The following is a 144,179-nucleotide window of genomic DNA, read 5'->3' as shown; positions in this document are numbered from 1 at the left end:
CTTTGACTTGGAGAGCAACGTAAGAAGATGTGCAAATTCAGCGAAAGAAACTACCATCAGAGTGAACAGACAACCTATAGAATGGGAGAACATTTTTGCAATCTACCCATCCAAGAAAGGGCTAATATCCAGAATCTACAAAGAACTTAAACAAATTTATAAGAAAAAAACAAACAGCCCATCAAAAAGTGGGCAAAGGATATGAACAGACACTTCTCAAAATAAGACATTTATGCAGCCAACAGACACATGAAAAAATGCTCATCATCACTGGTTATTAGAGAAATGCAAATCAAAACCACAATGAGATACCATCTCATGCCAGTTAGAATGGTGATCATTAAGAAGTCAGGAAACAACAGACGCCGGAGAGGATGTGGAGAAATAGGAACACTTTTACATTGTTGGTGGGAGTATAAATTAGTTCAACCATTGTGGAAGACAGTACGGCAATTCCTCAAGTATCTAGAACTAGAAATACCATTTGACCCAGCGATCCCATTAATGGGTATATACCCAAAGGATTATAAATCATGCTACTATAAAGACACATGCACACGTATGTTTATTGTGACACTATTCACAATAGCAAAGACTTGGAACCAACCCAAATGTTTATTGTGACACTATTCACAATAGCAAAGACTTGGAACCAACCCAAATGTCCATCAATGATAGACTGAATTAAGAAAATGTGGCACATATACACTATGGAATACTATGCAGCCATAAAAAAGGATGAGTTCACGTCCTTTGCAGGGACATGGATGAAACTGGAAAGCATCATTCTCAGCAAACTATCACAAGGACAGAAAACCAAACACTGCATGTTCTCACTCAGGTGGGAATTGAACAATGAGAACACTCGGACACAGGGCGGGGAACATCACACACTGGGGCCTGTTGGGGGCTGGGGGTCTGGGGGAGGGATAGCATTACGAGATATAACTAATGTGAATGACGAGTTGATGGGTGCAGCAAACCAACATGGCACATGTATACCTATGTAACAAACCTGCATGTTGTGCACATGTACCCTAGAACTTAAAGTATAATAATAATAATAAAAAAATAAAGAAATTGTGCAAATTATAAAGAGCCTGAAATGAACCTATAAAGACTTGCACTTGATCTCAGAGGCAGTGGAGAGCTCTGGGAGCCTATTGCACAGGGGACAGATACAAAGGATGGAAAATACCTTATGTTCTGTAAACAGAGAAGCTTAACAGGAGAGACTAGACTACAATAAGCTGTGTCAGGTGGTGGTAATGATAGCGAGTTTGCCTGATGTAGCCAAAAGAGCACTAAACTTTAGCTTGACTTCTGGGACCAGCTCTGCGCTAACTGGCTTCATGATCCCGGACAAGTCACTTAATCTCTTTGGACCTTCATTTTCTCTTCCAAGGATCCCTCAAGGTTAGGGAAAGCATCTTTGGAGACAATAGCAAGGCAGCATGAATGGACCAAACAGGTAAGAGTCTGTGCCACCCAAGTCTTGCTTCAACCAAATCAAATTTTCTTTTATCTATTTTATTTTTATCGTTACTATCAATTTGGGGACTTCTGTGTAACACTTGGAGAAAAGTTTCTGATACTTAAAAAGTTTTGAGAAAAACTGGATGGTAGGAGTCTCCTTCAAAGGCATAAAATTCTGAGATTCTCTAAAGGAGAGCAGTTTTGCAAGAGAAGATGCAATAGCACTTGATAACTGATTGGATAAAGAAGGGAAAAGTGAAGGATGCCAACGAAGATTGGATGACTGGAAGACATCAAGCAAAAATGAGCATAAGGAATAGGAGACAGTTCCTGGGAGAAAAAATTGAGCTTTCCCTAAAACGTGTATGAAGTCAGGAATTAGAATGGAAGTATTTTCTCTTCATTGTTTTTCTAATACTCTTAAAGTCTTTCACTCTAAGCTACAACATCCAAAAAAAGGATAATTTTATTACAAACATAATCTAAAATATCATCTATTATGTCTTTCATTATTATTTAGAAATGGAATAAACACAGTCTCCCGGAATCCAATTTTATTATTATTATTATTATTTTTTTTTTTTTTTTTTTTTTTTTTTTTTGAGACAGAGTCTTGCTCTGTCACCCAGGCTGGAGCCCAATGGCGTGATCTCAGCTCACTTCAACCTCCACCTTCCAGGCTCAAGCAATTCTCCTGCCTCAGGCTCCTGAGTAGCTGGGATTACAGGCACCCACCACCACGTCCAGCTACTTTTTGTATTTTTAGTAGAGACAGGGTTTCACCATGCTGGCCAGGCTGGTCTCAAACTCCTGACCTCAGGTGATCCACCGGCCTCGGCCTCCCAAAGTGCTGGGATTACAGGCATGAGCCACCGCGTCTGGCCAAGAATACAATTTTTAAAGAAGTTTTTAATGTGTTCTTAGGCAAAATGCTTTTACTTTGGTGATACAGGTATTTGTAGTCAATCTTTAGGGTTTAAATTATTGGCTTTAATTTTCTATTTCCCATATGTAAACCAAGTCAAAATGCCACATGTAAACTTGGCATTTTTCTCCTAAGGTGCTTATTTTAACATAAAGAAATATTAATTTGATATGTTCTGTTTTGAGGTGTTACCTTTGTCCTGGATTATTCATACTAGATTTTGGATAGTATATGCAAAAATGCTTTGAACAAATGAAACTATAACCCTTCCATGTGTAAACTCAGCATGTATTTTAAATTTTCTTTCAAAAGTACAGTATCACACGCAACTGGGAACAAAAGCTACAGGGAACAGAGTGTAATGGATCGTGATGACTATTTTAGAACAGCTTGAACCTCCTTGTAGCCTACAAGAAGGCTATGTGAGCTGAATTCAAAAGTGCTGAAAATGGATTCTACTGCAAGCTGCAGTTACAGGGGCAAATATGCTTTTTTATAACTTACAACAATAGAAGAAATCTCAAATAAAAGGACTCATCTCAATGGGAAAATATGTTATCCCCTATGTCCTTCCATTCTGTGCATTTCTTTTTAATAGGAAGCATGCACATAAATACAGAATGGTTTCTAAATTACTAATATATTTTGTTCCAGTTGCTTGCCACTAATGCAACAAATTGCATTTGTCTATCATTTTATTGATGTTATGGCTTTTGTCTCTTGTGAATGGAATTATTACTACTATAGCAAATCAATTAGATTTAAACGTTTGAGGCAAAAGAGAGGTCAAATAATGAGTTTTTGATTCACTGTCTCCATGTTCGAAAATGCACCATATTTATGTTTAAAATAATTGTATTAAGCACAGAAAAAAGGGAGAAAAGGAAATAACTGCACCATACTTTCATTCTAGTCTAGCTTTTAATATCCTCAAAGTATATTGCCCTCGTTCTATCTCCTTGGTAGTAACAGGACCACTTTTCTTCAAATTAAAGTTTTCAAGCTATGCTCAGCACCGGTGGGTTCTTAATGAACAGAAACCTCCTATATTTTGGAAAATCATGACCCTTCAGTATGACTGGAATGATAGCCTTCAATTCCTTGCTGACAGATTATAAGCTAATACATTTGGGGAAGATGATGACCAAGGACATCCGACATTTGATAATGTTGTTCTGACACTAAGGTGATCCCACAGACCCCTCACCCCTTGCCTGGGAAATTGGCATGCTCGAATGAAATCCTTTACCAGTAGAGAATGCCATTGTTGAGCGGTTCCTTGTTTGCTTGAGAACAATGAAAGACAGAGTGATTTAGTTGTCCATCAAGCACATTAGTTCACATACACAAAAAAAGAACACTTTATTAATCCTATTTCTCCTAGTCTGAATCTTCCCAAGCACAATGCTCATACTCCCTTTTTTTTTTCTGTGCTGTGACTCCTCAAACCATTTCTGATAGAAAGACACAGCAAGAATTTAATGGTGCAGAACAAGCAAGTGAGCCCTCTCTGCAGTGCACCCCATAGCAATGAGAATGTGCTTCCCATGACTCAGAATGAATCAGATGGAGAAGAAAAAATAACAGCACAAAACTGCAGCTTCAAAAATAAATGACAATGTGCGATCTGGAGAAATGAGACTGCATTGCTGAGCATGGTCGCCCAGTGCAGCCATCCTGCCTGCTGCATTCTCCAAGGGACAGGTAGAACGGAGAGCAGGCTTTTCTTCCAAAGTAAATCAAAACACTCTGTTGTTTAAACACATTCTCGCAAAATAAATCATTTACCTCTGTTCTTCCAAGTGACATGTATCAAAATCAATGGCATATGTCAAAGCTGCCCTTTATATGAAAGTTTCACACACATATATGAAGGTTCATACAGAATGAGAGCTCAAAATACAAATTTATATATTTTTTCAGAATATTTATAGAACATATATATACAATTCCTGAAATCTACATTCACATATATATATGTATGTATACGTATATGGGATCTATATTTACATATACATGAAATATTAAAAAGGGGAAGTTATTTAAGTTACACCTACTTTTTCCTTTTTCATAATTTCTGATTGAAATCGAAGATGTCTCTCACTAGGAACAGCCAGCAAATTTCCTTATGTGAAATGCTAATAAAGGGCAACATTTATTTTCTTTTTCTTTTTTTTTTTTTTTTTTTTTGAGACGGAGTCTCGCTCTGCCGCCCAGGCTGGAGTGCAATGGCCGGATCTCGGCTCACTGCAAGCCCCGCCTCCCGGGTTCACGCCATTCTCCTGCCTCAGCCTCCCGAGTAGCTGGGACTACAGGCGCCCGCCACCTCGCCCGGCTAATTTTTTTTGTATTTTAGTAGAGACGGGGTTTCACCGTGTTAGCCAGGATGGTCTCGATCTCCTGAACTCGTGATCCGCCCGTCTCGGCCTCCCAAAGTGCTGGGATTACAGGCTTGAGCCACCGCGCCCGGCCAAAATTTATTTTATTTTTCTAATGTTATCAACAGAAGAGCAGCCAGCCTATGCTGTCCTAGACCTATGCCCGCTTTCTACTTGCTACTGGAATTGTCCTTTCTTCTATCCTCCCCTCTCCTCCTACAGTTGCCCAGATCCTCCCCGACCTTCTCATCCCCACCATTCCACATTCCATGCTCCACCTTTGACTTCACCCCACAGCTAGTGAGTTGTGAAATTTATGGTAGGGGACAAGCTGTCAAGGAAAGAGAAGAGGAATCAGGGCAAGGAAAATTTCTCTGAATGTTCCTTGCTTTCTGCCATACCCCAATGCAATCTGTGAGAGAAACAGACAAGAAAGAATATCCCAACCCCTGCTGCTCCTCCCTACCCAGCCTCTCCCACCTTTGCTGATTGATTTAAGAATAACTGGGAGGACAGAAATAGAGCAATAGGTAAAAGGAGGAGGAGGTTGCACAGGATCAGATCCCCACTCTCCCCGCGTGCCTTGGCACGATGTAAGTTCCCTGGAAAAAAGAGAGAGAAAACCCTTAATTAACTGAGATGAAGGTCTTGCCATCTGGCAGAATAAAGGCTCAAAATACAAATTTACTTTAGTCACTTTCCTTGCCCACCTGAGTTTGCAGCCTGAGAGTCATAGATGGTACATTCTCAACATGGTAACAAATACCTACTTTAAACCAACAGCCAACACAGTAACTTAGAGTAAAATGATAGAGGCAATTCCATTGAAATTAAGGATCAAAACAAGAGAATACATCACTCTCATTCTTCTTTTGAATTCAATTCAAAAATTAAGGAATAGAAACAAAAAATAAACACTTTATTAGAAATAAGGACACAAGATCATCTTATACAGCCCATATGAGAATTGAAAATGTCTCAAATTAATTTTTTAGACTTCAGCAAAGTAATCTGATACAAGATAAATATGCATTTTCAGTCTTGCCTAATAGCATCAATGATCAAAAAGACAAAACAAGAGAAAACCCAGTTTATATAAAACAACAGTATAAAGCATAAAATATTTGTGAATAAACCTAACCAAAAAGTTTGTGATTAATATGAAAAAAATTGAATTTTGTATATAAAAGAAGAGAGATGCTTGCATAAAAGGATGTAAAGATCAAATACTTCTAATACTAATAAAAGGCAAATTTTATTTTATTTTTATTTTATCAACAGAAGTGTGAGCCAATAGTCAGCATTCACTGAAGGCAATGAATATTGGGAGTTATTACCCAGCTATACCAAGGATTGTTCAAGGGATTTTATATATTTTATATTTTATTGTATCTTTCCAACAAATCTATCAAATATTACTATTGACATTTTAGAGATAATGCATGTCAGAGTACAAAATCTGATCTTTTATTAAGTTTGACACATTAACTTTGTGAAAATGTCTGGATTTTCACCTCCAAAGCATATAGTTTTAAAAAAACAACTGAATAAATTCCATGGGATTTTTTTAACATGGTAAAATTAATGTTCTAAAAGGTGTGAAAGGCAGAAGAAAAACCTTAAGGAGCAATTTTACAGAAGAATTAACAAACAAGTAAAAAGAGAAACAGACACTAGTATACACAAACTTTAAGGGAGTTTGATCAAGGGAGCATCAGAAATGAGTGGAAGAAAATATTGATATTTTAAATGATGTTGAGAAAATCAGCTACAGGGCCGGGGCGGCGGGGGGGAAGCAAGTGATCCTTTGCTTCACATCACACATCAAATGTAGTTCCAGAAGTTTTAAAGAATTAATTTTAAAAACATATCATCGTCATCATCATAAACTGGAAGAAAACATATAAGGATAGACTGAGAATAATAGCAAAAAAAAATTTAGAAAGAAAAAGTTCAACAAACTAAAGAAGTTCCATGAATCAATTTTTTAAAAAACAAACATCCCGTTTGAATACAGACTGAGAATGTGAATAGGTGAGTTACAAAATGATGGCTCATATATTCTATTTCTACTCATGTCAGAAATAGGTGTCAGTTTGGTAAATCGTTCTTTACTAGTAATTAAGTTGTGCCATTTTTAAAATTCATTGGAATAAATTTTTATAGTATCCTCATACATAATTTAATACCAATAGGATCTAAAGTGATGTTCCATTCTTAATTCCTGATGGTGGCAATTATAGCTTTTCTTTTTTGTCTTTATCAAACTTTCCTGCACAGAGATAACTTTTGTTTGGGTTGAACTTTTCTATTATATTATGTGTTTGCTCTATATCTCATTATTTTCTGCTTTCATTTTTATTATACCTTTTCTCCCCTTTGTTTGGTTTTAATTCGCTGTTCTTTTTCTAACTTCTTGAGATGAATGGTAAGATCATTGATTTTCACCCCTTCTTGTTTCCTAACACATGTATTAGTTATTATAAGCTTCCTTCTAAGCAAGGCTGCATTCCTAAACCTTAAAACAATTATCATGATTTGCCTATTAAGTGAAAGTTAGTTAATTAGGTAGATTAATTTTTTAACAGCAATGATAATGGAAAAATGGTGACAAAGGATATAGAACTTTTGTTTCAAAATAAAATGGTAAGAGTAGATACTGATCATAAATGAGCAGTGATTTCAGGAAAGTAAAAAAATTTTTCCTAAATGTGAATCAGATTTTGTGTTTATCTTCCCCTTAGGGGAAGCAGTCTCACAACATATGTTCCATCCTCTTTTAATGGAACCAATGTTCATTTTTCCCAAAGCACTGATATTACCACACACGATCCCTAGTGGTAGCAGGAATTGAAAAAAAAATAACAGTTTGTAAAATCATTGAGCTGAGTTCAATAGATGAGGGGAAGTGAGGGGCATTCCTTCTGATATCCTGTTAATTTTTACCAGAATTGATGAAATACAGAGGAAAAGAGAAGGAAGTCTGCCCAGAGCCCCAGAATCAAAGCTGGTTCCCAGTCCAGTCCCATCTTACAGCTGCCAGCCTCCTCTTTCCTTTCAATGTGACAGATGCCACTGTGACCTTCTCCAAGGACTTTCTGGCAGGTGGGGTGGCTGCGGCCATATCCAAGACCACAGCAGTGCCCATCAAGTGGGTCAAGTTGCTGCTGCAGCAAGTACAGCATGCCAGCAAGCAGACTACTGCAGATAAGCAATGCAAGGGCTTGACAGACTCTGTGGTTCATACCAAGGAGCAGGGAGTCCTTTCCTTCTGCCACAGTAACCTGGCCAGTGTCATCAGATACTTACCCACCTAGGCTGTCAACTTTGCCCAAGGTAAATAGAGGCAGATCTTCCCAGGTGGGGTGGACAAGAGGCCTCAGTTGTGGCGCTACATTGCAGGCTATCTGGCCCCCACTGATGCCACTGGGCCACATCCTTGTGTGTGGTGTACCCTTTTGATTTTTGCAGCTGCTTGACCTTGTACCCGTCTAGCAGCTACTGTGGGTAAAGCTAGAGCTGAAGGGAATCCAGAAGCCTCAGTAACTGCCTGGTTAAGATCTACACATCCGATGGAATTAAGAGACTGCACCAAGGCTTTAATGTGTCAGTGTGGGGTATTATCATCTACCAAGCTTCCTACTTTGGTATCAGTGACATTGCAAAAGGAATTCTTCCAGATCCCAAGAACACTAACATCTTCATCAGCTGGATGATCACACAATCTGTCACTAGCATTGCTGGGATAGAAAGTCATTCCTATCCATTTGACACTGTTTGCCACCACAAGATGATGTGGTCAGGGTGCAAAGGAACTGATATTCTGTACACAGGCATCCTTGACTGCTGGAGGAAAATTGCTCATGAAGGAGACAAAGCTTTTCTCAAAGGTGCATGGTCCAACATTCTCAGAGGTATGGGTGGTGCTTTTGTGCTTTTCTTTTGTGATAAAATCAAGAAGTACACATAAGTTATTTCCTGGGTTTTTCCCCTGTGAACAGGCATGTTATATTATATAAAATATCTTGAGCCTTGTTGATAGACTCTGGGTTGTGCATTCATTAATGGCAACTATTTACTGTTGAAAATCAGAAGCAATAATATTCATATGACCAGTTCTCACTTAAAGCCATTTCCATGATGATGACGGTGGTAATGATGATTATGATTATGATTATGGGACTGAATTACATTTTTTATTTCAGTCATTCCTGATAAGTAACAAATATGAACAAATAAAAATATCTAAGATACAAAGAGAAAGAAATCCACAGTAACTGAAAGAGGTTCAAATCTACCAGTAAATCTGGTAGAGTGGAACAATAGAATTGGAACAGAGCTCTGTCAACACACACACACACTCACCCTAAAAAGCTTCCACAAAAAAGGAAAATCGTAAACGTGGAACTATTACCTCCCAAGAGTTCACTCTGTTCTCTCCTGTTGTCTTGTAGTGGAATAACCCAAGGCCAGTCCTTGCTCCCCTTTTCTTCTTGATCTACATTCCTGTCCTGGATGAGCCTATCTAGTCTTACGGTTTTAAATATAATTTCCCAAATGCATATTTCATTCAGATTCCCTTCCCAAACTCCAGGCTTGTACATAAGCATTTGTACTGGAAATCTGAAACTTAGAACGTCAAAATTGAACCCCTCATCTCCTCCTGTAAAACTTACTCTATGTGCAGTCTTTTTAATCCTGGTTAATGGAAACCCTAGCTTTTTCCTTTTTATTTTGAATTAATTTTAGGCTCATGGATAAGTTGCAAAAATAGTACAGAGTTCCTGTGAATCCTTCACCCTGATTCCCCCCAAAATAACATCTTACATAACTACAGTACAAGTATAAAAAATCAGGAAATTGGCATTGGTACAATACTATTGACTAAACTATGGACCTTTTTTGATTTCACCAGTTTTTATATGCACTTTTTTTCTTCATGTATGAAATGTTCTAAGAGATGCTGTTACATGTTGAGATATTTGTAACCAGCAGTAGATACAATCAGTATGTAGAATTATTCCTTTACCCCAAACAAGCTCCCTCATGCCCTCTCCCCTCCAACCCTAACCCCTGGCAACCACTGATCCATTCCACATCTCTATAATTGTGTCATATTGAGAATGTTATATAAGTTGAATCACATGGTAGGTAGCTTTTTGAGACTGATTTTTTTTTTCTCTCAGCCTGATACCCTTGACATCCATTCAAGTTGTTACATGCATTCTTTTTATTTTTTGTCTGAGCAGTATTTGCTTATATAGACACACCACAGTTTGTTTATTCATTCACTTGTTGAAGGACATTTGTGTTGTTTCTACTTTTTGCCTATTAGAAATAAAGCTGCTGTGAATAATTTGTGTACTGGGTTTTGTTTAACATAAGTTTTCATTTCTCTGGGATAAACATCCAGGACTGGGGTTGCCAGATCATATGGGAAGTATATGTTTAACTTTATAAGAAATTCCAAACTGTATTCCTGACTAGCCATACCACTTTACATTTCTACCAACAATATCTGAGACCCAGTTGTTCCTCATCCTTGTCAGCACTTGATATTGTATTTTTTACTTTAGGCATTCTGATAGGTATGCTGGAATATCTCATGGTGACTTTAATTGCATTTCCCCAAGGGTTAATAATGTTAAACATCTTTTCATGTGCTTCTCTGCCATCCTTTGGATATGTATTTGTTCAGATCTTTTCCCCATTTTCAAATGGGATTGTTTATTTTCTTGTTGAGTTTAAAGAGTGCGTGTGTGTGTGTATATATATATACGCAGATAGATAGATGAATGGATGGATAGATAAGTAGATAGATAGACAGACAGACAGATAGATACTGGATACAAAGCCTTTGTGGGATATGTGATTTGCAAATAATTTTTCCAAGGCAATGACTTTATTTTTATTTTCTTAACAGAATATTTAAACAGAGCAAAAAATTTTAATTTTGATGAGTCCAATACATTGTTTGTTTTCTTTTATGCATCATGCTTTTGGTGTCAAGTTTAAGAATTATTTGTTTATCTATAGGTCATGAAGATCTTCTTCAGTATTTTCTTTCTAAAGTTTTATAATTTTACACTTTGATTTATGGAAAATTTTGAATTATTTTTGTATAAGAGATTCACCATCTTCTCAGTTACTCAGGTCAATAGCTTTGAAGTTACCTTCGAATTCTCTCTTACTCTTATACCCCACATCAAAACCATTAGGAATTTCTACTGAGTCTACCTTCTCAACAGTTTCACATCTACCACTCTGGGCTGGCCCATTATTATCACTCAACCATTTTCTATCCTTGTTCTCTATCCTCAACACGGCTTCCTCTCCTCTCCTCCCCTCTCCTCTCCTTCTTTTCAGAGACAAAGTCTCACTCTGTCACCAAGGCTGGAGTGCAGTGGTGCAACCATTGCTCACTGCAGCCTCAAATTCCTGGGCTCAAGTGATCTTCCTGCCTCAGCCTTCCAAAATGCTGGGATTATAGGCATGTGCCACCATGCCGGGCCAAAATTGACCATTTTTAAGGCATAAGAGAAATTGGGTCACTCTTCTGCCCTCCAGTGTCTCCCATTTCTCTACATGATGTGCTCCATCCCTTAGTTCTCTGACCACATTTTCTAGTACTTTACATTTAATCTCTCCACTCCCTCCCCACTGGTGTCCTAGTGTTTTTTAACCATACCAGGCATACTCTCCTACTTTGTAGCTTTTGTACTGGCTGTTCCTTTAACTGAAATGCTCCTCCACCAGAAAGCCACATGACTAACTCCTTCACCTTTTTTAAGACTTTGCTCAAAATTGTCACCTTTGCAATGAGGCCTACCCTGACCACTCTAAACTTTCAACCTGCTGCCTGTCACCCACCAGCACTCCCAGTCACTCTTACCTTGCTCTGCTTTTTATTTTGCCCATAGCACTTAACATCTCCTAAGGCATTTCCTAATTTGCCTACATATTATATTTCCTATCTTATTGTCTATTGCCACCCTGCTAGAAAATAGCCCCCATGAAGGCAGAGTTCCTTGTTTTGTTCACTGACATATTCCATGCTCTCAAAAGTGCCTGGCAATCATAGGGACTCGGTAAGTCTTTTTTTCATTGATAGAATAATAGCACATTTTAAATTAGTGATTTGCAAAGTATGGTCCACCCACTTCTGTTGGTTCCCCAAATTCTTTCAAGGAATCTGCCAGATCAAAACTATTTTCATAATAATATTGAAATGGATATGCCTTGCTGTCTGTATTAGGCAGTTCTTGCATTGCTATAAAGAAATACCTAAGACTGGGTAATTAATAAGAGGTTTAATTGGTTAATTGGTTCTATAAGCTGTACAGGAAGCATGGCACCCGTGTCTGCTTCTGGGGAGGCCTCAGGAAACTTTCACTCATGGCAGAAGTTGAAGCAGGAGCAGGCACATCATGTGGCCAAAGCAGGAGCAAGAGAATGGGGGGACGGTGCCATACTTCACAACAACCAGATCTGACAAGAAGTCACTCATTACTGCAAGGACAGCACCAAACCATGAGGGATCCACCCTGATGACCCAAACACCTCCCCCCAGGTCCCACCTCCAGCACTGGGGATTACATTTCCACATGAGATTTGGGTGAGGACAAATATCCAAACTATATCACTCTCTGGGTTGACATTTGCATTGAAGGTGCAAAAGCACTGGTGGATACAACTGCTAGAATCCTCACACCCATCAAGGCAGTGGCACCAAACTATTGTAATAATCATATTCTTTTTTTTTTTTTTTTTTTTTTTTTTTTGAGATGGAGTCTTACTCTGCTGCCTAGGCTGGAATGCAGTGGTGCAATCTCGGCTCACTGTAACCTCCACCTCCCAGGTTCAAGCGATTCTCCTGCTTTAGCCTCCTGAGTAGCTGGGACTACAGGCACATGCCACCACGCTGGGCTAAATTTTGTATTTATAGTAGAGACGGGGTTTCACCACGTTGGCCAGGCTGGTCTCGAATTCCTGACCTCAGGTGATCTGCCCACCTTGGCTTCCCAAAGTGCTGAGATTACAGGCATGAGCCACCATACCTGGCCAAATAGTCATATTCTTCACTGCCATGGCACTCATGATTTAAAAGGAAAAGAAAATGACTTCTAATATGAGGTTATAGAAAAAAAATTTAAAGAAAAATAGTTTCGCTTAGGAATGTCCTTGATAAAGCACTAAAAATTGTTAGTTGTCAACCTTTGAGTGTACTGCTTTTTAATATTCTGTTATAAAATGGAAAGTCCTCATAAGGCACCTTTATTGCATGTTAAAGTACTGATTGACTTGAGGAAAACAATTTGTGTGAGTATTGGAGTTGCACACTGAACTAGACACTTTTTTCATGCAACACCATATTTTCTTGAAAAAACACTGACTGGCAAAGTATGGTTATTCAGATGTGGGTATTGGTGGACATTTTACCTTGTATTGCAGTCATTTTAAGGAAAATAACAGACAGTGTTTCTTGGCCAGTTGTGTCATAATTTTTGTGTGTGTGTGTTTTGTTTTTTGTTTTTTTTTTTGAGATAGAGTTTCTGTATTGTTGCCCAGGCTGGAGTATAATGGCGTGATCTCGGTTCACTGCAACCTCCACCTCCGAGGTTCAAGCGATTCTTCTGCCTCAGCCTTGTGAGTAGCTGGGATTACAGGGGTGCACCACCATGCCCAGCTAATTTTTGTATTTTTAGAAGAGACAGGGTTTTGCCATGTTGGCCAGGCTGATCTTGAACTCCTGGCCTCAAGGGATCCACCCATTTCGGCCTCCCAAAGTGCTGAGATTACAGACATGAGCCACCATGTCCGGCCATCGTGTCATAATTTTATACATACTCTAGTTTCATAAAAAATCTCATTAGTTGATATTGAATGCATTTTATTGTGTTTAAGATTTTTCATTATTAAGCTAGGTATCTCAAAACTTTTTTCTGATACACTTTCTCTTTCATCTTCAGTTTCTTGCCAGCTCTGTTTTAGTCAAAAGCCTGTCTACTGCAGGTGCTAGAACCCTAGTTTAAATGAGCTTAAGCAAAAAAAAAAAAAAAAAAAAAAGAAGAAGAAGTAGAAGAAGAAGAAGAATTAGCTCACAGATAAATTGGTTCAGAGGCCCTGAGGTCAAGCTCAGTCAAGCCAGATCCAGGGTCTAAACCTCCAGACTTTTCATCTCTATTATTTGTCTCCACTTGGCTACACTCGGCATGCTATCTATGCCTCTCCACCTAGAGGAGTCACGAAAGTGGCCACAGTCATCCCTAGCTTTATGTTATCCCGGATGAGCAAACAAGGAAGAAGGAGAGCTTCAGTCCCCCAGTATCCATAGTATCCATAGTTCCTCTCTCTTTCTCTCTCTTACACACACTGTATACTCTGGCCATGACTGCATCATGTTTCCACCTCTGTGTGTCCAGTCAATGCTACAGTAAGATGGGTCCAGTCCCAGTCACATGCCAACCCTGGAAGTGGGATATTTATGAGACCCATTATGCACACACACACAGCCAAATGAATTTGAGGAAAAACGGATCCACAAGAAAAAGATGCTGGCAGAATAAAACAGCGTCCCACTACAACATGAGACAGAATCCCTGTATATTTGTACACCCTGCTCCCACAGCTAAGAACCTTATAAGGACAACAGAAAGTTTTTAGAAATAAGCAATGTTTGACTTATAGTTTTCAAAATCATTACTCTATAATTTCAAGAAATGTCTGGGTTGAGGGAGTGGAGTAAACTGACGCTAGGAAATCAATCACCTCTTACGAACTCCTATCTGACCATTCAAGAGAGAAGAAAGAAATTCAAATTGTCAGCAGTCAAATTATTATAAAAGTAAAATAAGGTTGAGTAAGGCAATTCATGGGATAATGCATTCAGGATATAAACCAGAAAATGCTGCACAGATAGGTAGAATGTGGTCCTACTTAGTAGCGATTATATTTTTCTTCCAATAACACTGGAAACCAGCATTTCTAGATACTACTCTAAAGGAAAGTCATAGCTGTCTCTTAATTCATTCTTGAAATGCAAGTCTCCAAATCAATGGACTGAGAATAGGGGCCATTCTCATGTCACCAATTCCAGCTGCACTGTAGGTGCCCTGCTCATATCTCCTCACCATTACCACGTCAGCTCATGGTGCCTATCTTCCACTTTCTTCGGCCACCTAAGCACACTTTGTCCACCCATGCAGGCAGGCTGAAAGTGTGAAAGTATTAACAGCCCATCAATGTTCAACTATTGACTTACAGGAGTTGGTCCTGGTGACTCTGCGGGGTGAGTGGAACATCGTTTTCCAGAGTAGGCTTCAGCTCCAGCTGCCCAGGGTGGAGGCTGGCTTGTAACACACTCTTTACCAGTTACCTTCATCTTCTCTCACATCCCACTCACCTGTTGGTGTTTCCTTCACCTGCCAAACAAAATGCTTTTATTTGGATCTTTATCTCAGGGTCTGCTTTTAAGACAAGAGAGAGAAAAGAATTGAAAAGGCTTGTATTGAGCAAGTCGTTCATGCTTTTCCTGCACTTTGAAGTACACAGACCTTATTCCAGTAAGGTGCCACATAACCAGAAATCATTCTTTTGCTAACTTTAAGAAACTAGAGGACCAAGATGCACAAAAATGAGAGAAAAAGTTCTGTGAGCATATCACTTGAGTCTCACATGGATGTATTTATTCAGCCTTGGGACCTCCTCCAAAACCAAAATGTAAAACAACATAAAACGAAGTTAGTGATGGAATAACCAAGGTCGACTGACCTCTTGGATCCACCCTCCATCTTTCTGAGTTTAAATGAGTGTATGATTGGAAGCAAATGGGTGTGGGAGGGAGGGGAATGGAAGGAGAGAGGAGGCAGACCCATTTAATACATGGCCTCAAACTACTACGCTGCTTTGTTTCCCGATTTCCTCCTTTGTGTCTATGCACTTTAATCAACCTCAAGGTGTGCACCCTTGGTGAACTGAAACACATAATCATCACCTGTAGAATTTGTAGATTATATTCTATATGGTCTGCTTGAGATGGCAGGAAACCCAACAATGCTTTAAAAAAAAAAAAAAAGTTTCTTAACTGGTTAAAAGAAAAAAAGCTTTTGAAAGTGTAAGTTCTAGGTGTTCAGAAAACTTATTCTAACAGATCCTTCCCCCAAAGTCATATAACCTATTGACACATAACATATTGTGCTTTAAGATACTTTCCTTTCCATTTCCTTCTTTCTTTTTTTTTTTTTTTTTTTTTTTTTCAGAATCTTACTCTGTTGCCCAGGCTGGAGAGCAGTTGCACAATCTTGACTCCGGGTTTAAACGATTCTCCTGCCTCAGCCTCCAGAGTAGCTGGAATTACAGGTGTGTGCCATCATACCCATCTAATTTTTGTGTTTTTAGTAGACACACAATTTCACCATGTTGGCCAGGCTGGTTTCAAACTCGCAACCTAAGGTGATCTGCCTGCCTCGGCCTCCCAAAGTGCTGAGATTATAGGCGTGAGCCATCGTGCCCAGCCCTCCCTTCCATTTCTTAATTAAATATTCTAAAGCAAGTTACAAAGCACTTGTGTTTCACATATAATAAGTATTCATTTAAATGATGTTTGGCAAGTATTCTACTTAGTGAGCAATTTAAAGACAGAAGGTATTTTACTCACAATTGCTCATAGATATTTGGTATAAATATAAATATACAAATAAAAGCTTACAAATATTGTACTGCTGTCACACATAATCACAGACTTTAAAATATCAATTTACCTTAACAGTCCAAGAAGCTCATGAAAATTCATTGTCAGGGAAGAAACAAAATGAGTCAAGAGAACAATGTGTTATTTTTCTTTTACTTCAATTATCTTTACATAATTTCTAATTTTGTGATGAGTCATTTTGGAATATTGCTTTCTTAAAAATCTACTGATTGCCTCAATACCTGCCAGAGGTTCTGTGGGGTATTTAAGGAGTACGTAGGAAAGAGTAGTTCCAGTAAATTTGTTGTAAAACTTAACCTACAAATTGAATTATTTATTATGAAATAAGTAATTTTTATTTTTTGGGAAATTGACAGTCTTCAAAGCTGTGATATTCCAGAGACACTTCACGCTTAAGGAAGAGGATATTTCATCCAAGTGTCAATAGCTATAACTCCAAGGATCCAGGACACCTGTGCTTCTCTCTGGACACACCTTTAGCTGTGGTGGTTTAGTAGAGACATTGCTGCAACACAGCTGAAAATGATCTGCCACATAACAACATTTAAAATTATGCCATTAGTTCCCCTAAAACAGTATCCCCGTGTGGATTATCTGACTGTCTGTGTTTCCATCAGAAGGTGATAAACTTAAGGACTGGTTGTCCAAGAATATACCTAAAGAGACCCCGAAAAAATAGAGATTGGAAAGAGTACAGGACAAAGCTACTTAGTTATAAGGATGGGCTGTGGTGCCTTCTGAAATTCTGCATGATCCCTCATTGCCATGACCCTATTATGCATTTTTATGCCTTTTGTTTTGTGGCAGATGAATGCATCTGGTTTATAGGCATTCTGGTTCAGTTTACCATTATTTATAGGATCAAGACACTGTTGCTACAATGACTCCAACACAAGGAAGAGCCAAAGGGTTAGTTTTGCCCCCATCTCCGAACAAAGGACTAAATGTTTCCCTCAGACTAATTGTCGTGGTGACTTCTCAGTTCTATGAATATAGACCCGAAAATCCTAAACAGAATGTTAGTGAGTCAAATCCAAAAATATGTAAAAACGGATAATACATAGCAGCAATTACAGTCTTAGGTATCTACCTAAGAGAATGAAAACATATGCCCATAAAAAGACTTGCATATGAACATTAATATTATAACAGCCCCAAGTGGAAACAGCCCAAATGTCTATCCACAGGCGAATGGATACCGAAATTGTATTATTTATACAATGGAATACCACTCAGCAATAAAAAGGAACAAAGTACAGATACACAAAATAAACATGGATAAATTTCACAGACATTTTTCCAGGCAAAAGTGACCTGGCATTTAAAAAGTGCATACTGTATGATTTCATTTAAGTGAAATTCTAGAATAGTTAAAATACATCTATGGTGATTTTTTTTCTAAACCAGTGTTGGCCAGGCACAGTGGCTCATGCCTATAATCCCAGCACTTTGGGAGGCCGAGGCAGGCAGATCACCCTAGTTCAGGAGTTTGAGACCAGCCTGGCCAACAAGGCAAAACCCTGTCTCTATTAAAAATACAAAAATTAACCAGGTGTGGTGGCATACGCCTGTTGTCCCAGCTACTTGGGAGGCTGAGGAAGAAAGATCACATGAACCTGGGAGGCAGAGGTTGCAGTGAGTGGAGATCATGCCACTGCACTCCAGCCTGGGAGACAGAGCAAGACTCCATCTCAAAAAAAAAAAAAAAAAGACCCGCGTTTCAGTGAGGTGTGGGGTGAGGGAGACTGCAAAGTGGCAAAAGTGAATTTTGGAGAGAGGGCACTCTTTTATATCTTAATTTTGATGGCAATGACATAAGTGTACAGTTTTGTTAAAAATCATCAACGTATATACTTAAAATATGTGACTTTTACTATAAATTATGCCTTAAGGAGCTTATTTGAAGAAAATATTATTGAAAAGTGATGAATAAGCAATATCTTTTTACAGAAAGGTTTTTTATCTCAATTTCCATGATTCCACTCTCTGACCACCACCTTCTTTCTTTCGTACTCAGTCCTTACATTACCAATGCAACAACTCTTTGTCCCCAGTGAGCTCTCCAGCTTTTCACTCTCCCTGACCTACCTCCTTTTATCCCTTATCCCACTTAAATTTCATGATCTATAAATCACTCCCTTGCATCCCTCACCATCCTTGCTCTGCACTTCAATTGGCTAGACCATTTCCCAGATTAAATCACTCTACCTACTCCACCTGCACCTAATCAGCTGAATATGGTTGAAGAAAACCACACAACCAGGCTGACAGGACTCATTCTAAATGCATGATCACCAACCCCGGGAGGTCCTCACTGCTGCCGACGTTGCTCCATTTAATGCTCTGCCCTGCTTTTCTCAACAACAATGTCATCTCTTTTTGGATATTCAAAACTCAAATATCTCTCTACTTCCTCACTTTCAACGAAATTTTGCTACTTTTTGCTTAAGAAAGTAGAAGAGATCAGAGGAGTACTTCTAAGCACACTCCCAACATGAAATCTACCTGCATCTCTGCCTTCACACACTTGCTGCACACAGCTGGTTGTCTATGTACCTACTTAATGCCCACCCCTTTGCTTGTGGACCTGCCAAAGACATCACTCCAGCAATTGTCCTCTATCCTTCAACATCAGGCTTTTCACCTCTTCTGAATATCTCCAATTGCATATAAACACACTTCAATATCTTCCATCATTAAGAAAAACACCTTCCCTTGACTTCAGATCCCATTGCATTTCCCCGTACCCCTTCATAGAAACACTCCTGGGCCCAGCACTGTGGCTCACGCCCATAATCCCAACGCTCTGGGAGGCCAAGGTGGGCGGATCATGAGGTCAAGAGATCTAGACCATCCTGGCCAACATGGTGAAACCCTGTCTCTACTAAAAATACAAAAATTAGCTGGGCATGGTGGCACGTGCCTGAGGCAGGAGAATCACTTGAACCTGGGAGGCGGAAGTTGCAGTGATCTGAGATCGCGCCACTGCACTCCAACCTGGGTGACAGAGCAAGGCTCCATCTCAAAAAAAAAACAAGAAACAAAAAACAAAAAAACAAAAACAAAAACAAAAAAGAAAAAAGAAACACTCCTATAGAATAATTTTCTATAATTGCCATCTCTGTTTTCTCACCTCCTTTTCTCTCTTGACCCACACCAGTGAGGGCTCTTTTTCATCAGTACACTAAAATTGCTCTTGTTAAGGTCAAAGTGCCCTCCACGTAGCCAACTCTTATGGATTTTTCTCAACTTCAAAGTCACAACTGATCACTTTCTTTCTTTGGCTGCCTGAATCTGTCTCTCAGTTCTTCTCCTACTTCTATAGCCACTCTTTTCCAGTTTCCTTTTCTACTCTTAAAAATTTCTCAACCTCTAAACTTGGGAGTGTTCCTGGGCTCAACAATGGGACCTATTGTTTTCTCTTTATTAATTCACTAGAAGATCTCCTCCCACCCCATGGCTTTCTATTCCATGTGGACACTGTTTACTTTCACGTTTCTCTCCATTCCCTGAACAGCAGGCTGTAGAGTCAACTGCCTAATGGACATCCACACATGCTAACACGTCTACAATCAGAACTTTAAGTTCCCACCCAAACTCACTTCTCTCCCAGTTTTTCCCATATTAGGAATCGATGATTCCATTATATCAGCTTCTCAAGCCAAAAACCTTGATGTTATCTCAGGTAGGAATTGATTTCAGTTGAGATTACAAAACCCAAATCACTTCAACAATCATATTGCTTTTATCAAGCAGTCTGTAAGTAGACAGTTCCTGGAATCTTTTTTAGTGGCTCAAGAACTAAAGACTGTATAATTATTTTGGCTTGCTCCTCATGGTTACAACATGACTTCCATATTCAACTGGGAGATGTAATTTTTAACTTGCCACCCCCAACAAATTCAGGATTCCACCAGTAAGGGGAAAAAAGAAGATGCATCTAGAAGTATCTGCCGTATTATCTTTAGCTCCCCTTTTTACCAGGTACCTTGCATCCTATCGGTTAATAATCTGGACTCTACCTTCAAAATACATCCATCATGCAATCATCTTCACCACCACATCCTGGTCTGAGCTATCATAAACTCTCACCTGGATTACTACTGCATTTTCACCTCCTAACTGGTCTCCCTACTTCATTGTTTTTCACCTACTATTTATTCTTAACAAAGCAATCAAAGTAATATCTAATTCTATTATGTCACTCCTTGGCCCAAAATGCTCCCATGGCTTCCCATCCCAGTCAGAGTAAAAGCCAAAGTCCTTACTTTTTGTCTTGTTTGGTTTTGTTTTGTTTTGTTTTCTGAGATGGAGTCTTGCTCTGTCGCCCAGGCTGCAGAGCAGTGGCACAATCTCGGTTCAGTGCAACCTCTGCCTCCTGGGTTCAAGCGATTCTCCTGCCTCAGCCTCCCCAGTAGCTGGGATCACAGGCACACATTGCCGTACCCAGCTGATTTTTGTATTTTTAGTAGAGACAGGGTTTCACCATGTTGACCAGGCTAGTCTTGAACCCCTCAGGTGATCCACCTGCCTCGGCCTCCCAAAGTGCTGGGTTTACAGGCATGAGCCACCGCACCTGGCCCCTTACATTGTTTTAAAAGGCTCTGAAAGATCTAGCGCTCCTGTTACCTTTGTGAATTCATCTTCTGCTAATCCCCTCTTGCCCAATCTACTTAAGCCACATTCACTTTCTTGCTGCTTTTCAAACATACCAAGACTCTTCAACCTTAGAGCCTTTGCATCTGCAGAGTCTTCTGCCTGGAATGCTCTTCCCCTCACGGGGCCCACGTGATGTGCTCTCTCACTTCATTCAGGTTTATGCTCAGGTACCACCTTATCACCCCATAGAAAATAGCAGTCTGCCTCCATCACCATCCCCTTTCTCTGCTTTATCCTTTGTATCACTTTCCACTAGCCACAAACAAAATATTTATGTGATGGTTAACGTATTGTCTGTCTCCACTAACTAAAATGTAAACTGCATAAGAGCAGGGACTTAGTTTTTATTCACAACTGAAATTCCTGGCACCAAGACAGTATTTGGCTCATAACAGCTACTCAATAAATATTTGTTGAATTTGAGTGAAATTTTTCCAATTCTCAATCAGAACTCACATATCTTTGGAGAAACTTTTTGCACCATTCTCGCAGGGAAAAGCTTTTTTTCCCCTTCCACAATGGCAAGGGAAATCTTCCCATGAGGTCTAGATCAAACCAATCCTCTATCCTCCTCTGGATTAATGACTCTACTCACCATAGCCACTGAGAGAACCGAGGTCTGTGAACTACACCCTGCCCTTCAGGGAATATGACCCTTTTCCAAACCTCTGAACTTACTATGTTTTCAGTGACTCAGGGAGTGCTTGAATAGATCAGAGCATCTGCATCTCTGCTGCTCAACCCCTACTAATAACAAGCCCTGAAATTATGGTCTATCATTGTAGCAAACCAGAGCTACCCTACAGCATCCAATTTAGTACTCACAAGATCTAATGTGAGGAGGTTATCCTCAGTCTATACCTTCTATACCTGCAAGAATCTCATATATAGATATACACACACATACATATACATATAGTCATGCACTGTATTACACCATTTTGGTCAATGACGGACAGCATAAATGATGGTGGTCCTATAAGATTATAATACCATATTTTTACTGTACCTTTTCTATGTTCAGATATGTTTTACCATTATGTTACACTTGTCTGCAGTACTCAGCAGAGTCATATGCTGTACAGGTTTGTGGTCTAGGAGCAATGGTTTACCATATACCCTAGGTGTGTAGACTACAGTAGTATAGTCTAGTACTATCTAATATACTCTATGATGTTCACACAACAACAAAATCACCTAATGACACATTTCACAGGATGCATCCCAATCATTAAGTGACACATGACTGTATAAACATACACATACACACACATACTATGCATGCACACACGCATACATTTATATTCCTTAAATTTATTTTTGATAGCTTCTCTGGTACTTACTGACACCAATGAATGGGGCATCTAGCCTTACCTTCGATAGGTCCTAAGTAGGAAATGCAATCAAATCCTCCTTAGTGCAGCCTCTACGTCTTCTGAGCTAGTACTGGAACATTACATGGAAGGCTTATTGTCTTCTCATAAGGCAACACAGAAGCCCCACTAGTAGGCCCACTAGCACATGAGCTGTCTTTCCACACGCTCCTCTCTCTCCCCAAACCCCATTCCATCATCATTCTACCACAGGAGGCCATCGTGTCTGTTTGATGCCCTGTAGTCAGGTCAGTGGGAGGCTCAACAACAAGTCCGCTCTACTCTCTGAAGCCCTAAAATGTGTTTAATGAGTGAGAGTTGTTAGGACAAGACTGATGGGTGATGAGAGACAGATTTAATAAGTCTGCTGGAAAACTTGTCTACCCCACACTCACTATCCTGGTGCTTGTCAAGTGACAGTTTTTACCATGGTTCTCCAGAATGGTTTAGCAATTTAATTTTGCAGGAGAAAAAAGTTAATGATGCAAGAAAATGTTCACAATGTATTATTAAATGAAAAGAGCAGATTACAAAAGTACAGTATGCTCCCAGTGGCTTATATACATAGATATGTGGGATGACATAAATGAAAGTGCTTTTTCTCTGGGCGGTGGGCTTACGGGTTGACTTGTTTAGCTTTTCTCTGCGTGCTTATGCCCATGCACTTTTTAATGTCTTTCAATTTCTCTATAAAAAGCATTTATTACTTTTATAATCAGAAAAAAAAACTGCTAGAAGCATTTTTTTTCTCTTTAGTTTTGTTCCCACTATGCATAATGGTAAGAAAAGAGCAAATAAAAAAAAATAGAGAATAAGTCCAGGTGCAGTGACTCACACCTGTGATCTCAGCACTATGGGAGGTCAAGGTGGGAGAATGGCTTGAGGCCAGGAGTTCAAAACCATCCTGGTCAACATAGTGAGAGCCCATCTCTATAAAAAAAGAAAAGAAAAGATAAAAAAGAAATTAAAAAGAAATAGAGAATAACAGATTTCGTCATATAACCAGGACTCTTGATTGCCAAGCGTCAGAAACCCAATCAAATAAGCTTAATTGAAATTGCCCAGGCACAGCTGGACTAGAGGCTCAAAAAATGTTATTAAGGGTCTTAGGCCCTCCATCTTTCCTCTATGCCCATTCTCTTTGTTTGTTGCCTCTTTCCTCCTACAATAAGCAACTTCTTCCAAATGGCTAGGGAGAATAGTTACATTGTCCTTAGAGCTTGCAATCCCAGTGGACTAGAGAATCTCCCAGATTCTACATATCAAATCCCAGGAAAGACTCTGATGTGCCCTGCTTGGATCTTGTGCCCATATGTGAACGCAGGACAGGAAGGGAGTATTCTGATTGGCCAGGGCTGGGTCACCTGCCTTCCTTGGGGCAATGGGGAAACAGAGTGGAATAGCCTGTTGCTAGTCCCATGCTAAGGGTTCCCCATAATAAAGAAGGATTCCATAAATAGAAGGGAAATAGTGTACTAGCTAGACAAAAACAATAGTCTTCTACTCTGCTTGTTTTTAAAGTGTTACTTTGCTAAATTATTCTTTGATATCAAATTTAGGTGTTTCTTAGTATTGCTCTAGTTTTAAACGTTAAAATTACTTCTCCCTTTTTTAAAGAAAGCATCTACTTATAAACATTGAAATGACTTTACCTTTACTCAGTTGAGATTGCTTTATCTCATTTACTGGATCTTTAATCAATTCCAGATTACAGCCATTATATTGTATTCATTCTTTCTTCCTTTCTTGAAGCCAGGAATTTCATATGAAAATTTCCCTAGGTTTATAACACAACAAAATCTTACAAGTTATCCCAAAAGCTTTGTCTAGAAAAAAAGAGTATATCCTCTTCTTCCTGTTTCAGTCAGGGTTTTAAGTGGCTTAAATGAAAAAGGAATTAAAGGCTGGTAGGTAGCTCACAGATGCTCTGAGAGGGCTTGAGAACAAGGCTTGGATGCTGGGCAGTCAGGAACAATGTCCAATTACTCTGCAGTAGCCACTACAACCAAAACACCGCTGCTGCATGGTCAGCGTCTGTACCATGACTTGCACAAATGCTGCTCAGTTCACGTGGGGATTCTCAGGATCAGATGCCAGAAACCCTGGCACCGATGATCCTAAAGAGCCCCAACATCTTTGTTGCCAACCTTGCCGAAGGATAAATTCTACATGCCTCCTTTCTCCCATTGCTTGCTCACTTCTTAATGAAAGCCACACACTAGTGCATCTGATTGGTAGAATCCAGGACACACACCTATGACCCCAAGGGAAGCAGGGAAAGAGAGTTTCCTGCTGCAACCTGGAGAAGTGGAACTCCTATGACAGGAAATTTTCCAAGCATTAAAGGAGCATTCAAGGGGTGCTGGGCAATCAGGAATGACCACAATAACAAGTGTCCACAATAAGCCCTAAAGGAGAGATTTCTCCCTGTTAGTGCTTCCTCTATGTTATAGTTGCAAAAAATACTCAGAAGATCAACTGAAAGGTGGAAGTGCTGATACCTATCAAGTACTGCAGAGTGTGCTACTTCATGGAAGAATATGTTACTGATACCAGAATAACGCAATTGTTTCTTATTTCTCCATATCCCAAATTCAGTAGGGCTTAACCTGGAATCCCAACTTTTAAGACAATAAAGGTACTCATATACATGAAAAGCATTTTGCACAAATCATTTACCTGTACCAAAATTCAACCATAATGCCAAAATCAGTTATATCTTAAAAACAGATTAATCTCTTGATCTTTTAATAAGTGAAATACTCTGACCACTTGAGTTTCAAGGAATAATGGTGCCTTTTACAGCTATTCTCATATTTACAAAATAGTATAATAATATTAACTTTCAATATGATCACTTCCATTCCTTTATATAAACGCCAAGATTTACTCTTGTCTGCCAGGATGCATACTTATTTCTCTCTGTACCTGTTGACAGTGCAAATAATAAAACTTATTTTCTTCACTTTTCTGTGTCAACAGCAGTTGTATAAATCATGTGGGTCTTTGAATCTCTCACTAAAATATAGAAAATTGACTTTATCCCTTTTGTGTTAAACTGCTTTTAAATGTCTTTTTTGGTAGAATGTCTGCATTGTTTTGCTCATACTCCAGCTTTGGTGGCCATGCAGACACGGCTCACACTGCCACCTGGTGTGGCTGGGACAAACTTTCTTCAACTCTCTGGAAGCTACCAGAGCAGGGTCGACACACTGACCCAGCATTACTGAGTCATGCCACAGGCTGACTTTTGTTCTTGAATTTGCGGATCTACATAAAATGAGGAGGGAGGTTTGGACCAACAGAAAACACAAATTATTTTATACGGGAAGGGAAAATCAGGAGTCTTTAGCATTTTAATTCAGCAAATGTTTACTTAGGGCTCACTGAACTTAAAGTCTGTGCTTTGTGCCATCGGTGACACAAGAATGAGGAAGTGACAATCCCTGCCCTAGAGTATCTAGTAATTAAGGCAGAATATAACAGGAGGTAAGCATGCAATATGCTTTAGAGGGGAAGAGATCACGAGAAATAACATAAAAGCAAACAAACAAAACCCAAAAATAGACCTCTTAGGGAGAGTGGCATTTGGGATAACCTTAAAGGAAGTTTGGAACTTTGCAAGGGAATTGAGGAGGATGGGGAAAAATATATACCAATAATAATAAATTAAAGCCTCTAGTTTAAAAATGAGTCTTATTTTATTTTTCTCTTATTATTTTATCAGCAAAGTATACATGAGAAAATTTATAATTTTCACAGCCATTTTGTGATTAGGATTTGATTATCAGAACGGTGGAAGATACTCAATTTGTAATACTAACAATTAAATTTTTCTTTCCTTAAAAAGTGAATCATGAATGATAAAGTTTGGTAGCAATTCTGCTACTAAGTTTTCTTCAAATCATTTTTGCCTCAAAAAAACAAAAGACAAAAAAACTCACCCAAATAAATTTTCCAAAATTTTATTAAGATAGGATGATGTATAATGTTAAATAAGTTATATTAAATATTCATATTATCATTATCACATAATACATATTACATTAATATACGTTACATATTCACAGGACATAAAAGAATAGTTGTTCGCTTTTCAAGCTTTTTTCAAAAGATGTTCAGATAATCTATGTGACTGCTGATTCTTAGAAATTCAGCAAATCAACATCATCCTCTTTTTTATTCTTATGGTAAAATCAGTGCTTTGATATTGTACTTTTTTATCAACCTCTTCAATGGTGATTTCAATTATTTGAATTTTAGTCTAGACAGGGCTATCATGCACTCTTGAATTTAAATTTTGATTTTATCAAATATGTTCCTGGCATATTTTTCTTCGAATTCAGGGTATTTACATAAATTTTATAAATGTTCAATGTAATAAGAAAGCAATAACTGTTGAATTTTTATTAGAATAGTCTTTGAATATATACTGCTGTGGTCTGAATGTTTGTCTCCCCAAAATACATATTTTGAAATCTTAACGCCCAAGGTGATGGTATTAGCAGGTGGGGTCTTTGGAAGGTGATAAAGTCATAGGATGGAGCCCTCAGGAATGGGATTAGTGCCCTATCAAAAAGACCTGAGGGAGTTTGGCTGTTCTTTCCACCATGTGAGGACACAGCTGAAAGGCACAATCTGTGAACCAGAAAGCCCTAACAAGACACTGAATCAAGCAGTGCCTTGGACCTCCCAGCCTCCAGAACTAGGAGTAAAAAATTTCCATTGTTTATAAGCCATTCAGTTTATATTTATAGCAGCCTGAATGGACTAAAACACATATACATTCATCTTGCAAAAATAATGATTTATGTAAGTTGAATAATTACCTATGCAAAATGCTTTTTAAATATAAAACTCCATCAACCCATAACTTATTTATTTATTTATTTTTGAGACAGGGTCTCACTGTGTCACCCAGACTGGAGTGCAGTGACACCATCACGGCTCACTACAGCCTCAACCTCACAGGCTCGAGGGATCCTCCTGCCTCAGCTACCCGAGTAACAGGGACTACAGGCACGCATCACAATGCCCGGCCAATTTTGTTGTTTTTTTGGTTTTGTTTTGTTTTTGTAGAGACAGGATTTCACCATGTTACCCAGGCTGGTCTCAAACTCCTTGGCTCAAGCTATCTGTCCACCCTGGCCTCCCAAAGTGCTGGGATTACAGGTGGAGCCACTGCACCCAGCTCAACCCATAACTTTAAAAAACGTTTTTTTTTTTTTGTATTAACAAAATCTATTTAATTGTTAAAAGGATATGATCAAGCTTGTTTTACATAGTGTTAAGATTCTTTATCTTCATATCCTGAAGAACAAAAATGACATGAGGAGGAATGCGAAATCTCATTTTTAAATGTCATTTCTCCTTTGGTGCATTTCTAGAATATGAATAACCTTTATTTGATCTGGTTTTATGTATTTGCTTTTTTTCTTATTAGTAAAAATTCTAAAGGGCAAACAACATTGTATAAAATAATACTTATAATTTAGAGATACACGCATAATATAATATTGTAATATAAAATAACAGTTAATATTGCATCACAGTTCTCCAAGTATTTTCAAACCAAATTTTTATTATGAGTATAATCTTCTGGTCCTATGGTTTAATTATGCAGAACTTTGTAACAACTATTATAGTAGCAAAATATATGTGAAATGGGCTAGCACACTGCTTGATGGATAGCAAGTACCCAAGTACTTTTTGGACTGAGTACCCAAAAAAATGTAAGAAAGTCCTCTGCCCTATCTCTGGAAATTACATCTGCTGTTCCTATAGTATTTTACTATTTTCTAGGAAGAAACTCAAACTTAAATTGCACACTCAAGATTCACATGTGGCATGACTGGAGGGTCTGGGAGGTACATCATCAACAGTAACAGAGTTAAAACTTGTAAGGCAGGCTGGGTGTGGTGGCTCTCGCCTATAATCCCAGCACTTTGGGAGGCCAAGGTGGGCAGATCACTTGAGGTCAGGAGATTGAGACCAGCCTGGCCAATGTGGCGAAACTCCATCTCTACTAAAAATACAAAAAAATTATCTGGGCGTGGTGGCACGCGCCTGTAATTCCAACTACTCAGGAGGCCGAGGCAGGAGAATCGCTTGCAGAGGTTGCAGTGAGCCGAGATTGTGCCATTGCACTCCAGCCTGGGTGACAGAGGGAGACTCACGCCTGTAATCCCAGCACTTTGGGAGGCCAAGGCAGGCAGATCACCTGAGGTCAGGAGTTTGTAACCAGCCTGGCCAATATGGAGAAATCCCATCTCTACTAAAAATAAAAAAATTAGCTAGGTGCGGTGATGGGCACCTGTAATCCCAGCTACCTGGGAGGTTGAGGCAGAACTGCTTGAACCTGGGAGGTGGAGGTTGCAGTAAGCCAAGATCCCGTCACCGCACTCCAGCCTGAGCAACAGAGTGAAACTCCGTCTCAAAGAAAAAAAAAAAAGTTGTGAAGCAGTTATGTGAACTCTAGCAGGTATGTGACCTCTACATATTTTGACTCAAGAGTCTTTTTCTAGAAAGATACTTAAAGGAGTGTTAAGGCAGTCCAGGCACTTGCCAAGGGCAAAGGGCCAACGTGAAAAGAGAAAGGAAATTTTGAGTATTGCTCTTAGTGCACTCTGTGTGTGGCTTGTGCCAAGATTCTGGTAAATGAATCCTAAATGAGAACAAATGTAAGCAGCTGAGAATCGGTTAAGGTAACATTAGTTAGCTGCTGTAACAGACTTCAAATGTTCAGCAACTTGTCACAGTAGAAATGTAATTTTTTAAAATTGTGGTAAAATACACATAACACAATGATACAATTTATCATTTTAATTATTTTCAAGTATACAGAAAATGTTTTTTATTTTATTTTTTTTTTTTTTTTGGAGACAGAGTCTCACTGTGTCGCCCAGGCTGGAGTGCAGTGGCGTGATCTCGGCTCACTGCAACCTCTGCCTCCCGGGTTCAAGCAATTCTCCTGCCTCAGCACCTGAGTAGCTGGGATTACAGGCACACGCTGCCACACCTGACTAATTTTTTGTATTTTAGTAGAGATGGGGTTTCCCTGTGTTGCCAAGGCTGGTCACAAACTCCTGAGCTCAGGCAATTCGCCCACCTCAGCCTCCCAAAGTCCTGGGATTACAGGCGTGATCCACCATGCCCAACCCAGAAAATGCATTTCTTGCTCCCAGAACAGTGCAAGGTGGATGTCCTGGCTCTTTCTGTGCCCTATTCTGACATTCCTTGAGGTATGAGAGCTGGCAGAAGAGGAAAAAGAGATTGTAAAGGAGACACACCCCACTTCTTAAACTCCTTGACCCCGAAATGAGACACATCAGCTCTGTTCACATGGGTGTGAGCTAGTCCTATGACTCCACTAAATGCAAAGGTGGGGTACAGAGGTTCCGAATTTTTTTAATGTGTGTGTGGCTACTTCTTGGCACTCATTCTACATAACGGAATTTTAGCAGCTAGTCGTCTCTGCAAAAAGCTTCTTCACTAAATTCTCCCTGCTCACTGGCAACACCAGGAAGCATGACTTTGGAGCCCAGGAGAAATATAAGACAAAAGACACAAAAAGCTCCTTTCCACTTCAGTAGAGAACTTACTGGTGCTTTGAAGTCTTTATCACATCAATGCCACCACCAGTGCCTGCATCAGCAGAGTGGAACACTAGCAACCTTTTCAACCAGAGATGCCAATACATGCAGCAAAGACATCAGATCTTCCACTTTCATACAAGACTTCCAGCAGCGCTACTTTCAGCAGATGAGAGAGTGCAGAGGCACTTTTTCTGGGAGTGGGAGGTTACAGCACCTTTGACAGGCACCAGCAGAGTCTCTATAGGTATCTGAGGTCAGCAGCAGGTCATCTGAGAAGGGGGAGATCCTGAAGGAGAGGAAAAATATGGCAAGCTTCTCATTGTACCTGAGAAGATGCTCTGTGTGACTGTTCATTTGTATGGACCCCTATGATTAACAGGAATTAGTTACAAGTAAGGCTGTGATCATTAATTTTTTGTGTCAACTTGACTGGGACATGGAGTGCCCAGATATTTGGTTAAACATTATTCTGGGTGAATCTGTGAGGGTTTCTGGAAGAGTTAACATTTGAATCAGCTGATTTAGTCTCAGATTGCCCTTCCCAATGTGGGTGGGCCTCATCTGATCATCTGGAGGCCTGAATAGAACAAAAGGGAGAATTCATTCTCTCTGCCTGACTGTTTTCAAGCCGGAACATCAGTCTTCTCCTGCACTTGGACTGGACACCACAGGATCTCCTGGGTCTCCAGCTTGCAGATGGCAGATTGTAGAGTTTCTCAGCCTCCATAATTGCATGAACCAATGAGCCAGTTCCTTATAATGAACACACACACACACACACACACACACACACACACACACACACACATTCTGTTTCTCTAGAGAACAAAAGCTTTATTGTCAGACTGTTGGGAATCAAATAAAAGAAATATTCCTGGGACCTTGGCTTTACTCCAAAGCTGCTATCAGCCTGAAACTGCATTTCTGCAAAACCATTTCCCTGGGAGAAAGATCAATGTCTGAGTAATGGAATAGCACGTGGGACGTATCTTAACTTACAGATCCAGGAGCCGCAGTAAGCCCTGGAACCCAGTCCCCACCTCCAATTACAGCAGCTTTGAGGCAGGCGATGAACATCTGCTCAAAGCTATGCTCCGGTTTGAATGTGTCCCTGAAGTTCAAGTGCTGAAAACTTAATCCCCACCCCCATGCAGCAGTGTTGCAGGTGGGGCCTAATAAGAAGTGCTTAGGTCGTGAGGGATCTGCCCTCAGGAATGGATTGATGTCGTTATTGCAGGTGTGCGTTAGTTATCAAGAGAGTAGCCTTGTTACAAAGGCGAGTTTGGCCCCCTCTTACTCTCCTTCACTCTCTTGCCCTTTCCCTTTCCACCATGGGCTAATGCAGCAAGGCTTTCACTTAATGCCAGCCTGTCAATCTTGGACTTCCCAGCCTCCAGAACTGTAATAAATAAAATCATTTTCTTTATAAAATATCCAGGCTGTGGTATTCTGTTGCAGCAACACAAAATGGACTAAAATAAGCTATGGAAGGAAAAGATGAAAAGATAAGCTATGGAAGGAAAAACGGCTCTCAGGATCACACACCCATCATGAATGAATTAGGATGAGGTGCTACTTAGAAGAGGAGGTGAAAAGCTAAGCTTCAGCAGGGTGGATTTGCTGGCCACTGAAAAGAACAGAGGGAACTGGAATGAAGAGAGGTTGAGACTTGAAAAGCCCAGAACCCTGGAGACTTCCAACGTGCACAGCTGTCAGAACTGGACTCTACAATCGGAAGCCTGGAAGAGTGTCTTCGGGGTTTAGGTAGGAAATTGACTTCAATCTCCAGGGAACCAGCTATGAAGCTTGGAGTGTCTAGAGCAAAGTTATAGAGAGGCCTGATTGTGATAGGGTGAACAATGCTGAAGCTTAGAGCCAGAGAGAATACTGCTCTTGCTAGAAGCTAGGACCCTAATTGACCTAGGGCAAAGTGGCTCTGTGGCCAGAAGCATCGTTATCACATGGGAACATATTTGAAATGCACATTCTTGGGCCCAACTTCAGACCCCCTTAATCAGAAACTCCCACAATGAAGCCCAGCAACCCATGTCCTAGTAAACTGTCAAGGTGAGGAAAGAAAAAGAGGTTGATCTGAGGAATGTGAGCCTTTCCAAATTATTAGGCCCAGAGAGGCACTGAAATGAGACAGCAATCACACCCTACTCCCTTCTTTGAGCTATGTATTCATCTCTTGAAACTGCTTGCTACTGCCACAAGTTGATATAAATTAACCTAATGCCACACTGGGCACTATAACCAACACCCTATAGTTTAACAATGTCTAGCCAATCACTAATCAATGTTATTTCTGTAAACCAATGAGAATTCCTGACAGATGACTTTGTATCAGCCCATTCCCTGCCCCCCCTTTCTGCCTTTAAAAACCTACTTGTAACTGCTACTAATTGGAGTGTATATTCAGGACAACTTGAATCTATGCTCCCAAGTTGCAATCCTCAAACTTGGCCCAAATTGACTCTCTCTACTTATATTAATTTTGCTGCAGCTGCTTCCTTTTAGGTCAACACAGGTTATTTCGATGCACACTAGGGAACACATGAGACCCAAACAATGTTGGGTCAGGGGAAGTTTACATAGGGGAGGAAAATGGAGGGAAACACATGGGGGTAAGAATAACCCATCCCCAGAAGGTAGAAGCTGAAAGAATGTTCTCAAAGGGACCATCTCTCAGACCTATCCATAAAACTAACTTATATCAACTCCAGGTTATAGTAATACTAGTTTAGTTTGGCACCTACGCCAGACAAATAAGCTGATTCGCAAACCAAAACCTGGACTCAGTATCTACGACCTCAGAACTCAGGAAATTGAAAATGGTGAATAATTACTATGAGGGTTTTTAACACTTCAGGAACTTTTGTAACTTGCACAAACTGGTTTTTAAACTCCAATCTAATTATCATAATTTATTTATGTTTTTTTAAAAATCTTTCAATGAAGAGACAGTCTATTCTTCATTAGGAGTAAAGGAAGAAACAAGGACTCTGGGGGAAAGAAAATCCTAATATATGAAGTGTCTCGGAAAAAGAAGAATTCTAAATAATAGTGATGGGCAGATATTTTTAGAAGAAAGCAAGTTAATTTTATGAAGACTCAAGACAGGAAAGGGACTTCCTTCTAAAAGATCGTTCAACAGAAGGCTGTGCTTCTGCAACATAAAATAACACATTTCCTCATCAAAGTTAAACATAAACATTTACATAAAATAGCACATTTCTTCGTCAGAGTTCAACATAAAGATTTACAAATAAAAATGGACAAATGGATCACATCAAGTTAAAAAGCTTCTGCACAGCAAAGGAAATAATCAACAAAGTGAAGAGATAACCCACAGAATGGGAGAAAATATTTGCAAATTACCCCTCTGACAAGGTATTAATAACCAGAATATATAAGGAGCCCAAACAACTCTATAGGAAAAAAATCTAATAATCTAATCAAAAATGGGCAAAATATTTTAATAGACATCTCTCAAAAGAAGACATACAGATAGCAAACAGGTATATGAAGAGGTGCTCAACATCACTCATCATCAGAGAAATGCAAATCAAAACCACAACAAGATATCATCTCACTCCAGTTAAAATGGCTTATATCCAGAAGATAGAGAATAACAAATGCTGGCGAAGATGTGGAGAAAAGGGAAGCCTTGTACACAGTTAGTGGGAATGTAAATTAGTACAACCACTATGGAGAAGAGTTTGGAAGTTCCTCAAAAAAACTAAAACTAGAGCTACCACAGGATCCAGCAATCCCACTGCTGGGTATATACCCCAAATAAAGGAAATCAGTATATCAAAGATATGTCTGCACTCCCATGTTTGTTGCAGTAGTGCTCCCCATAGCTGAGATTTGGAAGCAACCTAAGTATCCATCAACAGATGAATGGATAAGGGAAATGTGGTACATATACACAATGAAGTACTATTCAGCCAGAAAAAGGAATGAGATCCTATCATTTGCAACAACATGGATAGAATTGGAGATCATTATGCTAACTGAAATAAGCCAGGCACAGAAAGACAAACATTGCATGTTCTCACTTACCTGTGGGATCTAAAAATCAAAACAATTGAACTCATGGGCATAGAGAGTAGAAGGATGGTTACCAGAGGCTGGGAAGGGTATTGAGGGGCTGGCGAGGGAGATGGGGACAGTTAATGGGTACAAAAAAATAGAAAGAATGAATAAGACCTACTATTTGATAGCACAACAGGGTGACTGTGGTCCACAATAACTTAATTGTACATTTAAAAATAACTAAAGCAGTATAACTGGATTGTTTGTAACACAAAAAATAAATGCTTGAGGGGATGGATACCCCATTCTCCATGATGTGATTATTTCACATTGCATGCCTGTATCAAAACACCTCAAGCACCCCATAACTATATATACACCTACTATGTACCCACAAAAATTAAAAATTTTAAAAAACTAAAGAAAAGTCAATAAGCCATCCTCCCACAGAGTTAACAAGAATTCTAGACAGAAATATAGTTATAATTATATTAATCAAGCTGCATTTCGGCCCACTTCCTTGTAACTGAAAGTCACTAGATACTGACCATTTGTATCCCCATTGTTCCTATTGATAGAATTGCTGACATCAGATCATAAAGCTTCTGTTTAAGGATTGCTTAAGAGATTTTTCAGATCCTGAGTTCCACGGAAACAGTTCAAAGACCCTCACAGAGGAATAAGCATGAGAATACAGTTTCTTCATCTCCCTGTCCCAGGACTTCACCTTGCACTCTTCAAGCAATCAACAATCTCCACATTTTGGCCCACTCCAAGACCTTTAAAAACCCTAGCCCCAAACTCCTGGGCAGATGGGATTTGAGATTTCCTCCCATCTCCTCATTTGTCTGCCCTGTAATTGAATCTCTTTCTCTTCTGCAACCCAGTGTCTCAGCATATTGACTTGCCAAATGCAATAGGCAATGATGGTTATTTACTTTAGCCATACTAATTCATCCTTTAACCAGTTTCATATATTGAGTGCTAATGGATGGATTCAGGGCCATTTAAATTGAGTTTTCCATTTCTTATCACCACACTTATTCCACTAAGACAAGTCACCTGAAGACCCTGCTAATGAAGATTAGTGTCTCCATTAATCAGACTTAAAATAGACCCCAACTGGTGAGCTACAGGATGGAGACTGTGACCTAGGATCCCCAATCTCCTTTTATCTATCCTCCCACAGACTGTGAAATAGAGACATATTAAGACACACACAGGCTGTGTATAGGGAAACTAATATTTCAGCTCACACAGTAACTTCTGTGAGATTGGGAGATACAGATGCTCCAAAGGGGCCAGGAGCATGGCAGCCACAGGATACGTCTCAGAGCAGAAAACATGTATCTGTTTCCCACTAAGCTCGTCATGTCTACTCCTTTCGTGCTACCTCCCCATCAATTCCCTAAATTCAATACATTTTTTGTAGCCTCCTCTAAGTAAACAAGTGTATCACCACTCCTACCATATCGCCATTTTTCTTTTTCATAGGCATTCAAGATAAAAATACAGGAAGATTTTTCTCATTTAGCATTATTCCTCCTGTTGGTTAAATCTACTAGCCTTGCAACAGTATGGTTTTCTACCATACTACAAACAATGCTTGCAAACAATGTTTCAGCCCTATTATGGACTCATAATTGAGCTGACCTTGGAATTACAACATTTTCATTTTTCTGTAGGAAGATGCATTTCAAGTTACAAACAATAGATCTACAACTAAGCTTTGGGATATGTTTATAGATGTGAGGTAGATTGATTGGCATAACCCCTCGCACACAAAAGGCAACTACAAAAAAACAATTAGAATGGTGCTTTCAAAGACAGGAAACGAATTCTTTCACATTTCAAATCTGCTTTAAAATACCAGATCTAGCCTCTCTTCCCTTCCTTCCATTAAAAAAAAGGGGGGAAGAAAGGATAAAGGAAGGAAGGGTCATAATTTAGAATTGCATAGATTCTTTTTATTGAGCTGAATGACCCTGATCTGCAAACTCTCCCTCAGAAGCCCTAAAGATCCAAGAATACAGCATCTGTATGGTACTCAAACTCAGTAATATTGTTCTCTGAAAAGCTAATTAATCCTGCCTCTCACAGCTAGTGCTAGAGTGTTTTATCAGGAGAAAGAAATGCTAAGGGTAAGGAAGTTTTTATATGGCTAGAAGAGACTACTAGAGAGGTTTAAGAATGAGTGTTTATAATTAGGAAGAAAAGAAGGTTGATGATGAGGGCCAAGAAATGAACTCCCTTCTGCAATAACAGAGCCAGGCCTGTAGAATCCAGAGAATCAAAATACTCTGAATAAGCCCTTAGTCCACAGCAAAGCGGTGAACTGCCTCATATGTAGACCACTGTGTCCATAAAAACCATCATTTACTCTACATTTTTGCCTTATTGATAGGGTCTTTCTCCTTCTGCTCTGCCTCAGTTAAATGGCTCTCGGAGTGTGAAGAGGTTGTAAATAGACTGTGTATTCTAACTACAGAAGTTCTCTTTGGGACCTGTATTGTGAGTCACTTGGTCAAAATTAATTTACCACGATCTTTGCACATCGTCCTACTTGAACTCAGATTTCACCATCAAGTCACTTTTCTGACTTAGAAAAACCAGGGCATTGTTTTCAGGAGGCCAGTGCTAAAAAGTTCACAGGGAACGGAAAGCTCTGGAGGCTTTTGCTTCTCTCACCTGTGGAGATTAAGTTATTTTGTCAGCCACTTGCACCCTGGAGAAACAAAGTCCAGCCTGAGAGGCTATAACAAAGGCAGGTATATTTGAATTGATGAGTGGGTAAGATGAAAAAGAAGGGAAGATAATCTGTGAGTCTAGAAGTTTGGTAGAAAAGCAGATATGGGGCTAGCTTGTAAAGAATTGAGTCCTTAAAACAGAACTACCATTCAACTCAGCAATCCCATAGCTGGGTAAATATCCAAAAGAAAATAAATTGTTCTTCCAAAAAGACACCTGCACTCATATGTTCATCAGAGCACTATTCAAAATAGCAAAGATATGGAATCAATCTAGGTGCCCATCAATGTTGGGTTGAATAAAGAAAATGCAGTACATCTACACCATGGAATACTACACAGCCATAAAAAAATAAAATCATGTCAGCGTGGTGGGCTCATGTCTGTAATCCCAGGACTTTGGGAGGCCAAGATGGGAGGATCACTTGAGGCCAGGAGTTCAAGACCAGGCTGGTCGACATAACAAGACTCCATGTCTTTAAAAAAAAAAAAAAAAGAAAACATGTCCTTTGCAGCAACATGGATGGAGTTGGAAGCCACTATCCTAAGCAAATTAACAGGGGAACAGAAAACCTAATACTTTGTGTTCTTACTTATAAGTGGGAGCTAAACATTGGGTGTTCATGGGTGTAAAGATGCAACAATAGACACTGGTGGACTACTGGCAGGGTGGGGAGAAAGGGCTGAAAGACTATTGGGTACTATGCTCACTACCTGCATTATGGGATCATTCATATCCCAAACCCCAGCATAATGCAATATACTCATGTAACAAACCTGCACATGTACCTCCTGAATCTAAAATTAAAGTTGAAATTATATTTTTTTTAAAAAATCAAATTCTTAGGGAACATCACGGCAGCCTCTACCTAGATGTAGGCCCTAGTAAGGGCCCTGTCCCTAAAATCTGCACCCATCTCCACTCCCACTCCGGATCTCTCTCTCTCTCTCTCTCAATCTCTCTCTCTTTCTCCAGATTTGCAACTCAGATAAAGCAAATATAGATCCCTCTTGGTCTAAATTCCTCCTTCATAAAATGAAAGTAACAGACTAGACTGTGGTTGCTACCCTGGACAAGAGTCACCAGTTTTAAAGATCTCTAGAGTGAGGAATGTTCTCTTAAAGTCCCAGCTAAACAAATAATAGGGTGAAGAGATAATACGGTGAAGGATTTTTAAGTGAATCATGGATGACCTTAAAAAGAAACAGGTTTCAAATCAGTGCCCTAACACACGTCCAGCAAAAGTAACGTAGGTATCAACTCTTTCCACTAATATTATTATTACTATTATAATAATAATTTCCACTAATATGATTATTATTATTCCACTAATATCATATTAGTGGAAATTATTAGATGCTTTCCAACAGGTGCCTAAAGTCATCTTAACTTTATGCCTATATCTTAGGAAAGGCTGGATCCCAGATCTTAAGAATCCAAATTCTATGTTCTTTCTACCTCACCTGGCTGCCTTACTTTAAAATTTTGCACAGTGCTTTCACATACATGACTTCTCAACAACTTTATATACCCATCTGCAGAGGTGTAGATGTGGTGTTAGTTAAAAGCCATAACAAATTGACCCTCAAATATAAGGACATTTTAAAAAATGATGCTTTCTCATACTACAGAAATAGCAGGGGAGTTATATTCCACATGGTCATGCAGCCCAACATAGTGGGAAAAGAGAAGACTTGGAGAAAGCAGACCTAATGTCTTAAATCCCAGTTCAGGAAGTGGTACACTGCATTTCCACTCACACTCTATGGCTTCTGGTCTCACTTAATTGATAGGTAGGTGGAAAATGTAGTCTTGCTATGCAGCCATATGCTCAGCTTCAATTATTTTACTAGAGCAGGAGGGAACTGATATTGAGAGACAGAGAAAGAGAGGGAGACACAATAGATTTAGGTTCAGGTCCTGGTTTAGATATAGAGTTAGATTTTATATGTTCTAATACTTTCTCAATTTTAAAGAGATGAAATTCAAGCATATAAAGAATGTACACCTGTCCCAAAGTTTCCTTCCTGATAAGTGGTACATCTGGGGACTCCAGCATAGTCCTTTTGGTGTTTGGTGGGGCTTGGTTTAGGAGAGCTTTGGATGCCATGCAATACCATGGAAGGCTTTTGGATAGGTGATGCAATCCAGTGCTATTTTAAGAAGATAGTTATCAGTGGCCGGCGCGGTGGCTCACGCCTGTAATCCCAGCAGTCTGGGAGGCCGAAGCGGGCAGATCGCAAGGTCAGGAGATCGAGACCATCCTGGCTAACATGGTGAAACCCCATCTCTACTAAAAAATACAAAAAATTAGCCGGGCGAGGTGGCGGGCGCCTGTAGTCCCAGCTACTCGGGAGGCTGAGGCAGGAGAATGGCGTGAACCCGGGGGTGGAGCTTGCAGTGAGCTAAGATCAAGCCACTGCACTCCAGCCTGGGTGACGAGCAAGACTCCGTCTCAAAAAAAAAAAAAAAAAAAAAAAAAGAAGATAGTTATCAGCAGTGTGAAGAGTGAGTTGTAGAAAGAAGAAATGAACGTATACAATCAAGAAACAGTCCAAGCCAAATTCAGCAGTGGCTTAACCAAAAACATTAGAGATGGAAAGAAGACAGGCACTAGAGGACGTTCAGAACTTGGGGCCCATGGAAGGGCCAAGACATGGGGGACCTCCATATTGTCAAACACAATAGTCACTTCACCAGCATTTTACTGAAGCCTCTGCTGGTTTTCCTCCCACTTCTCCAGCACCTCCTTCTCAGTCTCCTTTGCTGGCTCCTCCATTGCTACCCAACCTCTAAACATTAGAGGACATCAGGGTTCAGTTCCAAATCCTCTTCTCTACTCATTTTGCTCTCCCCCACTAGATTGTCTCATCTAGTTCTTTGACTTTAAATTGCATCTGTATCAGTTGTCTGTTGTCATAATAAGTTTATGTAACAAACCACCCTAAACACAATGATTTAAACAATCAATATTAATTGAGTTCATGTCTCTGCAGGTTGTCTGGGTGGTTCTTAGATTCACACACCTGTTGGGGAGTCAAATGGCTATAGGCTGACGTAGGATGGCCTTGGCTAGGATGACTGGGGCAACTTGGCTCTACTACATATGTCTTTCATCTTCCAGTAGGCTAGCCCAGGCATATTTTCCACGGTTGTAACAGAGAGCAAGAGCAAGCTAAGCCAAGCACATAAGTATTTTGAAACTTCTGCTTGCATCATATTTGTTAACATTCTATTGGTCATTAGCAGAGAAGAACTCCAAGTAAGGTTACATGGCACAGGACATCAATACTTAGAGACATGTAGAATTGGAGCCATTTTTGCAATCTTCCGCAAAATCTATATGCAAAAGCCACCCAGTTTATATATCTGGCAGCGACCTCTTTTCTGAGCTCTAGACATTAAGTTCAATGGTCTAATGGATACTCCACTTGGGTATCTCCAGGCATTTCATGTTTAAAGAATGTTTAAAATTGAATTTTGATCTTCCCCTTTCAAAACCTGCTCCTCTTCCAGTGTTTTTCTCAATATCTGATGCTGCCATCCACTCAAGCGAGAAATCTGAAACCTGGAGTCCTTAACACTTTTCTCTTCTTCATCTCAGATACAGTCCAAGTCCTATCACCAAGTCCCATCAATTATACCTCCAAAACATACAGTTGGCCCCCATATCCTCAGGTTCCACATCAGCAGATTTAAGCAACCATAGATCAAAAATACTCAAAAAAGTAAAAATTTTAAAGTAAAAAATAATACAAATAAAACACCAATAAAATATAACAACCATTTATATACATATATTTACATTAAGTTAGGTATTATAAGTAATCTAGAGATTATTTAAAGTATATGGGAGGATGTGTGTAGGTTATATGCAAATACTATACCATTTTATATAAGAGAATTGAGCATCCTCAATTTTGGTATTTACATTGGCGGGGTGGGGTGGGGAGGGGAAGACATTGGGAGTGGTCCTGGAACCAATCCCTAGGAATAGCAAGTGATGACTGTATCTCATTTCTGTCTTCTCTCCATCTCCTTTGCCACTCCTCTAGTTCAAGTTGTCCTCATCTCTCTCCTGAACATCTAAAACACATCCTATTGAACTTAAAATATCAAATCCTTAACAAGTCCTGCATAGTTGGGCCCCCACCTCCATCTGCAGCCTCATCCTGTGCCACTTTCTCCTCACTAAGTCCAGTCTTACTGGTATTTGTTATTATCCAGATACCAGCCCTTTCTTACCTCAAGACCACGGCATGCTGTCCCCAACAGAACATCTTGAGTGATAAGAACATGGACTCCGATGCTGTTCTTACCAGTTGCGTGAACCTGGGCAAGCTGCATAACCTCTCCGTGCTTCAGTTTCTCTATCTGAAACATGAGGATAGGAATAACACCTACATTAATTTAATTCTCAGTGAACGAATTCCTGTCCTCATTTTTCAGATACAGAAACTGAAGTACAGAGACGTTATGCAGCTTGCCCAGGTTCACACAGCTGTTATGTATTCATATGTGTGGTGGATTTGTTGGTTTGATACTGGTTTTTCCCATTAGACTCTTAGTTCCATGAGGGCAGACTGTGTTTTGCTCACCACTCTATCCCCAGCACCAACAAAAATTTGCTTTGCCTATGGCAGATGTTAAATATTTGTTGAACGAATAAATAATTATGAAGGGTTCAAACTGGCAACCAAGTCATTAGGGGTTTGTGGGGGCTTTAAATTCTCTCTCTCTCTCTCTTTCCCTCCCTCTCTAGGAACATTGAGAAAAGATATCAGTTCTAAATTCATAACATCCAGACAAGATTCTGTCTCTTTCTCTCTATAGTTTTACAGGAGAATGGGGATTGCTGACTAAATGGTTTTCAATAAAAATCTCTCCTTCCCCAAAAGGAAGACAGAAATGAGAAACTTGGAACCTACCGGCAGAAGGGCACCAGAAGCGTGATTCAGTATCAATTATAGTGTATGGGGTCGCCAAAAGGCAATTCAATTTAAAAACAAATACTAGAACCAAGTATGAATTTGCAGCTATTAATAGGGATTTGTCCTATATAATAAGTATGGGGAAAAAAGGCGGGAGAACAAACATAACTTATGCCAAAGAAACTTCTGGTGCTCTTTCTTATTTCATTGTTTGTAGGAGTCTGGTTCTGCCAACATGAAAGTGAGACCCAGGTTATGCCATTTTTATCTACAGAAAAAAGAAACCTTATCCTGGAGATAACAGAAAGGAGACTGAAAACTCACCCAGATCTCAGTATTTGTTCTTCAGATTGGAGAACCCCAGTCTGGGCTACTTAAGCACCTTTGCCATCGGGGTCCTTATACCTCTAGCCTATCTGTTGCCAATATAAGTTGAAAGACTATATGTTTGTGTTAGGTGTTTTAGATGTATTAATTCTTTTAATCTCCTACCACCTTACTATGTGAGTAGTATTATCCAAGGTGACAGTGAGTAGATGGTAAAGCTATATTATAATTATGATCTTATTCTAAGGTCAAAACTTCACTAGAAGGCTCTATCTTGAAGTCTGACACATTTGAGATTAGTTAAAACTAGACTGCCAATTTTGTTTTTTTGTTTGTTTGTTTTTTGAGACAGAGTCTCACTCTGTCATCCAGGCAGGAGTGCAGTAGCGGAACCTTGGTTCACTGCAACCTCCACCTCCTGGGTTCAAGGGATTCTCCTGCCTCAGCCTTCGGAGTAGCTGGGACTACAGGCATAAGCCACCACACCCGGCTAAATTTTGTATTTTTAGTAGAGATGGGGTTTCACCATGTTGGCCAGCCTGGTCTCGAACTCCTGACCTCAGGTGATCCACCGGCCTTGTCCTCCCAAAGTGTTGGGATTACAGGCGTGAGCCAACGCGTCCAGCCCAGACTAGCAATTTCTCAAAGCATGGTCTGCAGACTCCTGCATCAGAATCACTGGCAGTGTGTATTAAAAATTCGGACTTCCTGACGGTGTCCACGACCGAAGGAATCAACACCTCCAGCCGGGCGTGGTGGCTCACGCCTGTAATCCCAGCACTTTGGGAGGCCGAGGCGGGCGGATCACCTGAGGTCAAGAGTTCGAGACCAGCCTGGCCAATATGATGAAACTCCATCTCTACTAAAAATACAAAAATTAGCCAGGCATGGTGGCAGGCACCTGTAATCCCAGCTACTCGGGAGGCTGAGGGAGGAGGATCGCTTGAATCCGGGAGGCGGACGTTGCAGTGAGCCGAGATAGTGCCACTGCACACCAGCCTGGACGACAGAGCGAGACTCCACCTCAAAAAAAAAAAAAAAAAAAAAAAGCACCTCCAAGTGATTCTGTTGCAGGGGATCTGTGGATGACGCAGATTTTTTTGTTTTTAATTTTTTATAGAGAAAGGGTCTCCCTATGTTCCCCAGATTGGTCTCGAATTCCCGGGCTCAAGCAATCCTCCCACTTCGGCCTCCCAAAGTGCTGGGATTACTGGCATGAGCCAGCACACCTGGCTCAGAATTTCTTATTGTTCTTATGCAGACGAAAGCATGAGGACTCATACCTAGGCTACCGGAATTGTTGAAAGCCAACAGCACAGGGCATTAGCCAACTTTATCCCTGCTCCACAGCCTCTAACCAAACCAGCTCCCGCAGCCGCTTAGCAGCCTGCAGCCACTGAACAGAACTGAGCACGCGCAGTATTTAATCCCCACTGTCGCTGGGTGGGGCTCCCTAGGACCCCGCCCCCTACTGACCTGCGGAGCCAGGGGGCGGGGCTCTCCAAAGTAATTCCGGCTTCTCGCGGCACCGGCCCAAAGCCCCGCCCCCAGATCTCGGACCAATCAAACGGCAGATTGCTGGAAAAAAGGACCAATGCACAGAGCTGTCCTTAATTCCTCCCTGCAGTTTGAAACTGTCACGTTGCTCCCTGGGTAGCGGCTGTGCTTGCTGAGTCTGCACTTGCTGAGACTGCAGCTGCGACGCGGATAGGAGGCGCAGAGCGAGGAGTCGGGATTTGGTCGCGAGCGGCGACGGTGGGTAGCAGCGCTGCGGGCACACCCTGCGTCCCTGCATCCCTGGCGAAAGTAGTGGAGTGCGATTTAAAGTTCCTTGGCGCGGGCTTCTTCCCCCGGGGCTCTTCCCTGGACACGGGTGATTCAGCTGTTGTGCCGGAAGGTCTCAAAGTTCCCCTCCGAGGCGTGCAGGAAGAGGAAGAGAGCAGGTGTGAGGGATGCTAAGCGGTTACTGTCATCAGAGGCTCCTGTCACTTAAAACGTTGAGAAAAAATAACCATGTATAAAGCTCTGTTGTGCTTAAGTAAGATTTTTCTTTAAACAGGCTGGGTCGGAAGGTGATGGAAGAAAACTTCTGGCCTTTTGCTTACTGCAGTGACTTTTCTCCTCTGCTTCTAGTCCCTGCCTTGGGGAGGGGCTGGCGCACCCCCTCTCCTTGCGTGCAGCTAGGCCTGATGAAGGGCACAGGGCACATCACCCTGCTGCTAGTCTGCATGTTAATTCGCTCTTCCTTTGACTCTTGGTGGTTCCATTTGAATTCCCAGACCCCTGTTTTCCTGTCAGCCAGGTAATTACCAAGATGTTATTTTATGTTTCTGGCAACAGAGAAGCTCACAAAAGTTTTGGTCTTGTTTTCTGATACCTTGGATTAGAAACTACTGAAAATGTAGTGAACTAATGTACATCTGCCACCCATTAAAGCAGTTTTCATTTTCCTCCTTCGTTTCTGAACCTAGAAACAGGAAAATGCTACTGTTCTAGAGTTTCAAATAACTCATACTTTGTTGGCATAAAGCAGGGCAGATGGGAGATAGCATATTTTCCAAAAGTGCAGTGGGTTTTTTTGTGTCTGCAGTGTCCGTATTAAGAAACAGTTTTTGAGATCTGATCGTACTTTCTAGCTCATTTTTAAAATAATCAGCACCACCCCACTCCCCACCCGTGTTACCTGCCTGGTCTCAAATCCTGAAGGAAGAAGTGAATAAAAATATAAATGGACCAAGTTATCACAGTGGTAGACTTGAAGTCAGTGAAGCAGCCATTCTTTGCTGCAGATACATGCTCTTATTTTATCCTCCCTAATTGGCTTAACTAAAGACAGTCATGCTGAGATTTAGTTTACTTAGCATGTGTATGCACAGTGATACTCACTGGAAAAAGTTGAACTTTCCTTTCCACAATCTAGTTCCAGCCTGTGTTTCCATTCTATTTTTGCACTTTTCCCTGTATCTTACTTTTCTACTTCAATTGCTTCATCTCTCATTTATTTTTCAGCCCACTATAACTGAGACCTAAAATTGTTTTACTTTCCACTGAAACTGTTCAAGCAAATGTCACAGCAACCTCCTAATCGCCAAATTCTATCCAATCTTCATGGTTCTTTGGCATCTAACTCTATTCTCAAAGTTTCTCAAAGTTGTGATGCTGCTCCCATAGTTCTAATGTTCTGACTGCTGACTCCTCTTCTTTGCTGACTGTTCTCTTGCCCTTTAGATGTTAGTGGTTCTGGCTTTAACCCTCTTCTCATTCACAGTCGTAGTCCTTAACTTTATTAGGGCTATGGTCCCCTCTGAACACATATTTAAAGCTAAAGATCTTCTTTCTAGAAAAATACACATTCGCATTTATGATAAAAATATTACATACAAGTTGGGTGTAGGGACCTGATATGGTTAGGTTTTGTGTCCCCACTCAAACCTCATCTTCAATTGTAATCTCCTCCCACTCAAACTTCATCTTCAATTGTAATCTCCACATGTAGTGGAAGGGAAGTGATTGGATTATAAGGGTGATTTCTCCCATGCTGTTCTCATGATAGTGAATTCTCACGAGATCTGATTGTTTTATAAATGGTAGTTTTTCCTGCACTCTCTGACTTACTCTCGCCTGCCACTATCTAAGATGTGCCTGCTTCCCCTTCTACCATGATTTTAAGTTTCCTGAGGCCTCCCCAGACATGCGAAACTATGAGTCAATTAAAATTCTTTTTTTAATAAATTACCCACTTTGGGGCAGTTTTTTGGGAGTTTTTATGTTTGTTTGTTTTTTTTTTTTTTTTTTTTTTTTTTTTTAAGACAGAGCCTCACACTATCACCCAGGCTGGAGAGCAGTGGCGCCATCTCAGCTCACTGCAAGCTCCGCCTCCTGTGTTCACGCCATTCTCCTGCCTCAGCCTCCCAAGTAGCTGGGATTACAGGCACCTGCCACCACACTTGGCTAATTGTTTTGTATTTTTAGTAGAGAGAGAGTTTCGCCATGTTGGCCAGGCTGATCTCAAACTCCTGACCTCAGGTGATCCACCCACCTCGGCCTCCCAAAGTGCTAGGATTACAAGCGTGAGCCACCGCACCTGGCCTGATCTCTCTTTCCTAATATCCACATTTATCCTCAACGCTGCTGGAATGATCTTTCTGATCATGTAACTTTTAAAAAATATTTCAATAACTTGTCTAAAATAAACACCCAGATTTTTAATATGACAAATCTTGACCTTCCATGATCTTGGCTGCTCCTTACTTTTTGTTTCATCCTTAGCCAATCCTTGCTTTGCACCCATTGCTTTGGCCTTACCAACCTGCTTGCTGTTCCTGGCATACATGTCCATGACTCTGTGTCTTTGCTTACATTGCTATACTGCCTAGAATATCTTCAACTGTGTTTATACCTTTTATCCATCTTTCAGGATGAGACCTTCTCATCTCTCAGCACCTGGGTCATCTTCTCTAAAAACTTTCTCTGCCTCCTTTCCTGCTTATTTAGAGTCATGCAATCTTACTCCATGAAAAATAGCTACTCCTACCTCTCTACTTTGTATCTGTTATTTTAGGGCCTATCAGCAGTTTATTCAGCAGTCGGTCACTTATATAATATACATGCCTGGACCTCTCTACAGATTGTAAACTCCTTAAGAATAAGGACTTCATTTTACATCCCTCACCAATGTCTTACATATTACTGATATTCAGATAGTTCGAATAGTCACTATTTGTTCTTTAAATAGTTTGGCTACTTGTTACTAAAAGTACTTTTAATAATTTTTTGATTCGGACTTTTAACAAATTATGCATGTATTTGATTCTGTTGTTCTGTATAAGCTCACTTTTCTTAAAATAATGTTTCCAAAGGTAAGTTTCCCAAGAAGGGAATTTGCACAAATTGTTTGTTCTCTCTTGGTTCTGTATCTTAGAGGAAAGTACACAGCACCCAGGTTGTCACACGTTGCTCAAGAACAGTGATACAATCTCTTATGCTCAACAGACCCCACTGGGGATTTTTCTGAAGATCCTCTATTTTTCTTTAACCTTTCATGTTTTCTCATCTCCCTGACTACATTATAAACTCACTAATATTGGGACTGGATCTTCAATTATTTTTTGCCCAGTGATTTTTGCCTATAGGTACTCAATATGTTGAATGAATGATTTTAACATATCACATGAAGATTGCAGATTTGGATACTGTTGCACTTATATATATATCTGGAAAGGATTTTATCCTAAATATCAAGGAAAAAAGCTAAAGTTAGCTTCTACTGTTTTAGAGCATTTGTGCAGAATGTCATCAGATGAAGAGAAATACTCACTTCCAGTTGTGCAAAATGACTCCAGTCCAGGCAGTTCTGTCTCTTCGAATCTTCAGGTAGGAAAAAATTTCTAAATTTATCATGATTTTTTTTTAATTTTAAACAAATGAATGTAAGGGAAAACTAGGATTTTAAAAAAAAATTTTCATTCAATTTGCAAGGGAGTTTTTCAATTTATAATAATATCAAACTTTAGGAATACTGTACATATTTTAGGAGTTACTTTACATTGTTTTAACTTTTCAGAAAATATTGATGAACTCTTCAAACACTCTGTACAAAGGCTTCAACCAACACAGAGGCGAAGCTGAAACGTTCAAGAAACATTTTTTCTTTTAATTTTTTTTCATTTTAGCTACCTCTCATGAATGCTGCTTTCACTTTTAATGCAAATTAATACAATATCAAACCATCCAAAGTTCTAGAGCTCAAGATTCCCTTGTGTTCTAGTTGCTGAGGTTTGGTCTCTGTTGTCACAACATTCAATACAATCTGCTGCCCAGGCCCTGTACGTTGATAGATAAAATGAAATGGGTCAGTTGACTACAGAAGATGTGGTATTTGCATGAAATGTTTTAAATTTCTCTTATTTCTAAATATTTCATCATCAAAAATATGGATTTAGATTTCTAGAGTAGATTTTAAATGAGAGAATAATGACATGGTATATCTTAAATTTTACAGTTATATTACTCAAGGGGAAAGGCTCTTTATGCCTAAGCATACGAAATTGTTATTGATTCTGTACAATATGAGAAAAGCTTTAGGAAAATATTTTATGAAACAAATTTTCTCCTTTAATTGAAATTATGGATTTCAAAATGGGGAAGGTATTGGGAAAATATCTGAATATTTACTAGGATAAAAGTAGTCTGGAGTTGTGGCAGAGCTTTTGTACTCTAGCCTTCCCTTTTGATGGTACCTCTCCCATGCAGTCCTCTCTTCAGGTGACAGTACTTCCTCCACTCTTCATGGCTCTCTGATTGAAACTTGAAGATAGAACTGATTAACTCATTTATACTAAAATGTAAACACCTCCTGAGCGTTCACGTTGTCATTTTGTCAAGAGACAAAGCTTTAAATCAAAAGAATAAATCTCTAGAGTGGAATTTTAGAGAGATGGAAGAAGAACCTGCCAGAAATTATTTTGTGTTATTGGTTACCCACCTATAATGTAAGCCCAATTGACAGTCTCTTACTTTCAACTAATATTCCTCCTGGTTCTTGGACTGAAGTTGAAAGCCTCTCCATATTCCCTGTACGTACATTGTTATTACTTTGGGTTTCACTACTGGAAACACTTCAAAATATAAATACAAAAAATAATCTTAAAAATAACATAAAATACTTATTTTTACATATGTAGTAAATATATAAATCCAAACATTTAATACAAAAGCCCTTCATAAATCAATATTCCTCTTAAGGGACTTTTTTGTTACTCTCTTTGTTATGCGAATGCTTCATAAGCCAGAGGGTGGCAAATGCTGAGGGATGGGCGGCATCCATAGTGCTTATACACTGAAAATTTCCTCTAACCACAGCTCCTATCAGCCAAGTTGCTCTGACTCTAATGGTTGAGGCATGGGTGGAGCTATATTTCAGGGTCATATCAATTTAGCTCTTGGGGATTGGGGAGGAGGGCAAAATTACAAGTTTTGAATGTTAACACAGGTTATGTTTGGCAATTAAGAAAGGCAAATTATTTATTTTGATTCTTAATTTTGGATTCTTATTTTTAAATAACTCATTTGGCCTGTATCTACATATATGAAACTCTAAAATAGTCATTTAAATAACTGCTTTTTTAAAATGTTTTTCTTGAAATAAGTTGGAATATATGATCATGGAATACTATTGACATATAATTATTTATTTCCCCTGTAAGCCATAGCAATTGTGGTAAAATATGTGAAATATATGAATATGTATGAAATATATGATTTGAAATATATGTTTGGATCTTTTTTTTTCCTTCTCTTATCCAGAACAGAAGTCAGACTAGGGAAGCCACAAGTGAAAGCCACTGACTTCCACTTCTCCCTCCGTTCCTACAGGCTGAAGGTGGTAATAGGCTAACTCTGAGCAGAGCTGACTTGGCTAAATCTAGTTGTGACTGACACCACAGCAGGGACATTATTAAAAGCTTATGAACCTCACAATGTAAGATCACCATCATATTAATCTGCTCAGGCTACCATAACAAAATACTGTAAATTCATAGGCTTAAACAGCAGACATTTTTCTTCTCACAGTTCTGGATCACAGCCCAATAGAGTCAGTTTCTGGTGAGGGCTCTCTTTGTGGATTGCAGACAGGTGCCTTCTTGCTGTGTCTTCACATGACCTTTCCTCAGTACAGTATGTGCAGGTGGGAGGAGAGAGAACACAAGCTTCCTGGTGTCTCTTCTGATGAGTACATTAATGCTATCAGGGCCCCAGCCGATGGCCTTATTTAACCTTAATTACTTTCTTGGAGGCCTCATCTCCAAATACAACCACACTGGCTGTTAGGGCTTCAGGATATTAATTTTGAGGGTACACAAACATTCAGAGTCCATAACTCCATAACAGCCACACTTTTATATATTCTTAGCCAAAATCAAAAGTTTATTTTGGCTGTTTGGGAAGTATAATAGTGCTTTAACAGAAACCAAGTAAGGGTGGCTTAAGTGGGTTCCTTACAGTTTGATTCTCTCTCTCGTAAATTCTGAGCTGATACATAGTCCTGAGATCATCTGAGGACCGAATCCCTTCTCTCTTGTTGCTGTGCCATGAGCTGTTGACCGTGTTTGCATTGTCAGGTACTGGTGCACTGACAGTGCACCACCTCTAGCCTGTGGGAAGAGGGGACTAGAAGGAAGCAGCTTCCTTTTTAAGGACTTCACCTAAAGTTGTATGCATCATTTCCATTCGAAACCCATAGACCAGGTCTCTTGGCCACACCTAGCTGCAGAGGAGGCTGGGAAATGTAGCTGGATGGCCATTTGCCCGAATCAAACCCTGGGGCTTTATTAAGTTAAAGAAATTAAAAAGCAATGGATGCTGCTGGATTAGTTACAGCCTCTATGCACTTGAAATTTTATGTATTAGTTTATTAGAACCAACTCACACATTCAGATTTACAGGAACTAGTAAATATCTTGTGTATGGCCCCAATTTATCAAACTCTCTGGGAATTTCCTTTTGATAATTGGAAAAGCAATACGCTTTGGGAAGTGTATTTTTTTTTTAAGTTAAGGATATTTAAATCTAAATAACTATAGTTACTTTTGTCAATGTAAAAATTAAATGTTGCTGCTCGCTTCAGCAGCACATAAACTAAAATTGGAGTCACACAGAGATTAGCATGGTCCCTGTGCAAGGAGGACACACAAATTCGTGAACTGTTCTAAAATTTTTAAATATTTTTTTAAGTTTTATAATACAAATCAATGTTGTATTGTGATATCCTAAATGATTTGTTTCCTATTAAGAGCCTTCCGTCTTGGTGATAACCATTATGTAAAATGCTAATTTTTATTTGCTACTAGGAAATGTAAGTTTAAAACTCAGACAGATGTTTATTCTCATGAAGGTGACATTGCTAACAAAAATGGTTGATTATGGCAATATGAAGGAGATTCTGGTTGAATTTTCTAAAGATTTTCTCTTTGGAATATCTCTCTCTTCCTCTTCTGTTGTTAGCCTTAAAGTATATAAAAATCAGTATTTGCTATACCTAACGTTTACTGCATGTAAGTATCTATGTTAAATACGTGAATCAGGCCGGGTGCGGTGGCTCACACCTGTAATCTTAGCACTTTGGGAGTCCAAGGCTGCAGATCAAGAGGTCAGGAGTTCGAGACCAGACTGTCCAACATAGTGAAACCCCATCTCTACTAAAAGTACAAAAATTAGGCAGGCATGGTGGTACAAACCTGTAATCCCAGCTACTCAGGAGGCTGAGGTAGGAGAATTGCTTGAACCTGGGAGGCGGAGGTTGCAGTGAGCCAAGACCATGCCACTGCACTCCAGCCTGTGTGACAGAGCAAGACTCCATCTCAAAAAAACAACAAAGAAAAAAAGAAAAAATGTAAATTAAGGTAGAAGCGCAAACCAGGTCACTCTGGTACATGTAATTGCCATAAAAGCTATCAGTTTTCAGTATATAAAAGCATAAACCTTTTTTAAAACAATTTTACTTAAAATTCCAATATAAAAAAACAGATGAAAACAAAACTACAGTAGTGTAGACTTATTTTGTAAATTCAAATACGTGACATTTATTTCTCACAAAGTCAGTTAATAAAAACAGTTAAACTGCCTTGATAAATGTACATTTGAAATTGGGGGTAATAGAAGGCCATTGCGGTTTTATAAGCTTAAGTATCCAATTTGCTTCTATATTTTGTTTGCGTTACATAATTTTTTTTTAATTCTGAAAATGGTATCTTTTTAATAGCATGTCCCATCTTCAATTAAAGTGATCTGACATTTAAAATTAAGTGATAGAACACTTTTGATTCAGTGTTGAGTCACTCACAGAATCTTATCACCTCTTCAGACTTTGTTGTTGTTTCCCCAGAGACAGGATCTTGCTCTGTCACCCAGGCTGGGGTGCAGTGGTGCCCTCTTGTCTCACTGCAGCCTCCAGTTCCTAGGCTTAAGTGGTCCTCCTGCCTCAGCCTCCTGAGTAGCTAGAACTACAGGCACACACCACCACGCCTGGCAAATTTTTGTAAAAAATTTTTTGTAGAGATGGGATCTCACTTTGTTGCTCAGGCTTCAAGCCATCCTCCTGCCTCAGCCTCTCAAAGTGCTGAGTTTACAGGCATGAGTCACAGCACCCTGCCCTCTTCAAACTGTTAATCATAAATGTGAAAATCACACAAGAAGCACTCAAAGAACTCAAGCTGGGAATAAGTACTAAAACTTTGTAATATAATAAGCATGTGACTCTATTATGGTAATTAAATTCCTTAAAAAGAAATTCAGTTGAATATAACATTGTAATTGTTACACTACATTATTGATTATTGGCCTCTCTTAGGAAGAATATGAAGAGCTGCTTCGTTATGCTATAGTGACTCCAAATATTGAACCCGGTGCTTCACAGTCATCTCATCCTAAGGGAGAATTGGTGCCAGATGTCAGAATTTCTACAATTCATGATATTCTTCATAGTCAAGGTTATATATATTTTTTAAGATATCTCTTAATTTAACATATTACTGAGTTTATTAATGATCCTGACAGGATTGTGAAAATGCCTGTCCAGATCAGGGATTCTTCTCGACCATTTGTGTGTATTAGTATCATCTAGGGGAGCTTTTTACAGTTTAATATATTATTCCTGACTCTCTTATGACAGCTTGATTTTTCTTTGAACTTCATTTGACTCTTACTTTTATGAAGAATAATAAAGTTGAAGCAGCACTATGGCAACTACATGGCTTTTAGGTATGTTGTATCTCAGTACTTGTTCCAACAGTTTTATGCCAGGATTAACTTGAAAACTAAATGCCCAAGCCTAAAATTAAAGATGGTAGCCCTGAGAGTCTCTTAAATTACTTTACGAACCTCATGCTAGTGCTTTATCAGCGGTATTTATATGGGCATGGAGAACTGTTTGAATAATTATCACAAAGGTGAACCTATCTGTGGACCATGTCAGCAACAGAACTGAAAGCTACTACAAACCAGGATGTGTGTTGATAGATGAGTGAAAGGTGGAGAGAAGAGGTAAAGTTCCGTTAACCTCCATTCCTTATTCAGGTGAAGACAACATCCCAAACTCTAAATAAATGTTCTTTCAAAGGGCACAGAAAACCTTCCTAAAACAGTCCTGATAAGGAACAGTTATCACACTATAGGCATAACTCCAAGGATCCCTGTCCTTGAAGGCACATGATACAGCCTACTCAGAGGCCAAAGGCTCCTGGGCTTCTGCTAAGTCATAGCTCTAGTGTCTGTTGTCTCTCACTGTCTGTAGACATGGAATTTTCACTGCTTCTCAGTCTTTGGCCTATTGCAGTGGAACAACAAATGGGACCACAGGATGAGAGCCTTAAAATATAGGCCAGGCAGTGGCTCATGCTTGTAATGCTAGTACTTTGAGAGGCTGAGGCAGGAGGATCACTTGAGCCCAGGAGTTTGAGACAAGCCTAGGCAACATAGCAAGACCCTATCTCTACTAAAAAATTAGCTGGGCAGTGCAGTCTATAGTCCCAGCACCTCGGGAGGCTGGGGTAGGAGGATTGCCTGAGCTCAGGAGTTCAAGGCTGCAGTGTGCCATGATTATGCCACTGCACTTCAGCTGGGGCAACAGAGCAAGACTCTGTTTAAAAAAAAAAAAAAGAAAGAAAAAACTTTCGAGATGCTGTAGTCAACAGTTCAAGGTAATCACCTGGGATTTAAGACTATTGTTCTTTTCTCTTATGTAAAATAGCATTTATTTATTCTCTACCATTTCCAAAAAGGATTTGAGATTGAAACACACAATATGTAGTAAGTTTAGATATTCTTTAGTCATCTTGAGATTCACAAGTAGACTTTGTTAAAGTCTTCTATGTAAATTCATCATCCCACATTCTCTTTATTCTTGATATCTCAGCTGCTTGATATAAGGCATGATATGTGGAAATTGACAACATATGAATAAGCCTCTAACAGTCATTCTTGAGAGGTTTTTCCCAGTTTCCTTTTTGCCATCTGTTGACTACAGGTTCCTGAAGTGGAAGCCAGAAAGTCCTTGTTTGGGGGAGCCAGTGCCACCTTAGTTTGATTGTGGCTAGTGAAAAGCAGTGGGCCTCTGGAAATACCCAGTGTCATAAGAGAGCAGATCCTTTTCCAAGTTCTAATGTCATTTACCCACTTACTCTCTTAGTGTGAATTGAATGCTATAGTAGACTACATTATCTCTCATCTATATTTGGTGTGTAAGTTGGAGCTTATCAATGATATAGTAAGTCTTTTTCTAGTCTCAGATTTTTATCTCTTCTTGTTCTTTGTTTTAGTGTTCCTATATCCTCGGCATGTTGTATTTTGTTTGTTCTAAAATCTTTTTTATGTACTGCTACCTTATTAAATTATGCGTGATTAGGCATTTTATTTAAGAGCGGTTCCGTTTAATTTTAAAAAGCTTTCCTTTTGGCAGGAAATAACTCTGAAGTAAGAGAAACTGCGATAGAAGTTGGAAAAGGATGTGATTTCAATATTTCAAGTCATTCAAAGACAGATGGTATTAATTTTCTTTAGCTTATTTGTATTAATATACAATATTTTGTGATTTGATGAATAATATCTATGTAGTAAGAGGAATAATTTCAGCATATTACTTTTTGGCAGGATTTTAAAATGCTATTGTTACCAATTTAAGTGATAATATTTAAAATAATTTTATAAGATTCCAAAATAGTACAACTAAGACAGGTCAATGCATTATAGTATGTAGTATCCTTTCTTAAAATTTCTAAGTTAGAGGGCAAGTCTTTTAAAAGATTTAATGGCATATTATATAGTTTGACCAATTCAAGTTTTTATGTAAACCAATGCACTGTTTCCCAACTTTCAGGCATTTGCGTACCAATGTAAGAATTTTCATCCTATCTTTATGCCACCTGTTCTATCATTTAGTGTTTTTCTTTAAAAGTCTGCTTTGTCTTTGTTAAAAGGAAAGATTAGCAAATCTTAAAGAGGCTTTTTGGGGGGGTTGTTTTTTGTTTTTGTTATTTTGTTTTGTTTTTGAGACAGGATCTCACTCTTGTCACCCAGGCTAGAGTGCAGGGCTCCCTGCAGCCTCAACCTGCTTGGCTCAAGTGATCCTCCTGCCTCAGCGCCCCCTCCCTCAGTAGCTGGGACTACAGGCACATGCCACCACACCCAGCTAATTTTTAAATTTTCTGTAGGGCTGGGATCTCACTATGTTGCCCAGGCTGGTCTCAAATTCCTAAGATCAAGTGATCCACTTGCCTTGGCCTCCCAAAGTGCTGGAATTATAGGCATGAGCCACCATGCCTGGCTTTAAAGAGCTTTTAAAAGCTCTTTTTAGAACTGGAGCTTTGGCCGGGCGCGGTGGCTCAAGCCTGTAATCCCAGCACTTTGGGAGGCCGAGGCGGGTGGATCACGAGGTCAGGAGATCGAGACTATCCTGGCTAACATGGTGAAACCCCGTCTCTACTAAAAATACAAAAAACTAGCCAGGCGTGGTGGCGGGCGCCTGTAGTCTCAGCTACTTGGGAGGCTGAGGCGGGAGAATGGCGTGAACCCGGGAGGCGGAGCTTGCAGTGAGCCGAGATCACGCCACTGCACTCCAGCCTGGGAGACACAGCGAGACTCCGTCTCAAAAAAAAAAAAAAAAAAAAAAAAAAAAAGAACTGGAGCTTTTTTTAGAACTGGACTGAACTTTTTTCTTGACAGAATAATTAAAATAATTAAAATGTAATATTGTGGAATATTTTTCTATTTAATGTTATTTAATGTGGTAACCGTTTTTGCCACCACATAAGTAATGCCTGTATCCCTTAGTTTCCTCACTTGTAAGTAGTAGTCTTAGGCACCATAATCTCTGACAGCCCTTCCAAGTTCTGAAGTTACATGATTTGATTTCTTAAAAGGTGAGTGTTGAGATATTTTTTAAATTGAAAAGCAGAGTCTATTGCTTTCTTTGTGAGTACAGATCTAATTGGCAAAATCAAGTAAAAGAGAATATTCATGTACATTGTCATTCCACCTGTTCTTTGGGTTTCTTAACCATCCTCAGAACATGCAGGTAGTGTTTCATAGTGTGACTAGCCCAGACCTAGTGTTGTTTTTTATACCAAACACACATCTTAAGGAATTATTTTCCCTTTTGCAAAGAAGTCTTTACATAAGCAGAATATATTTGCAAAAAAATTAAAATCTTACAAATTTTAAAAAAGAATTCTTGAAATGCTTACTTTTAAGTAACAAGTTTTCTATCATAGATTCATCTTTCATTCAATAAGAAGAAAGCTCTTCCATCTCTGTTATTAGGATGCTCGTAGCAAATGTGAGGTATGTGACAAGTGATGACAGATCGTCTCTAATTCCGGCATAAATATGTGAGAAAATATGAACTTTTCTGCCTCAGTACCTTTTTTTTTTTTTGAGGCAGAGTCTCGCTCTGTCACCCAGGCTAGAGTGCAGTGGCGTGGTCTCAGCTCACTGCAACCTCAGCCTCCCAGGTTCAAGCAATTCTCCTGCCTCAACCTCCCAAGTAGCTGGGACTATAGGCATGTGCCACCACACCCAGCTAATTTTTTGTATTTTTAGTAGAGATGGGGGTTCACCTGTTGGCTAGGCTGGTCTTGAACTCCTGACCTCGTGATTCGCCCACCTCGGCCTCCCAAAGTGCTGGGATTACAGGCATGAGCCACCGCGCTCAGCCTTTCAGTGCTTTTTTAGAAATAGATACCAGTTCTCTTTAGGGCCCTGACTCTACCCCACCTCCCTGTATATGGATAGGGGATGAGTGTTTTATATATATGCACATACATATAGAGATGTGTATATTTCTCACCTATATATTGAAGCCTAACAGGGTACTTTCAACAGAGTATGTGCAAAACTAAATTATGAGTCTCTTTCTACTTATATTGTTTAATTTTAATGGATTTTTTTTGGGGGGTGGGGTTTGGGTTTTTTTGGAGACAGAGTCTCACTCTGTCACCAGGCTGGAGTGCAGTGGCATGATCTCAGCTCACTGCAACCTCCGCCTCCTGGGTTCACGCCATTCTCCTACCTCAGCTTCCCGAGTAGCTGGGACTACAGGCACGTGCCACCACACCCAGCTAATATTTGTATTTTTAGTAGAGATGGGGTTTCACCATGTTGGCCAGGATAGTCTCAATCTCTGGACCTCGTGATCCGCCCACGTTGGCCTCCCAAAGTGCTGAGATTACAGGCATGAGCCACCACGCCCGGCCAAACTTAAATAGTATTAAAACCAATCCCAGTGTTAAATTTATGGAGTAATATTGACCTATATACAACCACACTGACCTTGGTCAATTACTTAACTCTTTCTGAACCTCAGTTCCTCATCAGTAAAATGGAGATAATAATACCTATTTTTTAGGGTAGCATGTGTTATGAGAACTAATCTTTATAATGTTTTTGTTACAGAAACAGAAAACACTTCATTAATGATGATATAATACAGATGATGATAGTTTCAGCTGAGCCTGGACCTGAATATATGAAGGATCCTTATTTGGGATAGAGGTCATTTGCTGGGGGAGAAGGGATTGGGAGTATAGGAGGTTATCTCATGCCAGTGCTAAATCAGTGACAGTACTGAAATTAAAAATAGATTAAGGTACACCTGAAAGGTAGTTTCTCTGCATTTCTCTCAGCCTCCATAGGTAGCAGACATCTTTTAGCCTTCCAACATGGTTCCTTACCAACTTGAGTTATTTTCAATTTGGCTTGACAGCTACAACTTTTCTTTTATTCTAGAGTCATCACCAGTGTTATCGCCGAGGAAGGCTTCTCATCCGGTCATGGATTTTTTCAGTTCACATCTTTTAGCTGACTCTTCCTCACCAGCAACAAATTCTAGTCATACAGATGCCCATGAAATACTTGTGGGCGATTTTCTTGTTTCTGATGAAAACCTTCAGAAGATGGAAAATGTACTTGATCTTTGGAGTTCAGGTCTTAAGGTACAGCAGTTGTTCAACTACGATGGTTTAATATGTAATGTAATAGTTTTACTCTCGTTTATACTGTTTTGTTTTGGTTTTTTGAGTTAAACTTTTTAAAAATCTTTTGTTTCCTGAGATCAGTTCAGTGTCTTAAGTCTTGCTTCTCAATCTTTAATGTATTTATGAATCATACGGGGAGCCTGTTAAGCTGCAGCTTCATATGCAGTAGACTCTTTTTTTTTTTTTTTTTTTTGACTCTTGTTTGTTTGTTTGTTTGATTTTACTTTAAGTTCTGGGATACATGTGCTGAACATGGAGGTTTGTTACATAGGTATACATGTGCCATGGTGGTTTGCTGCACCTATCAACCAGCCATCTAGGTTTTAAGCCCCGCATGCATTAGGTATTTGTCCTAATGCTCTCCCTCCCCTTGCCCCCCATCCCCTGACAGGCCCCGGTGTGTGATGTTCCCCTCCCTGTGTCCATGTGTTCTCATTTCTGTGAAGCTCCCAGGTGAGGCTACTGCTTCAGAAACTGTACTTTGAGTTGCCAGGTTTTAAGTGGTTGCTGGAACGGTTCTACATGCTCCACAGAATTTCGCAGATACTTTGAATGGTCAGCCTGTGTGTAACTGAGACATACTGAGCCTTTACCATCTCATAGTTATGACTAATGGAAATGTCTCCTTTTATGTGATACAAAAGATCCAATTTTAGCAATGGATATTCATTTTATAGCCATTCCTATAGCAACCATGATGTAGAAGTGATAAATCTATAAAAGTTGATTTTTATTTTGATACTACTGGCCTTTAAGTAAAAGAAAGTATTGCAGAAATGGCAAGTGGGATTTTTGTTTGCTTTTTGGGTTTTTTTTTTTTTTTTTTTTTTTTTTTGCTATTATTAAAAAACTGGAGAAAATGACAGTTTTTCTGAAACATATAATTTGAGGAAACTAAGTTGCATATTCACATATATAGAGAAGTTATGGCCATATGAGTTCTGTGGCATTTATATTTTTCCCTCATTTGGAACCTTAAATTCTAGAAATAATTCTTCAGTGTAATTTTACCACTTTCCTCCTGGAACGGGTTTCATACTTTATAATAGTATAAGTCAATTGGAGTATTGTACCACCAACCATTTAAATTGTGTTTAGTTAATATGTTGTCCAGTTTTTTTTTATAACAAATTATTATTTGGTCTTTTTATTTATGCCAGTCAGTAGGGTGGCAGAACTTAGCAGTCCATTATACAGATAATAATCTGTAATAAATGGCTTGGGAAAAAAAGTATCCATGGTTTCCTCCATCACCCATTTCTAAATAACTTCTGACTCTTATATGAGCTTAGCCTATGCCATTCTTCTGTGTTTCCCTTTATTCCTGATCCGTCTTCATATGGACATTTAATCCTTGAATAAACAAAGGAACATAGTGAATGAAGCCTGAAATTTTTTTGAAATGACAACAAGATTTCATACAAAATTACTTAAAATAGGAAAAAATTAGCTTCCCTAGTATGATGACTGTGAACTGCACAGACCTGTAACTGTTGAACTTACATGTTTTTCATTAGTGTGTTCCAATTGTTTTAATGGCTTTTGTGTTGATTGTTCTGATTTTTTTAATGTTTCTTAATTTCAGTGTAGTTTTAAGAAGTGACGTTAATGAACAAACTACTTAATTGTCACTATATTAATTTTTCAGACAAACATCATATCTGAGCTAAGTAAATGGAGACTTAATTTTATTGACTGGCACCGAATGGAAATGAGAAAAGAGAAAGAAAAACATGCAGCACATTTAAAACAACTGTGTAATCAGATCAATGACTTGAAGGAGCTGCAAAAAACCTTTGAAATCTCCATTGGGAGAAAAGATGAGGTCTTCTTTTTTATATTTTTTTTAATTGAGATTCAGTAAATGTCTTGCTAAATAATAAATTCTAAGAAATGATTACCTCATACAAGATAGTTTCTATCAGAAACTGACAGAAAAATTCGTGGCCATCTGATTTATTCTTCCTGTTAAACATATCAGCGTAATGTCATTTTACCCTCACCATTGACTTCAGTGTTCTTGATGTTCTTGATGTTTTAGAAAACAAAGAGTGTTTGCTTTGTAAACCATATTAAAACATCACCTTGTAGCCCATAAATATATAAAACTATTATGATTTGTCAATTTAAATTTTTTTTTAAAAGAGTATGTGCTAAATGTAAGTACACTAGTTGTTTTCTTTCTAATCCTAACTACCCTTAAGAGAACATGAAGGAATCAGCATTATCTACATTTTAAACCATCCTTTTAGGGGTCATTTTAAGCATCTCAAATTCTTTTTTTCTCTCTCTCTTTTTGAAATGGGGTCTTGCTATGTTGCCCAGACTGGAGAACAGTGGCTATTCATAGGCATGATAGTAGCTCACTGCAACCTCAAACTCCTGGGCTCAAGTGATCCTCCTGCCTCAGCCCCTGCCAGGGACTGCAGGTGCATACCACCAAGCCTGGGTTTAAGCATCTCAAATTCTATCAGTGATGGGTGTGTTTTCATTAATGAAGTCTTTCTTCATTTTATGGATAAACACAGAAAACATCTTTTATTTCACTTTCCTTTAGCTTCTTAAGAATTTGAGGGTAATTCAAGTCTGTGCTAATTTTTTGCCTCCTGACACAGTACCTGGAACAAAGCAGATGGGCAACAAATCTGTGCCCTGCTATAAGTGAATGTCCAGATAGGCATCCACTTATGGATAGGAGAGTGGTGGTGTTCAGAAGAGGAGGACTTGGGCAGACACCTCAGCTGCTTGTCTGCAGAAGCAGCACTTAAGTGTTTTCATGTATTAAAGATTATAATTTTTTTAAGCATATCTTGATTTCGTATAAAATTGAATGTTTTATAGAGTTTGCTTTTTTTGAAACAATGGATTTTAATGTCATTTTCTTTGTTATACTCAAAATTCTGTTCTGTGGTTTTGAAATATTTTAAGTTTAATTTTTTAATTTTGAAGTATCACAAAGAATATAGATATCATATGTTCAGTTTATGAGAATGAGTAAAGTGGATAGACAGGTTCTACCATTCATCTTAACGCATAGAATATTTCCAGTATCTTAGAATGTATGCCCTTTTCCTCTTTGGAAATTATTTAAAGAACAGGTATAAATATCTCTTGGTAAATGTGCCCAATTTACAAAATCTCTTTCTAATGTGACTATTTTTAGAAATTTATTTCAGTTATTCAGTTATTTTATAAGAGAGAATATTATCTTAGGATTTTAAAGCCTTCTGAATTTTTTTTTAAGAACAAGAGTAATATCCATGAAGAAGTACATCTACATATAACATATTAATAACATATATAACATGTTATATATAACATGTTATTAATAGTTACATGTATAACATGTTATTAATTTATATATATAACATATAACTAATAAGCAAATAATATAACTATTATTTGCTTTTATAGGTTTGTTTAATCCAGAAAATCACTGGACAGTTTTTGAGGAACTTCTATATCCAAGGTAGTAGTAGGGACCAGAAAGATACTTAGATATCTAAATATTCTGGCCCCTGCCCTCAAATCTAGCGAATGAAGACATGGTGTATATAGAAGAACTTTCAAATGTATAATTGTTTACCTGAATTGAATGTCAGTAGCTAATTTGCATATACATAAACTCTTTATTGGTGATTACCCTATACACATAATGAAGATTTTTTTTGTTCCCTTTCATTAGTTGATATCTAGTATATTCATGTGAGAAAGTTTTATTGTCTTTTTAAAGATAATAATAAGGTTAACTGAATGAATATAGTAGTGATCCATACCTATCCTCTCTAGCATTTTTTGATGTATGAGAAAATCACTTTACCAACTGCTGTTATTGTAGTATCACAATAATTGGGTTAATTGCTGTTTTCACAGGTGATTTCTAGCTTGTCTCATGCCATAGGCAAGCAAAAGGAAAAGATAGAGTTGATGAGAACATTCTTCCACTGGCGAATCGGCCATGTCAGAGCCAGACAGGACGTAAGTGTCAAAGCAGAAGACAGCTGATGGATGTTAGACTTCTGAATTCAGAAGCGCTCAGGATCACTTATTATAGTTGTTTTCTAATAAGTCAAAATGAATTTGTGATTTAATGTTCCTCTTATTTCAAAGGAATTTGATTTTGATATAGCTTGGAAAAAATACATTTTAGGTCTTATAGACATATAATATATATTACAATAGATACATCATTTCCTGCTTCATAGTGGGTTAATAAGGATTGTTCCTAAATTGTAAATGCCCTAGTAATAGAACACCTCAGATGAGGTTTTTGGAGAAAGAAATTACCTTTAACATATCAAATGCTTCCTATATTGTTTCTACTTTTAAAATGCCTGAATACAACTTATTCATAAAGAGGCTTTACTATGTACATTAAATCACAATATAAATGTTTGTTATATAGCCTTGCATTAGAGTGAGAGTCAGAGAAAGCCATACCTATATAGCTTTTTTAAAGTTATCCTTAGCTTGTAGTATATCGTTTAAACTTGAACACCCTTTAAGAAAGAACTGAGTTGGTATATCAGTAAATAGTGAACTGAAAGAGAATAATAAATTGTTGTATCAGAAGTGGAAAAGTATGAGAGTATATCCCACAAGAAGACAGAGTTTAGAGACACATGAGTATAGGAGATAAATATATATATTATATATATATATATAAAATATATATATGTTTTCCATGTATATTCATGTGAGCTATGGAGTAATCTCTGTGTATTTAGTTTCCAAGAGATTAGTGTTTTAGGAAAAAGCTAGTATAAGTTGAGTATCCTTTATCCAAAATGTTTGGCACCAGGAGAATTGTAGATTTTAGATTATGTTTCGTATCACACCTTATACACAAAATTCATTTATGTTTCATATTTTTTCACCTTCTACATATAGCTTAAGGTAATTGTATACAATATTTTTAATAATTTTGTGCATGAAACAAAGTTTGTGTTAAGTACTTCCATGTGGAATTTTTCACTTGTTGTGTCATGCTGGCACTCAGAAAGTTTCAGATTTTTGGATTAGGGATGCTCAACCTACTTTATCCTGGAATAAGATTTCTCCTTTAAGTATACTTTCTGGTTTTTTTCTTTTTTTTTTTTAAATTAATCCCAATAGATTAAATCCACATTAAGCTGGTTAAAATGAATATTTATACTCTATTTTGAAACTTGTCAAGTAAAATAATGAGAATGCATATTTATTTTTAAATGTTAGCCAGAATAGTTGAGGCTACTGTCACTTTTTGGATAGTTTTTCAAACTTAAGAAATTGAGAATTGGAACTACTTCTTCAAGAATTTAAATTCATTGATGAAAGAAAAATAGCATGTGTTCTTATTTGGATTAGCACCATATATGATGGCAAGGTTTATACATTAATCTTGCTTGTGGTGGCCATCAAACTGAAGAGAAAGCAGTGTCATCTGAAGCCAGAGCCACCACCTTTTCCTTCCTTCTAGCCACTGTTATTCTCCTAGTCCTGCTAAATTCATAAGTAAGATGGCAAGTGGTAATTTGCTCATTTTCTTTCATTTGATTGTGTTCTTTTTCTCTAACTTGATTAGTTGCGCAAAGCAATGATGTAATGGATAGAACTCAGTCTCTGGAGTCAGGCAAGTCTGGCTTTACTCATCCTCTTTGTGTGACCTCCATAGGTTGCTTAACCTCTCTAAACCTGTTCTCCTATGTGCAAGATGAGAATAGTATGATTACACAGGATTAAATAATGTATGTACACTTACCACCATGTTATGTTTATTAATACTACCAATATACTTATCAGCCCACTGTTTTTGAAGTTATATTTTACTTTTATTTAGGTTTATGAAGGTAAACTAGCTGACCAGTACTACCAGAGAACTTTACTGAAGAAAGTCTGGAAAGGCTGGCGTTCCGTAGTCCAAAAGCAATGGAAAGATGTGGTGGAAAGAGCTTGTCAAGCAAGAGCTGAAGAAGTTTGTGTCCAGATCTCCAATGATTATGAAGCCAAAGTTGCTATGGTAAGCATCTTTTTTCCTGCTTTTCACTTTCTTCTAATACAGTGAAAAGGTAGGTAGACTCACTATTAATTAAGAGACTTCTTCTTTTGATCTTTAATCAAGAATGAAGACAAAAAAATGAAAATGTTTATTCTTGTGTTAATTTAATGTTTATTGTATATTCTTACATGGTTGATATAAGTAGTGGTATAGAAATTGAAATTATTGGTTGGGCACGGTGGCTCATGCCTGTAGCCCTGGCACTTTGGGAGGCTGAGGCGGGCGGATCACCTGAGTCAGGAGTTTGAGACCAGCCTGGTCAACATGGTGAAACCCCATCTCTACTAAAAAAAAAAAGAAAAATTAGCTGGGTGTGGTGGTGCATGCCTATAATCCCAGCTACTCCAGAGGCTGAGGCAGGGGAATTGCTTGAACCTGGGAGGCAGAAGTTGCAGTGAGCCGAGGTCATGCCATTGTACTCCAGCCTGGGCATTGAGAGCAAAAATCTGTCTCAAAAAAGAATAACAAGAAATTGAAATTATTTTTTCCCATTGACTTTTAATAATAAAATTAACATTGTTTTCATGGGAAAACATTTGGAATTCAAATGAAATAAAAACCATTCTAAAGAATGCAATAGGCCTCTTGAAGTTAAATATTAAAATGAAAAAATGACTCATCATTACAGCATTAAATTCTTAAGATTAAAAATAAATCCATAATACAAATACTTTTCTGCAATTCAATATGACCTGCAAAAAATGCAGTCCCTTGAGGTTTGGCCTGTGGGAAAGTGTGTTGTATGTAGGGTCACTCTGCACTTCAAATACTGAGGGTAACATTTATTTTATAAAAAATCTGTTAATATTGCAGGCATGTAGTTTTTTGTGTATGTTTTTTTTGTTTGTTTTTTGTTTTTTTTCCTGAAAGGGCTACCTGTGGCTCTTAATGTATTTTGTTTAACATCCTACATAAGTTTTACAGTAAAAAATGGCATATCTTTTTGTAAAATGAAAATACATCAGCAATCTTCAATGGGACTGGATAAAATTCCCCTTGTTTGAGCCTTGATTTTAGGGTTAGGAATGAAAGCAATTTGTTGATGGAGATAATAGAGGTAATATGTACCTTTTAAAATAAATTGCACATAGCAGAAGAGGTAAGTGGCAAACTTTTTAATATTTCACATGAGAATGATTTCAGAGTATATATCTATTGACAGTATTCTTTGTAGTATCTCAAATTGTTTTGTTTTTTAAACGTTCTTATTTTAGTTATCTGGAGCTTTGGAAAATGCAAAAGCTGAAATTCAAAGAATGCAACATGAAAAAGAGCACTTTGAAGATTCCATGAAAAAAGCTTTCATGAGGGGTGTATGTGCGTTAAATCTTGAAGCCATGACTATATTTCAAAACAGAAATGATACAGGTTAGTATTTCATTGAAGATTCTCTGCCTACTTTCAGAAAGGGATTTGGGATTTTGGTGATTGATATGGTCTACAGTATTAATAATCTGCAGTAGGTATGTTTCATCGAGGTGCAGCTATTCTTAATTCAGTGGTGTCATATCCAGCCTTAAATCTGCCATGAAAATGAGCTCAGTCATGTTTACTTATAGTATCTTAGATCTGATCAAGTGAACTGTCACTCCTAAGTATTTAAGCTAAATGTTTAATATTTTAATGTATAACATTTTAAATCTCTTTTAACTAAGAATTTTAATGCCCTTTTAAGTACAAAATTTATAATTTTGTCTTTTCTTAAGTAGCCAAGTATCTTGGACTATTTTGGTAAGTAGTTATCTAGTCATGGTTTCTCATTTTAAAAATTCCTAATTTTCCAGTTTAAGAAAAGCCTCAACTAAGCTCATTGCAGCAAATGTAAATATAGGCCTATCTAGAGAAGTAATTTTGTTTTTTTTAAATCCACATATTGTTTGACATAGGAGTGGTTTGTGTAGTAGATTTGTCAGCATGGCGTAGAAAAGCCCATAACTGGACTCCTTTGCCACCAATTTACTCAGGGCCCTATTTTCCTCATTGGGCCTTAGATTTCTTCTCTGAGCAAAGGAGATAACATAAACCTTCCTTACCTGCTTCCTAGGGGCTTCTTGTGGGATGCAGTAAAACATCTGAAAACACTTTAAAAGACAAAATGCACTTTAATGTGTAAGATGACAGTCATGATATAATTATTATAGTTTTAATTCAAGTCAACCTCTCAAGATTTTGTAAATCATTAACATGATTTCAATCCAATGAATAACTTCTCTGTGCTTGTGATGCCCCTATTTTAAAACATCAACAAACATTTATTATTTAAAGCATGCATATTGTGGATAGGAGTAAGTTTAGGCAAATTGCTTTCTGTCTGAAGTGGTTGTGGTTTGTGGTCCGTATTTAATTTAGAAACTGAGAATCATGGAATCTATTCAAGGCTGAATAGTTTATCTTGGTAATACCTAGGTGAGTACTTGATTTTTCCAATAAATGGTCTTTTATTTGAGTATCAATGTTGAAAACAAACTCACCACCTTCAATGATAGAATAGTCTGTTTCAGTTCTAAGTATTAGCAAGTTGTATGTCGCAAATTGAGAAATTTAATTGTTTACTTGGGAGAAATATGGGTTTCACAAGTAAAGTGACAAATTCCTATTAGAACTTCTTACATTAAATTACAAGAAACCTGTTTCTTGTAACCTGCTTAAAAAGATTTTGAATTGATTTAGGAGTGATTCCCACCTTAATAAATTTACCATCTTAAAATTTAAATTGAAATACAACTGTGTCTCCTAAAGGCCAATATCCCTAAGAGGATTTGAAGAAAATATCTTCTGCTAATTATACAACATGATTTGTTTTGCTCCTGTTATTTTAAAAACAATGGATGAGAAAGATGATAAGAATAGTAAAACATGCATTAGCAATAATGTTGGTAGAGCTACCAAAGGCAAAAAAGTTCAGTATAATTCAGTGGATCTGCTTTGTGATATTTAGGTTTTATGACATTTTAATGACACCTTTTTTTTTTTTAAATTCTCATAAGAAAAAAATTACTTCTGGCCCTCTTCTATTAAAACAGTTGTTTTTTATAGGCTGGGTGTGGTGGCAGACACCTGTAATCCCAGACTTTGGGAGGCCGAGGCGGGTGGATCACAAGGTCAGGAGATCGAGACCATCCTGTCTAACACGGTGAAACCCCGTCTCTACTAAAAATACAAAAAATTAGCCAGACGTGGTGGTGGGCGCCTGTAGTCCCAGCTACTCGGGAGGCTGAGGCAGGAGAATGGCGTGAACCCACGAGGCAGGGTTACAGTGAGCCGAGATCCCGCCAGTGCACTCTAGCCTGGGTGACAGAGCAAGACTCCATCTCAAAAAAAAAAGTTCTTTATAATGCAGTTTTTAATAATGCAAAGTTCCTAATGCACCTGACTTGTTAGAGCAAAATAAATATTTGGTGTTTTATTTGTACGTATTATTTGCTGTCTGTAATTTGCAGTGCCTCTCATGTTGTACAGTATCTTAAATCTTCCAAGTTAGAGGTTTTATGAAGAAGTTAGAACATGACAAGAAGTCCTTAAAATTATATCTGCCAATTTTAAAAGCAATTTTAGGCACAGTAAAAAAAATACTTGACAACTGAAAAATTTATTCCAGCTAAAATGAGATTAATTATTAAACTTAAGAGTTGTCTGATAAACAGGAACTGCATAAATCAGCCTGTATTAGCAAGAGTTGGTCACCTGCCTCTCTTCCCTGACCTTCACACTCTTTCTACATCTCGTAATGTTTCTACGTCTCGTAATATTTGCCACCATCTAAAGGTGGACACTCAGAATCTCTACCAAAACATGTTAAAACTCAGTGTGTGTTTTGTTTTCAAATTAGCAGTGTTTTATATTGAATTAGTCCCTTTCATCAGAGGAGTTCAAACGATCTAGGTAGGCACTGTAATCATTGTTAAACTTCTTAAATAAGGTAACTAATACTCTACAAATTTTCTATACAGGTAGTCTAAGGAAAGGACTGGCCGGGCGCGGTGGCTCAAGCCTGTAATCCCAGCACTTTGGGAGGCCGAGACGGGCGGATCACGAGGTCAGGAGATCGAGACCATCCTGGCGAACACGGTGAAACCCCGTCTCTACTAAAAAAATACAAAAAACTAGCCGGGCAAGGTGGCGGGCGCCTGTAGTCCCAGCTACTTGGGAGGCTGAGGCAGGAGAATGGCGTAAACCCGGGAGGCGGAGCTTGCAGTGAGCTGAGATCCGGCCACTGCGCTCCAGCCCCGGCGACAGAGCGAGACTCCGTCTCAAAAAAAAAAAAAGGAAAGGACTTATGCAGAGGCCCAAACTTCTGGATGGAAAGAGAACTGCGTAGAAACCATTTAAACATAGGACTTACATAATGCGCTCTGTTCAGATGTTCTGAAACAGCTCATTGACTGAATTTCTAAACCCTCACCACACTGTTTGGTACCACACAGATACAGTCTTAAACAGAAACTAACGAAATTATAATACTGGAGAGAAAACATCTAATATTGGAAGAAACCCTTTGTACTAGCCTCTGGAATTTGACATTATTGGCTCCTTAGATCAAGATTAAGGCTCAGTTTTGAGGGAAGGTTACTGATTGGGGTGTCACTACAAATCAGTTAGGTGCACAAATATGCCATTGATTTATGATTTATATAATTTATCTGCAAGAACCCATTTTTTTTACAATGTAAAAAGTGAAGATTTTAGTTTTATTGATTTATTTTTGTTTTCTGACAACTCAAGGACAAAAATAAATTGTTAGGATAGATGCAATACATGAAACTTAGGGAGTATAGTGATATCAGAAAGTGATTCTAAAGATGGATTCCAGGTCATTTCGGCCATTTATCAGGATATTTATATGAACTAATACAAAGGAACCTAGATCTCTGGGCTCACTGTGATCATATTTTTGTGAGAGTTGTGATGGCAATATACTCTACTTAGTTAAGGTCCCAGCTGAGTACATAATTTATTTTCATCTTTTATATAAGAGCGAATGATCCATTCGCTTTCGCATGTGGAAGGAAGTAGTCTGAAGTTTTTAGTGGTTAATGCTGACAAACTGTATTAACTGAACATTGTATCTAATATACTATAAACAAACATCTAAATTTTTGTTAGGACCAAACTTTAGCCAGTATGTGTTTTCCTTGTTTGGAAGATAATAGTAGTCCTAACCTGGAAGAATTTGAGTGGAATTAATTTGTGACTTACAGGGGTAGACTCCACGAATAATAAAAAGGAAGAGTATGGTCCTGGTGTTCAAGGAAAAGAACATTCTGCTCATTTGGATCCTTCAGCTCCTCCGATGCCCTTACCGGTTGCATCACCACTGCTGCCATCCCCGCCAGCTGCAGTCGGAGGAGCCAGCGCGACTGCTGTTCCCTCTGCTGCTTCGATGACTTCTACCAGGGCTGCTTCCGCATCTTCTGCTCATGTTCCTGTTTCTGTTCTTGGTGCAGGATCTGCAGCTACTGCTGCATCAGAAGAAATGGTTAGTACAGTTTATAGAGGTCCCACCTTATGAAAAGGGCGGCCAGATGCAGTGGCTCACGCCTGTAATCCCAGCACTTTGGGAGGCCGAGGAGGGCGGATCACAAGGTCAGGAGATCGAGACCATCCTGGCTAACACGGTGAAACCCCGTCTCTACTAAAAATACAAACAATTAGCCGGGTGCAGTGGCAGGTGCCTGTAGTCCCAGCTACTCGGGAGGCTGAGGCAGGAGAGTGGCATGAACCCTGTAGGAAGAGCTTGTGGTGGGCCAAGATCGCACCACTGCACTCCAGCCTGGGCAACAGAGCGAGAATCCGTCTCAAAAAAAAAAACAAACAAAACAAAACACTTGTTTGTAAATTTAATATTTTGAACTCATAAAATATTTTCCTATGGAGGAAAAAAAAATCTGTGTGGTATTTAGGCAAAGTCACTGAAAATATTTAATACACAAAGTGACTAGAACATTACATTGTAATGAAAATACCTGAAAGTGCTGTCATAGTAGTGATAATTAAGACAAAGAACTTTTTTATATTTTTCAAAAATTATGTAGGAAAAGTAGATTTAATTTGAGAAAGAGTTGATGACAGACTTTACGTTTGAAGAACACTAGTGGGTGTTTTCAAAGGTCTGGGAGGTTAATGCATGTTTAATTTTATATTTTCTATTCAGCCAACAGCTTTCCTTTTTTCTAAATGCAGATATATCACTAACACTGCTCTGTAGTAACTCCATCTTGATTGAGTTTTAATTTGTAATTTGGAATTGGAATGGAGATAGGAACAGTGTTTCCTAGAATCAGTCAGCTACTATTAGAGAAGTGCCAAGAGGATAGTGTTAAATGGGGATGGAAGATTTGTGTGAGAACTTGCCTGAAGTGAAATTGATCAAGCTGTTAATATGGTAAGAGGCCGGGCATGTTGGCTCACACCTGTAATCCCAGTACTTTGAGAGGCTAAGGTGAAAGGTTTGCTTGAGGCCAGAAGTTTGAGACCAGACTGGGCAATATAGCGAGACCTCATCTTTACAAAAAGGTAGAAAATTAGGCATGGTGCTGTGCACTTGTACTCCCAGCTGCTCAGGAGGCTGAGGCAAGAGGATCGCTTGAGCCCAAGAGTTCAAGGTTACTATGAGTTATGACTGCACCACTGCACTCCAGCCTGGGCAACGAGCGAGACCCTGTCTCTAAAAATATTTTTTTTAACTGGAGTTTCAGATGAAGCACATTGTGGCTGTAACTCCTTAGCCTCCTGCTGTTAAACTTGTATTCTACAAACCCTGTTTCTCAAGAAAGGGCGGAGTACAGATACAAGCCAAACTTATTAGACTCACGTGTGCAGAGCTAGCAGAGATCAGTTATTTATGTACGTATGTGTGTGTGTATGTATGTATGTATTTATTTTTAAAAAGCCAGGCACGGTGGCTCACGCCTGTAATCCCAACACTTTGGGAGGCCGAGGAGGGTGGATCACGAGGTCAGGAGTTCAAGACCAGCCTTCCCAAGATGATGAAATCCTGTCTCTACTAAAAATACAAAAAATTAGACAGGCATGGTGGTGGGCGCCTATAATCCCAGCTACTTGGGCGGCTGAGGCATAGAATTGCTTGAGCCAGGGAGGCAGAGGTTGCAGTGAGCCAAGATCATGCCACTGCACTCCAGCCTGGGCGACAGAGCGAGACTGTCTCAAAAAACAAAACAAAACACTGTTAATTTCTCTCCCGCTGTGGTGTGGGTCTGGCATAAAGGCATGTATAGTTTTACAAAGCTCCTGAGATGATTCTGATTTGCTTGTCTTCCTCTTCTCCCCAACTCCTAACCACTTACATAAGAGGCAAGAAGAGGGAAAGTTTTAGGTCTTAAAGTTCCCTTGGCTGGCCATTAGAAGGAGCCATTGCTCTGGACGGCTGTCTGTAGCTAAAGGAGGTATTGAGACAGACAAGTAGTCACCTTTAGTATTCTACCAGATTTGAATTTTTACCTTTCAAGAGCTACTAACTTTGGCAGAGAATACATTGAGATCACTTATTTACCAAATATTGACACAAAGAGGTTGAAGAATAGCACATGGCTAAGAGAAATTTGTGTGGGGGAGCTTTGACTTAGAAATAAGACACTGGCCGAGCGTAGTGGCTCACGCCTGCAATCCCAGCACCCTGGGAGGTGGAGGTATGTGGATCATGAGATCAGGAGATCGAGGCCATCCTGGCCAACATGGTGAAACCCTGTCGCTACAAAAATACAAAAAAACTAGCCGGGCTTGGTAGCCTGTGCCTGTAATCGGGAGGCTGAGGTGGAAGAATCACTTGAACCCTGGAGGCAGAGGTTGCAGTGAGCCGAGATCGTGCCACTGCACTCCAGCCTGGGTGATGGAGCAAGACTCAGTCTCAAAAGAAAAAAAAAAATAAAACACTAAAATTCAAATCTGACATATTTTTCAGATGTGTTTGTTTTCCATGATTACACATTTTGAAGTGTGATCCTGCACAGATGACCTCATTTAAACATTCATTCACTGTGTTTATGTTCTGGTTTCTCATTCATCTTGCATATGCAGTTAACACATGCAGAGCTAGATTTTTCAAAATTCTCTTCCTAAAATGTGACTTCATGGGTACATCTGCGTTTATATGTAAACCTGAATATGTATGGGAAGAACTGAGTGAATGAGTTTGCTTAGCACCCTTTTTGTTGCTAACTTTTTGAATAATCTGGTCAGGAGATAGTGTTGAAGTCGTTGAAACCTGAAAACCATAATATTCTGTAGACAGCCCTTCCCCATCTGCCCCACCCCACTATATCCACTTCTTCAAAAACAGGTACACACTCCATTTCAGTCATATAAGTAAGTGGCCTTTAGGGCCAGGGAGAAAAAGAGAATCACAATTAAATCTCTAAGTATAGTCTTAGTTTTCTTCCTTCCTTATGTAATTAAAATACTCAGATTCACCTCAAATATGTGTTTTTGTTTTTAAAAGAAACTTAATAACAAAACTAGGAATAAATCCAGTAAGTAGTTGACTAACTTACTGTGAAACCGTCGTCATTGGGAATAGGAAAAGAAGAGAGAGATTTGCAATCCTGGCTTGGTTATCTTTCTTTTCATTTTAATGACAGAGGCTTCGTATAAACATTCAAAATTTGTTTCAATTTTTCTTGGTATTTCCAGTAGCTAAAAAGAGCTAGGTGTAGAAAGTACAGAGAATTGGCAAACAAATAACTGGAGAAAGGAAGATTACGACGCTAATAAAGTAATATCTTTGTATTTAAAATGATTTTCTTGAATGCAGACATCCTCAGTATGTTAAAGACAATAGCAGAATTTCATGGTGAAAACCATTTTTTAAAAAAGGCTAGACAGTTATACAAGCAAGCATATTGCAGTTCATAAAGTTGAACAGTAGATGGCATTTTATTCTTTTTCTAACTCCAATTGGAATAATTGAGGGGAAATATTTTTCCTTGAATTTTAAAGCTGTTTGGTAAAGACCTTTAGTAAAGTTTCTCTTCCAACTTTCCTCTTCATTCGAACAGAAAGTGAAAGGGTGTCATTAGGGAGTTAGTACTGCTTTCTCCATTTTATCAATGAAGAAATTGAGACTTAGAGAGTATGCAGCTTCCCTAGGGACACAGTTAGTAACTGAGTTGGAATTCAGACTTTGACAATCTGATTTAGACCTCTTAGTCTTAAGCAATAATCTATACTGTCTCATTGTCAGATATTAAGGTGTAAATACTGTTTTTAATGTCATTTCCTTTTTTTTTTTTTTTTTTTTTTTTTTTTGAGACGGAGCCTCACCCTGTTACCCAGGCTGGAGTGCAGTGGCGCGATCTTGGCTCACTGCAAGCTCCGCCTCCTGGGTTCCCGCCGTTCTCCTGGCTCAGCCTCCGGAGTAGCTGGGACTACAGGCGCCCGCCACCACACCCGGCTAATTGTTTGTATTTTTAGTAGATACGGGGTTTCACCGTGTTAGCCAAGATGGTCTCGATCTCCTGACCTCGTGATCCGCCCGCCTCAGCCTCCCAAAGTACTGGCATTACAGGCGTGAGTCACTGCGCCTGGCCTGTCATTTTCTTTTTTTCTTACTCCTTTCAATTTTGTTGCTTATGTTGATGTGGCTTAAAATGCTAGAATTTTTATTTTTATAGCATTTTTTAAAGTCGGCTGATAAATTTAATGAACTCCAACATGATTGGTACCAGTAAGCGGTCATTTAATTTGCAGAGAATGATACATATCTAATACATTATTGTATCTTAAAACATAAATATGTATTAATTTACTAGTTTTTAATGTGGAGCCAGATTGAATGTGGGGGTCAAAGATTGTAATTTTCATCTTTTTTTTAATATAAACTACACCCAATATATTTTCTGTGTTCTCCAGTTACAGTTTCTGTAAAGCATGAACCTAACAAAACTTCCCGAACAATCTGATTATAGAATCCTTCTAGGTTTTTCTTTCCTCCCCCTGATTTAGTAGCAACTTTTTTCTAATAATTTATCTTTATGAATTATTTCTAAAATGTTCTTATACATTTTCAAAACTTTTTTATCAATTTACACAATTTTTAATACCTTAAATAAACATTAACAAGTACAAATGGCAAACCATCTGAAAACAAGCAGCCGACAGTAAACATGCATTTAAGACAACTTCTGTTTAATTCAAATGAGCGCGTAGAGATTTCTTTTAGAAGTCATTTTATTTACAGGAGTATATATTTTCAAATTACTGAAGGCATTCTAAAGCAATTCTGAGCTGAGTTGAATGAAATTTATCATCTATGAGCAATTTTCCCACTACTCTAATTTTCTTTAGTCCCGATTTCTCTAGTCTTTCATTCACACCTGAAGCTCCAGGAGAGAATCACGGCTACTGAGAGGACACCCCTCAAGTGTGATTGGGCAGGAGGAAAGTTACAAACTCAGTTGTACTTCATTTTCCACATTTTGGCAAAGAATATTCCTGCCAGCAATTAGTTTTGTATTTTAAAATAGCATTTAAGCATCTTTAGGAGTTTGTAAAATATTTTTTGTCCCTTATTGTAATAAGTAATAAGATAAAGTTCCCCTCAGGCCAGAAGCATGAATTTAGTCCACAAAAACATATTTGTAAATATTTTTAAATCTGAGATTTTTAGTTTATCAAATTCATAAGATCCATAGAAGTTTATGGTTTAAAAAGCCAAATCATTTTTACAAGGACTGTAGTGAGAAACAGTCTTCTAAATCCCTCTCCCTAACTCTGTCAGCTATTTCTTCTGTTTCCATTTTTTCCTAAATAATATGTCTATATCATTATTTCTACATTTCTTAATTTCAAATATCTGTTAACTTATTACAGATAAAAAGGACTTGGCCTCCTTATGCCACCTTATTCCTTCTCTCTCTCTTCACTTTCCTCATCCTCCCTGTATGTAAATATTTAGTTACAGATATTCCAATTTCAGATTAAATCATTTATGATGACTAATATAGCTAAGCCATGAATGTATACTATGACTACATTTCCTTTCTGGTATAATGTTTTGTTTTAGAATTAATTGCTTCATTTTTATCTTCGGTTTTCTCTCCAACTGTAGTGAATTATTTCCGAACTCTCCAGGGATTACGGAACCCTACTGAATGCTGTTTTCCGTAGGGTCTTCCAAAAACATCAATACTCCGTCTTTTTAATTATCCCCGAGACATCTCTCCTGAAGCCCACTCTCTTCCCATTTCAATGTATAGCTGTGACTATGTGTAGCTAGGTGCAGAATCTAGCTACACACAGAATATGGAGAATCACAGATGAACTATAATAATCGGGAAAACATTGATACTTAATAAATGCCTTTGGAAAAACTGTTTAGAGAAAAAATGAATTTAGATTAATACTTCACACTGAAATTTCAAATGTTTTAATAAGTTAAGCCAAAATAAGTAAATGTTGTGAGAGTATAACTACCTCAGCTGTCCAAAGCTGATTTTGGTTTCATCATGGAAGCAAGAGGAAATTAATGACAGGATTAACCACAACTTAAAAAAATGGATGTGCATTGAAGATTAAGACAAATAAATGAAATGAGGAAATTGTTTACACTTTTAGATAAGTATCTATAATTATTAAATGAGTTTACTATTCATCAGGAACTATTTTTAAAAATTTAAATATTAATATCCTTTCAATTCTTAGCAAATAAGATGGATAGTTGACAAAATGGAATACAAATATGAAACATTAATAAGGAACCACAAATTGAATAGTAGATTTCACCTCAGACTTAAACGAGCAGGTGTGTAATTGATTGACAGTGCAAAAATAGTCCACTTATGTGTTATTCTTGCTGTAAATATTTTTCTGGAGTATCATCCAGCAGTAAGCAACAAAAGCTATAAAAGCTGATAATACTTTTTGATATGATCGTTCCATTGTTTGCAATATATTATACAGAAGTAACTAAAAAGAGGATTTTTCTTTTGCAAAATGTGCTAAATGTAATAGAAAAAGAAAGACAAAGTAGTTCGTTGGTATAAAAACCATCTCATTAAGAACTATAGCAGGTCTCTGTATTACCTCATGAAAAAAATATATTGATAAAATGAGATGGAAAAAAGGCAGAACACAGAAACATATGTGTAATGATAATATTAATTATGCTTAAGGATGAAAAAGTCCATAAAACAGATTAATGGTTGCCGGGGCTTAAGGATGGTTGGGGAAGGAACGGAGAGATGGGTATGACTGTCAAGAGTGGCCCGAGGGAGATCTTCGTGGTGATGAGTATTCTGTATCTTGATTGAGTGATAGTTAATGGGAACTTAGGTGATAAAATGACAGAGATCTATATACAGGCATTATGTCATGTTGAGCTTCCTGGTTTTGACTTTGTTATATTCTGATTATGTCAGATGTAACCATGGCAAGAAACTGGGTAAAGAGCACACAGTACTTTTCAATATGATCCCTGTGTCTTCCTGTAAATCTATCATTATTTCAAAATAAAAAGTTGATGTTTTAAGTTTCTAAAATCTTATAAAATTGTTGGCATACTCAGGTTAAAGGGATATTTTGGGGTGTTCGGTTTTGTGCTTTGCATTTTGTCTTGTGATTTTGTTTGATTTTTTCCATGTTAAAGTTGGTTGAACGTACAATTATTTTAAGTGCCTGTGTGTTTTCTTCGTAATTTATGGAATCAAATTAATAGAAGTTTTGCTGTGGATTTTCTGCCACCTCATTACTTCTTTTATTTTTTTTTTTTCTTCTTAGTATGTGCCAAGAGTTGTAACCTCTGCACAACAGAAAGCAGGAAGAACTATTACAGCCCGGATCACAGGAAGATGTGATTTTGCTTCAAAAAATAGAATTAGCAGCGGTTTAGCTATAATGGGAGTTTCTCCTCCCATGAGCTCAGTTGTTGTGGAAAAACATCATCCAGTCACAGTGGTGAGTCCACATTTGATGACCTTTTGTCAAAAAGTCTTTTTCCTGAGAGTTCACAGACTAGTAAACACTTACATAACATGTTGAGAAGATAAGAATTTATGATGACTGGTACTTGTTCTGCCTTTTCCTGATACAGTTTTTTTGTTTGTTTGTTTGTTTTTATACTTGTATTTCTCCAACCTGCTATAAATCTACCTTTCTGCTGTTGGGAAATTAATTTCAGAAACATCGTTTCTTCCAAACTGTAAAAATTATAAAATACTAAAAGTAATCCAGTGTGTTTGTGGTCAAAAGAGTAAAATATGTAAAGGATTTATTATCCGTTTAAAAAGAGACAAAAATTTTTCACTCACTGGTTCAAACAATTCTCCTGCCTCAGCCTCCCGAGTGGGTGGGATTACAGGTGCCCGCCACCACAGCCAGCTAATTTCAGGGACTGATTTTAAAAGAGAATGCCCACTCTTTCCTTGCCTAACGCAGCCATGGCTCGTGGTCCCAAGAAGCATCTGAAGCGGGTAGCAGCTCCAAAGCATTGGATACTGGATAAATTGAGTGGTGTGTTTGCTCCTCGTCCATCCACCGGTCCCCACAAGTTGAGTGTCTCCCCCTCATCATTTTCCTAAGGAACAGACTTAAGTATGCCCTGACAGGAGATGAAGTAAAAAAGATTTGCATGCAGCGGTTCATTAAGATCAATGGCAAGGTCCGAACTGATATAACCCAGCCTGCTGGATTCATGGATGTCATCAGCATTGACAAGACGGGAGAGAATTTCTGTCTGATCTGACACCAAGGGTCGCTTTGCTGTACATCGTATTACACCTGAGGAGGCCAAGTACAAGTTATGCAGAGTGAGAAAGATCTTTGTGGGCACAAAAGGAATCCCTCATCTGGTGACTCATGATGCCTGCACCATCCGCTACCCCGATCCCCTCATCAAGGTGAATGATACCATTCAGATTGATTTGGAGGCTGGCAAGATTACTGATTTCGTCAAGTTCGACACTGGTAACCTGTGTATGGTGACTGGAGGTGCTAACCTGGGAAGAACTGGTGTGACCACCAACAGAGAGAGGCACCCTGGATCTTTTGACGTTGTTCACATGAAAGATGCCAATGGCAACAGCTTTGCCACTCGACTTTCCAACATTTTTGTTATTGGCAAGGGCAACAAACCATGGATTTCTCTTCCCCGAGGAAAGGGTATCCGCCTCACCATTGCTGAAGGGAGAGACAAAAGACTGGCAGCCAAACAGAGCAGTGGGTGAAATGGGTCCCTGGGTGACATGTCAGACCTTTGTACGTAATTAAAAATATTGTGGCAGAGAAAAAAAAAAAGAGAGAGAGAATGCCCTCTATGAATTCTCAGCATTGGACAACATTCCTATGTACTTACTAAGTATTAGCAAAAACAAAAGTACGTGGAATGATTTTAAATCCTTTTTTCCTGAGTACTAGCTGGTCACTAGATGATTAAATGAAGACAAGCTGGATTGATTTGAACTGAACTTCAGGTGAAGTGGGACCTTAGCGAGGTGGAATGCTGGAGATAGAAGCACCAAGTCCAGAGAGACACATGGAGATGACGGAGGATTTATTTTAGGATTATCTTAGGTTTCATGTTTCATAAGTTGGACAGACTCTGAAAGTTCATAGAAGACTTTTCTATATATTTTTGAATATGGAAGACAAGTTACCAAAAATGAGAAGAAATGAATGCATTTCTGTTTTTTCAGATGTAGAAAATGTATAGAGATGGTGAGAGACTGTCTATTTGTGAGGTAAAGGCGTAAAGAGAGCACATACGTGTTTATTTTTTATTAGACAACCTTTTGTAATAATAAGAATTCATATTTTACAGAAGACAAAGAACTAAACATTTAGAACCCTTGTTTTTGATACTTATCTCCCATGCTGCCCTCCCTTTATTCAGTACGTGCATTCCTTCCCCACTAACTGCATATGAATCGGATAGCCATCAGCTTCCTGGATTATGTGACAGACACAGTGGCAGTCATCTGTACTGTATTTCTTTTTACCCTGGGAGTCAAGATCTAAATCTACCAGAAATGGTTTTTACTAAAAAACCAAGGATGCGATTTGTGACACCGTAGCCTCTTCTGCTGGACAATTGCATGCTTCTAGGGCCACTTCGTTCTCTGTCATATTTTGTGTATCATAATTTCAGTGGCTTCTTTTATTTCTACAGTTCCTCTTGCCCATCCTCCCCAAAGAGAAAGCCTTTTTAGTAGGCTCAGATTAGGTGACTGGCAACTAAAATTTCCTATCTGTTGCAAGAGTATCTCTTATTTATAATGGTTATCCAGTTATTTATATACAAAGAAACATTTTTATAAGATACTTTAAGAAAAGAGGTTATTTTTCTTTAAAAAGGAGTTCTGTTCTTTTTAAAACAGAATCTGACAGGATCTTGTGTTTTTAAGAGGTGTCATTCTTTTTTTTAAGCAAAAACTACAGTTTGGAGTTTTTTAAATACATAGTGAATGTTTTGACCAAATATGTATAGTTTTACTTAAAGTATTTTAACGATGAGTTTTCTAAGTGGAAGATCCTAATAGAAATTGGCACGTCCTAGTCAGTGGCATGGACTAATAACTTACCTTGATAACAAATCCCACTGCTGGCTACTAAGAAGCTTTATCGGGTTTAATAGGGAAAAGCCTTGTACTGATACATATTGTTCATATGTTTACATGTAATGTGTACTTGTATACATAGTGTGTACTTACATGTATTACATGCATATTATATGTGTGGACTGAGTCGCGTGTGTCCTGACTAATGATTCAGTGCTCATGTCTGAGGTGTTCCTTTGAGCTCCGAGGTGATGTGCATAAAACTTTTAGTCTGCTCCCAGGTGAACCAGGTTAAATATGAGGGCTCTGGTTTAAAGAAAGGACCAGACTGCATCCTGAGGGCTTCCCTCTGCCCCTGGGATTGGTTTCCACAGTCAAGTAGAGAGAAGGAAGTTGGATCGAATGAGGGGAGGGCTCAAGGCTGACCCCTCTTCCAATTACCACAGTTTCTGTCTATATACAAAGCCTCTGTACACATTACAAGATTCCACTGGGCCCTGTTGGAGGAATGGCTCCCATGGCTTTCTTAATGATCTTTGTGGATATAGCTCTGATATTACATTGTGGGTGTTGAACATGTCAGTCAGGCTGGGTAGGGGTTCCTTACAGAGAAGGGCCTCGTCTAATTTAACAGCTGCTTCACTCCCTCATTGCTTCTTTCTACTGGATCTTAACAGATGTTTGTTGGGTTAAATTATAGATGATAGATGATGAAATGATACATAGTATACATAATTTTGTGGTATTATTAAAGCAGATTTTTGTCTTTTCAGCAAACCATTCCTCAAGCAACTGCAGCAAAATATCCCCGGACCATTCATCCTGAAAGTAGTACCTCAGCTTCCAGATCACTTGGAACCAGATCAGCTCACACCCCGTCTCTCACAAGCGTTCAGTCCATAAAAGTGGTTGACTAAAGTGAATATGTCCATAGTGGGGTCTTTTAATCCCTCTGGTCTTACCAAGGGTTAGAAGTCTTTTGTTTTTAACTTTTTCATATTGTTAGAACATCATGGATACATCACGTTCATCTGTTCAAAATTAACAAGAGACTTTTTCAAACTCTACCATGCTTTGTAACTATATGTAGAAATTATTTTAATGTTATTTTTTATTTAAGCAATTAAGTAAAACTTTTTTAAATTAAAAAAAAACTGGATTTTATTTTTTTAATATGTTTAGCCTGTTGCTGATTACATCATCAAAGTATATAAATTTATTTTCACTATTTATAAAACACTAAATTATTTCCAATATTACACAGCTGTAATTCACTCAAAGTGTTGAGAGGGAACCTTACTAAAAACAAAGTATTAGAACTAGTAGAAACTAGGATATTTTTATTTTTATTTTAAAAAGTTAAAGACCAAGTGTAATAATGATTTTTTTTTTTTTTAATTTTTTTGAGACAGAGTCTTGCTCTGTCGCCCAGGTTGGAGTGCAGTGGTGTGACCTCGGTTCACTGCCTCCTCCTCCCATGTTCAAGCGATTCTCCTGCCCCCGCCTCCCGAGTATCTGGGATTCCAAGTGCCAGCCACCAAGCCTGGCTAATTTTTGTATCTTTTTTAGTAGAGACGAGGTTTCATCATGTTGGCCGGGCTGGTCCCGAATTCCTGACCTCAAGTGATCCACCCGCCTTAGCCTCCCAAAGTGCTGGGATTACAGGCGTGAGCCACCACTCCCGGCCCCAGGTTTTTTGTGGCTTTAGCGTGTTAGTCTTCATTTTTCCAGGACTCTAACAGTTGAAAATAGACGGAAATGGCAACATCTATGCATCATTTTTTAATGCCAAAAGGGAAAACATTTGTAATACTAGCACTAGAGTTACAGAAGTGTTAGAAATGTCTTGTTAGAATGATCCTGTTTCTGGTTTTCTTTCTCACCTTATTTGAAACTCTGCAGCACTGAACCTACCTTGTTCTCCCTGAACATCTAAACACTGTTCTGTGGTGGTGTGGCCCTGTGCAACTCAGCAAACCTAGGCCTGGGCAGAAATTTTTCAATGGCTGTCCAGTACAAAGAAACCATCTGGGCAGAACTGATTTTGGTGAACAAGACTTGGCTTCTAATGGTTTTATTGCTGACTGATTGTGTGGACCAGACAATTTAAATGAATATCTGGATCCTCATCTGTGAAATAAGCGTAAAATCTACCTACTATTTCACAAGTACTTATGGAATACATAAAAATAAACAGGTTCTAAAGAGTCTGTCTAGGACCTCAATTTCCATATCTTTAACTGAGTGGATGGACTTAATCATCTGAAGCCTCTTCTAATTTGAATATAAGTTCTCTTACACTAATTTTTATTATGGGAAATAGGTTTTCTTACTGCCTCACATTGTTCACAGGACATCAGCGAATAAGTGTGACATAGGCAAATAGAATCCCATTTCCTAATGGGGCCCGCTAAGGCCTTTCTGAATTATTATCAGGCTGTTTCTTAAAGGGTATTAGATATTTACACAACACTTGTTCTGGATTCTGGCCCAGCTACCCTTGTGGTAAACAGCTCCACCCCTCATGGGCTTCAGCAAGCTTTTCATGAACATAAACCACCAGCACCTCATCTCGCGCCCTTTGCGTGTGCTTGCTCTTCCTGGGCTTCTCCGTTCACTCCCAGTTGAGTCAGGAGAGTGCAGGCTCCACTGGGGAGCCCACTCATGCAGCACAGAATTAATACTTGGCATTGTGGTAAACAGACCAATTCTCCCTTCCTCTTCCCCTGTATGAATTGTCCTGAAATGCATTAGTATATTATGTCTCTCAGAATAGAGTAGCTCGAGATTAAATAATCAACTATACCTGTACCGAGTGATGGCCACTTAGGTAATTCACTTTGTTCTCACTCTCCCTCCTTCCGTGGACAACTCGCCTTTTTCCTCCACTCCTGCTTCCCCGGATGCACACTTCTGTAAAAGTTGTTGCACACAAACTTCGGTCTTAGTCAAGCTCTACTTTTTGAGGATCTAGACTACAACCAGGAATGGTTTTCAGTATCCAAGCCAAAACAATATGGACAAACTAAAGTGAATATTATGAATGTGTGATTAAGAATATTATAAACATCTTTTTAAGCTTTAAGCTCTAGAAATGTATGTTGTCTAAAGCACCAAGCAATTAGTGTTGGCCTAAGTTAACATAAATTCAACAATTAAACATTTTACACAGTTATAGTATGTATTCATATTTGTTTCTTTTTGCATAAAGAGGTTACTCCAATCTGGTGGGGAGCAGTGATAAAGAGAGGTCAGTGGAAACTGGCCATACTGAAGAACAGATGGGACAAGACTTCTCAATACGTTTTTGAAAAATGTTTTGGAATCATATGAATCTATTACCTGTTTTAAAAATTCGTAAGATTAAGTGGGCCACTTATAATCAGTATGAGACAAAGACATAAAACTATAAATTCATGACAGAATAACTGGATTGAAATTGCTTATGGTTTTATTATGTGCCTTGTAAATTTAGAGTCAGAATCCGAAAATGGAGAGTCTTAAATTCCAATGAATAGGTGCACATAAACCGACACAAATTGATACTCGATTTTACATTTATTTCACAACTCTCAGATTACAAAAATAATGCATGTTCATTGTGAAAAAAATTGAATGTACCCAAAAGTACAAAGAAAATTATCATCAGTAATTACATCACCACAAGATTAAAAAAAAAAATTGGTGTACATACTTCTGGTCTTTCCTAAGTAATATATTACACATTATGTGTGATTTAAAGTCAACAATGACTATAAATTTCCAAACCCAGTTTCTCTTACTGAAAGAGAAATAACAGTTGATTTCCATACTGTGGGCATGAGGCTAGGCATTTCACAGGCATTTTCCCTTCATCTCTACTCCAACCCTGTGGATTAAATAGACATTTGTCCCAGTTTATAGAGAAGGAAACTGAAGATCTAAGAACTTAAACAACATTAACATGCCCAAAGGTTCACATCTAATAAGTGGCAAAACCAAGTTCAAAACTATATTCGTCTATTGTAAAAACCGTTGGTTTTTTACTGTACCATGATGCTGCTCCCATGAATTTTTAGAAAAAAACATGACATACAAAACCCTCCTAGATTATCTTATTACATGTGTTACATCAAATGACAGAAATGGGAAAATGATATATAACTTGCCCTCAGCAAAAAAACTGTATTTGGCTTTTTAGAGGTTGAAAAGTATCATGGTATTACTCTTCTTTCACCTGTTACAGTAGCCTGTCACCACCATCATCATAGTTGAAAATCAGTGCTACTGCTAGGAGAAATTTATGGCATTAAAAGAACTGAATGCTGAGTGGAAGATCATGTAAATACAATTTCTTTGGGCATTTATGAAACTACACATTTCTTGGAGTTTAAGTCAGTTTTGCTTTTGAAATGACGAGTCTTTTCTGGAAAAAAATAAGATAACATTGATTAATACCTAACGTTTTTAAAGCACTTATTGTCTACTAGGCACTATTGTTCATTAAATCCCACAACAGCCCTTTGAAGTAAACATTTTTATTTTCTTTCCTAGTTAATAAATGAGAAGGTTGTCACAGGGAGGTCATAGAACTTGCTCAAGATTTACAAGCAGTCAGCTTTGGAGTTCAAGAGTGAGCTCACACAGCCTTGCGTCAGAATACATACCCTTAGCCAGTTCAGTGGACTGCATCTGTGTCTTCTCTGAGAGTTCTTATGGAACCTCTTTCATAGGAAGAATACATTTAACCCTTTTCCCTTTTAGAAAAAAAGTGCAGCTCACTGCCAGCGCTTCTTTAATTTTACATAAACACACTCTTTGAGGCTGAAGCAAATCTGACTGATTTTCAATGTGAAAAACAAATATAAAAACTGTTCTTGGAGTTATTTCTAAACAGAACTAACATCAGAATAGTCTGAATCATCCGAATCGTCAATTTCCGAAAAATCGGATTCACTGAATGAATCTTTGGCCAACAATTGTTTGAGAACGACGTCAACATCACATGTAGGAATGCTACATTTTCTAGGACTTGACATTTTCAACCATCAAGAATTTCCATATTTTGTAAATGGAAATATCACTACTAAAAACAGAATGCTGTAAGTAGAATGATGTATTTTGTTTCCAAAGTCGATATACTAGAGCAATGCAAAAATAATAATAAAAGCAAGATAATTCATGGCAAAGTTTTCTCGGGGTAAATGCTGCAAGCACCGCTGGCGAATATTCTCGGGGCCAATGGGAACAGGGTTAAAGTTGAGGGAACAACTCCAATATTATGAGATGGTGTGATGGAAGGTAGGTATCCACACACTGTTCCTTGTACCTACTACTGCTAGAAACTGTTGGATCAGTCGGTGTTCACTCATTTATCTTCTTGCTCCAGGTAAAACTGCTTCAGTGAAAATAATGGCAGATGTTCCTGTTTTTTGCTTGAATGCTTGTTATTATATGAGAGTTATAACACCTCCTAATTTATTGATAAGCTCTTAAAGGATCTTTCCTGACAAGATGGTCAGTGATTTCGGCCGAGTGATTTTTAGCAATAACCACAGGTGGCAAAGTAATAGCCTGTCTGCTCTTTTTGTTCCACCTAGAGATAACATTTTCAAATACACTAACCTGCAGTTTCTCAACTGGGGTAAAATGGCATTTTGAGCAAGACAACTCTTAGTTGTGGAGAACAATCTTGTAACTGTATGGGATGGTTTAGCACTTCTTCCCCGCCCCACCCGCCCCCACCACACATATGCATAAACAGAAACACTCCCACACTTTTTCAAATGCCGAGTAGGGGGATGACACAGAACTGCCCGGCTAAGGAACCAGTATTGACTGGGTCATTCCCCATAGGAGAAGCTGCTGACAGCTTACAAGCCCCTTCCATAGTTCCATACTCCATGTGAGCCACAGCTAACACCACCCTGGGACTGCAGCTGGTCAGGATGGTGTTTCTGTAGACTGCTTTCTGACATTTTAAGGGAGAAAGAATTTCTGTTTGTTGAAATTGTCACCTACCAGCTAGTTTTGGGAAACCTGCGTGTACCAGCTCTTCATACAGGTGCTTGGCCGGATCAGCCTGAGTCATCAGGGTCCCATGTAGCCAGATAAGCAGAGCCCTGTGGCCATGTTCACGGAAGCTTTCATTTCCTGTGCCAAGCACAAGAGGTCCGAGGTAAAACACCACGAGCTGCTATCTCTTCCCATTGTGATCTCGGTTCCAACTAAACTTTCTGAATGACTGTGGTTGCACATGTCTGTTCCTCTTCGAAAAAAGCCCTTCCAGTTGCCCTCGCTGTGCTGCTTTATGATGACCAGCGTTTGCATTCCCTCCAACTCTTGGCTCGCACCTACTGTGCTTGGCACACACCCAAAGGAATGTACAAGAGAGAGGACAGCTGTGGTGCCTGCCCAGTGGTAACAATTTTAATGAGATGTGCAACTTCTCATAGACCAATGCTCCTCAAACTCCCAGTGCTTATTTCACCTGGGTATCTTACTAAAATGCACGTTCGGATTCAGTAGGTCTGGGGTAAGAATCCATGCATCTAACAAACTCCCGGGTGCTGCTGCCACTGCTGCTCCATATTCCCCACTCTGAGCAGCAAGCACGCACCATTCATTCTGCCACTCCAGTTTCAAGAAAGCTACTCTGAGGGAAGTTTGCATCCCTGGGCCAGGATTATGCATTTGACAAATACTCACTGGATATCTCAGCCTGGACAGGTGTTGGGGGAAGTACTGGGATAGGGAGCCACAAAGCCACTGTGGTTCCCAACAGGATGTCACTACAGGCTCCTTGCTCTGAGAAACAGTGTGCAGGAGCAGACATGCTGTGCAAAGGAAGGGCCTGAGCTCTGCAGGGGTGAGGGAGAAGTTCACTGGACAGACTGTTACAGAGAGGCAGGCTTTTCAGGGAGAGGGAACTACATGCTTACAGAATGTACTCCTGGACAAGTCCTCTGTTCCTTTCCTAATCTTGCTCTTGACAAACTAATTTGTCTAAAATACCATCATGAGTCTTGTTACTCCTCTGCTCAAAAGCCCACAAACTCCCCATTGCCGGTAACCTTACCCTGAATATAAGGGTACATTACAATATAATGTACCCTGGACATTTACAATATAATTGAATTGTAAATGTCATTGTTATTGTGCCAACTAGATTATAAACTCCATCAAACATGCATGGCTTAGAGAGCTGATGTATCTGTCCCTCATCCAGCAGAGAAACACTCCAGGCCCTCCATAAAGGTTCCATCGAAACACTTTAAAATCTCCCTTGTCCTGCTGGCAAGTACTCTGAAGATAACACTGTATTTTCCAGTCATCTCTTTTGGTCAAGATAGAGTTCCAGGAGGCAACTCAATTTTCCTAAAGACTTCACACAACACTATAAGCCTAACTAATGACAAAAAAGAAATCTCAACAATAAAAAAAAATTTTCTAGTTAGAAACTAGTATTTAATGTTTTCAATATATTATCATCTATTTTTCACATGAAAATGAATCCTAAGAATGTGCAATACGAAGTCTCATATACTTGTATGTGGTATAAATAGTGTGTGCTCACAGGCTGTGCTTCTGCTATCCCCAGTTCCCAGCAATCCCTGGTACAAATCGACCCCTGAGCAAGGACACCTTCTCGTCTTAGGATGTCCATGAGAGGGCTGTGCTCTGAATAAAACACTTTGCCAAGAAACGTGTTTGCTTCATTGTTTTCAAAGCTAATTAGTTGATTAATGCCAAGTAAACTTTCTATGTTTCCTAGGTTTTCGTCTAACTACAAAAAAGCAAAATTAAGGAATCTAGCTGACCTGACCTCACTAATTCTGACAGTTTGAGTCCACCTGAAATGATTCCATTGCTTGGAATCATCTAGCCAAGAAAGCCCTCTAAGTCTATATTCCCCGTGTCTCTCATGGGACAGCCAAGTCTCCCCTAAGGCAGCGTCCTACGAGAACCCTTTCTCTCCCACCCACCTGGTTTAAGGAATTCCTCTTTCTGGAGCGCGGATTTCAACAGTGAGTCTATTGATTACAGAATAAACCCATTCACCCCAGGACAGTCTCAAGGAACATAGAAATCAGACTGGCTTCCCACTGACACACCAACTGTTAAATCCTTGCTTCCTTAAGTGACTGTCCAGTTGGGAACCTTAATTTCTCTCTAAGCTAAATGCCACATGTTTGATATGGCTCAATAAATATAATCATCCCTTGCAAACTTCAGTTTACTGCAGACCATGCACATTCACTTTCTGCAAATCTTAACACCCAAATCACTGGTATGGATTTAAGCTAGCTGCCCCTATTCCTGGGCCCCTCGAAGACTGCGGCTTATTGTGAGTGCCACGCACTTCCTTGGAAGACCCCACACCAGGAGGCACTGCTGTTCCTAACAGTGACTTCCTCCTGCCCACATCACCTGGTCCGTACTCACCTGACCACTGTGCCTCAATGGCTCTAATCTGGTCATCTGTAAAGTTCCACGAACGGGCCAGCCTCTGCCACTCATTGGCCTTCAGCTGATGGTAAGCCAGGCCCCAGAGGAGCGTGCGAATGTGTCTGGTCTCCAGACTGTGGTCTTGCTTGAATGTCAGAGGAAAGCCTGTTGATGGGTCCCCGATGCTCTCATGATGCTCCTAAAGTGAAAATAATTTATCAGAAGATTTCAGACATGTTCTACTTATTACCTTATTTCAGAGTATATATGTTTTTCATACATAACTAGTAAGGTGGTCACTGAGACTATGTTTTCAATGCCATCTGTCACTGGATCATTTTTTTTTTTTTTTTTTGACATCCAAAATGGAAACAAATGCTTGAAATTAAAAGCTTGGGTACCGTCTGTCTGACACAGGAAATGTGAGGGATTTTGCCTATTGTGTCCCATGCTGCTTAGAACAGAGAATGAGAACAGAGAGGCTGTCTTGGGAAAGGATGTGTCACAACAACAAAACCATCTTTAATGGCCTTTGTTTGAACCCACACCCCCTTTTCTTCTTTTGGGTATTTGATGTTCTCATATCGAAGCTTCGGTGAGCCCAGATTGGCTGTATCCTTAATAAGACCCCATAGATGGTCCCTCATTCATCCTGCTCTCTGGTGAGCATGAGGAGAGCAAACTAGGAGCCTAGCTCAGGGTGGGGCTTGGGGAAGAGGTGACCCAGGGGGTGGAGAGGACAGGAGTGGACGTCATTTAAAGTCACTGCAGCCAGACTCAGCCCAACAGCGCTATGCCTAGGTTGGCAAGGTTCCTTTTGTCCCTTCAGCAGAATCCACCAGAGTCCTGCAGAATCAAACCACAAACACTGGAGAAAATCACTGAGTGAAAGCAGGCAGCGCCGCTTCCTAGAACTGTATGTTGTGCTTATGCCAGTAGGTCTCCAGGTTATCCTCCTGCAGAAGGTTGCAGATCAGTTAAGGACGCGTAGGACACGCGGCCCACCAAGAAGTCTGGGACTTCCTACTTACCTCTCCTTTTTCATGTATAGTGACTTCTATTTTTGTCTTTCACTTAAATAGAGGTGTATCTTAATGAAAATGTTCTTAACAACAAGATGGGAATCAAGGCTGGGGCAGGAAATGAACCAAAAGTGTCTAGGACCCTGGGTTTCAACACTGATGAGAAGAACTTGATGGGCCCCCACCATGGATCCTTCACAGCATCAGCAACCTCCTCCAGGAAGCTCAACAAGGGAAGCACAATAAGCTCCTCCTGGGAAGCTTGGCCAAGAAGGGCAAAATCTTCCTCTAGTATCTGAACTTTGTGTATAGAAGTTGGAAGAGGAATGGGAGGTGTGAACTACCCATAATTGTTTTAGGGACTGTAAAAAGCAGGGTCTTCTCCAACCCAACCTCAGCTTTACTTCCACAGTGCCTAGCTCCCAGGAATTCCAAAAGAAGTAAGGTTGAGGATGGGGAGATCCAACAAACTTGGGAGCTGCAGCCCACTTCACTTTGTCCTTCTCTCCTCATTCCATCTCCTGAAACAATGATGAATCCAACAAGAACAAAAGCCTAAATGTCACAAGGGAAAGGGAAGAACACAAAATGCTTCTGCATTTATCTTTGTGCGATAACATTTTTAGTTCTTCAAGAAACTTACATGGTTTGTGCATTTCAGGATTGGATTGTGTGGTCCCTTAGGCTTCCATTGAAAAGGGCAGGAGATTTGGAAAGTCTAGGTCTTTTTCAGCAGCCAGTGAAAGCATTAAATAGCTTGCCTGCCAAAGCACTGAACTATTTGCAGGAATAACATGAGCCAGAACTGGTGGAAATTAAAATAACATAAGTCAGGTTTTAGGAAGCTCCCATTTGCCTCTGAACCACTGAATTCAATGATGGATGATTGGGTGGTTAGGTTAAAGGATAAACAAATATAAGAGAGGAATTTAAATCATATCTTTAATCCTTTCACTAGGAACCATTTTATATTAGCCAAGGATATAAACTTGTTCAATGAACAAAGATAATTTAAAATAATAAATGCATTTGGTTAAAAAAATGTTTAAAGATACATCTTAAAAAACCAGTATTTCTCCCACTCCAGACCCCAGGATCCCAATTGTCACCAGAGTTAACAACTCTTACCATTTCTGGGGGTTTCCTTTAGCTATACTCATGTATTATGTATGGTTTTCAAAGTATACCTACCTCTTATGTCTTAAAGATTCATTAGGAAAGAGGGCGTATTCATTTGGTGGGAAAGTAATTTATTCTCATCTACCCAAAATAATTTTTAAAAAGCTATCAGGAATTAAAAATAGAACCAATGAATATTTCTATTTCCAAAGAAAATGTGAAAGCAAGTTAAAGAGAAAGAGAAAAGATGGAACTTGGTAAAGTTGTCTTCAATAAAATACAATGGTAATTTAAGAAATTGAGCCTGAGGATATAGGAAAAGAGGAAGAGGTAAAGGGAGGAGATGGAAGAACGTAGAATATGATGAATGGGAGAGAAGAAACAGAGAGTTCCAATTGTTAAAATTTAAAAAAAAAAAGTTTTACAAGCAAAGCACCTTTTTTTCTGTTTTGTTTTACAGGCAAGAAAAGTTGCAAGGAGGATGGTGTGACCTTTAAAAGAATCCATATATATCAAGACTACCAAGCTAATTAAACAGGATTGTGAGAGAGAAGGAGATGAGTAAATGCTTTTTGCTTTAAGGATTTAAGGGAAATTTCCCAGGACTGGCCAGGTGGACAGCAATCCACGTTCGTAGAAATTCAGGGTGGGCCTCAAGTGATTAGGGCCTGAATTCTGGAGCTAACACATTGGGCCAGGGGTAGCCATGCAGCCTAGAATGGAAACAACACATCAGTAGAATGGAAACCACACATCACTGTAAGTCAAGAATGGTGCCTGGCAGTGCCATTCTTGCCTGAGGGCATAGAGTTGAATCTTGCAGGGGAGGGCAGTCTATTGAGAAGCTGCATGGGTAGCAGATATCAGAGAAAATAAAAATAAAAGAACAGCAAAAAGAATGACTTACAGACAAGTTTTTTTGCGTTCTTAGATGAATAAGGTTTTCGTGACTCTCACAGAATACTTGAGTGCCCGAAAGCACGCACAGGGGTGTGTTGAAAACTGCCGAGCCACAGAAAGGAGTTTTTTAAACCACTCATTCGTGCTTCTGGGAATAGCTCATGGCCAGACTCTGGACAGAGGGCACAACCAGGGCGTCACCCATCAGGGCTCACACGCTAGGTCCATTAGAGCCAGCCTGGACAATGCCCCTTGGCCCTAGTGAACTCTACGCACTCAGTTCTGACGTCTGATGTCAGCAAAGGAAGAGGCAGATGTTCATTCCGTGAATGGGGCAGAACAAGACAGAAGGGAGAGTTATAATTGTACTGACCAGGACTCTGCTCATTAGAGCAAAGAATGGCACAGACCCTGCACTGCCCCTCAAGAAGAAGAGTGTTGCCAGGAGAGCCCCTGCTGTGCTGGGATCGGCCTTCCTTACCTCTCTCCAGGCGTAGTATCTCTCTGCTTTAATGAGCATGTCCACCACAAGGCTATGGTTGCTCCTGGAGGCCACAGCCAGGGCAGTCTTTCCTTGCTAAAATTAAAAAAGAAAAAAAATTCAGGTGGTATGTCCTAGTGATTAGGAGCTCTAGTTTTGGAACAAGGGGGCCTGGGTTCAAATCTTGATTCTACCAGCCCATGCTGGGTAAATTTAGGCCAGTCCTTTGCTTCTTTGGGTCTTTATAACTACCCCATAGTGGAGTGGTCAGGGGTAAATGTGATAATGCATATAAAGCCTTTAGAACATGTGCTACCCTGAACATTTCCTAGCCTCGTTTGCAGTTAGATATGTGACCTAAGTTCTGGCCAACAGTCTTTAGATAGAAGTGGGACATGCAACTTTTGGGAAGTATCTTTAAACAGAAGAGGGATGAACGGCATTTTCCTTCTTCTCTTCTCCCTCCTGAGTGGAATGCTGACATGATGGCAGGAGCCTGAACAGCCACTTTAGACCAGGAAGTAGAAGTCACGTTTTGAGGAGCATTCAGTAATAAGACAGAAAATGGCTGGATCTTATTAAGAATAATATCAATAATGGCAACGCTGGTAATTCATAGGTCAATGGACCCCTATCTAAAATTTTTTCTATTACACCATACTGCCTCCAACCAAACGTGAGAGGTTTGAATCTTAAAAATGGAATGATCAACAAGCGCTGTTCTGGACATAATTTTGAGAATGAACTGCCTGGAGCCCACATGGTATTTTAGACAAATTACAAAAAGGTACACTTTTCTCAAGATGGACAGAGCTCAAAGCCAGGGCATAGAGATTTGCAAGCAGAATCCTCTGGATTTCATCAAGTGCACCACTTCTACATCTAAACATTTTACCCTGAGCAAAGGATGCTCGTTCTCATTTCCTTTTCAAATGCCCCATGAAGAATTTGCTCAGAAAACAATGAAAATTAATAGTCAGAAAAGACCCAAGAAGTTCCAATCTCAGGAACCCTTATGCTTCCAGAAATATATCCCAAGTATTATCTTACATGGTTAGATATTCGCAATGAGTGCAATTCCCACCAATATAAATGATTTGGTTCATAGTCTAGGCGCTAAGACCCAGGCGAGCAGGAAAATTAGGGCTGAAAGTAATCAGCCTCTAATCAAAAGAGAAAGTAATGAAATTAGGAAGAACTGCATTTTGCAGGCATTTAGCAAGCCTCTAATTGTATGCTGTCTACATTCTGGCTTGTAAAGCCATTTGAATCACCATAATTAGCCTGCTTTGAGCAGGCAGCATTCTGAGAGCCAGAGTTTCCAAGTTCATAGGAAAATTTTCCTAGGGAATATATGCTGGAGTGAAAATCCAAACACTTCTGCCCTTAGGGGTTGGGAGGTAGCATGGATAGAAGGTTCTCTGAGAGCTTTTTGACACCTCAGGCCAAGAGGACAAGCAGAGAACAAGCTGCTGGGAAAGTCAAATTTATACCAAACTTTGGTTCCTTATTTCCTAACCAGACCCTAACATGGTCCTAGAAACACTTTTCTTTGGCAAAAATGAAAATAAAAATAAATTGTGGGAGCCAATAGAAAAGATATTTTTTAATCATTAATTAACTACGTATTGGGTGCCAACTATGTGCCAGACCTTGAAAAGAAAGGAGAAGAAGGGAAATCTGGGAAAATCAAATTATGAGGCCCAGTAAACTGTGAGTTCTTGTTTTGAAAACAAAGTCAAATGGTAGCATTGACTGTTTACTGGAATATCTAGTCCACTAAGCACCGGGGACCCCAATGTAAATCCCTGCCCAATGGTATAGATTTTGTACCCACAGAATGGCTCTGGGTGTATTAAGTATTCATGAAAAACTAAAATAAATTACAAAACAACAGCATTAGAAAATATTACTGCTAAATATTAAACCAAGTTAACCAGGTACAACTGGTGAAAGTGGTGGAATTCCACACAAGTGATAACATTATGGGTTTGTGTTTTCCTTCCTTAAGCTTTTCTATGTGTTCTAAATTGTCCACAGTGGGCTTGTGTTACTTTTTTTTTTTTTGAGGCGGAGTTTTGCTCTTTTGCCCAGACTGGAGGGCATTGGCACGATATCGGCTCACTGCAACCTCTGCCTTCAGGTTTCAGGTGATTCTTCTGTCTCAGCCCCCCCGTGTAGCTGTGATTACAGGCGCCCAACACCACGCCTGGCTGATTTTTGTATTTTTAGTAGAGATGCGATTTCACCATGTTGGTCAAACTCCTGACCTCGTGATGTGCCCGCCTTGACCTCCCAAACTGCTGGGATTACAGGAGTGAGCCACTGCGCCCAGCCAGCCTGTGTTACTTTTATGATCAGAAAAAAAAAAAAATCTAATTTTAGAAACTGACACACAGAGAAAAGTAATATAACATATAACTACTTTAGATCTTACACATGTAAAATGGATGATTCTGAACTAGAGTAGGGTGGATTCAGGCTTGCACTGTGAATTAGGGAGGTGCTGGCTATTGAACTATGTGGGTAAAAATGAGGAAGGGAAAACTGCAAGTTTCGGAAGCAGTCATCTTTGCTGACAGTTGTAGCAAAGCACCAGATGGCAGAGCAGCCACTACTTGGGTTTGAAGCCAGCTCTGCCTCTTACTATGTGTGTGACCCAATGTCATCAGAATCTGTCCAATCTACTCTTGAAAACTGGAGTAATTTTGTCCACCTCACTGAGATGTGAGGATTGAAGTAATATGGCATGCATGAGTACCTGACAGGGCTGTATCCAGGGGCCTCCTGTATAACTTTCAGTAAAGCTGAAACCTAACACAGCTCTCTGACAACCCTCCGGAGGCTTAGCCTGCACTGTTGCACCACTTGAAAGAAACAAAATTGTCCTTCTTTAAAAACAAGTTTACTCAATAGCCAAAAGGTGGACACAACCCAAATGTCCATCAATGGATGAATGATTAAACAAAATGTGGTAGAGACATACAACGAAATGTTACTTAGCCTTAAAAAGAAATGAAATTCTGACACATGCTACAACATAGATAAACCTTGAAGACGCTACACTAAGTCAACTAAGCCAGTCACAAAAAGGCAAATACCATGTGATTCCACTTATATGAGATGCTTAGAGTGGTCAAATTCATAGAAACAGAAAGCAGAATGGTGGTTCCCAGGGGCTGGGAGAAGGAAGAAATGGCCAGTTATTGAACAAGCATAAAGTTTCACTTTTGCAAGATGAAAAGTTTTGGAGACCAGTTGCATAACAATGTGAACATACTTAACCATACTGAACTATATACTTAAAAATGGTTAAGACAGTGTTTATGTATGTGTATTTTACCACAAATTTTTTAATTAAAAAAAAAATTTAGACATATGTAAAGTCATTCATTGCAACTCTGTTTATAAGAGCAAAACCTTAGAAACAACTTATATGTCAGTCAATTGAGGACTAGTTGAACAAGTTGTGATATGTCTGTGCCATGCTATACAATGCAGCTCAAAAAAAAAAAAAATGAAGGAACTCTCTATGTACTAATATGCAAATATCTCCACTTAATAATGCTAAAAAAGCTAAATGCAGAACAGTATACTAGTTATAGGTAAGCCATCAGTGTCTAAAAAGGATAGAGGAAGGGAATAAGAGTACAATGTGTTTATGTTTGCTTGCATGTGCATAAAAAACTCTGGAAGGAACAGAAATAATTTATAATAACGGATACATATAGGCAGGGTGGTATGGTAACCAGACAAGTAGGAACAGGGGTGGGTGGGAAATTTTTACTGTTAAACCCTTACTAGTTATATTCTTTTATTTTTGGACCATATGAATCTATAATCTTTTCAAAAATTTAATAAAGAATTTGAATTTAAAAACACATATTTGTCATTCAAAGTAAAAATTCTTACTGACATAGCTCAACCAAAACTGGGATATTTTACTGACTATGAAGATACACGGTTTCTCCAGTTTGTGCCCATTTCACAAAAGATATTCCAATGCCTCTGCTCAAGGCTGAGAGCCAACGGGAAGGTCTTAGCAACCATCTCAGCTGAATGGATTAAGTCTATGCACTTACCTTGTCAACAGCCTTCAAGTCACAGCCTGCCTTCAGCAGGGTTTCCACCAGTTCCACATTTCCACAATCAGCAGCTACATGCAGAGGGGTTTGTTGCTTCTGCCATGAAATTAAGGAGGGGAACAAACTTGGACGGTGAAAAGACAAACGGAAAGTATAGCCATCCTATTTAGGCTCAAGGGAAAATACAGGTTGTACATTCTTTAATGGATACTGGGGCATTCATTGCAGTATTATTTTCAATAGTGAAAAACTGAAAGGAAATTACATGTTTAACAAGGAGACTCACTAGATAAATTATGATACATCTGTATATTGGAATAATAGGCAACCATTAAAAATTACTTTTTAAAAAATGATTTCAATATTAGGTACCTAAAGTAGTCGAATGTATAGAGACAGAAAGTAGAATGGTGGTTCCCAGGAGCTGGATGAGGAGGGAAGTCACTGTTTAATAGATATAAAATTTCAGTTTGAGAAGATGAAAAATGTTCTGGAGATGGATGGTGGTGATATTATACCAAAAGAATGTAATTAATGCTGCTGAACTGTACACTTAAGACGGTTAAAATGGTGGATTTTGTTATGCGTATTTTACTACAATAAAAATGATTTCAAAGATTTTTTGAAAATAAAAAATGCTTTTGATATAATGTTTGAAACTTCAGGAAATGATACTATCTAGTTGAGCTTGATTTAATTAAAACTACATATAGAGAAAGAGAAGAAAATACAGTACAGAAAAATGCTAATGCTAAGGTCTAGATGAAGGGATTAGAGTTTATTTTATTGCCTTCCGAATGCATTTCTCTGTTCTCTAAATTTTCTACATTATAATGTATAAAGGAGTTCAAGACTTCTAATTTCCTTCTGGAGTAATCATTTTCCTATTAAGATGATAAGAGTTTCAAAAGAAATATCCGAAATCCCAAGAAAATCACCCATCTTAACCTCTCACCAAAAGGAATGCAGTTGTGAAGAGATTTCTAAAATATTAGGGCAGAGAGGAGCCTTAGATGTGATCAGCCCAACTCCTTAACCAGAAAAGGGAAGCAGCTTCCCAGGGTCACAGAGCTGGGCAATAGCACGTGACCCACTACTCCTCCCACCAGAGCACAGGGCCAGTATGCTGGGGATATTACCAAAAAACATTTATTTATTTATATTTTTATTTTTTTCTGAGAGACAGTTGCTTACTCTGTCATTTAGACTGGAGTACAGTAGCATGATAGTAGCTCACTGTAACCTGGAACTCCTGGGCTCAAGCAATCCTCCCTTCTCAGTTTCCTGAGTAGCTGAGACTACAGGCCTACAGGCTCTACTAATTTTTTTTTTTTTTTTTTTTGTAGAGATGAAGTCTCGCTATGTTGCCCAGGTTGGTTTCAAACCTGGCCTCAGGTGATCCTCCTATCTTGGCCATCCAAAGTGTTGGGATTACAGGTGTGACCCAAAACACCTGGCCTCCAAAAAGCCTTTTTTTTTTCTTCTTGAGATGGAGTCTCACTCTGTCGCCCAGGCTGGAGTGCAGTGGTGCGATCTCAGCTCACTGCAACCTCCACCTCCTGAGTTCAAGCGATTCTTCTGCCTCAGTCTCCCAAGTAGCTGGGATTACAGGCACCCAGCTAATCTTTTGTATTTTTAGTAGAGACAGGGTTTCACTATGTTGGCCAGGCTTGTCTCAAACTCCTGATCTCGTGATCCACCCGCCTCAGCCTCCCAAAGTGCTGGGATTACAGGCGTGAGCCACCGCACCTCGCCCCAAAAAGCATTTCTTAAAGACTCACCTTCAAATGTCAATGTGTCTAGGTGTTTGTCATTGAAGACATTACACTTATACTGACACGCCTACCAAAGATCTCTACCGACATGGAACAAAGGTGAAAATGGAATGTATCAAATCCAACAACACCCATTTTAACAATAATGCTACAAGTCTGGAAGGCAGGAAATGCACTAAAACATTAACAAGAGTTATCTTTCTTTGCTGGGTACTTCAAACACATTAAGTCTTTTTAGCTTTTTAAAAAATTTTACATACATATTTTACATTTAAAATATAAAATTTCCTATTTTTTATGCTTATTCTTGGCCTAATAAAAAATTAAAATGATGAAGTCTGGTTCTGTAAAAGGATAGCAAGCCTAACAAACACTCCTTCCCTAGAGTACCTCTAGCCAGTTCTGTCAAAACCAGTATCACATGTGAGCACAAGGCTCTGTGTATTTAGCAAAGATTTTGCCCATTGGGAAAGATTTTAGATATTAACATAGTTGAATACATAAGCATATTTAATAACAAGAGGAGATTTTTTTTCCCCCAAAAAAAACTTTTGGGATAGGTAAAGGCAAAGGAGGAGGCTAGGTTCCCTGGAGGAGAGAAGGGACAGAAGTACAGGTAAATCTTCATTCAGCTCAGAGCAAAATTGAGCTCATAGGTGGGAATGGGAGGAGACTGCAGAGATCTGAGTCAATGCTCTGGTTTCACAGTGCATTAGGACAGGCAGGCACGCCCACTGCACCGTGGCTCCTCCCTAAGCCGGAGGGGCGCCGCAGAGGCTTCTCTGGGAAGAGGCAGCCGGAAGGTCTCATCTGGCCTCAGGACCCTGGAAAGGCTCCTCTTCCACTCCCCTACGTATCCTGGAAGAGGGCAGGCCAGCCCCAGAAGAGCCCCAGAGAGCAGGCTCATCAGTGCCCACCCCCATTCTCTTCATCCTTCCGCTGCGGCATTCCCATTTCCAGCCAGTAATGGATTGCTTTAATGAGTCATTTGATTCTGCTTCAGTTGACTGAACTTGGGGTGATTTTTCTTTTATTCCAAGAAGTCTCTTTTGCCTTTAGGCAAAGAGAAGACACATTTACTGTCTTCAATATAGAAACAAAGCTTCCTTCTTGTGGGGGAAAGGCTCCCTGCCAATTACAATATTTCACTCTGGGGGAGTGGCTTTTGATTTAAAGAGCCTCTGGCCATTTAGCTCTGAGCTACTGTTTTTCTATCAAAAGTGCTGGGCCTGTTAAACATGTAAGATTTAATCATGCACTGGCTGAACTCCAGTTGTGTGGCTGAGAAAGACAAAAGTATGTGTGTGGTCATGGGGATGGAGTGAGAGTTACACAAGGAAAAGGATAAAAAGGATGCACATGTTCCTCCCAGGAATTTTTAGGTACCTCGAACTTGATCAAAACTCCCCCTAAACACCCACTGTGTTGAAATATAAGAAAAGAGACCCTCCAGGCTCTGATTTTCTTGGCTTACCTGATTTAATATGTTAATATCATGCTGTGCACTTAATAAGCTGTTTACAACCGTGATGTGGTTGTTGATAACAGCTAAATGAAGAGGAGACTCCTTAGGCTGCAGAGAGAAATAAAAATTTCAAATCCAAAAGGTTCTGGTTTCATCATTCAAATCAAAAAGCAACTCATTTCAGCAGCTATTTCCTGATGATCTCCCAAGTACTGAAACTACCCATCCCAGTGGTGACCCTTAGTAAGTATTCAGCATTTGTGGTCATCCCAAGGCTTTGAAGCAAACTCGCTCCCCGGCAATCAGCTCACCCCCTTTGTTCTTTCTGGAGCAACATACTAAGCACCTACTATGGGCCAAGCTCTTTTCAGGTTGCCAGGGATTTAACATGAACAAAGCTCATTCTCAGGAATCTTTCAGTCTAGTGGGGTAAGCAAATATTAACTTTTTTTAAGTCACACAAATACGGTATACAATTAAGTGCTTTAGAAGTAGAAGAGCCAGTGTGGGGATAGGGGGAAGGCTGACCTTTCGGGAGGCCAGAAAAGACTTTTCTGAAGAACTGACATTTAAGCTCAAATATGAAGGAGAAGTAAGTGTTAAATAGGCCAAACCGCAGGACTTCTCAGAGCCTTCAAAGAGCTAAAGGGCAATGAGAGTAGCCACAAGGGCAAAATCATTGCACAGTTGGCATTTCCTGAATTGATTTGTTCTGGAGCCCTTACTCCTTAGTGTGTCCTATAGGACTGGAGTCTCCCTTACTCAGGGGCACCATCCTCGTGCTCAGCTCTCCCCGCATAGAGTCCAGCCACAGGATGTTCCCCAAGCCCTCTGCAGCCTGCTCTCCTGTTCTCCTTTGTGGCTAAAACACCTACACCTGTCTTCCCAGCCACAGCCCCCTCACACCCATCCCCATCACTGGCTTCATACCCGGCCCTGCTAGGTCGCAATGCCTATGTCTACCCCCAACACTTTGCCTCCAGGCTCCCGTGCTGCTGCAGTCCCACCCAGCTGCCACTGGCCTGTGGAGACATGAGAGGAGACATGCCTCCAGGAGTAGAGTCAGCTGAGAGTGGGGAAAAGGGAGGGAAGAAGCAATGAAGGGAAGTGAGGGCAGAAGCGATTAAGGCATGAGAGAGAGGGAAGTGAGGGGCATCCAGCATGATGAGGGAGGGAGGACACCAGGGGGAGGTGGACAGGGGTGTGACAGCAAGGGCTGAAGATCCAGTGACACCGTGCAGATCAGGAGCCGAGCTGAGTGTGGAGCGAGTGGCGAGAGAGAACAAGCGCCTACGAGGGTGAGTGACTAGGGCAAGTGCAGCGTCGCTCAAGTGGAACAGCTGATATTCATGATATGCATCAGACACACTCAGCACATTCTCATCGTGGTGCTTATTACACGCTCAATTCCCCAACTGTTTCTTTTATTTTTTTTTCAGAGATGGGGGTCTCACTCTGTTGCCCAGGCTAGAGGGCAATGGAGCCATTGTCATTCGCTGTAACCTGAAACTCATGGGTTCAAGCAAACCTCCCACCTCAGCCTCCCGAGTAGCTGGGGCTACAGGTATGCACCACTGTGCCTGGCTAATTTTTAAATTTTTGTAGAGATGGGGTCTTGCCATGTTGCCCAGGCTGCCCTAACAGTTTATACTCTGTTTTAAACACCAGGCTGACAGTTTTTCAGAGATCACATCAATAACCCTAGACATTCAATCTCATATTCCCCACTTCATACATGAGACACAAAGAGGATCAGTAACTTCCACAAGGCCATGCAGCAAGGAAGTGGCAGACACAGGACGTGAACCCAGACCTTTCTGACTCTACCATCTGCACCAGGCTGTGTCTCAGGAGATGGGGGTAGATGGATGGAAGAGAGACCATAGTGAGTTGGCAAGAGTGTCACCAGCAGATGGAGGGAGGGGAGATGAGGGGACAAGTAGAAGACCACAGCTGAGGAAGTCAGAGGCTGTCAGAGGCCAGCAAGGGTCAAAGCAGACAGATGGTGTGAGCAGGGCCGTGGGGGCAGCGTGAAGGGAAGAATTTCTGTGTAGGTTTCTTCTGCCCAGGAGTAACCTCCTTGAGGCACTAAGTGTGAAAAATGAGAAAGCATCCCACATTGCAAAGAAGTGGGCATTGTCCTTCTTGCTGGGGCCACCCGCCTTGCTGGGCCCAGCTCCTCCTGAGAAACAGGAAGTGTCCTTGGACTGAACCAGGTAAGTTCAGAGCCAATTCCCCCAATACCATGCTCCAAAAGCTATCTGACATGGTTTAAATCACATCCCTCCTCTTGAGTTAATACAATAAATAGTAATGGCTCAGCAAGATCAGAGGAAATCATATTCTCAACAGAGAAATGAAAATAGAGTGGAAAAATAGAGGCATGTTTCTTGTTTAATTCCAGCACAGAGGGCCTTTGTTAATTCTGCCAAAGCTAATTCAAACGTCAGAAAACCTAAATCAGTATAAAGAATTGGCTTTCAAAAGAAAAACAAGAACATTCAGTGAAGGGAGAAAAATTATCACTCTTCTTGATATGTACAGCTGCTTCATTATTTTCCCAGACTGATAAAATTAATACAAGAGTAATGGCATCTCTAGACATATGAGAAAGCTTTTTTGCAGCAAATACAAATATTTAAAACACAAAGATTTCATTTTGTTCAGGAACTTCAATGACTTTCTAAAATTCATCCCTTGGATTTTATTTCTCAAGATTAAGACTCAGCCTCCAAAAGAAGTCAGCCAGCCTTCCCAGAAATAATTCCTCCCTTGTGAAACATCTCATCTCCTACATGTATCTGCAAGGGGCATCTCCTTAGCACGGCCAACCTCATGGCGCCAGGACCAAAGCCCATGTCATTGGAATAAACTCACTTCCACTTTCTGGTGCAGATCAACGTTCTCACTGAGAAGAAAGTTGACAAGGGATGCATGGCCATTCCTGGTTGCTATCTGCAAACTACTGATATTGAGCTGCAAGAGACAATGGAGAGGGCAGGGAGGAACTCCCATTATAATTCAGCATGCTTTCTGGTGTTTATCACACGGTAATCAGTTAATACAATGAAATAGTACAACTACAGTTGTGCATCACATAACAGTGATTTGGTCAATGACAGACGTGCAGTGGTCCCATAAGATTACAATGGAGCTGAAAAATTCCTATGGCACAAGTACTTTACTACATTACTATGTTACTATGCTGTACAGGTTTGTAGCCTACGAGCAATAGATATACCATATAGTGTGTTGTAGGCTGTACCATGTAGGTTTATGTAGGTACACTCTATTTATGTTTACACAGTGAAATCAGGCATTCCTCATAACATATCCCTGTCATTCAGAGATGCATGGCTGTATTTTAAAAAGAAAATCTGGTTGGGCACAGTGGCTCATGCCTGTAATTCTAGCATTTTGGAAGGCCAAGGCAGGTAGATCACTTGAGCCCAGGAGTTTGAGATCAGCCCTGGCAACATGGTGAAACCTTGTCTCTACAAAAATTAGCTGGGCTTGGTGGTGTGTCCCTGTGGTCCCAGGTACTCAGGAGGCTGAGACTGAGGTGGGAGGATGGTTTGAGCCTGGGAGGCAAAGACTGCAGTGAGCCGAGATCATGCCACTGCACTCCAGCCTGGGCAACAGAGTGAGACCCAGTCTCTAAATAAATAAAAAGAAAACCCATTGTGTTTTTAATTACTGGGTTGAGGGGGAGCTAGTATTAGGTTAGTACAAAAGCAATTGTGGTTTTTACCTAATTGTCTGTTTTTTTCTAAGTGTCTCCCATAGAAGTGTAGAGCCCCAGGGAACATGTGTGCAATAGACCGAATGTTTGTGTCCCTCCCAAAAGTCATATGTTGAAACTCTAATGTCAATGTGATGATGATAGGAGGTGGGGCCTTTCGGAGGTTATTAGGTAATTCATTGTTGACTGATTAATTGTAAGATTGCTACAAAGTATTTGCAGGTCTTTCAAATAAGGACGCTGTTGGAAATTACTTTCCCAAAATTGCTGCATCAGTATCTCCTGTCCCACAGGCTCCTCTGCAATATGACCTTGCCACTCCCCTCATCAAGAGGCAGGGTTTATTTCTCCACCTCCTTGAATCTGGGTCGACCCTGTAACTGCTTTGACTAATAGAATATGGCAGAAGTTCCAGCGTGCCAGTTCCAGGCATGGCCCCTAACTAGCCTGGCAGCTGCTGCTCTCTGCCTTTTGTAATGCCTGCTCTTGTAATCCTTCCTCTTAGAGGCCAGTTCCCAGGCTGTAGGTTGAGGCCCATGGTGAGGCCCAGGTGAGCTCCCAGCAGACAGCCAGCATTAACTGCCAGGCATGTGAGTGCACTCTCTTGGATATCGAGCTCAGGTAAGCCTTCAAAATCCTGGCTGACTTCCAACTGGAATCACATGATAAACTCAAAGTAAGAATCCTCTCAGCTGAGCCCAGTCAACTCACAGAGCCGTGAAAATAATAATAGATTGTTGTTTTAAGCCACTGAGCTTTGGGTTGGATTGTCAGGAAGCAATAGATAATGGAACAGATGCCAACAGCAATGACCTGTGCATCTCTGACCAACTGAAATCTAGCTTGCATGATACTAAATGCCTATATGACCTTGGATAAGTGGCCTATCAAGTATGGGCCTCTTTGTCTTCATCTGCAAAACTGTCCCCATAATAGTTTTCTATTGCTGTTATAAGACATTGCCACAAAATTAGTGGCTTAATAAAATGTATTATTTTATAGTTCTGGAGGTCAGAAGTCTGAAATGGATCCCACTGGGCTAACCAAAAAAAAAAAAAAAATGTTCACAGATCTATGTTCTCTTCTGGAGGCTCTCAGGAGAATCCACTTCCTTGTCTCTTCCAGGTTTTAGAAGCCTCCTATGTTCTTTGGCTCACACCCCCTTGCTCCATTGTCAAAACCAGCAACAGTTAGCTGAGTCCTTCTCACACTGCATCACTGACATCCTCGTCTGCCTCCCTCTTCCACTTTAAAGGACTCTTCATGATTACATTGGGCCCACCTAGTAATCCAGGAGAATCTCATTTTAAGATCAGCTAATTAGCAACCTTAATTCCATCTGCAACTTAAATTCTCCTTTGCCATGTAATATAACATATTCATAGGTTCCAGGAACTGGGATGTGAACATCTCTGGGGTGGGGAGCCTGATTCTGCCTACCACATCATCCTACCTCTTTCTCTGAAATCACAGTACTACTGGGAGGATACACGAGCCAGTAAATGTGTATGGTAACCGTAACTATTATTTTATCCATTCCACACACACACACACAAAAAACATTGAGCACTTATTCTGTACCAGGCACTATTTTAGATAGTGGAGGGATATGTTGGTAAACAAAACTGATAAGATCTCGGACATTACATTTCAGTGGCGGTGGACAATCAATTGATCCATTGATTGGTAGACTGGTAGATCAGCAAATCAGTGGACTTAAATATGCTTATTAGATTATAGATGTTGTTAGAAGAATAACATCAGCTAGTTGTAAGTTCTATAACAAGACATAAAATAGCATGACTGGTTGGCTACTTTCTCATGGCTGATCAACAAAGCCTTCTTGGATAAGGTGACAGTTAAACTGAGATCAGAATGGTCAGCAGTGCCCTCACTGGCAAGATCAGAAGCCACCTAAAGCAGAAACAAATTTCTGAGAAACTCAAAGCAGGAACCCTGTAGTAGGAAGAGCTGCGGGAGTCCACAGCATTTACCTCTAGGCATCATGGGCTCTGTGTATAGGGCCTACAGACTTTATGAGCCAAAGAAACCGTTAAAATGTAAAAAAGAAAAAAATTATTGGTTCCACGATACCAAAAGAAAACCACAAAATTGAAGTGAATAAATATTTAATTGACATTCATACTTCATTGATTGTTAAATGTAATGTTCATAAAATATTCATTATATTTATAAACAATTTGCAGGTTGCATTTTTTCACCTCCCTCAAATTCCCAATTATGCACACAGAGTTCTAAGAAATCAGAGTCAATCATAAATTAGGTGAGTCTGTCATAGCCAAATAATTGCAAAAAGCAAAAACAAAAAAGCCTTTTAGAGCAATTAACAGCAAAAAAAAAAAAAAAAAAAAAAAAAAAAAGTAAAGAGGAATGTGGGAGCACTTAAATATGTATGATAAAATGTGAGGTAGGACCTCCAGGAATATGAGTTCTTAGGACCTACAAAAGCCTTTTTTGGACCCAGGGCAGTTAATAGGGCGCTAAAGAGAGCCTGTTGCCCTAACTCTGGGCAGTTCTTCCACCCAACATAAACGGAGAAAGCCGGCTGTCAACTACATTCATAATCTCACTCCAACATCCTCCTTAGAAACGACTTGACCCGGGCCGGGCGCGGTGGCTCAAGCCTGTAATCCCAGCACTTTGGGAGGCCGAGACGGGCGGATCACGAGGTCAGGAGATCGAGACCATCCTGGCTAACACGGTGAAACCCCGTCTCTACTAAAAAATACAAAAAACTAGCCGGGCGAGGTGGCAGGCACCTGTAGTCCCAGCTACTCGGGAGGCTGAGGCAGGAGAACGGCGTGAACCCGGGAGGCGGAGCTTGCAGTGAGCTGAGATCCAGCCACTGCACTCCAGCCTGGGCAACAGAGCGAGACTCTGTCTCAAAAAAAAAAGAAAGAAACGACTTAACCCTTTACCCGCTCCCCTTGCTGATGGCAAGGTGGGAGGGAGCACAAAAGCAAACTCCTGGCAACCAAGACTCATCAGTGTCAGCAGGTGAAGCGTTTCCAAGATCAAACATAGCAATCACCTACAAATGTGAAAGCAAAACAAAGTTCAACCCATCCCGGGCTCATGTGTGTTCTTGCTGTTGGCTTCTTGCTTCACACTGCTTTTCCCCCCCAAGGTTTTCACTGGGTTGGACAGATAGGTGTGGATAGCTAGTGGGGGCTGAGGTTGCTGATTCAGAAGGGAGCTGATGAACTCGGGAAAAACTCTAGAAGTAAAAGCTAAAAAATGGATTCGCGATCATTTCCAGGCTGCCTAGAGCAACTGAGGCCACTGGCTGTAAGGACAGGGGCAATATGGAGCCTGCAGTCTTAGTCGGATGGGGAGAATGTGTGCATATGAAAAATCACTACAAAGCAAAATACTTAAGGGCAAAATAATTAAGGACAAGGGTGAGGCAGGGTACAAAATAATGGAGTAAGCCTGAGAGTCTTGCTAACCTGGGAAGCTTTCCCAGGAACTTGAAGGGGGATACAGACTGGGGACAAGGAGGCACCTGTGCAATGACTGAACAGCAGCACAGCTCTCCACATTCTGAATATTTCATGGCTCCCATGAATTCTTAACTTTCTGTTTATTTATTGCATCAATAACCTTGCAACTTAAGTGGGAATCAACTCATGCTACTTTGATTTTCCTGTCCGACAATCCTTGTCCATGTATATATAAATCCAATATTACATTAATATTTACTCGACTATAATATATTTTTCAATTAGTGTTCTATGATTAACATGTTCAATATTGCAATATATTTTTAGTATTTATCACTATAATTTTTAACAGCTACATAATTTTCCAAGAAGTAGAAGCACCAGACCTTCTTTCAGCCTTCTCCTACCATTAATTCCACGTATATGTTATATCTAATTCTTGGCAATTGGAGCTAACTTTATCATCTATCTGAATGCATGCAGCTAGCTTTCTACCTTTCAAATTATTTCCTTAACATAATCCACCATGTGTGGGTAAAAGGAAAGTGACAAATTGCTTTTCGAAAGATTATACAAATATACACTCCCACCAGCAGAATACAGGGTATCAAACATGCCAGTTTGGGACTTTATTCTTGATTGGGACTTTATTCTTACATGTTTAACTTTGTACTTGTTGAAAAGAAATTGTTTATACATTGTGCAGATAGAAAGATCTCTACAATATATTGGCAATCAAAAGAAAACAAGGTGCAGAGCAGCATATATTACATACTGTGCTACTGTTTATATGGTGTTGGTATATATATGTGTATGGATTTAATCACATTTTCCATGTGGATTCATGGAAAATTCCTGGAAGACTAAATAAACTATTAAGGATGTTAGTTCTGGGGAGTAAAATTGTGATGTGGGGTTGGAGTAAGACACTTTTTTATCATATACCCTTTGGTGCTATTCAAATTTTTTGTCATGAGTTTTCATTATAATTAATTAGAAAAACAGGAAAAGAAACTAAACCATCTGAAGACAAGGCCATCGCAGGGGTTAAAAGCTGAGGCATTGGCGTCAGACAGGAGTTTGAATCCTTGCACTGCTATTGACTAGTTGTATGATCCTGAATGATTTCCTTAACTTTTCCAAATTCTATTTTTGTGATCTAAAAAAATGAAAATAATAACACAGTCTCAAAAGTTTCAAAGGTTCTTAGCACAATGACTACATACAAAAGTATTCTGCATTTAGAGGAAGGCACCATCCTTCCTTCTTCATGCACCAGGCTGACCACTTGAGCTTTCACACAATAAAGTTTTTTTCAGCGTCTTCTCTGTATAAGCCAGGTGTGCACTAGTTGCTATGAGAAAACAAAGTAGAATAGAGTGTCTGTTTCTAAGAAGTGACAAGTACTTGCTCATTTTGCCCCACTTTCAATTATTCCTTCCCCAGAAGAATAGAAAGAATAGCATTGCTTTTGAGGACACAGTAACTGGGAAATATTGGAGGTAAATCACTAATTCTTACCAAAAACAAAGCGTATTATAAATATTAATTCTAAAGTACCAGTGAGTGGATCAATGTAGGACCAGAGTTTCCAAAGAATATTTTAAGTCTCCCTCCCACTGCATGAGTGAACATGGTCTGGAACACATACTTTATTTGGAATGTTGATGTCACTTCCTGCTGTCAGCAGCACTTTGCTGCACTCTTCATGACCTCCTTCAACACTCAGAAAGAATGGTGTTTCTCCATTCTAACAAAAGGAAAAATAAGTTAAATTTAATTGCCCCTTGTCATGGAATGAAATTACTTGACAAACAACATGCTTTCTCTATGCCTTTTGTGCATTACTCTTAATAATGGATAGCATTTATTGAACAACTATGTGTCAACTTGTACTGCCAAGACTATATGCTTTGGCACAGTTAAATCACACAATGCTATAAGGGCAGGGTTAATATTATCCACGTTACAGATAAGAAAACTAAACCTCAGCTGAAAAGTGTCAAAGTGGCTGGGTTCAGTGACTCAGCCTGTAATCCCAGCACTTTGGGAGGCTGAGGCAGGCAGGATACTTGAGCCCAGGAGTTAGAGACCAGCCTGGGCAAAATGGCAAAGCCCCATCTCTACAAAAAGTTTACAAAATTAGCCAGGCATGGTGGATGCCTGTAGTCCCAGCTACTTAGGAGGCTGAGGTGAGAGGATCACCTGAGCCCAGGAGGTTGTGGCTGCAGTGAGACAGGACTGCATCACTGCAGTCCAGCCTAGGCAACAGAGTGAGACCTCGTCTCAAAACAAAAAAAAAAAAAAAAAGAAAGAAAGAAAGATAATCTCAGAAATAAGTAACTATAGTACAGTATGAAACACACAAAATTAGAAGTCCATTTGCACCAAGTATAACTTTAATCTTTACAACTGATTAAATGTTACATGACATTTTAAAAAATAACATTACTTTAAAAAATCTCAGTACTTCAGTTTCCTGAAACTCAAGATAAATACTAGGAGGACGAAGTAAGAGTTTAATTCAGGCCAAAATGAGGAAAAAGAAGGAGCTGGTCCCACACAATAGCTACTTGGCTATTTCCTTTTCCTCATGCAGACTCTTTCCTAAAAATGTTGGGAAGAAATGCAGAATTCCTTCCCCATTCCCTAACCATTTCCCTCCTTGGACATTAATCTGCTTAACAACTACTTTAGGATAAATTCAGAAGGCTTTACTCATAGTGAATTAGGTATGAACAATCATGTTAACAGGAACACAAGAGTATAGAAACCAGTGTTCCCATTCCAACAAGGTGGGAAAATCATATTCCAGGCTGCTTTACCTGGGTGCCTGGGACAGCCATCTGCTTATAAAGGCATTTCTCTGCCAGGCATGGTGGTGCATGCCTGTAATCCCAGCACTTTGGGAGACTGAGGCGGGCGGATCACCTTGGTCAGAAGTTCAAGACCAGCCTACTCAACATGGTGAAACCCCATCTCTACTAAATATACAAAAATTAGCCAGGCGTGGTGGTGGGCCCGTGTAATCCCAGCTACTCTGGAGGCTGAGGCAGGAGAGTCACTTGAACCTGGGAGGCTTAGGTTGCAGTGAGCCGAGATCATACCACTGTACTCCAGCCTGGGCAACAAGAGCGAAGCTTCATCTCAAAAAAACAAACAAACACACAAACAAAAAAGGCATTTCTCCCCATAATCTTCCTTCTCATTTTTCCAGGAAAATGGATGCAAAAAGACAAATCCCAGTGGGGAAAATATTTGTTAAAAAAATGTGTAAAGGAAAGAATTCATATCCAGAGCCTGATAAGGTTTCATATCTTGGACCCTGCAATCTGCCTCTAAGGATATACTCCAAGGCAATTGTGAGGAAATCAGACTCAGGTTTATATACAAAGAGGTCTGTGACAGCACAACCTATAATAAACAAAAACTGAAACTAAATAACCAAGAGCTAAAGAATAGTTAAGTGAATTTGGGACAGCTATGAAAAATATATTGTACATATATGCAGAGGAACACAATAAAATCCATCAGATGTGTATAAGATCATCCTTTGAGCTCGGCATGGTAGCTCACACCTGTAATCTCAGTTGCATGGGAGGCTGAGATGGGAAGATCACTTGAAGCCAGGAGTTTGAGACCAGCCTGAGCAACATAATGAGACCCTATTTCTAATAATAATAAATAATAATAATTCTGTGAGTTTAGAGAAAATACAAAACTGCTATTTATTTTTTATCTTGAATTTTAAACATTTATATTTCTAGCATATACTTTATAATGAATTAATTGAATTATAAATGTATATGTGATAGCCACATGCTCAAACTTTCTTTACTGATATGAGTTTGCTGCCAAGAATGTCTGGAGACCACGGCTCTAGAGCACATTCACATGGGTCCCTCTAACTGATCTGGCAACAGCTTGTATCAGGAAGCAGAGGCTGTCCACAAATGGACAAACATTATGAATCATATGCAAAAAGATGATATTATTATCACTGTGCCCTTAATTTTGTGCAAATTAAACCTATCATAATCTGAAATTAAAGTTTTTTGGGCTTTATGAATTTTCCCCAATGTGCCCTGACTCCAAAGTTGCTAAAAGGAAGATGAAATCCACATGCATGCACACATTCCAGTGGTTTAAATATGTTTTAATAGAACAGGGAAAGCATAACTAATACTATAAATAAGATTACAAATCCTGTGACTACAGGACTTGATCTCTGCTTTGGTTTGAATGTTTGTGTCCCTCCAAAATTCATGTTGAAACTTAAATCCCCAATGCAATAAGATTAAGAGGTGGCTTTTATGTGGTGATTAAATCATGAGGGCTAGCTCAGTCAACCAGGTGGATATAATTGTTGTTGTTTGAGCACATGCATTACACTGGAATGGGTATCAGTGGCTTAGAAGAAAATCTTAGAAACAACAGTGGGGCATTCTTTAAGAAATGCTGCATCTCCCATGCCACTGTACTCCAGCCTGGGTGACAAAGCAAGACCCTGACGCTATAAGAAAAAAAATAAAGTAAGAAAAAGAAAAAAGAAAGAAATCATCAAGACTGAATAAGTGATTTAGAAGAATCTAATTCAGCTTGAAGTTTACAATCAACCGAGTTATCTTGCTTATTTTTTTCCTTTATATATGCACGTAAAAAACTAACAGTCTAAAAACATCTTCAAATAGGCAGCATAAAATAAATATTTTAAGTGACAATAAAGTTTTTTGTCACAGTTAAATGGCAGCATTATTTTTTCTGAGTGTTACATAAAATAATGGTGTGCTTTACAATCAATGGTATCTTAAGGTAAATGCTTATGATACTAGTTCTTTCGGTAGCTCTCAGGTGAGGCATCAAGTTTAGAAATGATTAGAACATTAAACTGTGAAATCCAAGAGGACCCCACTGACCCGAGTTTCCAAAGAGCCAGACAAAAATCACTGGACCATAGGTTAAGAAGTGACCATCCAGGGCAAATGACTCACAAACTTGCCCTGCATAGCCACAGTCACATCGCCTCCACCAAATCCAGAACCAGTTTCTTTTTACTTTTTTGGTTGTGTTTTGTTTTGTTTTGTTTGAGATGGAGTCTTGCTCTGTTGCCCAGGCTCAAGTGCAGTGGCACAATCTCGACTCACTGCAACCTCTGCCTCCCGGGTTCAAGCAACTCTCCTGCCTCAGCCTCCCGAGTAGCAGGGATCACAGGCACCTGTCACCACACCCAGCTAATTTTGCATTTTTAGTAGAGACAGTGTTTCACATGTTGGCCAGGCTGATCTCAAACTCCTGACCTCAGGTGATCCACCCACCTCGGCTGCCCAAATTACGGGGATTACAGGCATGAGCCACCATACCCGGCCCCAGAACCAGTTTCCAGCTCACTAACACTCCACCTGAATGTACCCCCCTCCCAAGTGCCTCAAACAAACCCATTCAAGCCCTCATTACCTACCCCACTCACCTGCTCCACACCTGTACTCCCCAGCAACAGCCCAAGTCAGATAGCTGGGGGCAGAAAGTCTTCCCTCTCTCTAAGTCCTGGTCATAAGTCCTGTGGACTCTGCCTCCTCCTACCACTTCATCCTGTTTGTTGCTCATGAGTGTCTCAGTGAGAGGTCTTCCATAGGTCTTGTTTCCCCATTTTGGCAGTCACCTGACTGGTCCTCCCCACTTCTGGGCTCTCCTGGCACCCGGTCTACCTTTCAAACGGCTGTGACAGTTACCTGCCCACACCTAAGATGAATTCTATCCCTTTTCACTACTTAAAACCCTTCAAGGTCTCTGCTGGCAACCACATCAAAGCCAAACCCTCCCTCCTGTAAAGCATGGCCTTTCGTCATCTGTCTGCCTTGGCCCACTAGGCTTCCAGCTTTCCCAGCCCTCCTAGTCACAATGTCTGCCACCCTGAGCTTGTCCGCCCAGAACACACCATACTCTTGCCTCGGTTCTTTTCCTTGGACTTTTCCCTCTGAAATACTTTATACTTGTGCCATCCTCAAAATCCTTCCTGCCAACATTCATTACAATGCCAAGACCCAGATAACATATCACTTCTTCTGTGAAAACTGTAATTTCTGAAAAACATCTTCCTGTGTTCTCATGGCATTCTCTGTAGACCTCTATTATTGCATGTAGCCCGATACATTATTTGTTTTGCATGCCCTTCTTACCCTGTAGGCTTCTGGAATAAGAGTACATACTTCATCTGGCATACAGTACATATAGAACAAATATTATTTGAATGAACGGGTGAATAAATGAATGGATTAACAAATGAAGTGCTGTGGAATACTTTGAAGAATAAAGTAAGAATCTTTCAGCATCACATTTTACACCCTATGGCACTAACACCTTTGTTTTCCTCCCACTCTTTTCTTGAAAGCCATTCCTCCAACCCTTCCCCATTTAAGTCCTGTGCCTGTAATGCGTACTTCCACATACCTCATTCATCTCATTTATGTCTTGCCATTGGGTTAGCAGCACCTGCACTGCAGGACTGTGACCGTGCTTTGCAGCGAGGTGCAAGGCAGTGTTTCCCTCCTGCAACAGAGACACACTCGGGGTAGAATGCCCTGTGCTGGGAGAGCATGTTCCTTCAACAGTAAGGGCTGCAATGGAGTTTCTGGAAGTTTTCATTTTGGTTAAAGCACGGTCCAGAGCGTGGACCACTGTATCTGCAGTTTTAAGTGAAATTTATACATTTTTAAGTTTTAAATAAAAAGGTATAGCTTTCTGAACCAGTAGGAAAAAAATCATCCATGCTCCTTCTTCTAACTTTGCTACCAATTGCTAGCAAAACATGGAGCAACAGAAGAAATTCCATTTGACCTATGTGAGGGTAAAATGGTGAAAGATTTCTGGGAGGTCATTTTAGCAATATTATATACCCAAAGATTTTAAAATGTGCAGAAGCCTTTGACCCACAATTCCACATCTAGGAATTTCTCCTAAGAAAGTCATCAAAGGTGTACATACAGATATGATGTCTACCCCAGGGTTTTCCCCTCCCCTTTCATGTAAGGCTGAGGCTCCAGGAGACCTCATGGGAGGAGAGAAGAGGGGTGGAGTTGATCATGGAAAAATCCATGTGGTCTATTGACTTCACAAACATTATGAAGCAAAAACTGCCAATCTGGACAACCCACAGCAGCAGTGGAAGGATTTTGTCTGGATAGTTCATGATTCTCTCTGAGTACAGTAACAACTTACAACTCTTCTGCTGACTAAAAGTCCCTCACCAAATCTACAGGCCAATTGTTACCCCTCTACATCAATTGTTACTCCCCTTTCTCTTGTTCTCAGCAAAGAAATAAAAGTCCAACTCACCTTGTCCTTTTCTGAAGTATGCAGGTTTAGGAAGGTAAGTTTTTCTATCATTTCAACATGGCCCCTCTCAGCTGCCAAAAGAAATGGTTTTCTTCCTTTCTAAAAATCAATCACAAACCTCAAGCATTTATTACACTCTTAGTGAACAAGCATGACAGTGGACAAAGCTAGTGACATTTTAAGAGAAATGTTTAGGTTTGATTTTTTTAGAAGATAAGCTCAAATATAGAATTTTCTGATTATGGAATTCCTCCTACTTTTTATGTTGCCAATGGAGACTATATTTTCCATAGCCAAAATGTCATCAAGAAAAGTGAAAGACTTGTCTTAGTCTGTTTTGTGTTGCTATAACAGAATACCTCAGTCTGGGTAATTTATAAAGAAAAGAGGTTTATTTAGCTCACAGTTCTGCAGGCTGGGAAGTTCAAGGGCACGGTCTTGGCTTCTGGCAAGGGCTTTCACACTGTGTCATAACATGACAGAGAAAGTCAAAGGGATGCGAACATGTGTGAAGAGACAAAACCCGAGAGGCATCCTAGCTCTCACCCTCGTGGGAACTAATTTATTCCTATGAGAATGAATCTAGTCCCACCAGAGTGAGAACTCACTACCTGAAGAATGTCACCAAGCCATTCATGAAGATCCACCCTCATGACACAAACATCTTCCAAGAGGTCCCACCTCCTAACACCACCAGATTGGGGATCCAATTTCAACATGAATTCTGGTGAGGACAAACCATAGCCAAACTATAGCAGATCCACAGAAAATGTAATGTTGTAACTTGAGATAATTAAAAGAAGGAAAAGGAAGTTGTGGTGGCAATATGATAGCAGAAGTATTTTCTTCAATTAAAGAGAAAACACTCACAAATTGGCTTAGTGTGTTACTAACTGAAAGCTTAGCAAGGTGTCTTAATGTTAAAAAATAGATACAAGCCTCATCTAACACTTGATAAAATAGGGTAATGAAAAGATCGTGGCCACTGTTAACCTGAGATAACAACATAGGAGCTCCCAGTAACTGGAGAAAAAAGGAAGAAATAATGCTGAAATAACAAACGGTAAAAAGCAAAAACAAAAACAAATCTATAAAGATCAGTCCTACAGAGGTCTGTATTTATGCATGTATGGAAGCTGGAGAAACAAATTTGCACCAAAAACTTCACCTAATTCATCATTCTTGGGCCACATATGTCACCAATGAGATCTACATCTCCAACCCTTTAAAGGGTTCAGTGATTTCATTCTCAGGAGATCCCTAGAAATGGCAAAGGAAAGAAACAGAGATTGCTTAGAACCCCAGTTTTCTGCACTAATTGAAGAGTAAAATTTAATCTTGAGTCATGAGCAACTCTTTGGAAACGACAGACCAAAAATTATTGTGTTTGATATACAAATATGTGCAAATAGTGACTACAGGTAAAGGTTCATGTAAACAAATCACAAAAGAGGGAACAAGAGACAGTGATTATATACTAGATGAAAACATCTGATCACATATCCTCATAAATAATTCATTAATTTCTTCAACAATTATTGAATGCCTATGAATATGCCAGATAATGTGCTAAGCAACAGAGTGACCAGGGTGAGAAATATATTGCCCATCCTCAAGTTCAGAGTCCAAAAGGAGAGATGGACACATAAGCAAGTAATTATAATGTAATGTAGTAACCGAGTGCTGGTGATATATGGGGTTATATAACTCAGCATTTAAGTGTGTTTGTGGCTGGAAAGGTAGGTGGTGAGAAGTGGTGGAAGAAGGCCTTTAAAGGTTGCTAATGCACTGGAACAGGAGAAAAGAGAACTTGTTACCTGATTCTTGCCTGTTATCTTTTACATTGGAGAATGACCCCCGGCTCATGCAGAAGGAAAGGGCTTTTGTTAGCTCTTTATGCACAGAGACCACAAATAATACATGAAGGTGTTGTGCCCTAGTGTGGCATTTGTTGCTTTTGCCTTTATATTTACCTTTCTTCTAGTAACTTTGTTTTACTTTGCAGAACAACCACACATACACACACACACCCTGTCATTTAGCCCATTTAGTGCTGTCCATTTCCAAGCCTTATCTGCCTGCCTTCTGCCACATGAAGTGATTACATAACCTGCCGTCACAGTGATTGGTTCGAGATTGGGCATATGATTCAGGTAGGGCCAGTTGTTCCTGAGATTTATACATAAACATTTAATGACAGATTATTATTTCTATTTCTTATGGATTGAAATCCATAAGGATATTAAACCTGAGGCTGCTAACAGCTATCTTTCCTACTATATGAAAAGTATACCTATGAATAATGCCAACATGCAGACAGCTAAGAAATGGACAAAGAAAAAGAGCTGGGTCCAGCCATGCCTGAAGCTGGAAAGATACACCCTCATACTCTTTAGTTACAAGTTAATAAAATACCTTCTTTGCTTAATCTCAATCAAGATGGATTTTTGTCTTTGCAACAGAAAGAATTCTAACTAATACATATTTATCAGTTTGGTAACAATACTAATCTGTTCAATTTTAAAATGGTGCTTTTCTTTTACCCATGGTTGCTACAAAGTTTTGCATTACTGAGTAGATAACAAAGTGAAAGAAAGCTTCACCTGCTAAGAGATGGGAGGTTCTGAGAAAAGACTACAGTTACCACAGATGAAAGATCTTTCCTTTCCTTTGGAAACACTATTAGTTTGAACTTTGGAAGCCCTTTAAAACAGTTATCATCCAGGAAAAAGATGTAAAAGCAAAATTACACAAAGTAAAGACATTTAAAGTAACCTATAATAAATATATGAAAAGGTAGCATAAAGAAAGGTGAGATTATAGCATAGTGAGATATAAATATTTTCTCTCATTGAGTACATATTATTAGACAAAATAACAGGAATTTCAAAGATATATGTGGTTTTTAAAAAATAGTTTCTTATTATGTCCTTTTTTTTTTTTTTTTAACTTCCCAATCATTTTTCATCACATTCAAGTAGGCCTCTATCCAGGGCAGTCTCATAGGCCCTCCCTTACTTGGAAGGCAGGAAGCTTTTCCAGCCAGAAGGATGGTGGAGCTTGGTGTCAGAGCCCTGGGCTCCAGGCCTTGGGCCAATCACAAAGACTCCCTGGCTCAGGATCCTGTCCGTTTAAGTACTAAAATAAGGAGGGTCCAGGATTCCTGTTCCTTCTTTCCTCTATTAACTCAATATCTATTTAACCTGATTATAACAGGGTCTTACTCTGTCACCCAGGCTGGAATGCAGTGGCATGATCTCAGCTCACTGCAGCTGCCATCTCCTGGAATCCAGTGATCCTCCCACCTCAGCCTCCCGAGTAGCTGGGACCACGGGTGCGCACCACCACATGCCGGCTAATGTTTTGTATTTTTTTGTAGAGGCAGTTATTCACCATGCTTCCCGGGCTAGTTCTCAAACTCCTGAACTCAAGAGATCCTCCCACCTCTGCCTCCCAAAGTACTGGAATTACAGGTGTGAGCCACTGTGCGTGGCTAACCTGATATGTTTTAACTCAATGCATTTAATTTTTTTTTTTTTTTGGCATGTAAGTCTGAGGGATTGGAATTGTTTATTATAAATTATTTTTAAGTTTACTGAGAAGATGAAATCATCAAATTTGATGTTATGAAATTCAGCAAAAATTTCATAAATAGCCATTAAGTGGGTATCCAAAGACCAACCTGACCTTCCTTTACCACAGGGATCCCCGAGATGTGTCGCTCTCAGGAGCCTCTGAGGAGAGGCGCTGGGTGGGCCTCCAGTGCATGCTCCCTCCCACAGCATTTCCCATCACCCCAGGGTCAGGCACTTGAGGAAGGGGAAAACCCTGAATAACTAGAAATTTCACAGGTAAAAAATATGTGTCATGAGGTTAAAAAAAAGAAAAAGCAGCATGTTAAATATGAAAAAGTGGCACTGGTGGGGTGGGAGACAGTGGGTTAGTTCTCCCCTCACAGACAGGAAACAAGAGATTTGATTAAATCTAAAATTGTTAAATGTTGCCTTGGGTCTGTATAAGAAAACAGGTGTCTTCTCAAGTCCCCTTCTACTCACTATCCCCTTCCCTCCCAGAAAAAGAAGCTTCTATGCATTTTGACTTCCAGAGACTTTAAACCAATGGAAGTCTACCATATTCGTAGTTGAAACCAAAGCAACATTGTACCCCCAAATTCTTGTAAATATTGAACAAATACATGAATGGCGTGTGAGGCCTTCCTATTTCTCTCCCTCCCCAAACATGTCAGTCTGAGTATTTATTTTTGATCACCAGATGGACATTTATATGTAGATTCAAAATGTCTATACTTTATTCCTAACTCCTTGCTGCGCTAATCTCTCTCCCCTGGAAAGGCCTCAGTGATTTTTATGGCTGTGGAGCTGGGGGAAATCTCAAAAGTTTTCCCAGCATCCTCCATCTCTCCCCACCCAAACTCCCCCTGGCCTAGTTAAATCCATTTTGTGTTAAGGGCCTCCTTCCAGGAAAGCTTTCCTTGTTAGCTTTTGGAGTTCCCTCCAGGCCAGAGAGATGGATTTTACCAACCCTGGCAGGTACACAGGCTCTCAATCACTTTCTGTTGATAAGAAACTAGGCAAGAGAGTAACACTGTGAAGGTGAAGACGTCTTAAATATCAAATGTATTTTACAAACTCCACAATACCTTTAAGCAGATGCAAATGGGAAACCCAACAGTAAATTGATAGAACCTGAGCTTCTGATCACAGCTGCAACTGGAATTTCCCCCCATAATTTTTTATTATGGTAAAGTACTCATAACTAAATTTATCATCTTAACCATTATTAAGTGTATAGTTCAGTGGTATTAAGGATACTCATAAGGATAGCCATCACTACCATCCATCTCCATAACCTTTTTCATCTTGCAAAACTGGAATTGTGTCCTCATTAAACAATAATTCCCCACTTTCCCTTCCTCCTAGTTCCTGGCAACTACCATTCCAACTGATGTTTGCCAACAGGTGTGACCCACTCACAGATCTTAGGAAAAAAAGTAGATTTTTTTTTTTTCTTTTCTATTCATCAATTTAGTTTTCTGAAGGGACTAAAGTTGGGCTCAGACTCAGAGTCTTCTTTCCCTAGATGACCCAGTGGACTCATTATTTGCTCATTCATTGTATGTCTCTGAACTCAATTTAAGATCTCGCAGCTGGACATGTCACTCTGCAGTTTGCTGCCAGTGCTCCTGAACCCTTTTTCCCAACAGACAGAGGAGGAAGAAGGTGAGAGGAGAGGACATGTCCAGAATCAGCTGAAAAGAGTTACGGAGAGGAAGGCTGCTGGCCAGCAGAAACTCAAGAAATGGGGAAGGCTCCCTGCAAAGGTGCTTTGGTTTCTGAATCCCATCAGCCTGCCTGATCCTTCCCGTCCTTCCCATACACTACTCTCTCTCATGGAAGCAATCAGAGCACATTGAAGGGGATAATAACTGTGTGTCTCATGCATAACAGGCCGTCAACGAATATCTGCTGAACTGAACTGAATAGAATTCATCAATTGGCCACGTCTCTACTTGGCATGGATAAAATTAGAAAGATCCAGCTTCCTCACCTTGATACTAAATGGCATTTGACTATGATTGTCACTTTCAGAAAATCAGATAGGATATTTTATCCTATAACAATTGTTACAACAGTGAGCACTTACAATGTGCCTGGCTCCTTGCTGAGTGCTTTATAGTCATTAGCTCATTTAAGCATCTCAGCTATTCCAACATTCCTACATAGGAATGGCATAAGTGAAAAGGGGTTATGGAATGGCTCATCATGAAGTTCATTTGCATAGGTACTTTTACATAAGATTGAGGAAATGTCAATCATTATATACCAAAGAATGGAGGTTTGCTGATTTTAAAAAAATTATATGTGGGACAAGACTTCTCCTGTCACCCTGTTGTTACCATAAAGTAGATTTTATTGTTTCCATTGTATAGATGGAGAAACTGAGGGTTTCGGAAATTGAAGAGCTTGCTTAAAACCACACAGCTAGTGCATGGTGGTACTGACCAGACCAAAGCCCAAGTCTATCTTCCTCTAAGCTGTAAATGTATAGTTGTTTAATCATATGTAGAGGAAGTCAAAGAAGTATACAGACCTAATCTGAAGAAATACTTCTTATTGTTAATATTGTTGTTTTTGAGATTACGGTCAGAAAAAAAATGTAAAAATTTTTAAAAAGAGGTGAAATGAAGTGACTATCACTGACCAGCTTCTAAAGAAACTTTTATAGTATAGTATTCTCGTGGCACAGAGAAAAGGAAGTCCCATTCATGAAGTATATTCTACTGCTGAGAAATCAAAATGCCAATTGCACAAAGGCTACTCCTCTATGAAGAAAAAAAAAAATGCCTAGAGGGAAATATTCCAGGGGAAGGACAGTCCCTGACATGAACAATACCCACTGTTAGTCTGAGGAGGGAGACGGCACAGCATGAAGGCTGGATTCAGCCAGACCTGGCGTCAAGTCCTGGCTCTGTCACTTTTTAGTTGTGAGACTTTTGGTCAGGTGTTTGGCCTCTCTGAGCCTCAACTTCCTCTCCTCTACAAATGAGCAAAATATTTTCTACTTTATAGGATTATTGTAGGGGTTAGTGAGATCATTCATTCATTCAGCAATGATTTGTTGAGCATCGGTAGGTGTCAGGTCCAAGACCTCTTACTGAAATAATGCATGTAAATAGCTTTCCTCTGTACCTACATTAACAGATACTTGTTAAGTAGTAGCTAGTATTGTTATGTATCCCCTTATTTAAAGAAAAGAAATACTGACAAATGCAATAAAACTGCATTGTATTTCATGGCTCATTACTGCATAGCTTTGGGTCAAATATATTACCAAAAGGCCAAGCATAATAAAATAAAATTTAGATACACATTTTGATTACTAAAGGGGATAGGATACTGTCCACACTCCGGCCAGGATGAGGGAGTAGAATGGGAAGAAGGAATCTGGCTGCTTCCTCAACACTTCCTGTTCTCCCTACAAGCAGGGGCCAGGATCGCCACTAATACCAACACTCCTCTTTGGTTCTGTGGTCTGCCAATGTGATGGAGGAGCTGGCTATAGGGCAGGGTCTGTCTGTGCTGGCTGCTTTCACAGCTGTACCAGAGGTAGGAGAAAGTGAAATTTGATAGGGGTGGATGCAAGACCTATACAACCAAAGTAAACACACCTCATCAGGCTGGTTCAGGTCCTTGAGGTGCAGATCTTGAATAAGATACTCCACGATGCGCACATGATTGCTCTGAGCAGCAAAGTGGAGGGCATTCATTCCATCCTGAAGAGAGCCAGGGGTGGGGGAGATACACAGTGACCTCAGAACTTCCTCTCTCCTGCAATGGTGAGGTAAGAGCTTTTGTCCAGGTGTGACCCACATACCTACCTGATTCTTGGCTCTCTGATCTGCTCCAGCTTTAACCAGCATGAGCATGACCTCAAGGCTCCCAGACCAGGCTGCAAGGTGAATTACTGTCAAGCCATGCTTCCCCAAGAAGACAGAAAAAGAGAATCTATCACTCTGATGAGCCACAGCATATACTGCCTCATCAACAAAGGCCAAATTAATACTAGATTGTTGAAAACTAAGAAATAGAGAATTTAATACGCAGCAAAAGTGATATTTCGGTTCTATGGGGAAAAAAGGGTATACTTAATAAGTGGTGCAGGCACAAGTGGTTCTCCATCTGGAAGAAAATAAAATGAAAAGCTGTATCATACCACACTCACAAAATAGCACACAAACAATAAACATATTAGAATAAAATCCAGACTATAATGTACAGTCTCTTAATTCAGAGTGAGAACAGACAGATAATAAACAAAGTCAATTAAAAATGACAGATTTTTTAAGATGTATCTTTAATAAAGATAAATGGTTATTCTCTAATCCATGAAGCACACTTACCTATGGAGAAGAAAAAGACAAACTCAGAAAAATGGACAAAGAAAGGAAATGGAAATGATTATTGTTTAAGTATCTGGCAATATCTATTAGAATTGAAAATACAACCAGCAATCCCACTCCTGGGAATCTATCCCATAAAAATAAAAATGTCATTACCTAATGCTATATATATAAGGATATTAAGTGCAATACTAAAAACTGGGTACAAGGTAAAGGCCTATCAACATGGGAATGCTGAATAAGTTATGGAATAGTCAGACTATATAATGCAAGCATTAAAAATAATGAATTAGTGCTACAACAATTAACTTGGAAAGATTTCCATGAGTTTTGCTAAATATGGAAAATAAGATTGAGAATAAATATGATATAATCCCATTTGTTAAAAAGGAGTGATTAAGAAAACCCCATACATGTATATGTACATATCTATATCCATCTATAGGTGCGTTGGTGGGTAGGTAGGTAGATTGATTAATATAGATATGTCTATGTGAGCAGGAGAAAAGTACAGAAATAAACATATATATCTCAGATTGTTAAGTATAGTTACCAGAGGAGGAGAGGGAACACACAGGTAAAAGAAACACAAGTTATAAAAAGCATCTCATTTATATAGATGCTACTTAAAATATTTTATTTATACAAAATTATTTCGATTTGTCTGTGTGCAAACACATGTGCACAAAGTTGTCAGACTGAAAGAGACCAGGATTTACTGACCCGTAGGGATGCTGTGGGCAGTTGTATGCTGACTTGTCTACCAAATAAGCAGGGAGAAAAGTGTGGAAGGAAGCGTAGCCAGCAGTTAACATTGGCTATTTTAGGGAGGTGAGATTCGAGGGACATAAGCAAAAACATGCATCTGCACGCCAGGCCCTAAGTTAGAGAAGCAGCATAGGGCAGACACTATGAGCCTGATCTTCAGGATCAAGCAGAACTAATCTCAAATTCTGGTCACTTTCTATCACTTTCAAGTATGGGGATCTTGGTGAACTTAATTCTAACTGTCAGCTTCAGCTTCCTTATCTGCAAACTCAAGTGTGCTTTTCTGTTTCCTTTAGCCCCACGAAAAAGTAATCCATTTCCTCAGTACAAGTGCCTGCCCAAAGTAAGCTCTCACACTACATTTTATTTCCCTCTTCTAATCAGTTGTGTTTGTGATCTGGAAACTGTTTGTCAGATGTACACAGTATGAGTAAATGCGTAAGGAATGAGGGCCTGCAGCACACTTCTACTTGTGAAGTGCATAAGCCTTTTGGCATTTATTTTGGCTGCCCCCAAGTTGCATTAATGTATTCTCTTATTCTCAGTAGAATTCACATTGGGAGAGTAAAACAGCAAGTCCCAAATTATTGAGGCATAACTCTAAACTGGTGATTCTCAACTGGGGGTGATTTTGCCCCCAGGAAACATTTGGAAAAATGTATGGAGACATTTTTTACTGTCATGCTGTGGGTGGGGGGAGGTTAATATTGGCACCTAGTAGATAGAGGCCAGGGATGCTGCTAAACATCCTGCAATACACAGGGCAGCCCCAACCACAAAGAACTATCTGGCCCCAAATGTCAAAAGCACCACTGTTGAGAAACCCTGCTCTTAATGTGCATATCCTATCAAATTTATATTTCAGCTGTCACTCTAGAGGGTGAGTTAGTCCATTTGTAGGTTTACAATTCCAGCATGAAGAAGACTCTTCATTTCTGGACTCCTTGTCCCAAAAAGAAATGATGTACAATGACTGACTACTTGAGGTTCTTTAAAGCATGTTCCCTAAACACAATTCCACCTCTTAATTTGGACTTCCCTACAAGTCAATGCTCTATGTTTAGTAATACTAAATCTGCTTTCAAATATAAAAGAGACCAGAAGGCCAGGTGCGGTGGCTCATGCCTGTAATCCCAGCACTTTGGGAGGCCGAGGCAGTCAGATGACCTGCGGTCAGGAGATCGAGACCAGCCTGACCAACATGGAGAAACCCCATCTCTACTAAAAATACAAAATTAGCTAGGCATGGTGGTGCATGCCTGTAATCCCAGCTACTCGGGAGGATCGCTTGAACCTGGGAGGTGGAGGTTGCGGTAAGCCAAGATTGCACCATCGCACTCTAGCCTGAGCAACAGGAATGAAACTCCCTCTCAAAAAAAAAAAAAAAAGCCAGAAATATTTGAGACAGGTGACAAATCACTCTTTGACAGGAGACCTATTTTTTCCCTAAGAGGTAATTCCTAATTTCAAAGCAGCCTATATTTTAAAATTCCAAGCTCCAATCATAAAATCTAAAAGCTGGGAATTCAAGCTGCAAACAACCTAAGTCTCTAAAACCACAAATTCAGAATGGAGCCATTGTTCCTCAGAGGTAATGAATCACGGCTCACAGATGTAAACTCCCTGAGAAGAACCTCCATAAAACAAATTCTTCTGGTGTGAAACTGGCATGCCTGAGACTACTTAAGACCATGTGTCACAAATCACACTCACAGGTGACTCATGAAGCTCTGTGAAGTGTACATTGCCCAACAGTCACTGACAACCTGTCCTCATTGCCAGTCTCGTCATAGGTGAGGTCAATAATTTCCTTTGGGGAACAATTCTATGTTAGGAGCTTCCCAGAGATAAGAAGCTCTGTGAGCAGATGTTTTTATCCTCTGAGCACCACTTGCACCCACCTGGGATTCTTTACTCCTGTCTGGAGTAAGGCCCTCCATTTATCCAGTCTGCCTATTCCCAGGACTTGGGGGTGCTGCTCACTTTGGTCCCTAGCATGCAGTGCCTTGAATGGCACTCAGCTAGTACAGTCTCTGTCCTTGCTCCCCAGAGAGATTGTAGGCCCTGCAAAGCCATGACTCTATCTCATACCAGTGCTTCCCGAAAACAATCACCTGGGAATTTTTTTTTAATGCGGATTCTGATTCAGGCCTGGGGTGGGGCCTAAGATCTTGCATTTCTAACAAGCTTGCAGGTGATGTACATGCTTCAAGTCCTGGCACCACACTTTAAATAGCAAGGACTTCTGTCTAGTTGAATCCTCAGTAGTTGACACTGAGACATACGCACAACAGCCACTGAACAAATATTGAGGGTGAAGGGGATCAACTGTTAGCTCTTTGCAAATGGTGTTAGAACTTAGAAGAGGTCAAACTCAAGGCTCATCATTCAGATAAAGAAGCTGCCAGATTGGGTCAAAAGTGACCTTGCTTGAATTATGAAAAACATTTGACTAGTTATGGAGTAATGCCACTGTAGATGATTTAATCAGTTATAAACATATTTAACTTAGTGAAACCTTCAAAGCAGGAAAAAGAGACACATCAGGAATTACTCTATTTCCCACCTGACATTATTTCAATCTTCAAGCAAAGTTAAGAGAAACAGTCATGCTTCAGAGACAAGGTAATGCAAACATATGTTTAGAAAAACCTCAAGGAGAACAAGTTGGTGAAATATCTCTCCATCATTTCAGGAATAATTTGAAGGGGTGGCCTACCCCTCCACACCTGTGGGCGTTTCTTGTTAGGTGGAACGAGAGACTTGAGAAAAGAAATGATGGAATGAGAGACTTGAGAAAAGAAATGAGACACAGAGACGAAGCATAGAGAAAGAAAAAGTGGGCCCAGAGGACCGGAGCTCAGCATACCAAGGACCGACGCTGGCACTGGTCTCTGAGTTCCCTTAGTATTTATTGATAATTATCTTTACCATCTTAAAGAAAAGGAGGTGGCAGGATAATAGGATTATTGTAGGGAGAAAGTCAGCAGTAAGACATATGAATAAAGATCTCTGTGACATGAATAAGTTTAAGGAAAAGTGCTGTGCCTTGATATGCATATGTAAACATCTCCATAAACCTTTTTAGTGCATAAAGAGCAGCATTGCGCTAGCAAGTCCCGCCTTTCGCCCTAAGGCAGTTTTCTCCTTTCTCAGGAAACAGAGCATACAATCGGGTTTTACACCGAGATGTTCCATTGCCCAGGGACGGGCAGGAGACAGATGCTTTTCTCTATCTCAACTGCCAACAACCGCCAAGAGGCCTTCTTTCCTCTAGTACTAGTCCTCCTCAGCACAGACCCCCCACGGGTGTCAGGCTGGGGGACGATCAGGTCTTTCCCTTCCCACGAGGCCATATTTCAGACCATCACATGGGGAGAAACCTTGGACAATACCTAGTTTTCCTAGGCAGAGGTACCTGTGACCTTTGGCAGTGTATGTGTCCCTGGGTACTTGAGATTAAGAGAATGGTGATGACTTTGAACCAGCAAGCTGCCTTCAGGCACTTGTTTACCAAAGCACAGCCCAAAATCCATTAAACCTTGAGTCACCACAGCACATGACTCTTGCAAGGACAAGGTTGGGGGTAGGGTCACAGATTAACAGCATCTCAAATACAGAACAAAATGGAGTCTCTTATGTCTACTTCTTTCTATGTAGACACAGTAACAGTCTGATCTTTCTTTCTTTTCCCTACATAATTGATTTGCACTCTGACACAAACCAGATCTATATTTAATATATTAGAAACATGGCAATCCTCAGATATGCTGTTTAAAAGAAAAGATGCAATCTAATCTGGCAATGGATACATAGATGTTCGCTGTATGATTCCCTCTACTTTGCTATAGTAAAGATTTGGGGTTATGGTTCTGGTTAAAACGAAGTAAGCACAGTCCACTCTGTCTCTCCCACCAAAACAAATAAAATCTCTGGAAAGAATGCATGGAACGTACACCTACTATATACCCACACACATTTTAAATTAAAAAGTAAAAACAAAGAATGCATGGAACAGCTGAGGACTCTGTAAATGGTATCAGGTGGATTCGGGAAAAAAAAATCAGAACTCAAAGTAAGGACAATCCTGCTGTGACTTTCCAGATTTTTCTTTTCCTCCCATACCTTCCAACTTGGACTTGAGGCAGTGCAAATCATGGAACTGTGCCCTGGGCACAGTCAGAAAGATTTCCAACAGAAGCTCTCTCATTCTGGTCTAAGGAGGAGAAGGGAGCCCCTATAGAACAGAGAAGGCAGGGGAAATTCTCTGCTTCATTTTTCTCTACAGGCCCTGCCCCCTCCCCGCAAGCCAAGCCCCACTCCCAAAGCTACAACTTGACAGTGGTAAGGGTAGCAGCAGTGGCCGGGCAAGCACCTTAAAGTCCGACATAGGGGAATCTTTCTCTCTGGCCAGAGGAACTGTGGTCATAAAGCACGGTGGAGGAAGAATCCAAATGTTCTCTTGTTACCCTCCCCCACTTGGTCCTGGAGGCAGACCTATTTGTGGAAAGTACACAGCAGGGCCGGGAGACCACAGCCTTGGCTTTCCAGTCAGAGGACCAGGAAAAGAGGGTGGGGAGCTGGAAAATGTAGGGGAGTTGATCATGGAGAAGATGGAGCCTGAGAAAGGGATGGCATAAAGTTGTGTGTGTGCTCCTGGGCTCACCCCTGAGCTGTTTAATAAGCCTATTTAGTATCAGAGTTCATAGAGCAAAGTCAATATTTAATGTCTCTGGGGCCAGTTAGCTTCTGTCTTCCACATCCCAGATTCTACTCTGGACAATGATCTTGCTTTTACAAATGCATGCTATTGGTCATAAAGTCAATATGAGAAAATAAGCAAAAACCCAGGTCCCATAGGTAAAAGGGAAACAATTTAGTCCCCAAATACAAAGAGCACATATATGTATATTCTCTGAAGAGACGTTTCCAGAACAAACACTGCCAATTAAAATATTTTGCATGTATGTGAAGAAAAGATGTCTGGAGTGATCAGATTCTCCCTGTACATTGGTTATGCTCCAATTTGTTCTACTCAAGATGAGCTTACCTTATCAGCAACATCCACCCTGGCCTTGTGTTTAAGCAAGAAATCCACTGCAGATAAATGATTTCTCCCCACTGCAAAATGCAGGGCTGTGCGGTTCATCTGAGGAAGCATAATTTATGTTTTTAGTCACTGATCATTATTTAGTGCTTTTAGGTTTCCTGTTTCTTGAATGGCCATAGTTTTCTATTAGGTGTTTCTATTTTGATTGTTTGGCTCCACTCTTTGCCTTTACCTTTGAAAGTTGTGAGAATTGTGTCCAGCCGAATTCTGCCTTCATTATGAGATAACAGCAGAGAATTTGGCAATCCACTGAAGGACACGCCTCGAGCTGAAATTCTTGTTTCAACTTATATTGTATTGTAGCATTATGTTGTGGCAACATAATGGGTTTTGTTTAGAAAGTAAAAGTTGGATTTCCCCCTTATATAATCATTAATAACGGTAAATTTTTCTGCTTAGAATATCCTAATAATGCATAGCGGAAATTTTCCTAGGTATTCAATCCACTCATGTTCATTCTTCTCTAAGTTTTTGGACTGTAAACTTTACTGAAGCAAATAAATTCCTTCTGAAAGGAAGAAGGAAGGGAGGAAGGGATAAAAGAGCGAAGAAAAGAGGAAGGAAAGACAGAAAGGCAGAGGAAAAGCTATGACCATCTTGCTCCAAAGGACAGTCCATGTGGTGCTCCTGGGATACCCAGAGAGAGTCTAATACATTTCAGACAATGAAAGTTTTGCTTGGAAGTGATATGAGTCATAATTCCCATATTCTAGACACTGTTTTTGCTTCCAAAGAAGATGTCTGGGCATGGCTTTACTATTCTTTGTTACACATAAATAAGAAAAAAATGAGAACTGTTTAAATATTTGATTTTCTTGGTAGTGTCAACCTAAATAATAAGAGAGACTTTCAAAAGAAAAGATATTTATTGGCCGGGCGCGGTGGCTCAAGCCTGTAGTCCCAGCACTTTGGGAGGCCGAGACGGGCGGATCACGAGGTCAGGAGATCGAGACCATCCTGGCTAACACGGTGAAACCCCGTCTCTACTAAAAAAATACAAAAAACTAGCCGGGCGAGGTGGTGGGCGCCTGTAGTCCCAACTGCTCGGGAGGCTGAGGCAGGAGAATGGCGTAAACCCGGGAGGCGGAGCTTGCAGTGAGCTGAGATCCGGCCACTGCACTCCAGCCTGGGCGGTAGCGAGACTCCGTCTCAAAAAAAAAAAAAAAAAAAAAAAAAAAAAAAAAAAAAAAAGAAAAGATATTTATTTGGGAATAAAGCATTGCAACGGGAATATGCATGTCATAGTAAACTATGTGTGTATTTAGGGAAGTAAAAGAAGACAAAGGTTTTTAAAGGAAAAAAAATGAGGAGGATTACATAACTGTTTTGAAATAATTATCCTTTGCTGCAAAGTTCAACAACAAGCTGACACCAGTCTTAGATTAGACAGGCAGTTTCTGGGCAGATGTCCTTGCAGAAGTATTTTCTGTGTAAGGTTGTGATGGCCTTTGTGTGAGGTTGTGGGTTTTGCAGTCTTTTGTGATAGTTTTTGTTATCAAGTATACAAGCATGAGAACCCTGTCTTCATGGCCTTCCCCAGCTCTATTTGTCAAGGTTTTCTTAATATCGGTGACCCCATTTTGATTCTGAAAACTTTCACAATAGCTAAACCAGTGATAAAATAAGTTCGACAAAACATGAGTTATGGCTGGGCACGGTGGCTCATGCCTGTAATCCTAGCACTTTAGGAGGCCAAGGTGGGTAGATCACCTGAGGTCAGGAGTTTGAGACCAGCCTGGCCAACATGGTGAAACCCTGTAACTACTAAAAATACAAAAATTAGCCAGGCATGGTGGCGTGCGTCTGTAATCCCTGCTACTAAGGAGGCTGAGGCAGGAGAATTGCTTGAACTCAGGAGGTAGAGGTTGCAGTGAGCTGAGATTGCGCCACTGCACTCCAGCCTGGGCAAGAGCGCAAGACTCCGTCTCAAAACAAAACAAAACAAAACAAAAAACCCCATGAGTTATTATGACTTTGTCTGAAATCTGGAGCTTTGCTCTACTATGTCAAATATGGGCTTATAAGCTCCACTATTAACTTTACTTGTGAATAAGGATGTAAGCCAAAATTTCACCCAAGATAATTCAATAAAATTACTTATATTTTAAAAAGCTCCATCGTCACTGGTTTTAAGGAACTCTCCAAGTAACCATGTCAACGATTTGCTGTAAACAGCAAACAGATGTCATGAGAAAGCATAATACAGTTCATTAGGAATTTATAATAACTTGCCACGCTGTAAGTTAAAGTGTATTCGATTGTACTATCTCTCCAAGTACTTTAATATTAAAAAAAAGTTTAAAACAAAACAGAAAGTTGAATATGGAAAAATGTTAAATGGTTTAAACAGTATACTAGATAATCTATTTCCTGCTACTTGGAAAAGTGATTATTGCTTCACTTACTCCCACAATTAACCTTTCATGGTCAAAATAATCTTCAAAGATACCTATCCATAAATATTTTTGAAACTATGCAAATATCCCCTTCAAAGAGACTTGCTTACTTCTTTTCTTTTCCTTCCTTTCCATCTTTTTTCCTTTCTGCCTTTCCTTCCTTTCTTGATTCCTTTTTTTTCTTTTTGTCCCTAAAATTGTTACGCTACAAAATTTTGCTGCTTTCCTATTCTAGGATATCTATGGAACATGAACACTATATACACTCATAACACATCACACACACACATTATACACATAGACATATCAATCCCCACACTTATCCCCACACATAAGCACAAAGGCTCCCGACACACATGCACAACATCTTCCACTGCATCTGGTACATGATTTCAGATTCTGCAGCTTCAGTTTCTAGGACCTTACTGCCTGCGATAGATATAGGTTTTGTGAAACCTGAGTTTAGACTATTTAGGGAGTCTTCGTTAAAGCCAGAGTCAGAAAGCTTAAATAATTGCAGTTAAAATGCCTTATAATTTTTCAGATTTTATAAAATCATATAGTCATAGGAATATATTACCAGAGCCCTCTCAGTGCCTTACAAGGGGCCTGTACAAGCAAGGGCCCTGAAGCTTATGCTTCATTTACCATTAAATAGCAAATCATTTACCATTAAATTTACCATTAAATACAATTACCCACCACCCAGGTGGGTGCCACACCCACCTGGAACCACTCCACAAATTGTCCTAAGCAATTGACACAGCCTCCAACCTTCACTTTGATAAACCTGGCCTCAAAGGACTATCAGGAAATCCTCACAAAAGCAAGCAGTAGAGAATCCAAATTTATGGCAGTGGACTTTCCCTCTGCTAAAACCCAGGGACTTAAAGAACAAGTAAGAGCCAGGTTTTAGATAAGGCCTCATTGCCCAAGAGGCAGACACACTACATTTCAAAACCAGTACAATGAAAATCCATATGCCTCTTTAGATTTTTAAATTTGTAAAAACAGAACCACACAGGACATCATTGGCAAGAAAACAACCCAGACTGTGTAGCAAAAAATGTTCTGCCTTTCCAGAATGTGTGAGGCCAAGCTGATCCGCAGGCGACAATCCAGGACCAGGTCCAGGCCTATAACCCCGACAGCTGGCTTTACTGCCCACCCACAGACTCTGAATAGATACGCATGAAGATTCGGTGCACTGCCCTTCTTGGAAGAGGAATTAAAACGCACAGAGCCTCTTCCACTGTTTGACTCCACCGTTTAGCTTAAACACCCTGGGATTACCAACAAAGGAGCGCTCCCTTATCTCAGCTAGCACCATGATTTTTACTTTTATTATTATTTCAGATGTCCTGTGTAAACCCAAGCCATTACTGGAGTAGTCACTTGTCATATTTATGACTTCTACTCACATTGTTCACAGCATTAATGTTAACCTTGTTTTCAGACAGCTTCTCCATAAGATCCAAATTATTGCTTTTAGCAGCATTCTGAAAGCTTCTCTCATTTGGCAGTACTGAAAGAAAGCAAGGCAAGCATGAACTAAGGGAATTTAAGGAGGCCAAAGAGAAAGCATATTTATAGGGCAAACCTTGTAACAACAGCCTTGAAACGAAACAACAGCCTTGAGTCTTTCACATTTCGCTATTTTTATTAGGGACACAGAAACTTTGCTTCAATATCTTATAAAACGGTAGTATCAAGATTCAATTTTCTCCTCATGCTGCAAGGGTTTTCACACCCTTAAAAATGTTCCTGGCCCCAAACAAAACATTATTCATGAGGACCACCCTGAAGTCAGTAATGTGGTATCTGGCTTAGAAGGTCAGAAGGCGGTAGACTTCCCAGGGGACATTGTTTGTAAAAAACCTTGTACAAGATTAGGCAGGGAGGAGTCCAAATGCTCCTACAGCTTACAGAGATAAAACTGTTGTCTTCAGAACTCTATACAGACGCCAGGCCTGCATGAAGAAAATTTCAAAATGCAGCCTATCACACATACAGACACAAAGGTAAAGGGGATGAAAATGTTTTATTCTCATTGATATAAAAACACGGAGAAGTAGATTGACATCTATTATAAATGTCATATTTCACATACATATACACATTCATATGGTAAGCTTTATTAACTGTCATAGAGAAGATTCCAGGGTTTATTGAGTTTTTTTGTTATGTAGGGGAGTAGAGGGCTCTCAGAGGACAGCCCAACACGAAGGGATAAGACCAGAATTGAGGTTAAGTTGGAGTCAATAACAGACCATCTCCAAACAGAAAGGACCTGTAAGAGAGGTTTCTGTATGTGTGTTGCTGAATAGTTTCCTAAGCGTTTGCTTGTTTTTAAATGATACTATCATGACATTCAATGTTCCCCAAGTTTTTGCCGAAGCAAAGACCCTTAAGGATACTGCCAAGTCCAATCAAGGACCAACCAAGGAGTATCTTCTTGGGAAATATTGTTATGGGCTGAATTGTGTCTCTCCAAAATTCATATGTTGAACTCCTAACCCCAAGTACCTCAGAATGTTGACTATATTTGGAGACAGGGCCTTTAAAGAGGTAATGAAGGTAAAATGAGGTCATATGAATGGGCTCCAATCTGATATGATTGGTGTCCCTAAAAGAAGAGAGATTAGGACGGACACACATACACACACACACACACACACACACACACACACACACACACACACACGGAAAACCAGGTGAAGGCAGGGAGAAGGTGACCATCTATAAGCCAAGGAAAGAGGCCTAAGAAGAATCCAACTTTTCCAACATCTTGATGTTGCACTAGTAGCCTCCAGAGCTGTGAGAAAATAAGCATCTGTGGTTTGAGCCATCCAGTCTGCTGTACTTTGTCGTGGCAGCCTGAGCAGACTCATACAGATTCACATGTTCATTCTTTCTGTTACCTGGATCCTTCTCTTCCTTCCTACCCCTACTCTTGTCACCATTCTAGGTGACTTCAACCTCCTCACAGATGATTAATCCAACACCTTGGCCTCTTAGTTCCCTCTAATAATCTTCCGCAGATCTGACCTCAGTCATCAAATTTCAGAGACACATTCCTGAATTAATCATCACTCAAACTGCACTACCTCTGAAATCTTGACTTCCAGAATCCTATTCTTTGACCACAACTTCTCATCCATTCAGCTCAGCTGCTCTAGTTCTCCAAGTCCAGAAATTCTGCAATCTTATGAAGTCCTCCAGTCCACAGTTCTAACCCTTTCTCATATTCTTCATTTCTGTGCCCTTACTTCCCTCCTTACCATGTTTAGATTCCATGGTGCCAGTTTGTTTTTGCTGCTGTAACAAATTACCTGACACTGAGTAATTTTTTAAAAAACAGAAATGTATTTCACACATTCAGACCATAGCATATGGTCCACCTATGAAATCACTTCTATGCAAACACCTCCCTCACCATTCTTTTCCTCCATTAGACTAGTTGGTCAGAATCCTAATTCTGAGATTAAATCCAACTGCTACTTGCTTTGTTTCTGTACCTGAACAGCTAAACGGTACTGGAGAAAAACACACAACCATGCTGTGGTAAACATTGCTAGTGTTCATCAATATCTGCTTTTTCTCTTCTACCTGGTCACATGTGTAAGCCCATATCCCAGCCTGGATACAGCTAGATGAGGTGTATCCAATGGACTGAAAGCAGAAGTGATGGCATGTCACTTTGGGGCTGAGTCAGTGAAAAGCCTGTGTCACCCTCTAGGTCTCTTTTCCCTGCCTTAGCAACACTGGAAGCCATGGGTTTAAATGAAGGGGTCACAAGATGGTGGTACCTCCATCAACTTGGTATTGGGAGATAATTCTCTCCGGGTCTCTCACATTTCTGCACATCTTACAAGCAAAAGCATTGACTGGCTTTGCTCTTTACTATCTTTTCAAGGATGTTTGTATAGTGAAAAGCCTTGACAAATAGAGATATTTTTCCTCTGGAGCAAAGGGCAGGTTTGCTTGCAGCCTTGGAAGAAAGCAATGGTAAGGCATGCTTACTGACTATTACAAACGATTTGGGTTCCCTAAGTGCAGGATTTTTCTGTAACACAACCCACTGTGTGTGCAGGTGTCATTTGGCATCTTTATATCTCCCTGTGGGAATTGGGGCTTGGAGAACTGACACAAATACTAACACTCTGGCTACTGCTACTGCTGTGAGTAATGAAATCCATCATCTCTGATCCAAAAGTGTCTTCTGCCAGCATCTCTATCACCTAGTAAGCTAACTTGTGAGATTATAAGTAGGGTAAAATCTCAACCCCTTTATGGTCCTTGACACCTGGGTTCCTGAGAGACCCTCGCCAACCTATTTTGGACATGCTACACGAGCAAGAAATAGATTTTTCTTTTAAAGACGGGGTCTTGTTACATTTTCCAGGCTGGTCTTGAACTCCTGTCCTCAAATGATCCTCTCACCTGGACCTCCCAAAATGCTGGGATTATAGGTGTGAGCCACCACACCCAGCCAGAAATAGATTGTTTTTATGTCCAGTCACTCAGACGTAGGAGTCATTTATTGCTGCAGGAAAAGCTTACTTTGTCCTGATTGATACACATGCTAACAGGTCTCTTAAATTCTTCCCCACTAATCTCAGCACGACTAGCTAGCCTCTACATTTCCCTAGTCTTCCCTTCTTCAATATGTCATATCCTTTCCTTTCTCCTCAAATATCTGAATTTACTAATCTACCTAATTTACTTCCTCCCACTACCATCACCTAATTCTCAGTCAATACCGTTGCCTCATAGTGAAAACAGAAGTAGTAGGACACGAATTCCCACATCTTCCCACCTAGGTGAATCTACCAATCTACCTTCATTTGTATATACAGGATGAAGCATCCCTGTACCTAGGAAAGGCCAACTTCTACACCTGGGCTCTGGACCCCATCCCCTTTTTATCTTTTCAAGTGTTTCATATGTCAGTCTCTTGGAAATTATGTCTTCTTTCCTCTAGATCACTTAATCTCTCTCCAGTGGATCACTTCCTTCAAAAAATACGGAGATGTCATAATACCCTAAGTGTAAAAAACCCTCCTTTGACCCCAGCTTCCTTTCCAACTGCTGCTGCATTTTTCAACTTTCCATTACCCCAAACTTAAGTATTCTATAATTGCTGTCTCCATTTCTTCATCTCAGTCTTGTCTCAACCCATGCTAATCAGACATCTTTCCCACCCCTCTACTGAAACTGCTCTTGTTGAGGTCACTCCGTCTTGCCAAAACCCAGTCATCATACCCTGTTCAAGTGCATTGAGCTCTTGGCAACTGTGACACAGAGGAACACACACCCCTTGTAACATGTTCTTCTCTAGAGGTCTGGTAAGCCAACTGTTGCTTTCTAGTCTTTTCTACCTGCTCTTTTTCCTTTGCTTGATCTCCAACTATTGGAATGCCCCAGGGTTTATATAAAACAAATAACCTGTTGATGTAGGCATGATTCCTCCATCTTACAGATGAAGAAACTGAGATTTTCAAAAGTTATACCACTTGTTCATGCTTTATAAGTGATAGAATTGTCCTAGGCAGCCTGACTCCAACCACATCACCCTGTCTCATGGCCTTCACTGCACTTACCTTAAATTATCTTATTCATTTATTTGCTTACTTACTTTATTGTCTATCACCCCTCTACCACAACAGAATGTTCCACCAGAATAGGGGTTGTCTTGTTCTCTCCATCCCTACATCTAGAACATGCCTAGAAAATAGTTAAGCCCTTGAAAATATTTCCGGAATGACTGAATGAACACTATATTGAGGAACTGGTGTACAGCTTCCAAGCCTAATTTAGGAAATAAGGCCGTCCTAGCCAGTAGGCTTGGATGGTGTGCCCCGTTAAGAGACTTGAGTACTGGGCCGGGCGCGGTGGCTCAAGCCTGTAATCCCAGCACTTTGGGAGGCCGAGACGGGCGGATCACGAGGTCAGGAGATCGAGACCATCCTGGCTAACACGGTGAAACCCCATCTCTACTAAAAAATACAAAAAACTAGCCGGGCGAGGTGGCGGGCTCCTGTAGTCCCAGCTACTCCGGAGGCTGAGGCAAGAGAATGGCCTAAACCCGGGAGGCGGAGCTTGCAGTGAGCTGAGATCCGGCCACTGCACTGCAGCCTGGGGACAGAGCCAGACTCCGTCTCAAAAAAAAAAAAAAAAAAAAAAAAAAGAGAGACTTGAGTAGTGGGAAGGCTGAGGTGGGAGGATCACCTGAGCCTGAGGAGGTCTGTGATTGCACTACTACATTCCAGCCTGTGCAACAGAGCAACAAGACCCTGCTTGCGGGGGGGCCGGGGTCGGAGGCGGGTGGGGAGTGGAGGGTGCCGGGGAGAGACTTGACTCGCTTTCAGCTTTTGAACTGCTTAACAGCTGCCTTAGTTTATACTGCACATTATTCCCAAGGCATAGATGATCCACTCCATGCTTTAAAACTTAAGCGCAGAAAGATAAGTGATTTATTTAAAGTCAGACAATAAATCGGCGCATGAGTCACGATATAGGAGATAAGAGCACATGAAACTCTTATTTGCAAAAGGACTTAATCATTATTTTAAAAAGCCTCCTCCTTAATTCGGAAGAATAATACTGTCCTTCCACCCACAGTACATGGTGGGAGTGGATTCCAAAGCCGAAAACCAGCCAACAAGGGGTGCAGCGGTGGAGGCTGGGACTCGGGGTCCCAGGGCGGAGTCGCCGCGCCAGTTTCACTCCCGCAGCTTCCGGAGGCGCTGCACTGGGTACCTTTTTAAGTCCCTTCGACCCAGCCCGCCCCGCAACCTGATTTTCTGAGACCTCGTTTCCGGGACTCACGGAGCTCGTGTCCGGCAACTGTCGTGTCCTCTTCTCCAAGCCCCTTCCGCTTCGGGATCCGGGACAGGGCCCTCCAAGGCAGGGCGTCCGCGCCCCTCAGGTCCTCCCTGAGACCCTTGGCGGCAGCAGCCGCCCCGAGCAGCAGCCCCCCTACCGTGGCCCCGTGGCCCCGGGCGCGCCCGGCGAGGTCCATGGTCGCCTCCGCGGACCCGGAGCGCAGGTCCAGACCCAGACCCAGATCCAGACAGGCCCAGGGCGCGAGGCTGGACGCTGGCAGGTCAGCCCCGCCGGAGCGCAGACCGCTCTCTGTTGTGGCGGTTCGCTGGGCAACAAGCCCCTGGTTCTCCAGCCCTGCCCTGACTTGGGCCGGCCTGGGAGAATCCGCCCTCAGGTGTGGCGTGCACTGTGCTTAAGGTTTGGTTCTCCGGGAAATAAAACATCCTGCGAAATCTACAAGCCCCAGTGAACTCCCACTTCTACTCTACCACTTCTTTGTACAATTTTAAGAAATGTCGGCCGGGCGTGGTGGCTCACGCCTGTAATCCCAGCACTTTGGGAGGCCGAGGTGGGCGGATCACAAGGTCAGGAGATCGAGACCATGGTGAAACCCCGTCTCTACTAAAAATAGAAAAAATTAGCCGGCGCAGGGGCGGGCGCCTGTAGTCCCAGCTACTCGGGAGGCTGAGGCAGGAGAATGGCGTGAACCCGGGAGGCGGAGCTTGCAGTGAGCCGAGATTGCGCCACTGCACTCCAGCCTGGGCGACAGAGCGAGACTCCATCTCCAAAAAAAAAAAAAAAATTTTTTTAAGAAATGTCAAGGTTGAATTTATAACCAACACTATAGGAACTTCAATATTACATGATTTCTAAATGGGCTTCCAACATTTTCTTTTGAATAAAGAAAGACTTGATTTCTCATTTGAAGACCACGCAATTATAATCTCTCCTGGCGGATTCTTTTGAAAAGTGAAATAATACAGAAGCAAGTCAAATTCTGACCCCCCAAATAAACTTCAAATAAGAAAGGTAATCAGGTTTTCATTTATTTTTTATTCTTCTTACAAATTTACAAAAGATGTATCATTTTAATGTAAATTATGTAATATCAATTTCATTTCAAACTTGTCAGCTTTTTCCTTCAAATTATTGTGCACCCATGAGGCACTGAATTCAAAACAATGTTTCCTTATCAATGAAAACAAATGACAAAATATTATTTATCAGAACACCACCCGTAACCTCAAACTTTCCTTTTTTAAAAAAGGGAAATGGGCCTCATGTTTGTAATAGGGATATGATAAAAACAACAGCAGATAAGCTGAATTGAGTATTATGCAGAAATATCAGACAATGTACTAATATGGAAAGTATAATATGTAAATGGAAAAACAGGGCACAAATTATATGTGTATGTAGCATGTTTACAAGTAAAATTCTAAAAATCAGAAGAAAATACCCACACAAAAGAAGGAATAATAGTGAAAACAGCAGCAGATCAATGGAAAGCATACAGTCAAGTACAGAAAGATCTCCCAATCTGGGCAACAAAGTGAGAACCCCTCTCTACAAAAATTAGCCAGGCATGGTGGTGCATGCCTGTAGTCCCAGCTACTTGGGAGGCTGAGGTGGGAGGATGGCCTGGGAGGCAGAGGTTGCAATGAGCCAAGATTGTGCCACTGTGTGCCAGTCTGTGTGATAGAGCCAGACCCTATCTCAATAAATAAATAAATAAAATAATAATAATAAGAAGAAGAAAAAGATCTGAATTGTGTTATCCAAGTTTGAAACTGCTTTCAAATTCTAAACCAAGAAATTGACTTTTTAAAAAATCTTCTTATCGATGACCGGAGAAAATGCATCATCATTTTATGCTATATAGCCTTATAATAGTATGTGGTACTGTGGCCGGGCGCGGTGGCTCAAGCCTGTAATCCCAGCACTTTGGGAGGCCGAGACGGGCGGATCACAAGGTCAGGAGATCGAGACCATCCTGGCTAGCACGGTGAAACCCCGTCCCTACTAAAAAATACAAAAAACTAGCCAGGCGAGGTGGCGGGCGCCTGTAGTCCCAGCTACTCCGGAGGCTGAGGCAGGAGAATGGCATAAACCCGGGAGGTGGAGCTTGCAGTGAGCTGAGATCGGGCCACTGCACTCCAGCCTGGGCGACAGAGACTCCGTCTCAAAAAAAAAAAAAAAAAAAAAAAAAAAAAAAAGTATGTGGTACTTATCTTACTCTACCAGATGAGACAAAAACTCCAAAGCAGTGCATTATGTGAAACTCAGCCATAGCTGGACTTTACTTCCCTGAGAGCTTGGGCTAAATGAGAAGTTACGAAGTATACTGTGGGAGGTATTTTCTTTTTCACTCTGTTTCAAATATCAGGTTACTTCTCAAGCAGAATATTAATTCTAAGTGTGCTAATACATAAAAGCTTGCTCACATGAGCTGGCCCTACTCATCTCTCTAATCTTGGGCCCTACAATTCTTCTCCATTCTTCATCCAGTGTTTCCTGGTGGAGAGCCATCCAGCTTTTATTTCCTCCCTTTGCCTAGAACCTCTCTCCCCCACCTCCACTTCCGAATTTTTAAAATAGTTTTGATTCTTTGTATCAGTAAGGTTTCAGGTTAAATGTCACTTCCTCAGAGGAGCCTTCTCGGATCATCTTATTCTAAAAGTGTCCCCTACCTTCATGTTCCATTCTCTTGTGCTGTTGTCACTTTCCTTTGTAGCACTTACCATTGAAATGTCTGTATTTGTTTAGTGTCTGTTTCCACAACCAGAAGGTAAACTTCATGAATACAGTGATTTTTAAAAGTCTGTTGGGCCAGACGTGGTGGTCCATGCCTATAATCCCAGCAATTTGAGAGGCTGAAGTCGAGGATGGCTTGAGGCCAGGAGTTTGAGGCCAACCTGGGCAACTTAGTGAGACTCCAGTCTCCACAAATAATTTAAAAATTAGCTGCTGCTGGTGGTGCACACCTGTAGTCTTAGCTACTTGGGAAGCTGAGATGGGAGTATGGCCTGAGCCAAGGAGGTCAAGGCTGCAGCAAGCTGTTATCATGTCACTGTATTCCAACCTGTGTGACAGAGCAAGACTCTGTCTCAAAAAAAAAAAAAAAAAAAAAAAAAAGTTTCCTACTGCATCTCCAACAGCTACCCAACCTGCAATAAGTATTTGTCAAATAAATATGGAACGCAATTTAGCCATGTGAGCAGTAACTTGTCTTTGAGTCCTGAAAGCTTTAGTTTTTTCCCTAAAGGAAGGTCTAGACTAAAAAAATATGTTCAATTCTGAAGTAAACCTTTAAAACCCAGATCCTGTTCAAGGATTCCATATTTTTAAAAACATCTTCCTAGATTTCTCTTTGCCCTCCTCTACCAGATGATTTCTCCCTAGACTCCCACTTTGTATATTCACCTATTATAGCCCTCCCTACATTGAATAGAAACTGTCCCTGGAGTGGCTGTCCATTTTTTGAGGACAAACATGTCTTAATAATCTTTATGTCCTTTATCCGCTAGGATTCAGCTATAATTAATAGGAAAACCCAAGTAACTATGGCTTAAACAGTTTTTTTATTTGCTTCTTGTGAAAGTCTCAAAGTGTGCAGGCCAGTGCTGATATGTCTCTGTTTTACAACACCCCCAGGAATCAGCCTCTGCAGCCCACTACTCCACCATCCCCATGTGCAGCCCTTATGTTTAGGTGTAAACGGCAGCATCTGCTTCCAGGCAGCAGGATGGAACAGAGAAATAGAAAGAAGAGGCAAAGAGAATGCTACAGCTGCAAGAAGGGAAGTTTCCCAAAAGCAACCACACATAGTACTTCCTTTTTTTTTTTTTTTTTTTTTTTTTTTGAGACAAGGTCTCGTCTAGCTTTGTCACCCAGGTTGGAGTGCAGTGGTGCAATCTCAGCTCACTGCAACCTCCGCCTCCCGGGTTCAAGCGATTCTTTTGCCTCAGCCTCCTAAGTAGCTGGGATCACAAGCGTGCCACCATGCCCAGCTACTTTTTGTATTTTTAGTAGAGACGGGGTTTTACCATCTTGGCCAGGCTGGTCTGGAACTCCTGACCTCAGGTGATCCACGTGCCTCAGCCTCCCAAAGTGCTGAGATTACAGGTGTGAGACACCGCACCCAGCCAGTACTTCCTTTTATATTAGTCAAAACTCAGTCACGTGGCTACCCCTAGCTGGGAGGGTGTGAGCTGCAAGGATGGGAGATATATTGTAGTCATCAATTCTGTAATCTCTATTTTTCACACTATCACATATTTTTAATTGAGATACTAAATTGTCCACCTGAATTGAAGTTGAGTTATTCCAGAAAGGATTTGCATATGCTTCCGCCAGTCACTAGGGACAATACTAACCTCACTTTAATTACATTTTCTGCTTGAGCTCTTCAGGATGATACCATTTGTGTGAATTCAGATTACAAGCCTACATGTGTGCTGGTTTGTGATTCAAATTCTCACTGGCAGTCCCTCCTTCCAACCAGTGCCAAGGTTGAGCAGGCAAGTTGCTTTGCTCCCTCTTTCTTCATGGAGGATTTCTCCTTTATCCTTGCTCTGAAGGTATAAACCTTGGTGTCCCATATTTATGCACTGGTAACCTATTAGACTCCCTATCTTAGGTATTATTTCTTAGTGGTTTATAAAGAATTGATGAAATACAGTAGTCTATTCTGGGTGATCATGTGCCAAACTAAAATTCTAATAATATGGCAGAAAAGTAGAATGTTGAAGGACAACCAGGATCTCTGCCCACAATTGCTAGCAAAACCCAAAAAACCTTGGCATATCTCACACTTGTGGATGGTTTCAGAGATCACATTTGATGTTTAGCATATTCTAAGAGGAAAAAACTTTTGAGCCTTCATAAAAGAGAACTAGATTTTATCCTAGAGCTGACCCAACCTTTTTTTTTCTTTTTGTCTCTCTCTCTCACTCTCTCCACAGACACCCAAGAACATGAGTGATATTAGGAAAGTATTGTATATAAAAATGCACAAGATGATCTAGAGCAGGGAAAGCAACTGGTGAAAGCTAAGCAATGAGTTAGACAGCTAGATATTAGACAACTGATAAGAACCTGATAAAAGACATGGAAAGAAGTGTTTTCAAAGAGGCCCAACAAGAGTAGACGGAACTCAATGATAGGTATGTGGTTGGCAGAGGTTGTGTGCGTGTGTGTGTGTGTGTGTGTGTGTGTGTGTGTGTATACAGGAAAGAGTCCTCTACACTTTAGCGACAGGTTAGAAGGGTTAGTACCATTTGTCTCTGAATTATCTTTAATTTCCCTGAGCATTCTGTAGACAGCAGCAGTTACAAAGTAACACTATCACAATTGCCTCATACTGGTAAGGGGAACAGTTCAATATTATGGTTTGCTTAATAAATGGAATCATGTTTCCAATAGTCACCATAATGTCATTGGAGTTTTTCTTAACAACCTAATTCAGTTATGTATTACAAAGCAAAAGTGATTAGTCCCTAATTATACAATGAAAAAACAGTTTTTTCTCCAGGGAAATAAACATCACCTCTCTGTGAAGTTTACTAAAATCCTAGCAACACAAAGTGTGTTCAAATATATCACTGCTTTTCAAAATGGAACATTACGTCAAAGAAAATTCAGTACCAGGGCCAGGCATGGTGGCTCAGAGCTTTGGGAGGCTGAGGAAGGAGGACTGCTTGAAGCCAGGAGTTCAAGACAAATCTAGGCCACATAGCAAGATCCTATCTCAACAAAAATTACAAAAACTTAGCTGGGCATCATGGCACCAACCTGTAGTCCCAGCTACTCAGGAAGCTGAGATGAGAGGATCTCAAGCCCGAGAGTTCCAGGCTGCAGTGAGTTATGATCATGACACTGCATTCCAGCCTGGGTGACGATCAGACCTTGTCTCTAAAAACAACAGTTCAGCACCAGGTACACCAGGTATGATTTTTTAAATGAAATATTTCCTCAAAAAACAGTTTTATTAGCCCCAGGTTAATAGTCGTATTTTAAGTCTTCTTGCAAATACTTCCAAGCCACTCCAAAAGGACACAGTATAATAATAAAACATGTGGCCGGGCGCGGTGGCTCACGCCTGTAATCCCAGCACTTTGGGAGGCCGAGGCGGGCGGATCACAAGGTCAGGAGATCAAGACCATCCTGGCTAACACTGTGAAACCCCGTCTCTACTAAAAATGCAAAAAATTAGCCGGGCAAGGCGGCGGGCGCCTGTAGTCCCAGCTACTCGGGAGGCTGAGGCAGGAGAATGGCGTGAACCCGGGAGGCGGAGCTTGCAGTGAGCCGAGATCGCGCCACTGCACTCCAGCCTGGGCGACTAAGCGAGACTCTGTCTCAAAAAAAAAAAAAATAATAATAATAATAATAAAACATGTATAAAGCAAGCCACTATCTAATAAAGGGAAATAAATACAATTGTCTCTTTCTGGAACGCCCACTCTTTAGGACCTAGTGTGAGTGCAGCCACTTAGCCACCATTCTGTCTTCCCAGAGAAAAACAGTAAGATAGTAGTAAACACTCTTGGACACATACTATTTATTCATTTACATGTCAACAAATGACTCTCCGTATCTACTGTGTGCCAGGCCATACACTTCATACTTGGAATTCAGAGATAAGTGAAAGCCCAGGATCTCTTGGGGCCTACAATCTGGTAGGGAGAAACCAACATCGGGGGCCATGCAAAGAATGTTTCAGGATCTTTGTAGAGAAACAGCAGCACAAAATAGTGACTGATCAGTTTTTCCAGAGGGTAAGGAACCGTTTTCTGAAGGTGGCCCCTGAGCTGAGTTGAAAGACGAGTGACTATGTAGGTGGGAGATAGAAAAGGGGCATTCAGGAAGCATATTCTGGACAGAGGGAGCAATGGAGCACAGATGGCAGAAAGGAGAAACAGCTTGGTCTGTTCAGGAAACCCTGAATGCCAAGCCAGTGTTTAGAGTGCATCATGGACAGTGATATATAGGAGCTGGCTTGTATTGGCTTGCAAGAGCTGTTAAAGTTTCAGGAATTTTGTGAACTGGTTGACATCACATAACTTGAAATCTGTCATGGTGCGAGTATTTACACCACAGAAATAATCATACACTAAAAATCACTCCCTTTTCCTACTCATTCCACTGCTAATCTTGGAGACAGTTGAGAGCTTTTGAAAATTGCTTTGTTTTTTTTGACATGAGAGTGCTATTATGGGAACGCTGTTTATGGCTAATCTGTAAAAAAATGCGTGAGATGGTTTAGAGCAAGGAAAACTGACACATCAGTTGGAAAGTCAGAGTTTAGACAACTGATAAGGGCTTGACAAAAGAGATGGAAAGAAATGGATATTTTCAAGAGGCCCCACAAGAGTAGACAGAATTCAGTAACAGATATAGGGTTGGCAGAGGTAGCAGTGGATACAGGGGGGATGAGTTAAAAGGTAAGGAGTAGTAAATAAACACATTTGTTAATGAGGGCAGAAAAAATATCTCCTATTAATTGCTACATCTCTCTTGCCTTTAACTTACAGCCTTCTTACATAAATGCCTATAACCACTGTCTACATTTTCTTAGCACAAAGTTCCTTCTTAAATTCTGTTATATGGCTTCCATT

At 39.9% G+C, this 144,179-nt stretch overlaps 2 protein-coding genes, 1 non-coding gene and 1 pseudogene across 29 annotated transcripts; 3 read left to right on the top strand and 1 right to left on the bottom strand.

The window, feature by feature from the left end:
* The first annotated feature begins 1,268 nt into the window (after window positions 1-1,268).
* On the top strand, window positions 1,269-8,782 carry LOC102124630 (ADP/ATP translocase 2 pseudogene; annotated as a pseudogene).
* Window positions 8,783-43,793: 35,011 nt separating this feature from the next.
* POC5 (POC5 centriolar protein) lies at window positions 43,794-80,882 on the top strand. 10 transcript variants are annotated; one of them, XM_073993635.1, is made up of 13 exons: window positions 43,794-43,918; window positions 47,439-47,536; window positions 52,512-52,650; window positions 52,833-52,921; window positions 54,618-54,701; window positions 57,941-58,146; window positions 59,837-60,013; window positions 62,062-62,166; window positions 64,007-64,186; window positions 65,440-65,593; window positions 69,424-69,701; window positions 76,955-77,131; window positions 80,502-80,882. In XM_073993635.1, exons 4-13 carry the CDS (start codon window positions 52,900-52,902, stop codon window positions 80,643-80,645), a joined length of 1,527 nt encoding a protein of 508 aa, XP_073849736.1. In that variant the 5' UTR covers window positions 43,794-43,918; window positions 47,439-47,536; window positions 52,512-52,650; window positions 52,833-52,899; the 3' UTR covers window positions 80,646-80,882. The 10 variants fall into 10 exon arrangements, 8 of the variants coding, with proteins under 8 accessions (XP_073849736.1, XP_005557250.3, XP_065402461.1 ...); XM_005557193.4 differs by lacking the exon at window positions 52,833-52,921; XM_065546389.2 differs by lacking the exons at window positions 52,833-52,921; window positions 80,502-80,882 and adding an exon at window positions 77,612-79,911.
* On the top strand, window positions 50,777-50,880 carry LOC123574223 (U6 spliceosomal RNA). Its single transcript, XR_006699114.1, has one exon. It is a non-coding gene; the product is annotated as a U6 spliceosomal RNA (small nuclear RNA).
* A 2,385-nt stretch (window positions 80,883-83,267) lies between the features above and the next one.
* ANKDD1B (ankyrin repeat and death domain containing 1B) lies at window positions 83,268-136,874 on the bottom strand. 18 transcript variants are annotated; one of them, XM_005557188.4, is made up of 15 exons: window positions 136,567-136,874; window positions 131,157-131,260; window positions 127,280-127,378; window positions 120,940-121,038; window positions 120,730-120,834; window positions 113,541-113,639; window positions 112,656-112,754; window positions 107,860-107,958; window positions 101,880-101,978; window positions 99,012-99,110; window positions 95,760-95,858; window positions 91,678-91,773; window positions 88,153-88,354; window positions 85,729-85,860; window positions 83,268-84,133 (listed from the first exon to the last, which is right to left on the bottom strand). In XM_005557188.4, the coding sequence occupies exons 1-15, from the start codon at window positions 136,757-136,759 to the stop codon at window positions 84,072-84,074; spliced, it is 1,686 nt and encodes a 561-aa protein (XP_005557245.1). In that variant the 5' UTR covers window positions 136,760-136,874; the 3' UTR covers window positions 83,268-84,071. The 18 variants fall into 18 exon arrangements, with proteins under 18 accessions (XP_005557245.1, XP_045249817.1, XP_045249812.1 ...); XM_045393882.2 differs by lacking the exon at window positions 85,729-85,860; XM_045393877.2 differs by lacking the exon at window positions 91,678-91,773.
* Window positions 136,875-144,179: the final 7,305 nt, after the last annotated feature.

This window comes from Macaca fascicularis, chromosome 6 (genome assembly GCF_037993035.2).
Source record: "Macaca fascicularis isolate 582-1 chromosome 6, T2T-MFA8v1.1".
NCBI lineage: Eukaryota > Metazoa > Chordata > Mammalia > Primates > Cercopithecidae > Macaca > Macaca fascicularis.
This window is presented reverse-complemented; position numbering and strand designations above follow the sequence as displayed.

Coding starts and splice junctions, on each gene's coding strand:
- ANKDD1B (XM_005557188.4), bottom strand. CDS start 136,759: ATGGACCTCGCCGGGCGCGCCCGGGGCCACGGGGCCACGGTAGGGGGG. Junction 120,835..120,939: donor ATCAGAGAGCCAAGAATCAG/GTAGGTATGTGG, acceptor GGCTCTCTTCAG/GATGGAATGAATGCCCTCCA. Junction 95,859..99,011: donor ATATTAACATATTAAATCAG/GTAAGCCAAGAA, acceptor ATTTCATGGCAG/AAGCAACAAACCCCTCTGCA.
- POC5 (XM_005557193.4), top strand. CDS start 47,453: ATGTCATCAGATGAAGAGAAATACTCACTTCCAGTTGTGCAAAATGAC. Junction 58,147..59,836: donor TTTGGAGTTCAGGTCTTAAG/GTACAGCAGTTG, acceptor TTAATTTTTCAG/ACAAACATCATATCTGAGCT. Junction 64,187..65,439: donor ATGAAGCCAAAGTTGCTATG/GTAAGCATCTTT, acceptor TTCTTATTTTAG/TTATCTGGAGCTTTGGAAAA.